This window comes from Panthera leo, chromosome F3, assembly GCF_018350215.1.
Source record: "Panthera leo isolate Ple1 chromosome F3, P.leo_Ple1_pat1.1, whole genome shotgun sequence".
NCBI lineage: Eukaryota > Metazoa > Chordata > Mammalia > Carnivora > Felidae > Panthera > Panthera leo.
In genome coordinates, this window is record NC_056696.1 from 65,694,175 (window position 1) to 65,802,008 (window position 107,834).

The following is a 107,834-nucleotide window of genomic DNA, read 5'->3' on the forward strand; positions in this document are numbered from 1 at the left end:
GCTGCCCAGTATATGCAGCTGAACCCTGTTAATGTCTCACTATAAACTCTTAAGACCCTGGCGAGTGGGTACAGGAACCTGTGGCCGCCCAAGACAAGCCCGGTATGTAAGTTCCCTTTGCTTATTATACCCGCCACCTACCGACCTGGAGTGGCCCACCTCTTTCTGGGTCTCTCCTTGTCCTCCACATATGGGGACTGGTCTCAGATTACACCTGCAGAACTCCCTGCGGTGGGGTGGGGGCTTGCAAACCAGCACAGAGATGCTGTCGACTTTATCCTGAAAAGGTACTTGTCCTCCAACACTTGGAATCTCGGAAGAGGCTGCACTGAGCGCGAAGGCCACCTGTCACCTCCCCCATCCTGGCTGGGCTGCCCCCAAAGTTTCAAACCGCGGCTGCTACTTCTGGGAATTGATCATACATAATTGCTAACCAGCCTACCACCTTGTGGCCCGAGTTGAATGTTGGGATCGAATCCAAAGTATCTCCTGGGGCTTTGCTCCCATCTCGAGTCAGTGCTGGGGGCAAAGGGGAGGGTTACTTAGAGGGGACCTCCGTGCCTCCCTGCAGTGACCCTGCATCCACATTGCGAGGGTGAGCCACGAGCCCTCCTCCTGCTTCCCACCTCATCAGTGTGCTTATTAGAGTTTACTATGTTTATTATATATAATTATATACTGAAAAACCCTCATAAGTAATTCAGCATGTAATTTGAAGGTCATTATGTTCACTGTTAATGTTGTCCCGCATTTTTTTTTAATTAAAAAATTTTTTTAATGTTTATTTATTGAGACACAGACAGAGACAGAGCGTGGGCAGGGGAGGGGCAGAGAGAGGGGGAGACTTAGAATCCGAAGCAGGCTCCAGGCTCTGAGCTGTCAGCACAGAGCCTGATGCGGGGCTTGAACTCACAAACCGTGAGATCATGACCTGAGCTGAAGTCGGACGCTCAACCGACTGAGCCACCCAGGAGCCCCCCCTCATTTTTTTTTTAATCTCAGACATCTCATCTGCATGGATTTACTGAACAATTCATTACTGACCAGTTCTTACACATGAGGCATTGATAGTTTCTGAACAAAAGAGTTTCCACTGAAGCCCTGGAGAGAGGCCTGTAAAGGTACAATAAAAAGAAGTAATAACAAAATTCATAGAATCATAGCAGATGTAGTAACTAGGCGGGGTGCCTGGGTGGCTCAGTAGATTGAGCGTCTGACTTTGACTCAGGTCATGACCGCACAGTCCATGAGTTCGAGTCCCACTTCGGGCTCTGTGCTGGCAGCTCAGAGCCTGGAGCCTGCTTCCGATTTTGTGTCTCCCTCTTTCTCTCTCTGCACCTCCCCAGCTCGTGCTTTGTCTCCCTCTGTCTCTCAAAAATAATAAACGAAAACGTTAAAAAAAAGGAAATAGAAACTATGCTTGCAAAATCAAGAAAAACTTCAAAGAGAAATCCTATTTCTTCTGAGACGTGCAGAACCTTTACTGTTTCTTTATGTTTGTTTATTTACCTTTAGATCTCCATCCACATTTAATTTAGGAAAAGTTCTTGACGCAAACCAAGGACAGACAAGGGACTGCTTTTAGGGTGTACCTTGCTCTATTTCATCCCCAATAATGGTGGCATAGAACTTTCTCTGGGAGGAATGGAAGCTGCTTTCTAGGCAGTGTCCTCTCTTATTCCAAGTAAAACCAAGAGCTGACACACCCCGAATGTATTTGGGGTAAATGTGTTTTAAACATTGGTTCCGATTGAACTTTTGACACTTAGATAAAGTTATCTTTACTTATTCATTCATTCATTCATTCATTCATTCTTTTAGAAAAAATTTATCAAGTGTCTATTGTCTTTTAAACAAGGATTGTTTCTTGCACCTCGAAGGTAGATATTTATCGCATGTCTTACCAGGGTGTTGTCCTCTTGGTGGGAACACATGGCAGTTCAAGAAATCAGAGACCGCTTCCTTTTCTTTTGGAGTCTCTGGCTATCATCACCTTTCTCTGAATGCCCCAGGTGGCTTACTCTCGCCTCCGTTCACATGACATTGGCAATGAGGAGGCTCATCTCTGGACCAGATTTTCGAAAGACCATAAAGCGGTACTAAGTTTTCTCCAAAGTCACCTCAAAAGTAGCTCTGACATTCTTTTCACTGAAATTCTTCTGAACCCTTCGACACCAACTGATCAGAGTGCCACATTATCTTTTAATTTGTTTCAGAAACGGGGAAGAGAGGCCATAATGGAAACTTTGGCATAGACATGAAAACTTCCCTTTCAGTGACCGATTTACAAACGTCCCCGTTCAAGCGGCTTATATTTGCAATTACGAACTATGCTTACGTCTTTTTGTAGAAAATCCAGTGTTACTGACATCACTTTGCTGTAGCACATGTATTTTGCATGCAGACAGCTCTCAGTGCAGGACCATTAGCATAACCTTACACATGCAGTGTGAAAGTGCAGCCTCTGGTTTGTAAACTCCTCGAGAGCAGGCATCTTGCTTCGGTCACCTCTATGTTCCCTCTGCCTGTTAGAACTCTGTGTCCATGAAAAGGCTCAATAATAGTTTGCTGAAAGTGTAAAGGTTTTTTTTTATTTCTTTAAATGTTTATTCATTTTTGAGGGGAGGGGGCAGAGAGACAGAGGGAGACACCGAATCCAAAGCAGATTCCAAGCTCTGAGCTGTCAGCACAGAGCCCGACGCGGGGCTCGAACCCATGAACTGTGAGATCGTGACCTGAGCCGGTCAGATGCTTAACCGACTGGGCCACCCAGGCATCCCTGAAAGTGTAAAGTTTTAGAAGAGAGATAGTCTATGCTTCTTGACAAATTAGACGTTATAAAAAAGTTAAGGTATAGAAAAAACTCAGACGGTTCCCACACTCTCCAGGGTATGGCAGGGGAGGGCAAGCAATGGGTGAAGGCAAGGTATGTGATATATACACATACAGCACTTTTTAAAGAATGAAATGAAGCCATGTCACAGATAGTCCACTAAAATTTCTATGACTGGCATATATTTAGATGCTAAATAGAACTTTCACTGATATCATGGGGGCTCTAGTCCGTTAAATATAAGAACTAAACTTCATGGTTTAATCAGGGCTGTGAAGGAAATAATATGTTCAGTCTTGGCACTTGGCTCCTACTTCCCTTTATTGTAATGAGAAATAATGTTTTTTAGTTGAGCTCTTCTTTGCCCCGAGTGGGGCCATGGCACTGATCCTGCTATCTTTACAAGGTTTATGAGGACTTAGGTTTATACAGTTTCCTTTAGTGCTGCTGTACTCAAAGAAAATTATTAGTGTCTGGGAACATCAACCAGTTTTATGTAAGACTTTTAAATGATGCATCGCAAATCATCCTTGAAAAGATAAGCCCTTAGCTTTATGGGGGATTATCCCACAGCCCATCCCTGCCCTTTATATTCTGATTTTCAGAATTAATGATTCAGAATAAAATGTATGACCTGTAACTAAAACATAAAGTGAGTCATATAACAACACCCTGAAATAAGTAGATTAGTCATGACTGTCCCCATTATATACTTAACAAAATTTAAGCGAATTTCCTATGCTCATCAGGTTATTAAGTGGAAGGATCAAGCTTTCAAGTTAGATGTTTCGGTTTGAGATCCAGGGGTCTTGCCATTATCCCCAAAGTTTCCTTCCTGCCTCAATCACATGGTTCATTGCAGAAAGCGCATGTCATGGGTTTTGTTTTTCCTTATTCCATGCAGGGATACCAAGTAAAACATAATAATAATAAAATACATAAGGGAGAGCGAGAGAAGACTGTAGTAGGGGGAAAAGAATTATATTTCTTTTATTGTAGGATTGCAAACTTGAATAATATATATCCCAAATAACTTTAGAGGATAGGCAGTGATAACAATTAGCGTGGGGACAGTTAACTGCAAAGAGATCATTTTATGTTTTTGAATTATACTATCTAATATTCTAACCCCTAGAAGAGACAAAAAAAAAATAAAAGTAGAGACATTTTAAAATGAGAACTAATTCTGGAGAAAAAAAAAATAATGTTTAAAAAATAAACTAATAATGACCTTTATCCCATGGAAGAAAAGATTAGTCTGACACTAAAAGTAACATAGTTTTCCTTGTTGGCAGATGAGCTGAGAAAGTGGGACTCCAGAAAATCCACAGTCAACACGATAGGGGTGTTCGTGCTGCGGCTTGGGGCTGCTTCAGACTTTGGGGTGTGGAGCACCTCTGGGAGTTCAGGGCCCAGGAAAAGATCCGATAGCCAAAAGGGGCCCCGGGGAAGCTGGGCAGGGCTGATTAACCGCCGTGTGGAGTACAGATCTGCCCAGAGCCGATACCCACGACCCAAGCAAGGGCCCTGCCAATCACCCTGCCCTTGTACCACTGAACTCGAGACTCGTCTCTGATGAAGCTGTCGGGGACGCCCTCCACCTTCGTCTGCAGCCGCTCAGCCCTCGCTCACATACAGAGCAACACGCAATTTTAAAGACAGTACACGATTCTAAACCTCCACCCTATTCGCGTTCTTTACCTGAGTGTCTGGAATCAGAGTCTGTCTACCATCAGAGCCGATGAGCATTCTTGGAAAACTATGAAAGTGGCAAGAGGGCTCAGGACTCCAAGGGTGAAGCCACCAGGATCTGAGATTTTCTTGTCATGACTCTCCATCCATCCCAAGGGCACCCAACGAGGGTGGCGCTCTGGGACAGCAGTGGCTCCGTCAACTTGGAGGGCCTGAGAAGATGGGCTGGGGAGGAACGTAGCTGGTAGCTGCCACACGGGCAGCCAGACTGCTGACAGAGAAGCTTGCACCAGGAGCCCTCCTGGCCGCCATGGTGGAAAAGTCACGCAACACTGGGTTTTGATGCATGAAACCTCTTTCCTGACTCTTGTGCGTTTGCACATCTCTACCTGCTCTCAAGGCTATTGTTCTCACCCACTTTTATTTCATTATTTCATGGTGACCAGTCGTGCTGATGGGGCCCTGTTGTTTCCTTGGTCCCAAGGTTATCACATGGTTGTCGCCGGGAAGATTCTGGAATGGGACAACCAGCAATGTTGATGGATTAAGAGGTGCTTGGCTACAACAGATGGAGGGCAGGGTGGCATAACGGTGTTCCTCATGGGGACTTGACTCTTTGTTTACATGCACCCAAACTGAAAGCCACGGGATGGGATCCCTCTCAGACACCACCTCTGTTCTCATATAAAAATGGGGATGATAATCCCTGCTTCCCAGAATCCTCTAAAGATTGGAAATCAATGTGAATTGATCATGCCAACATATAAATTATATGTACCTGAAGATAGGATAATTGATGGTGGTCCTTACATCTTAGATAAAAGTTTTTAAATGTCCTGTCCACCTCAACTCCAGTCACGGGTTCCTTGGTGCATGTGATATAACACATCCACTAAGATTTGTGTTGCTGCGTTGAGTACCCTGTTTGATTTGAATAGAATGAAACTGTATGGAAAAGTAAAGTAAGACTAGACGTTCAAGAAGAGAATTTGAAGCTCTCTCAGTTGTTTTGGGTGAAGAAGAGGGAAGAGGGAAATCAGAGGTATAGAACCTTGTTCTACCTTAATAGACTATGAACGCTTGGTTATTCAAGGTGGATCCAACCTGGAATGAAGTGTGGGTCACATACTTGGCTTGGGCAGTCCCCTGCTTTGTAGGAGGATCTGAAACCATCCCGGTATTTCTCTTTGTTTGTTTCATTTTTGTAACGTGGCCAAAAAGAACTATGCCTTTGGAGAACTGTTTCTGCTTCCTTTACACTCCATTAAAAACAATTCATAAAACACGATGACTTTTATCCCACATTTTAGAACTCTGTCCCATTCTCAGATATTTTATTTGTTTGTCAAATGAGGTATGCTCATTTTTGCTTCATGAAATACGAATAAACACACACATGTCTTCCTTCCTCCATCCCTTCCCTTTAAATGGTTAAGGGAACGGCTGAATGAGATTTTTAAAAACCCAGCCTGGAAGACCAGGAATACAATTTTCTTCCTATTTTCACAAAGGCTCTACAGCAAGAATTAGCATATCTTACTGATTTCAGGGCTGTTAAAAATCTGCTTCTGTGTTTTCATGAAGTGGTTGAGTTGTATTTCCTAGAGATGGGTTGGAACAAGAACCTATGTGTGCCTTGTAATTCTGCAGAGTCTTGTAATTCTGCAGTTCTTGTAATTCTGCAGAGTCCAGAGAGCGGATGACCCAGAATTCCTTCATGATTTGCCATTCGCAGACATAGCATCTAAGACGAGTCAAAGATGAGTCAAAGAAACAACACAGAATTATAACACGGCTTCTTTATCTTACGTCTATCTGTAATGGTTTTTGCTTTCTAATTTTTCATTTAAAGAAAAAACCCTCCTTTTATTTCCTATGAAGTCCTCCTGAGAAACTTTTAGAGCTACATACAGTCTCTGAACCGCTGAGTCACCCAGCAACTGCACAAGTTAACAGCTGCCTCTGCTGAACGTGTCTCCTGCCTTCTGAAGATAACAGAGACTCTAGCTGGCGGGAGTCTGGGCCCAGGGCTTTTCTTTTCTTTCTTTTTTTTTTCTTTTTGACTCTTCCACATGTGTACCATTTCTTTCATCTTTATGGGAGGAAGCCTAAACAATTCCGTGTGAATTCTCCCTCTCTTTCTCTCTATTCCTCCCTCTTCTGGAAACATTTTGTCTTGCCAGGTTCTTGACCTTTATGAAAAGTGAAACGCTTTCCAAAGGAAACCGTGAGTATGGAATTCTTTATGGTACAGTTTGTCATTGATATAATGAGGAAAGCAGTCTCGTTTGACCTTTCTGTACCGTCTTGGACAGAATCCGTAAGCGTTGTTTCTTGGCTTTTGAGAAGTAGAGAAGATTGATTTTGACTCTCTTCTTGTGAGTATCCCCTTTTAAACCACGACCTTAAGCTTGGGGCTTTATAGCATGAAAATCTAGCGATGACCCATTTACACGGGTCCGTATATGGAACAAGCAGAGAACTTGCAGCAAAATAGTACACAAGAAAGATCTGGGTCTGTAGACGATGAGTTGATTCTGTAGCCCAAGTAGTAAAAGCAATATACAGAGTAGCAATTATATTTCAGAGGAAGATTAAAATGCGAACTTGATAGTCAGTGTCCTGGCGGAGGTAAGCTAGGGGAAACTGTGCCCACATCCAGGTGAATGAAGGTAATCCTATGGAGATTTTTCAAGTTATTGCCCTAAACAGGTTGGTCCCACTTATGGTGTTTAACAGTATAATGTTTTATGTTGCGGAAGCCAATTACTGAGATGCTAATAAGTTGAAATGTATGATAATTGGATACAAGATGTGCTGAACTTTTTGTTTGTAGTGTTTGTAAATATAAAGCAAATAAAAAAGTAGAGAAGATTAATTTTGACTTAATTTATCTACAGAATGTATATATTACATATCTTAATTAATTTATATATATATTTGTGTTTATATGTATCTTAACTAACTTATAGAATGTAATAGATGTTGGCCCACATTTATGTGAAAAGTTGGAAGAATGTTTTGAGTGCTAAAGAATTATTAGCCAAAAGGGTAGCTAGATAAGGTTGAAATTATGTAGATACACTGGACCCCTAATAACAACAGGCTTCAAGACATCTGAATCTAAGTCCCACATGAGTAAAGGCCTTAGGACATACAAAAGGGACATCATAGAGATTTGAGCACCAGTAAGAGAAGATTTTTAACTTTCAGGCTATGGAGACTAGTGGCCCAAAGGTGCTGGAAACTGCGGAGGCGATCCAGGAGAGACGTCGGGAGGTGCTGACTCGGTACCAGAGGTTCAAGGAGCTGGTTGCGGAGAGGGGTCAGAAGCTCGAAGAGTCCTATCATTACCAGGTTTTCAGACGGGATGCAGATGACCTAGAGAAGTGGGTCTTGGAGAAACTCAAGATTGCAGATGATAAGAGCTACGAAGATCTAACTAACATACAGGTAGTCAGTCGTTTGACTTCCCCAGAGCAGACCCTGAGATCTCCAGGGAGGGTAACATTCTTGTAATGTAAGTGCCTAGTTAGTTAACTGTCAGGCGATAATGTCACAGAAAGATCAGACTACCCATTAGGGACCATAATTCTGTTTCTAAATGGCCCGTGTCTTTAACTTCTCAAGCCTCAGTGCCTTATTTACAAGGGAAACTCGCTCTATGAATGTATTCTTTTTTTTTAAGTTCGTTTATTTATTTTTGAGAGAGAGACAGAGAGAGAGAGAATGGGAGGGTCAGAGACAGAGGGAGAGAGAGAGAATCCCAAGCGGGCTCTGCCCTGTCAGCTCAGAGCCCAATGTAGGGCTCGAACTCACAAACCATGAGATCATGACCTGAGCTGAAACCAGGAGTTGGGCACTTAACTGATGAGCCACCCAGGCGCTCCTCTATGAATGTATTCTGAATCTGAAATTAAGCCATGAGCGAAACAGTGACTGAGAGTTCAAAGAATTTATGACACACTCTGTGATTTTAATATTTTGAGGTGAAGAAACGTCAGTGCCTCAGAATCAGTTGCCCTCCACCCTGCTCAGAAGGATAGGAATAAAGTGGAATTTTTCCTGGGTTTCTCCCAAGGGGCTATCCATGCCCTTCATAAGTCCACTTGACAGGTGTCAGGAGGAGAGCTTTGGTGGAAGCTCCTCTCCTCCTTGTCCTACAGCATGTGACAGAGTCACGACCAGGAGAAAAGGTAACCTGCCTAAGAAGGGTACTTGATGTTGGAGAGGAAGCACTGGGTCAAGAACAAAGTGATATGGATTAAGTGCATCCATTTATATAGGCCAATAACAGCATAATCTGAGAAACGAAAACATCTCAATCACAAAAAAGCCATTATTGTAATAATCACTTTCCTCATTGTGTTCAACTTTCCATAGCACTTACTTCCTCTTTTCTGAAGAGGAACAAATGTGGGGCATCTTCTCATTCCCACCGATGGCGATGGAGGGTATTTACTGGAAACTCCCCAAAGGCGATGGGAACAGGACAAAACATTTCTCTGTGGCCCTTGACTTTGAGCCTGGGGGGGCCAGGAGTGACCATTTCTTGTAGGATGTGACTCCTCCAGCCCTGAGCACGGGTTACCACTTAATCTAGATTGTGAAGCAAGTAGTTCCCCCCGAAAGTAAAAAAAGGAACAGAAGAACATTTTTAGGACCCAGGGATGCTAGGCTTCATTAGCCATGTCCTCTGATTTCTTTTTTTTTTTAAGTATATCCATACTTTATTTGTTTTATTTTTACTTTTAGAGTTTTAATTCACTTTTTATTTTTTACACGTTTTTATTTTATTTATTTTTTTAAATATGAAATTTACCATCCAATTGGTTTCCAGACAACACCCAGTGCTCATCCCCACAGGTGCCCTCCTCCATGCCCCTCACCCACTTTCCCCTCCCCCCACCCCCCATCAACCTCCAGTTTATTCTCAGGTTTTAAGAGTCTCTTACGGTTTGCCTCCTTCTGTGTCTGTAACTTTGTCCTCTGATTTCGAAACTTCAGGGCAAGTATCGGAAGCATGAATCCTTGGAAGCAGAAGTGCAAGCAAAGTCCAGGGTCATTCCTGAACTGGAAGAGATCAGGGAAACCCGGTTTGCCGAGGGGCATTTTGCCCATGAGGACACCAAGGTAACTATACCACCTGACTCTGGAAGAGATGAGTCCAACTTTTTATTACGTTATCAGAGTTTTCATTGATTATGCCAGGTATGCAGCTAGATGCAGCTGGCTTGGAACCGGGGTTCCTGCCTCTGATCTTCTACTGGGCTGGGGCAGGAAAAATGACAGGACGTCCTCCTGTTCCTGGGGTGGGAAAAGAGGTATGACACAAAAGTTATCCTGGGGTAGCATCACACTCCTCCTTGACCACCGCAGGATAACTTCGCTGAAGATCAAGTCCTTTTCAACCTAGTTCCACGTGTCCCAGATGAATTGGCTTTCCCAAATGTCATTTCATTTTTAAAAAAAATTTTTTTTTAATTTTTCTTTTTTTACAGAGACAGAGTGTGAGTGGGGGAGGGACAAAGGGAGAGAGAATCCCAAGCAGGCTCCATGCTCATTGTGGAGCCCGACGCGGGGCTTGATCCCATGACCCTGGGGTCATGACCTGAGCCAAAATCAAGAGTCAGACGTTCAACCAACTGAGCCACCCGGGGGCCCCTCCCAAATGTCATTTCTGATTATTTCTTCTGACCTCAGGGTCCATGTTCCTTAGACTCTTCAAACAAGGGATGCTCTGCCATTTGAATCTTCTCTGAAATACCTGTCTGTCTGTGATGCCTCCCTCTCTTCACAGCCCATATGCTGTGACTACTATCGTAGTTCTGTACATCTGCTCCCCAAATCCCGTCTTCAGAAAGTCCCCCCTGAACACTGAGGACTGAAGACCATCACCCCTTTGGAATCCATTACTAACAGATCAACTCTTTTCTGACTTCATTCACACACACTTCCAACATGCTTGTGTTGATAAAGTCACTTCAGGATCTCTTCTGCATGAGTGAAATTCTTTCTTTCTTTCTTTCTTTCTTTCTTTCTTTCTTTCTTTTTTCTTTTTTTCACTGAGTTTTTTTGTTTTGTTTTGGAAGCGTCAGCCCAGATTTACGTTACATATTTAAAAATTGGGTCTAGTCTTTCCACATTTGGCATACAAATTCTGGTCCATTTTACTGTCAACAAAATATGGTCAGAGAACACAGACTTTAACCAGAAGAGAACTTATTGGAAAGAAGAGTCTGTAACAAGAAAAATCTCAAAACGTACCTATTGGTGCACAATTGAAATCGTTTTTGTGTTATTCCCAGCTTTGTGTGCCACTGATCCCCTACATCAGTTACGATATTTGAGCCACGTTCGAAACCTTTTCACAACTATCAGACTGCACCGCTATAGGATTTGGAGAGAAGTGTGGTCTGTGTGCTACCTTATGCAGTGGACCAGTTGGAAAATATAAGATTCTTGTGGACATAACACAGACGATGCCTTCAGTTTTTCAAGTTCTGTAATACATGACTTCTAAGCTAACCTGGCGTCAAAGCCTTGACTGCATAGTCCAAAAATTCTCTTATGGTTTTGGTGCCACTAATTTCCACTACAAGTTAGCAAAACTGTAACTCTCACTCCTTCTGGCAAACAGTTCGTGCTAAGTTTCTTCTATGCCTTGGCCAGTACTTAGAACGCCCTCTGCCTATCATGGACCTTTCCAAATCCTATCTGTTCCTCAAGGTTCAGTTCACATGAGCACTCTTCCAGGAATCTCTGTGGCCTCCTGTCTTGTGGTCGGCAATCGTTTCACCCTGCACGTTTACATTTTTTTCTCTCGTGGCAGATCACATCCGGCCTGGTTTAGCAGCTACTCCCGTGCATGTCGATTTCTTCCTGTAAATGCTTGTGGAGCCGTCAATGCACGAGCGGATGACATTTTTATCCAGCCCCCCTGCCCCCCGGGGGAGTGTGCACCTGCCCCAGCTGCCCTAGGCGGGTGCGGTGTCTGAGCGGTTTCGCCTCTCTTCCCAAAGGCCCATCTGGAGCAGCTGCGCACGCTGTGGGACCTCCTTCTGGAGCTGACCCGGGAGAGGGGCGCCCTGTTGCTGCGGGCCCTGCGTCTACAGCAGTACCTGCAGGAGTGCGCCGACACCTTGGAGTGGGTCGGAGACAAGGTGGGGACCGCGCAGGACACAGAGGACTTCCCGTTCGCGTCCCAGGCACCCCGCGGCAGCTGAACGCAGGCAATTCGTAGACCAGTCTGGGTGCCTGTTCCTGGACTCTGTTCCCGGAAAGTAGGAATTTTGGCAGAGATGTGGGGGTATCCTGGAGACCACTGACATTGCAATGTGGGGGGAAAGAGCTCCCGGCCTGTCCCCGGCTACTTTCCGTGCCCCTCGGCTCCTTCTCCTGAATTTTTGCTCTGACTCTGGGTCCAGGCTGGCGGTGTTGCCTGCTCCTTCCCTAAGGGCTGCCTCTCAGTACCTGTAACTATTTTTCTAGACACTGAAAGAATGATCCCGTAGTTAGGGCTGAAGATAACAAGTAAACAAGTAAGTGCGTAGCACAGCCCTTTTGCGGATACTCAGTGTGTCGACCTGAGTAGAACCAGGATGAATTTATTTCTCATGTTCCAAAGTACAAAGGGTGCTTCCGGGAGCCTTGGCCAACCATGTCCCTGGTCTTTCTGGAAGATTACCTCAAAGAGTGCCATGCCCTGGGCCAGAGTGCTCCCTCCGGACACCCGCTCCTGCTTCTGGCTCTTTCCTCAAGGTCTCTCCCAGGCCCCACCAGCCCCTCCTTCTGAGATTTCCGGGGAGTGTGGGCAATGGTTTGGGGCATTTGAACTGCAGGAATTCTGAAGCGTTTGCCGGTGGCTCAACAGACTTTCCTGGTCCACAGGAGGCTATAGTGACGTCAGCAGAGCTGGGTGAGGACTGGGAACGCACAGAGGTCCTGCATAAGAAGTTTGAGGAGTTCCAGGCGGACCTGGAAACTCAGAAAAGAAAACTGGATGGAATGAACCAGTATGCCAACCAGTGTGCCGAGGTGAGGTGGGGAGCAGAGGGTCAATGCAGGGAAGGGCTCCCGATAGCCAAAGCCTTCCGCCATCAGCAGGTGGGACGTGAGGGACACGGGCATCGGGAGAAAACAAGGCTGCGTGTCCTTGTCGTGACAGGTCCGGGGCAACCTGCTCTCCTGTCCGGGTCCATCCCTTGCCAGTCTGTGCAAATAGAGGCATGACTGGGAGGGAGAGCGTATGTGTTCACACCTGTGGGTGTGCCTGTGCACATGCGTGGAGGAATGAGACCCACAACCGGGTGACTCCTGTGCGGAACACCAATCGGTCAACCACTCAGTTTTATGCAGCACCCTTTTCGTGAAGGAGCACCCGAATAAAGCAGCAAAGAGTGTAAAATAATGGTGGGCTATTGTAATATGGACGATGTCATTATACATGATGTTTGTGGGTGGGGGAAGGAGGAGGGAGGCAGATTTACCTTCCTTTACTTAAGAAAATGTTTAAATAAGCTTTCAATATCTGTAGCAGACAAACAATTCAGTGTGGGGCTACGTAACTGTAGGATGTGGCAAGAAAACCGGGAAGCCGGCCTGGTTTTCTTTGTATATAAAGGAAATTTTATGTGGCTATAAAGGAATTCGAAACTGCAAGCGTTGGCTATTGTGCTTTGCCATGTGGTCTCCTCCTCACTGCATCTCCAGAACGGCAACGATCTTTCTGTACTAACAGAACCGAGATCTCAGGACGAATGGGTACCTGAGGGGGGAAAGTAACTGACTCTCAGTTTTTTTCCAGGCCACGTTTCCAACAGTCTCTAAATTTTTTCTCTCCGCCAGCTGTGTCTTGTTGTGGAAGTTGTTTAGTTATTCGGTGCTATCTCACAAACCGTCACAAAACTGAAAACAACAAACGTTTTACTTCTTCCGGATTCAGTGGTTCAGCTGTTCCGCTAGACGATGCTCCTGGTCCCACCTGGGTTTCTTAAGTGGCTGCAGTTATTTGGTGGCTCAGTTGGGGCGGAGGGTCTAAAACGGCCTTGGCCCCACGTCCGCGGCCTTGGCGAGGATAATGAGGGGTTTCTCCACACGGTCTTTCACGTTTGCTTATGTGTCAGCGTTCCAAAGGTTAGAACAGAAGCTGAAAGTACAGGAGCTCGTATCATTTCTGGCACATTCTATGGTAAGCGAGCCATAGGCCAACCCAGATCCAAAGCGTGAGGAAACGGACTTCACGTCTCGAAAGGAAGGCTTCCTGGTAAAATAGGAGGGCCATTTATCTAACCTACCACGGGAAGGATCAACACAGCTTAGAGCGCGTCCTCTGCTCTTTGGGACCGGGACCCACACAGCGCCAAACAGAAAGGACCATCTATCCAGGAAGGAGAGTCTCGAAAATCCCGTCTGGAGCAGCTTCAGAATTGGGAATGGAAATGTGAAGAGACAGGGACGGGAGGAGCAGAAAGACAGACACGTGGGAACTACTCAAAAGTGCCAAGTGTCAACATAGGCTTATGCTGTTAACTTAACCTAGTATTCATTAATCTCAGTGCTTCAGATGCTTTGCAACAATCCATGAAGTTTTTCTCCAAAGTTAAATGTGGATACATGTGTGTATAATTCTGTATAATCTCTCAGTAGATTCTCGAAGGCGTCAGGACCCCAGAGGCGTTAAGAACCACAGTAGCAGAGTTTTGGAAAATAAAGTCATATTTCACAGACGGGGCTTTTTCTTCCTTGGTTTTCAGGATTTTCAGGGGATTAGCAGGCACCAACAAGGTGGAATTCTGAAAATAACACCATGGCTGAGCAATGTGTGTTAATAGGGTGCCCCAGGGCTGCGAGTGAAAGAGACCGTATCTGGGTGCTTGGCCTCTAGATTTTGGCAATGTGGATCGAGTTAAAGCTAGGGCGCAGGGCTAAGGCGAAGACTGGGATCTGGCCAAAAGGTCGTTCTCCATGCCTGGCAAAGTACAAACTAGCATGAAATGAGAAATGTCAAATGATTTTTGGAATAATCTCACCTTTGCCTCACTCCCGCACTGGTCCCCTCCCACAGGAGAAACATCCTGACCTGCCCTTGATTAAGCTAAAGCAGGATGAGGTGAACACCGCCTGGAAGCGTCTCCTCAGCCTGGCTGGGCAGCGACAGGAAACACTGGCCAATGCTGCAGACCTCCAGCGATTCAAAAGGTACGAATCTGGCCCACACGTTATGGGAAAGTCTACGACAGCGCCCCATCTGATTGTGCCAGCCTCTGTCTGCTGCTGGCAATTACTGGCCAATCCCTCAAACCAAAGGAAATCATGTGCTTGCATTTAAGGCAGCAAGGGAGAGCGTAGTTATGACAACTGTGACCCACCCCGTGGCCAAGCATGTGATGACTGGAGACTAAAGCTGTAAAAGTAGCACAGGTGAATTAGTGATAGAAAGGCTGCAGAGGCAAGGAAAGCATATTATGAACTGGATGGGAGTGGAAGGTTGAGTTGGGTAGAAGAAAGACTCATTAAGAGCTGACCCAGATATGGGACGTATATGCAGAGGCCCAATGACCAGGGAGATGCCCAGGCCCCTACATGTCAATGGAAGCCATTAAAAGCAAGAACTCTTTGCATTACTCTTCGATAGTGAGTGGGAATTCCAGGTAATTGCTAGCCGAGTGGACCAGGGCGGTCTTTGCCGTGTGTATTGTTTGCCCTGTAATTCCTGACATCTTCTTTGTTGGAGCTCATGTGGCTGTCTGGCAGGGATGTGACGGAGGCCGTCCAGTGGATCAAAGAGAAGGAGCCTCAACTCACCTCTGAGGACTACGGCAAAGATCTCATTAGCTCTGAGGCGCTGTTCCACAGTCACAAAGGTCTTGAGAGGAACCTCGCAGTCATGCAGGACAAGGTAAGCCACTGCTGGAAGAACGGCCAGCGTCCTGGGCTAGAAGAGGTATTTGCTGGCCATCTTGCCTCCAGAGGACGCAGTAAGTTCATTATTCCAATGAGGGAGAAATTCCTCGGCCCTGAATATTCTTCTTGTTCTAGTTCGTAACTTATACATGGCCATTGGATATCCTTTAGTTTTCTTTAAAGATACACAGATTTTTATATAGTCCTGTGTTTTTTTGCAATGAATTTCGTGATTTAAAAACAGAAAAAAAGCTACCTCCCAGAATGGCCTCCTAATCTCACTCTGTACCTGCAGCCAGGGAATCTTTTCTTTGGTCAAAACGCACTCGTCATTTCCAGCTCAATCTTGCTTGGTTTTTTTCCTGCACTCGGTAGATAAAGGAAGACATTTCTTTTTGCTCTTCTATAAGAAACTCAGAGACACCTAGGGCACGTTACTAGGTCCACCTTTGGGTTTTCTTCTCTTTTTTAAAAAATTTTATTTATTTAAATTTAAGTTAGTTAACATACAGTATAGTCTTGGTTTTAGGGGTAGAATCCGCTGATTCATCACTTACATAGAACACCCAGTGCTCTTCCCAACAGGTGCCTTCCTCAATGCCCATCCCCCATTTAGCCCATCCCCCCACCCACCTCCCCTCCAGCAACCCTCAGGTTGTTCTTTGTATCGAAGGGTCTCTTATGGTTTGCCTCCCTCCCTGTTTTTCTTATTTTTCCTTCTTTTCCTCCACGTTCATCTGTTTTGTTTCTTAAATTCCATATATGAGTGAAATCATATGATATTTGTCTTTCTCTGGCGGACTTGTTTTGTTTAGCATAGTATACTAGTCCCATCCACATTGCAAATGGCAAGCTTTCCTTCTTTTTGATTGCTGAGTAATACTCCATTGTTTATATATACCACATCTTCTTTATCCACTCGTCAGTCGATGTTTGGGAGCTTTCCATACTTCGGCTGTTGTCAATAGCACGGCTGTAAACCTTGGGATGCATGTACCCCTTCAAATCAGCACCCCTGTATCCTTTGGATAAGTACCTAGTAGTGCAATTGCTGGGTTGCAAGGTAGTTCTACTCTTAACTTTTTGAGGAACCTCCATACCGTTTTCCAGAGTGGCTTCACCAGGTCGCATTCTCACCAACAGTGCAAAAGTGTCCCTCTTTCTCCACATCCTCTCCAACATCTATTGTTCCCCGCATTGTTAATGTTAGTCATTCTGACAGGTGGGAGGTGGTATCTCATTGGGGTTTCGATTTGTGTCTCCCTGATGATGAGTGATGTGGAACATTTTTTCGTGTGGCGGTTGGCCATCTGGATGTCTTCTTTGGAGAAGTGTCCATTCGTGTCTTCCGCCCCTTTCTTCGCTGGATTCTTTGTTTTTTGATGAGTTCTTTATAGATTTTGGGTACTAACCCTTTACCTGAAAGCTGGAAGACACGGGTCCCTATCCCTAGAGGAGTAGACACAGGCATGACGGAACTTAGTAGAAGCCCCGACTCCAGACTGCCTTCCTTCTTTGCTTCCTCCCCCTCACAACATCACCCGTAAGTTCAACCAACTCATGGAGTATGCACAGCAGTCAGCCCACTGAAGGGCCCCGTGTGCTCTGCCCTGACCGTAGCTCTGTCCCTGGAGCAGTTTTGCATTTTGTCTTACTGTTTTCTCCGGATAACAAAACCTCAAATCCTAGACGACACCTGATGATAGTTGAATATAATGATTCCCACAACAATATTTATGGAGACAGTGTAGAGGGTGGTGAGCGACAGCCTGAGGTCTAAACCTTGCTCCTGGCACTTAGTCGCTAAATGCCCTTGCACTAATAAATACCATCCCAGCTTTCGCATAAAAGGGGAATAAGAATAGTTTCTACCTCTGAGTACTATTTTCAAAAGACTGGAAAACAAGCAAACACGTGTGAAGTGCTAAGCACCGTAAGAAACAAACACGGTCAGTAAATTATTAATGCCGAAATAGCACGTCCGCATATTAACATAAAAGCCTCAGTGTACGTGTATTAAGTTATTAGTATTCATACGGCTGCTTTCTCGGATCTCTCCCACCAAACTTTGTCAGGGAGAATCAGAGTGCTTGGAATTCCCATCGCGTTTCTTTCTCATCCCCTTTCTCTCCTTCTCTTTACCCAAAGGTAAAGGAGTTGAGTGCCAAAGCAGACAGGCTGATGCTTTCCCACCCTTCAGATGCATCTCAGATCCAGCAAATGAAGGAGGAGCTGGTCTCCAACTGGGAGCACATCCGCGCCTTGGCGGCCAGCAGATATGAGAAGCTGCAGGCTTCTTATTGGTGGGAACCCCCTCCTCCCTCTTGCTCTCTCTCTACAGGGTTCGGGTAAAATGTCAAAAGCAGAAATTAAGAGTGAAAGCGAAGACATGAGGAGGGACCCAGCCCTCCCGCCTCCTCAATGGTCGAGGCAAAAAGAAGCTTCATTTGTTAAGAGGAGCCCTCTGCAGGTTGATGTGACGGTCAGAATGGCACCTCCACTCACTGCACCCCGTCCGTCTTCTTCCACTTGCATAGTTGTAGGATGCTAGGAAGCTGTCCCGGGACCCGGAAAAGCAGCTAAAGAAACGCCAAAATCCTGGCCCCAGTTTAGGCACCGAAATAAACTTCCAGGCTGAAGGGCGTAAAAATAAATCTGGAATTATTTCCCGAATGCCATGTGGGCTGGCTTGCCAAAAAGCCGGGTACCATTTCAGTAGTTAATGTTTAGGGTTAATCGTTAAAACCCCAGAAGACAGTGTTTATCCTACTTTTACGATCCCAAAGTAACTGGTGAGCATTTAAATGTTTGACTAAGTAACCGTTTTCGTGGTTTTGTTTTTATGAATAGGGTCAAGGGTGAGCTAAGGTGCATGAGGGCTCCTAACCCCAGCTCTGGTCCCCTTTCCTACCAGCTGCTTCCTGTTATTTACGTGTCAGGGCTTATACTTTGGCCTCGTTGGCCAAAGTGCTTTACTCCAGTTCGAGTGCTTCTGGGGAAGGGGTGACCTTGTGATGTTGGAGAAGCAGGGCCCCTGCGCCTCATCACACGTTGACGCACCCGTCCGGGGAGTCTGCGGCCCGGAGTGAGGGACAGCCCGCACCATTAAAGGAACAGGCAGTGCATCAGGGCAGTGGGAGGGGGGCGGGAATAAGGGTGAGGAGCACGTTGGACATCTCAGCTCAACCCAACCCTAACTCCAGGCTCCCAAGTCCGCTCACACCTACCTGGTTTCTCCTTCCGGCCCTTTACCTTAACTTCCCTGCAGGTATCAGCGCTTCTTATCTGACTACGAGGAGCTCTCAGGGTGGATGAAAGAGAAGTCTGCTCTGATCAATGCTGATGAGCTGCCCACAGATGTGGCTGGTGGGGAGGCCCTGCTGGACAGGCATAGGCAGCACAAGGTAGAGAAGAAGAGCCTCCCCAGGAGGAGGAAGAGGGTGGCGCCAAGCCCCCCAGAAGGTTTCTCGCTGAATTTTAAGACATTCCGTCTTGTGACCCTAGCACGAGATTGACTCTTATGATGACCGATTCCAATCTGCTGAGGAGACTGGTCGGGATCTGCTGGGCGTCGGTCACGAAGCCTCTGATGAAGTTCTGGAAAAGGTAATCCAGTTTAACAGTGTGCGAAATTATGATACACATTTAGCCCCACTGAATCTCATGATAACATGATCATCTCCGAACAGGACGAGGGTAGAAGTCGTATCGACCTCTCAATATGGAGATGCTCCCTTCACATATTGCTTCAGCTGAACTGAGTCATCTGAAATTCTCAGGACGTGAGGCGTGCTTCCTCACCTCCGAGCCTTTATTTCCCGAACCCACCAAGTTTCATCGACCCGCCTTCTACCTAATTGAAAACCTCCATACCATTTGCCTTGTCATACCTGTGCTGTTTTATCGCTTTTCCATACTTGCCTTAAACTGTAAGTTCTTTGAGGACACTACCTACGCATCTTTGGATTCCCTAAGGTGCCTGGCCCACGGCTGGCTTTCTTCTCCCCTCTCGACAACCTCAAATCGCACTGATTTTTCTATACCTGTGTTTCTCAAATCTACATTAAATAACAGGAAAGCTTTACACAGTCTGAATCCCACCCGCTGAATAATCAGGTTGGCCATGATCGTCTCCTCCTGAATCGCAAGGACTCACCTCATCCCCCTGACCCCTGAGAGATTTCGCTTCAGACGCAGAGTCACCGAAACTCCTTGGGATGATAAATAAAATAAGATTTGCAGCCTCTTTGCCTTTCATCCGATTCCAATCACAGCCTCCAGTGCTGGGGGTGGGTGAGGTTGAGATGGCCATAGTTTGAATTCACCCCGAACTCTCTGGGAAAAATAAAAAATAGGGATTTTCGTTTTCTTAACAATTTTCTGCCAAAGGAAACCGAGATCCTTGCAAATGCACCTATTATCCTGGGAGCGTGAGAAATCTGTGCTGCCTTTTTGCTGGACTTAGCACGGCAGCATTGCCGATAGACTGGGATTCCTTGGGCAGACGTGTGAGCAGGAGAAAAAGGCTCATATGGGTTTGAGAATGTCACCGTTCTCTTTCCTTGGGGGTTCTTATTGGCTTTCAGAAGGGAATGCAAACTTCTCAGAACGATCATTTACGTGCTGTATAAACGTCACCTTCCTCCAGCGTCCATCTTTTTTAGACACTGCACTTTGCTCTGGGACACTTGTATTATCTAACAATCACTTGGAGTGATGATGCTGTCATGGTGTGCCCTCCTATGATCCCAGTCCCCATCCCCGTGCCCTCCTATGATCCCGGTCCCCATCCCCACCCTTTAAATCCCTGTTCGGTGCAACACCTGCCACACTCTCCTCCCCGCTTCTTTCCATCGGAATTCATCTCTTCTCCGTCATTTCTACGTATTAAGCGTATCGTTGTGCCTCTGTTGTGGCATTTACCCTCATTTCCCTGCCACGTTGTTCACCTAGACATTGACGTCTGCGGAGAAAAGCCCGCTTCTTGTTCATTTGCGTGTCCTTCCAAAGGCCTGGCATTGACTGGACGCTCACGTTGTCTCCTCCTTTCCAAAGATGACCACACTCGCCAGTGACTGGGCTGCCCTGCGAGGGCTGTGGGACCAGCGGAATCATCAGTACGAACAGTGCTTGTATTTACACCTCTTCTATCGTGACAGTGAGCAGGTGGACAGCTGGATGAGCCGACAGGAGGTAACGGGAGGGGACCCTTTACCACGGGACTGCCATCGGTACCCTCACAACTGCTGCTGAGGGCTGGGGCTTGTCCCAGGTCCTGGAGGGTGATCCGTGGGGAGAAGAAGAGAGCAGCCCTTTCCATGAGGCTCTTAGAATTCCCTCATGAACAGAAGCCTAGAAAAATACCCAAATACACAGCAGAGAGGCTTTAACCGCAAGCCAACAGGAGGCCAAATGTGTATCAAAGTGCTAAGGGATCAGGGATAGAAAGTGGTGATGAGTCAGGGTTAAGCAGAGATGTCTTGAAGGAGGTGAGGGGTCCTCTTGAGGCAGCGCTGGGGGCTCAGAACGGTGCCTGGATTGGCCGGGCGGATTCTATGTGGACAGACCCAGAGACAGAGGTGGTAAAGTGTGCGGGAGGATTGGGAAGGCATCTGAAGTTCCTGCTGTTTGAGGTTGGTCCCCACACACCACCCCGCCATGTGCTAATCCCACCTTGCTCTCCCACCACCTCCCTTCCATCCTTAGTCCCTGTGTCAGAGGTGTTCCAAAAGCAATGATTCTCACCAGTGAGGAGAACGGAGATGTGTCTCTCTGTCTCCCACAGGCCTTCCTGGAAGATGAGGACCTGGGGAACTCCCTGGGCAGCGTGGAAGCCCTTCTGCAGAAGCATGATGACTTTGAGGAGGCCTTCAATGCCCAGGAGGAGAAGATCACAGTAAGAAGCGCCCCCGGTGTGGGCGCCGCCTCCATGTTTGTTTGCGTCATGAGACAACTCCCGTCCTCAGAGAGGACCACGTGTCACTGCCAGACGTAACGTGAGGATTATTTTTAAAAGAGGAAACATCCAGAAAAGTATTCATACCCATCTTGCCGTCACATTTCTTGTTCCACAAAGCGTTATTTCGCAAGTTTTTAAAGATTTTGGCCATTCGCATTTTCCGATGAATTGCAGGACTGCCTTATTTTTTCTACAGTGTGGATGGTTGTTATTGGATCCACATCTGATAGAGAACCATTACTTAGAAGTTTGAAAGGTATTTTACTTATAACGTATTACTTATTTAGCTTTATCTTCTCCAGGAATGTCTCCATTTAGTTTTCTCTGGTATAATCTAGATGCCTAAGTAACATCTGTGCATTCCTGTATATCCTCAGCTTTGTGTCTCCCATCTAATGCAACCACGGTCTTCCTGTGAAGCCTACGTTACCATGTCCCAGAAACTGGTCAACGTATAAGCAGGGCTCAGACAAGTGCAGGAAGATTTTATTGGTCTTCTATGCCTTTGGCTGTCTCCTAGGCTGGTGCTGGCTTTTAACTCACACACGTCTGCATATAGGACCACAACCAGCAGCAACAACCCTAACAATAAAATTCTAAGCCCTGTCTGTCAATCTTCAGTCAACATGGAGATTACTATGGTCTCTTATCAGTCCATGTGATCACTCTGTCGATTGTCACGGGTGAAAGCTAAAATAATTTATTCTTTTAAAAATGATATCATTTATAAACGTTTATTGATTTATTTTTGGGTGAGAGAGAGAGAATCCCAAGCAGGCTCTGAGCTGCCAGTGCAGAGCCTGACACAGGGCTTGAACCCACACACCGTGAGATCACGATCGGAGCTGAAGTTGGACGCTTAACCGAGGGAGCCACTCAGCTGCCCCCATGCTTCATTTATTTTAAGATTACTTTCCTATTCCTGATCCCTTAACCCATTCTGAGCTCTAAAAATCTGAGGAGTTGATGAATGAATATGAGTAAACGTTTTGGATACTTGTTCCCATGCAGCTAGAGATACAGATGTATAACAGATAGGGGGAGAGAGGAGAGAGAGAGAGAGAGAGAGAAGGTGCTGGCTACTGGACATGACTATATCCACAGTGCATCCTCCTGAAAACTTCAGAATAGATCAACTATTCACCTTCAAGTGACACCAAAATTCATATACTATAAACTAGATTTTAAAAATATTATGGAATAAATGGGTAATTAATTTGTCAGGTATACATTTTTGAAACAGAAGTTGTGACAGAGGTCGGAACTAGTACCCAGATCTCCGATCCCAAAACTTGTACTCTTCTCACACTTCCAGGCTTCCTGTCTACAGTTGGCCAAATGCTGGCCACTGACTCAGGGGCCCCAGTAGAAAAACCACTCCAGTTTTTATCGTTTCTGTTTTTCAGACCTTAGACAACAATGCCACCAAGCTGATCGATAACGACCATTATGACTCCGAGAAGATCGCTGCTCTCCGGGATAGCGTACGTCCGAGGCCACAGACGCACGTCTGCCTGCTTGTGCCGAGGGGCCAGGGGAGGCGCTGGGGGCATGGGCACTGAGGTGGGCAGTGAATCTCAGGTGTCCATATTTGGCTGTGCTGACCATGAGTGTGGTCACGGCTTTTGCAGCTCTTGTCCCGGCGGGATGCCCTACGTGCCCGGGCTGCCATGCGGCGCAGACTGCTGAAGGATTCGTGGCTTCTGCAGAAACTGTATGAGGACTCAGATGACCTAAAGAACTGGGTCAACAAGAAGAAAAAGTTGGCCGATGATGAAGACTACAAGGTAAGCGGGGTTTTCAGATCCTGGGCACACTCAGCAGGACTGAGTTTCGGGGGCCGAAAGTCTTAGCGTGGAAAGGACAGTAGTGTTCAGCAGGCGAGCCTCCTTTACAGAGGAGCGTCATGAATCCCTCAAGACGCAATATCAAGCTGAAAGCCAAGAGTCTGGCTTCTGGATTTCCCGTGCCCTGCTGCCTCTCACCTCTTCCCTGGCACAACTTCTAATGTCCTGTAATGTAACGGGGAAAGGGAGGGACTGTTTTTTATTAGGCTGCTTCTTGTCCCTTGGCCCCCTCTGCTGCTCTCCTGGGCACCTGTAGAATAGGAACACTCTGTGTCCGATCCTGGTGGATGTTCACGTTTACTGAAAGCTACTAGGAACCTAAATGTAACCTCAAGGTTTGACGTAATACAGAGTTACACAGTTTCCTATCTAGAAGGGAATGGCTCCTTATTTTTACTGATGAGAAACCAATAAAATTTGAATTGGAAAGGGAATTTGGATTTGAATTGGAAAGGGAATTTGGATTTGAATTGGAAAGCGAATTGCCCAAAGTTACACAGTTATTTAAAAGGCAGTTTAACAGAAGCGTTTGAAGCATGAATTCTGGAGAAGGTGAACCTGGGCTTGAATTCTCTCCCTGTTCTGTCTCAGGTTATGCGACTTAGGCAAATTCTTGAGTTACCTCTGACCCATAGGTTTCTCTACCTTGGGGTTGTGTAACATGCGTATTTTTCACTCATTGGTGTTATGTAATATAAACTATTACATACACGTATACATACTCATAAACTTCCACATTTACAGTCAAGGCTGGAATTAGTCTCTTAATTTCTAGGCCAATATCTATTCACAATATTTACTTTTCTTGACTTCATTCGGTCTTCAGTGTATACCTTGATCCTGAGCATCTTATCTGTACCTTTCATTTTGTAAAACTCCATAACCTGTGTTTGCATTCTTCAGAGGAGCTGTGCCTCCAGGGAATGGAGGGTAAACAGATCTTCTCCAGATGGGGCAAAGGGGTGAATGGTTCAAGTATCAGGACAGGAATGAGGAAAACTTGTCACCTTTCATGACGGTTCTCTGAATGTTTATACTTGCATGGCGTGCCTTATTCAAAATTAATCTTCAGGAGTTATCTAGGCTCTGTAGAAATACGTGTAAGAATCGATTAGCCACATGTGCTGTGTGGATAGATGGAGGGGATGGCCACGTGAGTTTGCTAACCTTCTCTGGCTCAGTACTCGGACCATGACTGTTGCCTTGTTTCCTTTCCTTAATGCCGTTGTGTTTACAGGGAAAAGTGACCCCTATCCTCAAAATTCCTGCTCCCCATTCTTTAGATTAATAGTTTCCTTGTCTTCGGTCTTGTCTCAGGATACTCAGAACTTGAAGAGCCGGGTTAAAAAGCAAGAAGACTTCAAAAAGGAGTTGCAAGATAATCAACGCCTGCTCAACACGCTGGAGAAAACTGGCCAGGAAATGATTGAGGCTAATCACTACGCCTCGGACAAGGTGATGGCTCGTGTGGCTGAGGTTGTCAGTCTCTGGAAGGAGCTGCTGGCAGCCATGGAGCAGAAAGGTGAGGAGCAAAGGTTTTGGTCAAAGGCTACTTCCCAAATTCTGGAACCTACCCTTTTCACCTTTGCTACCTTGAATGACCACCGTGAGAAGGAATGCCGTTCGTCTCTTCCTGTATTGATCAAGGGGTTTTTACAATCCAACCCGAATTTATCACAGCATTAGATATGGACAGTTTTATGTTCTCTTCACGTATGTAGGTTTAAGCGAAATTACTTTTGTTTTCTTCACTTTGCTCCCACTTTTTTTTTTCTTTCTCCCGAATAAACATTCTGGAGCCACGAATCCAACATTGGCTACGCACCTAGAACTAGACTCCTTAACTCAAGTTTCACATATTTGGGTTCTATAGATGAGATATTATGACCCGGGTTATTAACTTAGACATTAAGGCTGTCAGCACCACATGTGATGCTCCTGCTAAATTTATTCTTATAAATAGGGCTTGACGACTTGCTTTTTTTGCCTCCTTGAGAGTGTTCAGGCTCTGCCATAAGCTCTTAAAAACAAATCGCTGTATGTCTACTTGAATAATCTCTAGGCACCTTTAACTTCCTTTCTCTAGAAAATCAGTTGTGAGCACTGGGTGTTGTATGGAAACCAATTTGACAATAAGCTTCATATATTGGAAAAAAAAAAAAAGAAAATCAGTTGTAGTAAATTGACACAAACAAGGAGGTTTTCCCATCAATAATCTCCTTGTTAGATGCAGACTCCATCTATAGACATGACTCTGCCCTAGTTATAGGAGAGATGTACCAGGCTCATTCTGTTGGATAGCATTCTAATTTTGGGTTTAGGGGAAAATCTAACCTGACAGTAACAGTAAGACGTCACTGCTACTCCCCCCCATCAGGGGACACATAAATTGCCTCACAGATATAATGCAAATAATTGCTGTAAGGTCAAAGAATGAAGAGTTTAGTTGAGAACAGTGTGGATAATCAAGGTATTTTCTGGAAAGGATAATCATGAGGCGTGGCTCATGATGGGGACTAAGAAGGACTGGCAATGTTCTGAGAAAGACATTTATAAAAAAGACACCTCGAAATTTCAAATGGAGCCAATCCCGATTTTATCCTCCCCTGGAGAAATGCGGTACTTGGGTTTGGATTCCTTTGAAAAGGAGGCCTCATTAGAGAGTAATAAACGTCGTAGGAAAATACCCAGGATGGTTAAAATCTAACACAGGGGGACTGTAAGTCACCAGGGAATAAACTGATTGTGTACCTTTGTTTTGAGAATGGACGCTACCCTATTTAAAAACAAATGCCATCCGAGTTCTACAAATTCAAGGTGATATATTTTTTTTTTTTTTGTATAACCACGTCCGGGATGGGTATCTATATTTTTTTCTCATCAGAACATCAACATACTGTATTCCTCCTTACGTGGATGGAAGGTGTGCCATTGTGTAACGAGAAAGCGATGGCCCCTGTCTCAATCCGAGCGCCTTCTTCCAGGGACGCAGTTGCATGACGCTAACCAGGAACTACAGTTCAAGAACAATGCGGAGGACCTAGAACACTGGCTGGACAAGGCAGAAGAGGAGGCTGCCTCCGAGGACTATGGGAAAGGCCTGGCAGACATCCAAAGCCTGCTCCGGAAACACGGCCTCCTGGAGTCCGCTGTGGCCACCCGCCAGGTGGGTCGCCAGCCCTTTGGCCGCGGTAGGCCGGGGCACCCCTACGTGCTCCGAGCACCCTCGTGATAAGTAACTCATGAAAGAAAAAGAGAGCGAGGCACCAAAGGTAAAACGGCCCGAGTTTTAGCTGGTCAGCTGCCCCTTCCTCAGATCTTCTCTAACGTGGCCATGGCGCTGGGTGCCCGTGGCCTCTGTCAGAACCCCGTGGCTCGTGGGGCTTTGTGGGCTCTCCTACCTTTGGCATCACACCCTCCCTGCCAGAAACTTGGGCTTCGTATTCCGGCTCGTCACTCACTAGTTAGGTCACCTCCGGTGTGTGTTTTCACCCGATTCTCACCTGTACGAGAAGGTTTGGACAACATTGCCTCCTCCTGTTCCGGCACCCCGGGATGCAAAGCTTGGAAATATCTCGAATCCCACTTCTTTTATGTTTTAGTTAAGAACACTGAAGCCCACAGCGGTGACGCGACTTCCACGAGGTCACAGAGAACGTTGCCAGCAGGGCGAGGACTATGATGCAGATACGTTAGGCTTTTAGTTTCGGGGTTATCCCCCTGACATCCCACCAGACTGTGACTTAAGCTCATCCACGGAGCGGTGAGAGTGTAGACACTGTGTGTGATGTTCCGGAGAGCCCGCTTCTAGCTGACTCACTTTCTCATCCCCCGGGGTCCTAGCTTGTATTTAAAAATGACTGTTGTTCCCTAGAAAGTCCTACTGATCTGTCTTATTAAAATACACTTTTATGATGTCCGCTCTTTGGGTTAACTGGGACAGACAGAGTAATCTACAGGAAAAGAAAACTTGAAACAAACCCAGACTCTTCGGTTGCCCCCAGTGGTGGCAGGTATGGGTGGGGGGGGGGGTTGATGGAGGTTGAAATGAGGTAACAAAAACAGCGACATTCCTTTTGGAAGCCTCACATTTCATCCCCTGGGCATTGTTCCTGCTACACAACCAAGTTCAGCCTGGGAAGTTCCCGTGTTAGTTACAGCTGCAGCTCAGGTTAAGGGGAGAAAAGGAGCAGAAGGGGAGCCGAGAGAGAAAGGCTCCCTCTGTTTTGCTCAGGGCCACGATTTATTAACACTCCCCGACAGTTAAGGCTCTGATTATTGTGGTTTCCCTGATTCCCTTGGCACGCTCTATACATATTCAGTCTTTCTGCAAAGTGGCTTAAGAATTACTTTCCTATAAATAGCTCTTAGGTGAAGAAGGGGTCCTCAATCTAGCAACCCCTGCCACACTGTCTCACGGATGTGATTAGAAGTCGTCACGCGGTACCAATGGGAGTTGATTCTCCCCACGACCTCCCCATGCCATCCCCCCACACCCCTTTCTACTAAATGATGGGATTTCCTGGGGCGCCTGGGTGGCTCAGTCAGTTGAGCGTCGGACTTCGGCTCAAGTCATGATCTCACAGTTCGTGGGTTCAAGCCCCGCGTCGGGCTCTGTGCTGGCAGCTCAGAGCCTGGAGCCTGCTTTGGATTCTGTTGTCTCCCTCTCTCTGCCCCTCCCCTGCTTGCGCTGTCTCTCTCTGTCTCTCAGAAATAAATAAATCTAAAACAAAAAAACATTTAAATGATGGGATTTCCTGACACCTATTCCGTCTCTCCCTCAGTATCAGGTGGACAGCCTCACAGACCTGGCAGCATATTTTGAAGGAATAGGCCATCCCAATGCTGGTGACATACAAGCAAGGCGGGAGTCCCTGGTGTCCCGGTTTGAAGCCCTGAAGGAGCCACTGGCCACCCGGAAAAAGAAGCTCATTGACTTTCTGCACCTGCTGCAGCTGTTCAGGGACACAGAGGATGAGGAAGCCTGGATAGAAGAGACAGAGCCTTCCGTGGCTTCCACCTACCTTGGTGAGTCCTTGACCATGAGTGGGCAGAGCCACGGGGGAGGTCCAGGTGTGCAGACCTTTTGAGAGAGCTGGGACGCAATGGTGGGGGTGCTTTCAGGGTTTACTCTCAGCTTTCTCCCTGCACACTCGGGAAAATATTTTCCAGTCTTCCATAGGAGGTTTTTAAAAAAAATTCATACTGAAAACTTTACCTCCTAGAATAAGTCGCAAACAGTGTCGTGAATGGAAGACCTCTGGGAAGAGCTGGAGTGCTCAGCTTTTTGCTACTTACTCTAACGTATTGCCAAGGTCATTGGCTGAGCAGCCATGGTTAGTGTTTAAGGTACCAAGTGATTTTGTCCGTAGCGTCAGTGCCTCCCTTTCGTAATGATCTGCGCTTCTGAAAGGGTAAAAGGGGGCAGAACAGCAGAGAAAGTACAGACTTCCTGTATTTAAGGAGCTGTCAGTTCATCAGTGGGAGGCCACAGGTGGAAGGAGAACTCAGTGGCCACGTCTATGAGAAGCCGATGATGACGACAGTCTGGGAAAACTTCTAGAAGAGAAAAGACCTCTTTGAAGAGTCCATGGGCACAGTTTCTGGAAAGTCATTTAGTGGGAAGTATAAGGAAGGGAATGTTGAAGGAAGAGGGAGGAACCCGTGGACAGGAGACAGGGGAGGGTAAAGTCAACACCTGGAACTCGGGAGCCAAGAAGGTGGAGGAAAATTAAGCATGCATACCACTTAGGAGGTGCTTGTGAATGTTAACAGCAAGGGAGGCATTTATATGTCATTTCTAATCTTAACAAAGAAAACTTCAAGACAGATAACACACCATTTTCTTGGTGAAACAACCTAAGTTGGAAGATTTAATAACTTTCTGACACCCGTGGGTATTAGTCAGTGCAAGAGCCTACCTTTTAGAAGGTAATCTGATGAAAGACCATTGGTTGCAAGATATTGGAAGTTTTAGCTGAGGAGTTACTCGCCTCTCTACCTATCTTCGGAAGAGAACAGTGATTTATTTATCGTCTTTTGTAAAATGAGGAATTGAACCTTCTCAGCACAAAGAGGCAAGGGGAAGAACAACGCTGAGCAAAGTTAATTCAGACAAATAATATAAATTTCGGGAAGTGCACTCAGAGATCACAACCTCAAAAGAAGAACTTGTAGGTCGAAGAGTTACAAAGAAATAGACTTAGCCTCTTCTTATTCTCTACACTAGAACCACACCAAGCCCTGAAATTATTTTTCTTTGTAGGCAAGGACCTGATTGCCTCCAAGAAACTTCTGAACAGACACCAGGTCATCCAGGATGACATCGCCAATCATGAGCCACACGTCCGAACGATAACGGAGAGGGGAAACAAAATGGTAGAGGAAGGTACGATCGGTTCTGGTTGAACTGGCCAATCATCACTATGTTAAACTTAAGGGAAGAAGTTTGTTCCGTTTTAGGGCTTCATGGGAATTGAAAGATACAAATGATCCACCTTCCCCCTCAATGCAGAAATTCCCCTTGGGCATTTCTGACAGGTGCAATGATGACACAATGTTGCTTATATATTCCAATAATAGGAACCCTCCTACCTCACAAACCAGTCATTTCTATTTTCCAATTAAGCCAATAAAGAAAAGATTTTATGCCAATAACCGATATATTCTCTAGGAGTTGCAGAATTTAGAATTGAAGTTCTAAAGCCCCATAAAACAGATCACACCCTTTCCCCACTTGGGAGCTTCCAGATCTGTGAAGACTTGCCTTAGGTTCCCAATGTCTTATAGTCTTGATGGTAAATAGCACCATTTATTTAAATCCCTTACTTTATATAGTCTTGATATGTCTCTTCCCTCCTGGCCTCCCGTCTTCAGAAACCCCTACTGCTTAAATATGATGCTCAAAACCAAGCATCAAATTCCAAGCAACAGTAGATTACGCTGGGATTGTTTCTCCCTTGATTCAAGAATAAATTGGGGCCAGAAAAAGAATAAATCGTTGCCAGCCAGGATCCAGTTATCGAAAGTATAGTTTAAAATTCACATGGCTCTGCAAAAATTCAGATCTCAACAGTGATTCATTTGTGGTTGCTATGTTATTATAGTGATTCACCTTATTTTTTTTTTTCCTTGAAATCTCCAATTGTAATTGTGGATTTTGTCTATTTCTTTCAGTTCTATCAGTTTCCGTTTCATGTATTTTGAAGCTATGTTAATTGTGTGCGGATATATTTAGGCTTGTTGTGCCTTCTGGATGAATTTAAATCCTTAACATTATGGTATAGCTCTCCGTATCCCTGGTCATACCCTGAAGCCTACTTAGCACGACTCTAATACAGTCACACCAGCTGTCTTTGATTCATCTTTGCACAATATATATTTCTCTATCTCTGCTCGTACTCTGTTTCTTTACATTTAAAGCAGATTTCTTATAGACAGCATGCAGTTAAGCTTTGAATTTATGTTACACAATCTGATAATCTCTCCCTTTTATTGGGATTGTTTAGACCATTTGCAGTTAATGCAATTATCAATATGGTTACAATTAAATCTAGCATCTTGTTATTTACTTCTCCTTACCAGTTTCCACAGTCTTTGGGTTATCATGTATTTTTTTGTGATTCCATTTTTCTCTCCATATGTGTTTAGTAGCGATAGTTCTGTGGGGTATGTGTCTAGGGGAGTTGTGTGTATGTGTGTTTAGTTTAGAGTAGTGATTCTCCACTTGTGGTTTTGTGGGTTTCATAATAATGCTAACACATTACTTGCCTTTTTCATAGGCTTTCTTTCATAAATGCACAGTGAGGTTCCCTGCATGATGTGTGATAATGCCCTTTTGTTCTAACGGTGAATAGAATATACACTTGTCTATTCTTTTGTTTTAAAATTTTCCGTTTCAGTATCTGAAAGGGTGACCGTTAAATAATGTTTTAAGTTTATTTATTTATTTTGAGACAGAGAGAGAGAGAGAGCAGGAGAGGGGCAGAGAGAGAGAGAATCCCATGCAGGCTCTGCACGTTCAGAGCAAAGCCCACGTGGGGCTCAAACTCATGAAACTTGAGATCGTGACCTGAGCCAAAACCAAGAGTCAGACGCTTAACCAGACTGAGCCGCCCAGGCGCCCCTTGCCTTCTTTTTGAAACCCATTTTCAGGAGACATAAAATTCTTGAGAGACAGCCTCTGTCTTTCCGTACGTTAAAGACACTGCTGAATTGTCTTCTGACTTTGCGGGGTTTCTGATGTAAAGTCCGCTCTCGCCACAATCTCTGCTCCCCCGTGTGGAATGTGTCTCTTTTCTCTCTTACCCTTTTATGCTTTTCATCGCTGGTTTTCAGAAACTTGATTACAGTATAACCTGGTGTGCTGTTCTTCGTTTGTTGGGTATGGCAATCGCTGAGCCTCTCGGAACCCCCAAGGAAGACTGCATCCTGGAGCTGGTTTAGAGACGGGGCCACTACTGGGGTGCAATTCTGCCAGAACTCAGCTCATGTGTTGTAATCCCAGTGCACTTTGCTGGGCGCTGGCTTTATCTGCAGCCCTGTGTGGGCCCCAGGGAAGTGGGGCCTCCTGCTTTGCAGCCACCTTGTCCTCACCTGGAAGTGTCTTCTTACACACGTGCGCAAGGGGGCACCAGTCTCACCTGCGAGGGGACCTCGGCACACACCTCCGAAGCCCCATCTCTGTGCGGCACCCTTCTTCGGCCCTCTGCTCCGTGGGCTCCGGCTGTCCCACCTGCCCCAGCTCTGGTCCGCCTGCCGAGCTCAGTGTGATAGCCGGCTTCACCCTCCGGCACAGCCTAGAGACTGCCCCGTGCATGGGGGGCACATGTCATTTCTGCCCCTTCTCTCATGAGTCACGATCCTCTGCCTGTTGCCTGAACATCATCGGATCTTGCGATCTGCCCAGTTTTCTAGTTGTTCCTATGTACTAAGCACCTTCCGGGCAGCAGCAACGATCGGTTGGATTTTCTGTTTACTCTAGACGGTATATGTTTTTGGAACTCTGAGCAGGACCCACACCTGGGTATTCTGTTTCAGGTCCGCGTGTTACAGACCACACCACCCCACTCACCGCCACGCACATCTACCCATCCTCTATCATCACCACACGGACTGCCCACGGTAGCGTCCTCCTACCTCCCTCTCTGTCTCTCCCAGGTCACCAAAAGGAGTGAGGTATGGTGATGTTAAGGAAGGGAGTACTCACCCTTCTTTTAACTAACTACTCCACAGGGCACTTTGCTGCAGAAGATGTGGCCTCCAAGGTCAAGGCTTTGAATGACAACATGGAGTCTCTCCAGGCTCGAGCAGCTAGACGGCAGAACGATCTTGAGGCCAATGTCCAGTTCCAGCAGTACCTGGCTGACCTGCATGAAGCCGAAGCGTGGATCCAAGAGAAGGCGCCTATTGTAGACAACACTAACTATGGGGCCGATGAAGAAGCAGCTGGGGTAAGGGGGGCATGGGGGTGGACATCGTCTAGTACGTACCAAATGGCACGAGACTGCGGGACAGCCGCACGCTCTGTTAGATTCTTTGGGGCTTCCAGAGTAAACACATTTGGCCTTCACCAGCAGGGATAACCTTGCAGTGGACACAGGTCCTAAGAGGTACACTACATTTTCCCGATCCCACAGAGATCTGTAGATTCCTTAAAGATTATCTAAACCCGCAAAGGCATGACCAGAGAGCCATCCCTGTCTTGGTCCCATCCTAACCTTCTAAGGCTAGCCTTGGAATTTCGCAAACCAACCATGGTTCTAACATATATGCGCTGTAATTACTTTATTGAAATAAAACCGGGCAGACATGTACCCTAAGGGTCATAATTATCTTCTAGGTCTTGCTCATTGCCTTATGGTAAGCCAGTATCGTATTTAGCAAACCTTCAGCGCTGGGGATAATTGCAGTGGGCATATAAAGAATGCTAATGTCGAATCCTACACAGTAACGTCACTAGCTGTGATGTGTGTTGATAAAACACTCGTGCTATTTTGAGTTCGTTTTGATTAAGCAAATATATCGAAATTGTTGACCTTCGAACTCCTGTTTTCCTACTCCTTGTCAATTTAGAGTTAACAAAAGACCTCTTTATTATAGATGGAAAGTGTCTCTTACCGAGAATGAGGACAACTGATATAACCCGAGACTATAGCCCCACCACCCCCAGGAATGCATAGCGTTCTTCCTGTATTCGATTCTAACGATCCCTCCTCAACAAATCCAGGCTCTTCTAAAGAAGCACGAGGCCTTCCTGTTGGACCTAAGTGCCTTTGGGAACAGTATGCAAGCCCTGAGGGACCAGGCAGAGGCCTGCCAGGTGAGAATTCTGGCTTTGAGATGCCAGAAGCCACAATCCCCACCAGAGGACACAGGACTCTCTTTATGACTGGCTTTTACTTCCAATAACTCGGAAACAATTGCAAAGAAAATGCTAAATTATAGGGTCCTTATCAGCAGAAATTGTAGCCTCTTCATAGCGTTTGCAGAGATTTAATCCGGAAGGGGTTCTCCTCGTAAGAGCGATCATGTTCTCATTGATGTACTCTTGTTTTCTGTTTTCCTTCCTTTTATATTCCCACTCCTATCCTTTATTTATATCTCATTCTTACAGTCCTTTCTGATTCCTTGTCTTCTTTCTTAGTTGTGTTTTGTACATTTATTAGATGTCTACCCGATGTGAGCCGGAATAAAAAATAATCCCTACAGCAGGACAGTTCCAGTCTATTAGGAGATCAGAGATTTCAGCAAATAAGTGCATATGATAGATACATGAACAAGAGAAAGGGTCTCAAAGAAAAGAGTGTTCCCCTCTCCTGAAATAAGAGTGTTGGAGGCTAGGAAAATCCTCACAGCTGAGGCAAACCGCTTTATCTGAGTTATTTTTTTTTTTTAATTTTTTTTCAACGTTTTTTATTTATTTTTGGGACAGAGAGAGACAGAGCATGAACGGGGGAGGGGCAGAGAGAGAGGGAGACACAGAATCGGAAACAGGCTCCAGGCTCCGAGCCATCAGCCCAGAGCCTGACGCGGGGCTCGAACTCACGGACCGCGAGATCGTGACCCGGCTGAAGTCGGACGCTCAACCGACTGCGCCACCCAGGCGCCCCCTGAGTTATTTTTTTAAGGTGGTTCACTGTGCAGACGAGGACAGGAAGGGCTTCTCTAGGCAAGAAGCACCAGGGCACAGAATGGCCAGGTACACTTGGGATATGGCGCATGTGAATGGTGGAGAATGTGAGGCTGGCCCGGAGCCAGAGCCAGCAGTGGAGGCTTCTTCCGAAGAGGATGGGGGCGCCTCTTTGGGGTAGTGGGAGGAACAACAGAAACACCAGGAACAGCCTTTCTAAGGAGAGGCTGTGGACTCACATGCCAGGAGTAGACAACAGACAGGCGGTGTATGCCCAGTAACCATGTGTGCACAGAGCCTGCGTGCCCGCCGTCCTCGGCTGGCGCGGTGGAGCCTAAACGAGCAGACGGGTGTGCGTCTGTGTGTGTGGAGGACACGCGGTACTCGAGGGATAGAAAACCAGAGGGGCCTGTGAGGGGAGGTGTACACCCTCCGCTCTGATCTGAAGAAGGGGTGAGCCATTGCTTACAAAGGGGGGATCGTAATTTGTTCCTTCTCTCAGAGATGTGATATTGGCAGAAAGTATATCGGTAGGAAATCAAATACCTTGGAGAGCAGGTTGCTTGCTAAAGAGAGATACAAGGTCTTTGATCTCAGTTTATGGTCTCAATTTATGAAATTTTGTGGCCTTTCCTGTGCTGTAGGTCACCCATCTCTAAAAGCAAAGGCCAGGGGACATCTGGGTGGCTCAGTCGGTTGAGTGTCCGACTTCGGCTCAGGTCATGATCTTGCGGTCCGTGGGTTCGAGCCCCGCGTCGGGCTCTGTGCTGACAGCTCGGAGCCTGGAGCCTATTTTGGATTCTGTGTCTCCCTCTCTCTCTTTGCCCCTCCCCTGCTCATGCTCTGTCTCTCTTGCTCTCAAAAATAAATAAAACATAAAAACAAAGGCCCACATTTTCTTGACATGATAATTTAAGGGTTAAGAGGTTGGAAGGATTGGGGCACCTGGATGGCTCAGTCGGTTAAGCATCCAACTTTGGCTCAGGTCATGATCTCACGGTCCGTGAGTTTGAGCCCCACATCAGGCTCTGTGCTGACAGCTCGGAGCCTGCAACCTGCTTCGGATTCTGTGTCTCCCTCTCTCTCTGCCACTCCCCACTCATGCTCTGTCTCTCTCTCTCTCGCTCTCAAAAATAAATAAATGTTAAAAAAAATTTTTTTTTAAAGAGGTTGGAAGGATTGTCAGTGGAGGCCCAGGAAATGGAGAAGGTGATGAGAGATAGTGGGTCTTTCATTTTCTCAAACAATCTTCTGAAATGTTGGTGCATTTAATCCCTTATTACCTGCTTTACGAACTGGTGGCTTAGAACATTTGCCATGTTTCTGACAAACTACAAACTCACTTGCTCACTCTGTGTTCATATTCCCCAGCCGGCCTGTCCCCTCTTGTATCAGGGTGGAGAATATCCCTGGGAGCGACATGTTGCAATCTGTCTCTTATGGCAGCCGTGTGGGAGGTTCCAGCCCGAGGCTCTCCCTTCCGTCCAGCCCAGGGCAACCCACCACCCTTGGGTCCAACAGGTGCCTGACATGATCTGCTTCCTGCTTTTGTCCAGCAACAACAGGCTGCACCAGTGGAGGGAGCTGCCCGAGAACAGAGGGTGGTGGCTTTGTATGACTTCGAGGCCCGTAGCAATCGAGAAGTCACCATGAAGAAAGATGACGTCTTAACTCTGCTCAGTTCCATCAACAAGGTGAGTCTCACTTCGGACCTTCTTCCTGTCAGCAAGACGGCCCTTCCACGGTCAACTTGCCCAACCTTGCCAGATACCCATGTTTTGGCCTCCAACACCTTTTTACTGCGGTCTCTCTTAAATCGCCATATTCTATTAAGTCGTAACTTTCTTCCAGATATCTTGTAAGATCCTGTAGTTATATTTTGGGGTTACAACACCAATTACAGTGAACCAAATGAAGACCCAAAAAGCTTCAGTAATTAGCCCAAAGACATATAAGCTATGAATGGCAGGTCTGCGATACTAAACTGTCCCTTTCTTCTCGTCTCCTTGCTTGTCTCCCTTCTGTGCCAATGGCCCTAGTGATGGGACGCCAATGGTCGGGGCTAGGGGGACCCTGAAAAAAGAGAAGTCTTTTGTCCACTCGGTTTTCTTCAATGTGGCAGAGACGGATCTGTGAGAAAAGTAACCAAATATTGGCTCTTTTCAAAAGAGCTCAAACAACTTTTTTGAAAAAGGAGGTTTTTGAAAACCCCCACCGTAGTTAAAGGTCTAATGTCACACGTCAAGATCCTTGATTTCAGAGGCTGACTTGTACAATCCCTGCAAGTCCTTATTTACCTCCTCCAACATCTGTGAAAATCACACGCCAGTCGTAAGCAGTGGTTTGCTTCTCTTGCCCTCAGCCTGTGCCTGTGCCTACAGGCTTCGTTATGAGAGTTGAAGCCTCTCCTACCTGTGTTTTTCCGAGACCTAAGGAAGGAGTGGGGATCTCTCTCTCCTCAGGACTGGTGGAAGGTGGAAGCTGGTGACCACCAAGGCTTTGTGCCCGCTGTCTACGTCAGGAAACTGGCTCACGATGAGTTTCCCACGCTCCCGCAGCGGCGACGAGAAGAACCAGGCAGCATCACTGAGCGCCAGGAACAGATTGAGAAGCAGTAAGTTCTGGAGGCTGCCAACCCAGACAGTACTTGGCTAATCATTTCTTATTGGCAAAGACGCGTCTCATGTTTCGTGTTTCACGACGCCTTCCCCTTCTCCCTGGTTCCGCGCAGGTACCGCTCCCTCCTCGATAGGGCCGAGGAACGCAGATGTCGCCTGCTGCAACGCTACAACGAGTTCTTGCTGGCCTATGAGGCAGGCGACATGCTGGAGTGGATCCAAGAGAAAAAGGCAGAGAACACCGGGGTGGAACTGGATGATGTCTGGGAGCTGCAGAAGAAGTTTGACGAGTTCCAAACGGTGAGAACGAGCGACTTTCTCCTCTAGACGGCTTTCTGGAAGTGACTACTGTTTCCATTTATTCCACGCCTGCCCCTAAGCGGTTGTTCAACTTCACATTTGCTAAATATCCGTCCCAGAGCTGCTGAGGGTCCCACATTTCAAATCCCTGCCTGGGTATTGGAGCTAGAAGGAAAACACAGAGGAGACTAGTCCCTGACTCAGCAGCCTGTGGTCCTTGCTGCTCCTAGACCCTTCTGGGACTGCTGGTCTCCCTGAGTTCTTCAGCACTTGCCCCACACTGCGCTGTGTTCTGGGAGCTCAGGTTGAGGGGGGAAGCTGGGGTGGGAAGGTGGGAAAACAACCTGACTTTACACTTAAGCAGTTTCTTTTTTTTTTTTTTAAGTTTTTATTTATTTATTTTGAGAGAGAGAGAGAGAGATGGAGAGACAATCCCAAACAGTCTCCAGAGCTCTCATCCCAGAGCCTGACATGGGGCTCAATCCCACAAACCATGAGATCATGACCTGAGCCAAAATCAAGAGTTGGACATTTAACTGACTGAGCCACCCAGGTGCCCCTACAGCTAGACAGTTTCTAAGTTTCTGCCTGCCTAAAACCCTCTGTCCTCTGTTCTCACAGATTTATTCCATACATTATCTAGTGGCAAATATAAACCTCTCCTTTCCTTTCTTTTTCTTATGATGCCTTCTACATAGAATTCAAGGTGACATATAGATAGATGATAGATAGATAGAGGACAGATAGATGACAGATAGGTAGAAATCTGGGTAGATAGATGGATAGATACACAGGCATATGGATGGATAGATAGATAGATGATAGATATAGATATCGATAGATAGATAGATAGATAGATAGATGATAGATAGGTAGACATGGGTAGATAGATGATAGATAAATAGAGAGATGATGGATGGATAGATAGATAGATAATAAGGATTATATGGATTATATATACACATACATGGAATACATAAGGAAAGAGAAAAGAGGATAGTGAAAGGAAGGGAGGCAAGGACAAAATTATAAAAGAACACCAAAAATGACACTCCCACGAGGAAGCTCATGGCCTCCCACGAGGAGGCCTTTGTACAATGTAATGGACAATATCGTCCCCATAGGTGTGGTGCTGAGCTCCTCAGAGAAGTTTCTTACAACATGACCTAAAGCAAGCAGGTCGCAGCTTAGTCTGTGAAATTCTATAGAAGGCAAAGGAATTTGTATTGGTTGGAAGCCACAGTATGCGGCTCAGGGAGAGACTCCTTTGATGGCGTCACTTAATCCAGGAGAGAATTTTAAGGAATCTAGGAAACTGGATGTGCTCCACACTCCAGAAAAATAGAAGCTCTCTTGCCAAGTTCTTGATAGCCACAGAGGGTCAGGGAGTTTAAAGGTAACTCTTCTTAGCAGCAGATAGGAGGGCATCTTCTTGTGCTTCGCAGGCGAGGTTAGCAGTATATTTAATATCTAGTCAAGTTGGGGCAGAGGTGAGCCGGAAGGTATGAAGATTCCTGAGAAGGGGATTTATACCGCTTTGGACAAATGTTCCCACCCAGGATCTGAAGGCCAATGAGCCTCGGCTGAGGGATATCAACCAGGTGGCAGATGATCTTTTTTTTGAAGAGCTTCTAACGCCAGAAGGAGCTCAGCTACGTCAGGTAAGTGAAGCTTCTTCCATTTCTCCTCACCGCCAGGCTGAGGTCTGGGGGTCTACGTCTCACTTAAATACATTCAGCGTCATATTCCACAGATCAGCTAGAACGGGCAGAAGGTCTAAAGCTGGCTTCAGATAAGGTCAAAGACAATAGTTCAAACGGTCTAACCATGTATATATTTAAACTGATCTGAAATCTATAGATCGCAGCACATACCTCCATCTTTTCTTACAAACACGGAAAATTCATGCCCAAACCCATGAATACAAAGAAAATGCAGTTAAGAAGCTCTGACAGTGGAAAAGGGTTAGTCAGGAAAGCTTAGTGGAAGGGACAAGCGCTGATGAGATCGGATGAAGGAAGGAGAAAACTATAGGTCAGTAGAGATGGGAGGTGGGGGCATTCTAGACCTGATTTAGATCGGGACCTAAAATCATAAAGATTTTATAAAAGATCTGATGAACGTGAGTGGGAGGTCCGCTCCAGCTCTCTGGGTTGTCATAAACCAGGGAAGATGTGTCCTCTGTCTCTTTTATGGCGGTCGACATGGGGTGAGAGGGAGAAGGCGTGTGCATAGGAATAACTTGTTTCCTCTTTATAAAGAAGTACAGCTCTAAGTGGTTGTTTAGCTTGGTCAATCTAGGATGCAGAAATATGGTAAAAACTTCTAACTACCAAGGCAACGTATTCCATTCACCTTTTGGAGACTGTAATTAGTCTCTGCAGCAGCAAACATCGGTTGCTGATCTAAGGTTGATGGTTCCACCCTGGAACGTCATTTGGGGAAGGAAAATCATCCCTTGCTTAACAGCATGAATGAGGGCCAAGCTCAAACTATCCAGGAAAGAAAGAAACCTGTGCAGTTTCGGAAGAGATCGCGTGGAAACAGCCATGATGCAAGCCTCGTCTGGTCTTTGGACAGCGCTGAGCGACCTGCGTTAGCTTTCCAGCGGACTCCTGTGTGTCTGCTTCTTTCAGGAGTTGAATAATCGCTGGGACTCCTTGCAGAGGCTTGCAGAAGAGCAGCGACAGCTGCTGGGCAGCGCCCATGCCGTCCAGATGTTTCACAGGTGAGGAGGTACCCCAGAAAGGCCCCCAAGGCTGACGACTGCAGGGGATGCACAGCGGTCAGCACAGGACCCCTGAGACAGAGATAAGAGGGGGTTGGGCGTCTCAGTAGTGGATTCCTTTCTTGGCACGCGGGGTCCTCCCAGACAAGGAACTCTAATTTTCTAGTTCATGGATCCTGGTGCATAATTCGCAGGTTGCATGATAGTTAATGCAACGGGGAGTAGACACAAGAGGTTTAAGTCATTATATTTCTGAACTAGCCGTAGGCAACAGGTTATCACATTGGCTCTGACTATCGATTTGACCATTTTTTACATCTGATTCCAAATCTTTGTCCACACATCCATAGACGAGTAAGCAAACAAACAAACAAAAAAATGGTGACCGAATGCCTTGACCGTGTATACGTGTATTTTTGAGCATGCAGAGGAGAGAAAGGAAAATGCAGACGGGTCTGGCTGCTTAGAAGGACTGAAGGTGGAAAGCCAGGAAGCAGTCAAGGGTGCACTCTGCAGCCAGGCCAGCTGGTGCAGACAGGCTCCACCAGGTGGCGGTGGAATAACCTTGAGAAAATGGCCCCCGTGGGGTTCAGTTTTGCCTATAGAGAATGGGAATGGTAATTGTACCTATGCCTCAGGTATTGGTGGGACAATTCAATGAGCCTACATTCTAGCACATCGGAAAGGGTGACGGGGATGATGGTAGAAATGACTTCCATGGAGCCAGCTGGTCTGCCTGTGGAATCCACTGTCACTCTAGTCTTTTCCTCTCGTGAACCAGAGAAGCAGATGACACGAAGGAGCAGATTGAGAAGAAGCTCCAGGCCCTCAGGGCTGCTGATCCCGGCTCAGACCTGTTCAGCGTTCAGGCCCTTCAGCGGCAGCATGAGGTCTTTGAGAGAGACCTTATGCCTCTGGAAGAGAAGGTGAGGTGTGCGCTCCCAAGGTGTCCCAACGTCCCCCCCTCTCATTTACACCTGTCCGTGCCCTCGTTATTGCTTTCATTCCCCAGTCCCACACTCTTATACTTCTCCTTATCTTACTCCATACTTGCTTTTAGATCTGTCCCTACAGCAGGTGCACCAAAAGGACATGCCCAGGACCATGAACACAGAGGGAAAAGCATATTGCAATGACCTGTACTGTCCAAGTACCTCTGTAGTGGGTTCCAGGTGCCTAGACCATACAGAAGGCCCACAGCCTCAGACAGAGGGGGAACTGGCCACACCCAGGATAGCCTGGGCCAATCATATTCCCGTTCCCTTTGTGAGGAACTGACAGCACGTAATCTCCCTCCACTATAAAAAAAGCCCTGAAACTTGCCAGATGCGCACTGGAATAACACAGGGCATCAATGTGGCTTGGTACTATCGTGCAGAACAAAAAGAGCACAGAAAATGTCCATGTTAAAAAGACCTTCACATTAAAAGTCAGGACCCTTGGGGGCTCCTAACTGATGTTGCCACTGACCAGCAGAGTCACTTAACTGACACCTTCTTATCTTAAAAAGAAGGGTGATAATGTCGAGTTTGACTGCTTCTGGGAGTTATTGTGTGTGCCCAAAGGGTTGGCGTTATTTTATGAAGTAGTAAGATGTTCTTGTACCTCACTGACGTCTATTTGAGGAGTGGACATGGCCAGGGCTCAGAAGTGTTATTTTGCTGAGATTCAGTCCTTGCACCTCCTCAGGTGACCATGTTGAGGGAGACGGCAGAGCGGCTCAGTGAGTCCCACCCAGATGCCGCTGGTGATCTGCAGAACCAGGGAATGGAGCTGAAGGAGACGTGGGATGACCTTCTAGGGTGCACGGAGGACCGTAAGCATGACTTAAATGAGGCCCGGCAATTCTACACATTCCTCAACAAAGCCAGGTAAAGCTCCGGAGGCAGACTATGCCAAGTGGGGTGGGCGGTTTCCATGTTTGGTCTCTACATAGACCTTCTAGGAGCAGTCTGAGTATAGGTGTTCTTCACGGCTGGTTTGGAGGGTATGTCCACATTCAGATCACACCTCTGGCAAGACAAAAAGCTCCAGCTTGGTAGTTCAAGCCATAGGATACCAAAGTTGGAAGGAATGTGACACCATCTAGGTAAATCAAGTAAGCCTAGAGCATGGACGGTATACAGGGAGCTATGTCAGCAGCTGTAGAATATGGATGTTTTATTTCTACTAGAAAGGACAGAGGAGCACAGATAACCATGGTAGAACACAACACAGCCCAAACACGCATCCTAACAAATGCGTGGAACTAGCAAACAAAGGCACGAGGATAGGAAAGGTGTACCATGTTCATGAAGCGGGGGCAGCTGGTGCAGCGGTTCGCATGTCAGAGGGGTCAAGACAAGTATCAAGACATAAGCTTAGACATGTTGAGATAGAATCTTAGAGAATTTCCATCGCCTTGCTAGAGAGTCTAGACGTTATCATAATTGAGCAAATATACACTCTATCTGTGAAACAGTTTCCACATTCTGCCCCATCTCATCAGTCTCCTGGGAGGAGTGTTGGGAATTGAGGATCCAGAAAGTCGTAGACACAATGTAATACTTTTGAAAAAAAAAAAAAGGAGGCAAGTTTTGGTAAATAGTTGCAGTTGCACTTGGCAATCCCCTCTCCAATTCAGGTTCTCTGGAAAGCTGTCATTTTTCATACAATATAAATAAATAGCATCCATAGATGCCCCCCACAATCACATATGTACTCATAGCTCTGTGTATATACAGATTCTGCTCTGACTTCAGATTCCAAGTCAAATGCTGCCTCCTTCTCTTTACGAAATCTTACTCTTCAATATGCAGAAATAATATCCCCCCGTCCAAACAACTCTGACCTGATTCTACTTCTTTATGACCCTTTTGCTTTTCAGGCTGTTTTTGAAAAAATAGGTATTAGCCTCTGTGGTTTGTTTGTTTGTTTGTTTGTTTGTTTTCTTTCAGTCTACAGTGTGAGCTCCTTGGAGACACAAATATGTCTCTTCTGCAATGTTTGGTACTTAATGAGCACCCAGTGAACCCTAGTTGTTTGACTAAGTGAATACATGAGTTTACAAGAGAAAAGACCCTTCTGCCTCAGAGTGGATGTTTGCTGTTTCTCCCACAAGAGGAAGGATGCCCTCTATGTGAAGCTTAATTTGGGCATCACGCAGTGTTGCTAGTCAGGACGTTATTACTTGACATTACTCTCTGGGGTGATGGACTTTAGCTCTCCTTGTGATACCTCTTGACTGCTAGTGGAGTAAGAAATGGGCCCTGGTCTCATCGACAGCATGGAGTGTGTGTGTGTGTGTGTGTGTTTGTGTGTGTGTGTGTGTCTGTGTGCATGCTGGCAGAGCACGTACTAGATCCTTTTAGGAATAAAGTAAAAGCGAAGACATGCCTTCCTTGAGATTCCATAAAAGATTGATCTTTAAACTGAAGAATCCACTTTTTAGGGACAAGAATCATTACGGGTAATGGAATATGTGTCGGTCCAGGGTTCGAGTGTCTGGGTTCCAGTCCAGATGTCTGTTTCGCTCATACTGCATAAGAACATCACTTACATTCTCTAGGCTGGCCTCCTCATCTCCAAACTGACAACAAAACAGTTCCCGGAATCCTGTACAGGATTATTGCAAGACCTGAAAGAGATAATACATGCAAAGACGTTTTCAAACATGGGGGATTGCCATTATTAAGTCAAACAGTGAAAGGGCTGTTTGCAGAGGGCCTACAAAGCAGAGAAAGACAGATGGAAAGTGTTCCTCTAGAAATGTTTTCTAGAGAGGAAAAACCCAAGGACAGGTAGCCCTGTAACAAGCTGCGGGGTCGTCCTATCAATCCCAATATGTCTGTTTCTCTAGGGACCTAGAGAACTGGATGAGTGGCATTGGTGGCATGGTATCATCAGAGGAGCTGGCTGAGGATTTAACTGGCACAGAGATCCTGCTGGAGCGACACTCGGTAGGGGCTACAAAAGCCATAGCCGCCGACCACGTGACCTCCCGACCTTCCCTCATCTTACGACTCTGATGAGATGTCACTGGCGTCACCAGTCTCTTCCGTTTTCCAACACAGGGGCATTATGCTGACATGGAGGCCGAGGCTCCCACCTTCCAGGCCTTAGAGGAATTCGGCGGAGAACTTGTAAGAAGTGGGCACCATGACAGCCCTGAAATTCAAGAAAAGCTTGAAGCGGTCAGGCAAGAGAAAGGTGACTTGGAGAAAGCTTGGGATCGACGCAAGAAGATGCTGCATCAATGTCTGGAGTTGCAGGTAAAGCAAACTTCACACCGTTTAGCAGGAGAGCCTCAGACCATTCCTTCTATGCTAGTGTGCATGGTTACTCCACATGCTCATTTCACCGGACTTACCATCCCATAAGCACAAGGACGTTCCTTGACTATCTGCCCCTGTATTCTCATCATTGTGGTGTTCTCTGCTCTGATCCCTGTTAGAAGAGCCAAACAAAATGGGGGTCAGCTCTTGGCATGGGATGGGGTGATTATTATTATAATGTATTCATTGATTGAGAGTTTGGTTGATGATTCTTATTCTTACGCTACTGTGTGCGAAACCCTGGAAACAGAAAGATTAGTAAGATAACGTCCCTTTTCTTAAACAGTGAAATTAGACATGTAGACAGCCGATTCTAGCACAGTAAGATGATTCTTAATAAAACAAAATGTATGAATATTTTGAGGCTGAAGAAGAGGGAGTGATTATAGCCAGTGAGGGAATGTACGAGAGGGTCATTGACGACCGTGAGGGTAGTGTTTATGACAGTCTGAAAGAAATAACCAGCCAGCATCCACCAGACACACCATATGGGAAACCTCACCCTGAGAATGGAGCCTATATAAATATACACTATAGCTTATTTGAAAACATAAGATGTGGTTTCAGGGAAGAGTGAAATGTCCAGTATAGGTAAGATTCATGGTATGAATGTTTCTTGGGAGACTATAAGCACCCCTTACGGCATCTCTTATATCAGTGTCGTAGGAGAGGGATAGATTCTGTCCTTGGCGCCCTGAATTAAATATAACCTCTACTTTAATTCCCCGTAGTTGTTCCATGGGAGCTGTGATCAGGCCGAGAGCTGGATGATGGCACGAGAGAATTTCCTGAGGTCAGAGGGAGCGGGCCCCTTAGACAGTCTGGAGGCCTTGATGAAGAAACGGGATGATTTGGAGAAAGCAATCAATGCCCAGGTAATAACAACCAATCTAAGAGTTCCAATAATAAATGTTAGTAATAATATCAGAAATACCAATACATACATGTCGTTTCATGCTTTGGAAATATTTTTTTATGAAATTTATTGTCCAATTGGTTTCCATACAACAGCCAGTGCTCATCCCAGCAGATGCCTTCCTCAATGCCCATCCCCCACCCTCCCCTCCCTCCCACCCTTCCCCCATCAACCCTCAGTTTATTCAGTTTTTAAGAGTCTCTTATGATTTGACTCCCTCCCTCTCTAACTTTTTTTTTTCCTTCCCCTCCCTCATGGTCTTCTGTTAAGTTTCTCGGGATCCACATAAGAGTGAAACGTATCATGTCTGTCTTTCTCTGTATGACTTATTTCTTTAGAAATATTTTAATTCCCGTTTGCTTCTTACAGAAACCTATGAGGTAGATAGGGCAACTTGATACCGTGGCTTAGTCTTACCCAGGTCACACACGACATCGGAACGTCTTACTGCCAGCCCGGCCTTTTAAAACCTAACTTTTAGCATTGGAAGTGACTTTAAGTACTGTTTACCCCAACATCTCAGCCAATGCAGGACTCACTTTCTACGATGGCCATGGGAGGAGTCTGTTCTTTAAGGGAGCTCAGTACTAAAGAGCCCATCTTAGTGTCATTCGTAATGTTTGTCTTCCTGTTGAGTTTAAATCCACCTTCGTGGCAGTCATGTACCCTCTGGCTCTGGTTCCCCCCCACCGTGTGAAGCCACAGAGGGTGTCTCTGTTCTTTTCTAGGAAGGAGTCTGTGATTGCCCCGGAGGTCTAATCTCTAGGCATCTGGGCTTTTTTCTTCTCCTCTGTCCAGGACAAGAAGACCACGGAGCTAGGTAATGTTGCGGAGCGGCTCATTGCTGATGACCACTATGCCAAGGAAGAGATTGCTGCTCGGTTACAACGGGTGCTGGACAGGTCAGGCCTGAGCAAGTGTTTTGTGAGCTAAGGAAAATGGAACGAAGGGACCTCTTGGCTAGCATGGAGGATGGGGGTCACACTCTGAGTCCTTCTCATTTCTAAATGCCTGAAACTGTCTTGACACTTGGAAGCCTTTCTGATCGAGAGTCACAGAATTAAAGTCATGGAAGGTAACTTAAAACAAAAAAAATTACCTGATTTAACCACTGTATCTCATATTTGAAAATAATGAGATTCTGTGACAACTAAGCCTATCAATATAATAAAACGGGTAATATATAATAATATATGACCTTTGAAAATGAGGTCAATGGCCGAGCTGAGCAGGTGGAGGGAGTCCTCAACTTGGGGAACTCTTCTGATGGAGTGGCAGGCATGTGATGGCAGTGAAGAAAGCATGAAGGTAAGGGTTCTGCTCAGGATGGTGGGGGCCAAAAGGCACCTGAGGAGAAGTCTCTTCCTCCTTCAGTCTATAAATAATGAAAGGAGAAGGCACAGTTTGGCAAATGGCAAGATCAGTGGGTATGGCATCAAAGCTTGATATCACTTGGGCATTTGCCCTCGAGGGTCGAGGGCAGAGAGCGACCTAGCCTCCTCCTCCAGATGGAAGGCTCTCAAAGAACTACTGGTTGCTGAGCAGACAAAACTTGGTGACTATGCTGACCTCAAACAATTCTACCGCGACCTCGAGGATCTGGAGGAATGGATCGGCGAGATGCTGCCCACGGCCTGTGATGAATCCTACAAAGATCCCACCAACATTCAGGCAAGTTCGAAATGGGAATCTTGGAAAACTCTGGCATCCCCAGATTTCTGGATGCAGGGTATCTCCCTAACACTCAACTCTTCCTAATGGTTGAGATCCCTGCCCTGCCCTCAGGGGCATCTGAGTCTAACGTGAAGGGGTGAGTCCTTCAGAAGTCACCACCTTAGTTATGACGGCGCATTCACTCTTTTCTTTTACCCAGAATGTATCTATCTCACTCCCCTAGATTCCAGGGTGATTTAGTTTCTGATTTCCTTTCAGAGGAAATACCTGAAGCACAAGGCCTTTGAAAATGAGGTCAACGGCCGAACTGAGCAGGTGAAGGGAGTCCTCACCTTGGGGAACTCTCTGATTGAGCGGCAGGCATGTGATGGCAATGAAGAAACCGTGAGGGTAAGGGTTCTGCTCAGGATGGTTTGGGCTAAAAGGCACATGAGGAGAAGCCTCTTCCCGCTTCAGAGTTTCTGTGGGTAGGAATGTGGAGCGTGTTCTGTGGTTACCGGTCTTCCCTCCGCTGCCACACAAAAGAAGTGAGAAAACCGTGAGGCTCAGACCTTACCACTTTCATCAAAGCCAGGACCTAGGGCTCCGAGAAAGCCTCAGACTTAATGCCCAAGTGATATCGTGCTGGCTTAGCGTCTTCTATCCTTCCTGCCGAGGGTTTTGCCACTTAGGCATCAGTCTGTGGGAGCAACCCAGGGCCCTTTCTTCAGACTTCCTCCCAGCACCTGCTGTTCTTTACCCAGATTGAGCACGACTGGCTTAAAATGGCCCTCCAGTGCCGGCCGACTTTGGCTAAGCCCTAACTCCTAGCCCCCTACCGAAGCCTTCCACATTGTCACAGGACTCAGGATCCTAAAGACCATAGTAACCCCCAGATTTCTTTGGGTCAGAAACAACTTCAGGAAATGCAGAGACAGTGGGACTACCTGCTTGAGAAAACAGCTGACAAAGGACAGAAGCTCGATGAGGCGAGTCGCCAACAGAGGTTCAACACAAGCATCCAGGACTTTAAGTTCTGGCTCTCAGAGGTAATTGCACCTGGAAGGGCGGGGGCACGGGAGCTTAGTAAATGTTGCCAGTTAAATGGATTTAACTTGACTCTCTTGGGGAAAGTTGGGGGACATGGTTGCTAATGTTGTTCTCCCTAAGGACAGGCTTCATCTGGAAGCTTCGCTGCATATCCCTTTATTTCCAGGCAGAGACACTGCTGGCCATGAAAGATCAGGCCAGGGATTTGGCTTCAGCCGGAAACTTGCTCAAGAAACATCAGCTGTTGGAAACGGAGATGTCGGCCCGAGAGGTAGGTGGTGTTGGAATCTCAGTCCTGTTGGCTGAATGCAAATGCTTCTGGCTTTCTTCCCTCATCTCAGGAGGCCGTTGGGGAACGCTTTCTTGGCAAACCTGACCAAAACTGACTAGTGTCCTCAGCCAGCAGTCGTTACCGTCAGGTCAAATTCATGAGCTGCAGAGCTGTGGCAATGATCACTGCTAACCAATTATCATGAAACTGTAGATTCTAAGGCTCCAGAAAGAGGGGCCTAAAGTTATCGTGTCTACCTTTGAACGATGCACGCATATAAACTCACTATCTTCCAAAGCTCATATTCGATCTGTCTTGGAAAGAAACTGCAAGTTTATTTTACATAATTACAGAGGGCAAAAAGATGAGAAGGGGACATCAGGTGCAATGAAGTTGAATTAAATATGCACTCTGGAATTTCCATGGAGAATTCCAGTGCATTCCAGTATCAAGCAGATATGTGTCTTGGGAGCAACGATCAACAGGTTGGCAGGTATTAATTTCATACTGAAGAATTTAAAAAAATTTTGTTAATGTTTATTTATTTTTGAAGGAGAGAGAGACAGGGCGTGGAGGGGGAGGGGCAGAGAGAGAGAGAGAGAGAGAGAGAGATTGAATCCAAAAGGGGCTTCAGGCTCTGAGTTGTCAGCACAGACCCCAACGTGGGGCTCAAACCCACGGACTGTGAGATCAGGACCTGAGCCGATGTCGGAAGCTTGGCCGACTGAGCCACCAGGACACTGCTCATACTGAAGAATTTTATATTATCGATTTTATTTCGCGGCAGAGATATGCACAGGAAGGGCAAGAAGTCAAATGCTTTCTAAGTTCAGATCTTTAGGACTCGATGATATTCCCCCACGACATCGACATCGCTAGAAGGGCAGAAAAACAGGCAGAACAGGCTGGGTGTGTTCCCAATGTGGCCAGCCTAGGGACTTTATGGTCGCGTAGCTGTTCTTGAATACTCCTATGGATCCATCTGCCAAATCCAGGACTACCGTGAAGAGGACAGTCCTCTTTGGAGACACACTTACTCACACTCATTTGCCAGTTGGGGAGAGGAGGAAAATGCAAAGCAGAACACCAGCAGGCAAAACGTACGGTTTAAGGAATATAGTCTTGTTACTGTCTTTACCCTTATTCCATCTGAGTTAAAAGGGCGTATCATCAAATTATCTTCGAAAGCAATCTGTTCCACCCAGTCCTCGAACACGAACCAGTGGTAGTTGAAATCCAGAATGTACTCAAAGCCTGTGGGGTTCCGTTCACTGAGCACCCCTGCACTTTCTAGGATGCTCTCAAGGACCTGAATGAATCAGCAACTCGTCTGCTCTCCAGTGGGACTTTCAATGTTGACCAGATTGTGGAGCAAAGGGATAATGTCAATGAACGCTTCCTGAATGTCCGGAACTTAGCGGCTGCACACCACGAGACGCTGAAAGAGGCCTATGCCTTGTTCCAGTTCTTCCAGGATCTAGACGATGAGGAATCGTGGATAGAGTATGTACTACCAACTCACACTGTGTGAATGATCCAGGAGAATAGATGATCTGTTAAACAGGTTCCCATTTGCTGCTGAAATGAAACGCGTCATTGTTTCTCAAAGTTGATAGCACTTCTTAATCATGTCTGCCTTAGCCTAAATTTAACACTGGTTTTCTTTTTCTCAAATTCCCTCACTGGATGCAGGCAGAAGGAGGCAGGCTTGGAGAAGTAGGGAGCAATTCACGTACACTCTGGGAACAAAATTAAGAAACCTTGTGTGTTTGTTCTAGAGGGTTCACAGTGTGTGCGATGTCAGAATGAGACAGCTGGGCCTTTACAGCTTACTCAGCTGGCGACATCCTTGTCCTTATTCCCCGTTTATCCTGTGACTCGAAGGTGCCACTGAACTGGACACAGGACCTGCCATGGGTTCGTTACTAATTCTGCTTTCGTTGTAAAAAGTACACTTGGGGAAATCTTAGTAAATCAAATTATTTTCCCAACTTCCCATTTAACCTGCCTCCTCGTGCTCCTCTCGTACAAACCTGTTGATTCTCACTAGTAATCAATGACTTAGAGGGAAGTGTTGTATATAGGGCAGCATGGAGGACATCTTAGAAAGCTTTAGAAGCAATGAGATAATATGATCTTGTCTACGTAGCCCTGTCTTGTGCTTTGTGGCGATGTTCAAACATTGTTCACTTGGAAGCAACCCAACTGCCATGACTCCTATGGTATCAACTTTTTACACCCATTCTACCTAAGTTCACTATTGATATTAGTAGACAAAAATAATAAAGCCATGAAAGTCATGTATGTGCATGGCTTCATTGATATGTGTGTATTAATGTTTTTGAAAACCAATCATTAGCGTATGTTCTTGAGCAAAGAAGAAAAGGTGTGCCAGTAGGCAGGCAAGGGAATGAAAGGGAAGGCTCTTACAGCTGTGGGTACAGTGGGGATCAGTATGTTATTTTTTTAATGTTTATTTACTTGTTTTGAGAGACAGCACACAAGCGGGGAGAGGGGAGAGAGAGAGAGAGAGAGAGAGAGAGAGAGAGAGAGAGAGAGGATCCCAAGCAGACTCTGCCCTGTCAGCACAGAGTCAGATGCTTGATCTCACGAACCATGAGATCATGACCTGAGCCGAAATCAAGAGAGTCAGACACTTAACCAACCGAGCCCCCCAGGTGCCCCCAGTATGTTACTTTCCTTGGTGTTTGGATTAAGTCGGGAGCTTGGCAGAAAGCCTCCGGCACCAAATACCTTTGTGGCTACCGGAATTTACCACCTCCTCACCCCCCAGCCACACACCCACTCTTAGAAAACCCTCGCTCTCGGATGGCCTCACACGTCTAAACTGCATTTGGGGTTTCCTTCCTTGGTCCCAGGGAGAAGTTGTTACAAGTGAGCTCCCAGGACTACGGCAGGGACCTGCAGGGCGTTCAGAACCTGCTGAGGAAGCACAAGCGCCTGGCAGGGGAGCTGCAGGCACACGAACCCACCATCCAGGTAGGAAGAGTGGAGGCGATCTCAAGCCCTCCCTCGTGCCGCAGACAAGCGGGGTGAGGCTGCCTCACGCGGAGGTGGCCTGCGGGCACACAGAGAGCTGGGCATGGAGTTCACAGGTGTTCTTCCCTCCTCTGCCTGTTGCCCCCTAGGGACAGAAGGGGTCTGTGCGGAGACCCATGTTTTCCCCTGGAAGGGGCACTTTCAACACCCCAGGCACTGTTGCTGGCGTTAGGATGCAGGCTGGGACCTCTGGGAAAACTGTACTTGAGCCGAGCCATAAGGGAAGGAGACAAGTCTGGGTCTGGCTCGGCAGCAGGGTCACCCTGCGACCGTGAATAATCCAGAAAGCGGGTCATGGAGTGTAGCCTGGTGCGAGCACTGGAGATTGTAAATGATGTGGAGGGTCGGAAGGGCTGGGTACCTTGTTGGGGGGAATGATGACTAAATGGAGACAGAGGGAGAGAGAGACCGTGGAGTAGTGTGACATGGGGGTATGCCCTTCAGAATATTCTGGATGCGGCAGAGAGGCTGGGAGACAAGGCTGCTGTGGGGCGAGAGGAGATCCAGGAGCGCCTGACTCATCTTTTTCAACAATGGGAGAAGCTCAAAGAGTTGGCCAGCACGCGGTGAGTTGGGGATCGGACAGAGGCCGTTGTCTTCCTGGATTGTTGGTATTGGGCTTAGCATTGGCTGCTCTCCCCAGCCCCCCGTCTCTATTGATCTTCAAAGTCCCTGTCCAGATGTCAGTGTTCCACTCAGCTTGCCCCCTTTTGCCCCCGGGGAAGAGGCCAGGCGGCTGCCACCGCCACGGCCTCGCCACCCGCCGGCTCCTGCGCTCACGGCTATCGTGGTTGTCCCCACATGCCAGCCATCCTTCTCACCGGGCCGTGGCCCCCGGGTCTGTTTTACTTTGTATGACCCACCCCGCTCCCAGGCTTGGCGCTTTGTGCAGCCCCTAGGAAGCAAAGAACGAGGGGTAGATTTCCTCCCTTGTAGCCAGATGGCCAAAGCAAATAATTTCTGCCTATAATTCCATACCTGTTGGCGGTAAGAAGATGTGTCTTGCTGGGGAGTAGAAGGAAACATCTAGCTTTTTGAGGTGTCTTCACTATATAAGAGGCAGCACACAGAATAGAAAGAGACCTTAGCTCACTGGCGCTGTTCTCCAGCTGGGCACTCGTGTTTGGACGAGGCTCCCTCCCAGCAGCAAAGACTCCCAGGGAGCAGGAGATGCCACAGAACAGGACCTCTGGGGTCAGGGCCTCCCCCTGTTCACAGGAGCTCAGATCAGATTGTCCTGTGCGTCTGCCTCGTGCGGCTGTGCTGCTCAGTATAGTCCCCCGCGTGCTGACTTCTCCCCATCCTCACTGGGGTTCACTGCCCTGTTGCAGAGGGCTCCGACTGGAAGAATCCCTAGAATACCTGAAGTTCATGGAGAATGCTGAGGAGGAAGAAGCTTGGATCAGTGAAAAGGAAGCTATGGTTGCCCGAGGGGGTTCTGGGGACACACTGGCCACTACTCAGGTGAGTAGTGGAAACATTCTCATGCCTGGCCACTGGTTGCAATTTCCAGAAAATCAAATTTTAGAAGGGCGACCTGGCAGGTAGACTAGTTCTATAATTTAGAGACACCCTTGTGAATACAGTATTGAGTTTTCCAATCAAGAAATGACCAAGTGGTCCATGTGATCTTGAGTTAAGATGGAGTTTTAGAGCTTTTGAGAAGGTGATCATAAGATAATGATATTCTTGGGACCTTGAGGTCTCCGCCTAGTAGCCTTAAAACTTAGGGATTTACCGAGAAGTCTCTGTGGAGATTCATTCACTCTTACGTGATGACATAAGGGAAGGCTCACACTGGCGATGGAAAACTTAAAACCTGCATGTGGCATGAAATCCCCACCACTAACTCCTCTCGTTTGAAACGTCTTCTGGGACATGTGCACACACTGCACATGTATGAGTGGTTTAAGCTTTCGTATCAAACATTCCCAAGGCTTTGCTTTTTAAAATCAAACCTTACGTTTGGGGAACTGTAGGTACCCGTGCAGTTGTAAGAAGTAATACAGAGAGGTCCTATGGGCACTTTACTCAGTTTCCTCCCGTGGTAACACCTGCCGGCACTTCGACACTGACAGAGTCAAGAGGCAGCACGTCACCGTCACCATCTTGCAGAACACCCTCCTCCCTCTGCCCCCCTTAACCCCAGGCAACCCCTAATCTACTCTACGCCTCTGTAATTTTGGACGTATGAAGAATGTTGCATAGATGAACTCATACAGTCCGTAACTTTGGGCAGTTGGCCTCTCGCACAGCGTCGTTCCCTGGTGACTCGCTCAGCTTGTGTGTGACAACAGTTCATTCAGTGCTATTGCCGGGTGGCATGTCATGGCGTGGATGTCACCTGTTGAAGGGTGTCTGGGTCGTTTCCACTTTGGAGCTGTTACGAGTAAAGCTGCTATCGATATCCATGCAGAGGCTTCCATGTAAACGTGAGTCTTCCTTCCTTGGGCATAAATGTCCAGGAATCGAATTGCTGTAGGATCACTGCATATTTGGTTCTGTAAAAAAAAGTATATATGCATAAAACTATAAAAGTGTTCAACTGTTTCCAGAGCGGCCGTACCTTCTTACCCACTCGCTGGCAGCGTGTGAGTGATGGTGCCTTCCAGCACATTCTTGCCAAGATTTGGTACCGTCACCATTTTTATTTTACACAATCTGATAGGAGTGTGGTGTATCTCCTTGTGGTTTCAATATTCATTTCCCTGATGGCTAGTTTTTTGTGTGCTTATTTGCTGCCTTATTTTCTTCAGCGTAATGTTTGTTTGCTTTAACTGTTGACCTTCTGTGCTTCTGTGTCAAAAATACAAATGTTTGGCCTCGCCCAAGATCATGAAAAGCCGCTATGTCTTTTTCTAGAACTTTAGAGATTTACGTGTTCATTTTAGGTCCATTAGCTGTTTTGAGTTCACTGTCGTCTGAGATGAGGCATCGGGCGCGGTTCATCTTTGTGCCTGTGACTGTCCAGTGGCTCTTTGTTCCGCAGGTGTCCCTCCCGGCCAGCCTGTCACTTTCACGCCCACTCATGCTGTTCTATTTGAAGTGCGGCTTTTGTAGACCACATATAGCTGGGTCACATTTTTAAAGCCATTCAGCCAATCTTGATCTTTCGATAGGTACACTTAGACCATCACATTCAAAGACTCGTTTTAATGAAAAGTCTTTGCAGTAACATACAAATTCCAGGAATAGATTTTTATGCGGATTTATTGCTAATAATCTTCACCATTACCTTAAGATGCCTATCCACCTAGCCTTTCTGTGTCATCTTTTATCAAGAGAACAATTGGTCCTCTGAGTTTGGGGGTTCTTGGACCCGCATAGATTGGCAAATATAAGAAAAGAGAGTTGCCTACCTGTCGTTGGATTTAGATTTCCTGCCCCCAATCTCATATTCTCTCTTTGTTTAACATGTGAGGAGAAGAGAAGATATTTCTGATCAACTTCTTACAACTACAAGAACCATAAAAGATATATTTAAAGTTAGGTTTTAAGCTTTGGCCTTATCAACTTTTAACACAACATTGAGGAGGCTACTTAGGACTTAGGAATGTATTTGAAGGAGGGACACCTAGACTTTATTTAAAGGAAGCATGAATTAGATGTGAGGCACCTGAGCTGTCCAGAGGGTCCAAGGGGAAACACAGAAAAGAGATTGGAAACAGAAGGAGATGGGGTTAAAGAGACTTTATTTCATATATTGTGTGTACATAAAACACGGCTAAATCAGTCTATCTTATATTATGGATCCGTATCCAATCTCCATGTACAGTTTCTGCATAAAGATGAAATATACAGTCATCCAATATCATGCAGTGCATCTTGTATTTAAAGAAATAACCGTGCCTAAGAACACCTTATATCCTGAAATTCTTTTGTTTGCAAAATGTGGCAGTTAAAAAGCGTGTTAGTCACACAAAATCCATTTCTTCCTGTTGGCCCAGCCTAGTATGTGGTATAGAAGGAAAAGTGGGCAGGTGCTTTGGGGACAGGACCAGGAGGAGGCAGCCGAGCCAGCCCAGGCCCTCGTGGATGGAGGGTGGTGGTGGGCAGGGCTGCCTTGTCTGGAAAACACTCGGGAGAATACAAAGAAGGAGGAGACTCACTGCTTCTGGGCTTTGTCCACACTCCTTTCCCCATCCTACCAGCAGCAGTTAGACCCAGAGAAGTTCAAGACTGAGATTCAAAACAGCTCAGGGCCTTCTTTACCTGCCTTTATGTCCACTCTTAGTATAGGATGACACTTATTCTTTTTCTGTGAGATACAACATTTCATGGAATTATGTACATTTCAAAATGGAGGAATCCGCGTGTATTACCTTGACCAACACTCTCATTCCAAAGTCCAGAAAAACCTACGTTCACCCTAGTAAGTTAGAAACAGTGTCACTGTCTTCTTTTACTTCTTTCTTTTCTGGTAGGATTGCCCTTTTTGGCAAGTGGAGAGCTTTAGGGGAGGCATTTAGTGGCACTGTGTAGGAAAAAGTGGACGCCCCCCCTAGCGTAGCCAAATCGTTCCTGTGAGTTGCATCAACGGGAGTCAGAATATGGGTGGGTTAGACTGTCCAGGCTTGGATTTGTCGATTCTCACGGACTCATTTCCACAGAGCTTGCTAAAGAAGCACGAAGCATTGGAAAATGACTTTGCTGTCCATGAGACCCGACTGCAAGATGTGTGTGCTCAAGGAGAAGATATTTTAAATAAGGTGAGTACTTCAGGGATTCCAGGCCAAGATCCTTTTCCAAAAGGGATTGGTCCAAATACAGAATCACGAGCAGTGCTAAAACCATACACTGAATTTTATTTTATTTTATTTTTTTAATATTTTTACGTTTATTTATTTTTGATAGAGAGAGACAGAGCACAAGTCGGGGAGGGACAGAGAGAGAGGGAGACACAGAATCCAAAGCAGGCTCCAGGCTCCGAGCTGTCAGCACAGAGCCCGATGTGGGGCTCAAACTCCCAAACGATGAGATCATGACATGAGCCCAAGTCGGACGCCCAACCGACTGAGCCACCCAGGCACCCCCACACATTGAATTTTAATAATCTCTTCGTAGCTATCTTATTTTTGTTCTGAGCACATAATTATCTGTTCAGTCACTGTTTTTTGGAAATTCTTTTTTTCTAGTTCTTACAGGCATATCTCTCAGATTTCCTTAAATCCTCTGTTGACCCTCTTACTCACTGTAAGACATTTATAAACATCTTATCGCGTGCTTTGGTTATAGAGTATTGTAAAAACATAAAGAAGTTCTTTGTGCGCCTTTAGGGAAGAGGACCACACTGAAAGCCCTTTGTAATTTGAGAATCATTCTTTGGTACAAATGCTTGTTTTTATAAACTCTCACTGATCTAAGTACTATACAAAGATCCTTAAACAGAGGGGACTCCGGCTAAGAAAGTCACACTCATGTGGCCCCACACGAGAAGATCTCCTAAATGCTAGAGTGGAAGTAACCATCCCGGCACGGATGAAAAATACAATAACACGATAACTGCAGTCGACCCAGAGGAGAATAGTTACGTATTTGTAATGAGAGAGATGCCACCTTTTTATCAGACTGAAGAATTCAACTTCTAGCCATGGACACCCACCAATGTGTATCTGTTCCTTCTCTTCTCCATCTTGGTGTCTCAGGAGAAAAGTCAGCGCACGGAGAAGGTAGCCACCAAGATACAGACTCTGACCGAAAAGATCCCTTCTCTGGCTAAGGCGATGGCTGCTTGGAAGTTGCAATTGGAAGATGATTATGACTTTCAGCAGTTCAGCTGGAAGGCTGATGTGGTGGAGGCCTGGATAGGTATGGCATGTGAAGGCCAAGGTCCTTGGGTGTGAGAAATGCTGGTAAATTCCATCGGTAGAAAGATTCTGCGGTTTTCTCGCTTCTGGTGAGAAAAGAGATGCTCCCTCATCACTCACTCCTACCCTTTCTGGACATAGTTACACTCACATGTGCATACACACACACACACACACACACACACACACACACACACACATTCATCCCCCCCCCCCCCCACACACACACACACAAACATGCTGAGGGGTGACTGAGGACCAGAATTCCATAAAACACATTTTTGGGGAATTGGTGATTTCGCATGTGCTATTCAGAAGGGCAGAGCTATAGCAGAACATTCTAAAAAAAAATAGCGTGTTTGATTGTTTTTAACTCATGCCTGATCTGCAATTTTCCTTTGTTTTCCAAACCACCCAGAAGTGTTGGTCCCAGCTCAGCTTCAGTCAGGGCTGCACTGCGTAAGTCCAGAGAGACCACCCATCAGCCCCCCACTGCTCCCATATTCCAATAAATGACTCACTCCGGGAGTCAGGAGGTTGTCTAATGGCTTGTAGGGAATATTCCTTTTCTCCTTACCAAAGCTGATTCAGGAGCAACCGTGTTTCCCCTCTAATTAATCGTCTTTGCTCTCTAGCTGACAAGGAAGCAAGTCTGAAGACCAATGGCAATGATACAGACCTCGCTGCATCACTTGCTCTCCTGGCAAAGCAGGTAAGGACAGGGCTGCTCGTGGACAGGTGCCCATGGTGACCACAGCCCACGTGCACGGAAGCTGAACACTAGGATTATTCCATTCCCAAATTCTGTGGTTTTACTGTCTGTAGGACCTGCAATATTGTTCCTCTTTTTCTTCCCCATATGCATAACTTGCTAGTTTTTTTTCTCTCTCTCCCTCGCCTCAGTCTTGCTGCTGCTGGGTGTGCATCATTTTTATCAGAAAACCAACTTTAGGGTTTTTTTTTTTATTGTTCTCTGTTATATCTTTGGATATTATCCCACTCATACCTTTTTATATTTTTCTCATTTTCTTTTTCTTTCCTTGGGATTAACTTCTTTCTTAAAAAATTCTCAAGGTGGATATTTATTTAGATTATCAAATATTTAGCCACTCCTTTTCTAATATTTTGATATAAGGATATGAATTTCCCTGTAAGTAAAGTTTTAGCAGCACCTCACAATTTCATATGTTACTTTTGTTATTTTCACTCAGTTAAAATGCTTCTGTCATTTCTAATTTCTTATTTGACCCATTGGTTATCCCCTATTGTATTTAGCTGAATTTCCCAACACTTGGAAATGTTCTTACTATCTTTTTTGACATTTATATCTTGTCTAATTCCACTTTGTTTTAAAAACACACCCTCTATTATTTTAGAAGCTTCGTTTACATCCGGAAAATAGTCTGTTTTGGTGAATAGTCTATGTCCAGTTGAAAAGCATGTGTACTTTCCAGTGTTTTTTGTTACCTGTCAGGTTTTGGTTGTTAATCATGTTGCTTAAATGCTCCATTATTTCTATACATTCTGAAGCTAAGTTAAAGGTTGTGTTGACATTTAGAATTATGAGTCATCTTGATGAACTGAATCCTTTTTATTATGAAATGTTCTTTCTAATAACATTTCTTGCTTTAAAGTCTACTTTTTCACAATCTAGAGTACCAGTGTTTTTTTTGTTTGTTTGTTTGTTTGTTTGTTTAGTGTTTGCCGTCCATATTTCTATCCTTTGGTTGTTTTCTTTTTTACATTTATGTCTTTATATTTATAATTTTTGTTGTTTATTTGATACATGTATAGAATGCAAAATGATTACCCTTGTAGCTGACACCTGCCTCCCATCACATAATTGCCTCTTCTGAGAACATTTCAGATCTACTCTCTTAACAAGTTTTAGGTGTATAACACAGTATTAGCTGTAATCATCGTGTTCTACGTGAGATGCCCAGAACTAGTCAATCATTTAGTTGGAAGTTTGTATCCTATGACCAGTATCTCCCATCTTCCCCACCCTCCAGCCCATGGCAACTACCAGTCTGCTCTGTTTCTCTAAGTGCAGCTCTTCTGTATCCCACTTGTGAGTGATATCAAGTGGCGTTTGTCTTTCTCTGTCTAGCTTATTTCCCTTAACGTACGCTCTCAAGTTTCATCCAAATTGTCACAAGTGGCGGGATTCCCTTCCATCTGGCGGCTGAATAATATTCCATTGTATACACACATCACATCACATCACATCTTCTTTGTCTGTTTATTTGTTGATGGACATTCAGGTTGTTTCTGTATCTTGGCGAATGCAAACAATTTTGCAATAAACATGGAAGTGCAGAGTATCTTTGTATTTTAGATGTGTCTGCTATAAATTTCACAGTGAGGATTGCTTTATTTATCTAATTTGATCATTATATTGGAAGGGGTGAGTCTATTTACACTTGAAATTTTTGTCATGTTTATTTATTTTTGAGAAAGAGACAGAGACCAAGCGTGAGCGAGGGAGGGGAAGAGAGAGAGGGAGACACAGGATCCGAAGCAGGCTCCGGGCGCCGAGCTGTCAGCACAGGGCCTGATGCGGGGCTCGAGTCCACGAGCCATGAGATCATGACCTGAGCCGAAATCAGACGCCCAACTGACTGAGCCACCCAGGCACCCCGAGTCTATATACATTTAAAGTAATGTAACTGATGAATATTTACTTATGTTTATGATTTAACACTTCCATCCCCCATCCAACCCCTACTTTTTGGTCAGGGACTGAAATGATATGAGACATAATTTCATTTTTTGGGGTGGGGACTTGCCTTTTTTTCATTGGCTCTTACTCAGGCCTTTCAAGGGTTTAAGTAAACGCCTTTCAGGGGGGCTTCCCCTCTTTGTGTTTTCAACTCAGCGCTGTGAGATTAGCAAGGAGCCTACTTAGCATCTTTGACTTTTTGCTACTGTTTCTGCTGGGCTTCTAGGACTCCTGGCCTGTGCAGTTTAGGAATCTGTAGACGCCTGGAGGAGAAAACAGACAGAATATCGAACCTATTTTTCTGCAGTTCGTTTTCCACCCTGGCTGCCCAATTCCCCAGAAACTGTCTCTTTAGCCTCCTGAGATTATCAAGAGCTCGGAACAGCTGCGTTGCCCTCAACCTCTTGGCCTGTGCAGCCTGCACGTCATAGGGAAAGGTGACAGAGAATATTACTCTGACCTTAATACTGTTTCCTCGTCTCTAGAATTTTGATCCTTTGAGGTGTCGTTACCTGAGTTGCATTCTGCTCTCTTTCAAACAGCTGATGCTTTGTGCTTTTATCCAGCAGTTATAGTTATTCTCAAAGGGAGAATTAATCATATGCAAGCCACCCTATTAAATCTGGAAGTTCAGTATCCAGAACTTTGTGATGTTGATTTCAACACCGCACGCACACACACACACACCATGAATCGTGATCTAACTGAGCCCCGCAAGAGGTCTGTTGTCGGTGTGTATACCTCCAAGATCTCTGATAGTGAGCTGTCTGCTACCAATCAGAGCACAAAACCTAACAGAGGATGCAAAAGAGTCTTAGAAAGGATGCGAGCTGGAGGAAGCATTTAGTTTTGACTCAAAAAATGCGGAAGATCGTCCCATGCTCCCGTATTCCCTTAATATTAATATTACACCTACCCTAAGGTCTGGTTATAAAACACACATCCACTCAAACTCAGCCATACTTCCAACCACAGACATTCACTTAAGTCTCGAAGTTACGTCTCCTTCTGCTTGGTCATCACTCTAATCCTTTCCTAGACCTTGTCTTGTCCATGATAAAAGATCTGGTAGAACCCAGGTGTGACTGGCCCCGGGAATCTGGGTTGTATCTCCGCTCACAGCTCCTGTCTGGGTCTTTCCCAGGACACGCTGGACGCCAGCCTACAGAGCTTCCAGCAAGACAGGCTGTCGGAGATAACTGACCTGAAGGACCAGCTGGTGGCCGCTCAGCACAGCCAGACCAAAGCCATTGAGGAGCGCCATGCTGCCCTGCTGAGGCGCTGGGGGGAGCTGCTGGAAGCCTCTGCAGCCCACAGACAGAACTTGCTGGAAAAGCAGCTTCCCCTAAAGAAGGTAAAAAAAAAAGAGAGAGAGAGAGAGAGAGAGAGAGAGAGAGAGATGAGCCATAATCAGTCGTCCACTATCTGTATATTCTATTAGCCATGGAATCCAGAAATAGATACTGGAAACCCTGTTTGGGTAATCTAGAGACATTGGAGTGAGTGCGTGGAAAGTATCAGGAAGGCATTCTTATTTTTTTAATTTTTTGTTAGTTTTTTTAATGTTTATTTAAGAGACGGAGAGACAGAGTATGAGCAGGGAAGGGACAGAGAGAGAGAGAGAGAGAGAGAGGGAGATACAGAATCCAAAGCAGGCTCCAGGCTCCGAGCCATCAGCACAGAGCCCGATGCAGGGCTCGAACCCACCAGCCATGAGATCATGACCTGAGCTGAAGTCGGACACTTAACTGACTGAGCCACCTGGGCGCCCTGGCATTCTTACTGAATAAGAAGTTACTGGGTTTTTTTTTAGATTGATAGGTTGTGTTTTTTGTTTGTTTGTTTCTTTTAAGACTGACTTGTCAGTTGTCCAGCTGACTTGAGAGAGAAGCCAGGCACATGTAGTAGAAGAAGTAGGTGGGTCAAAGGGTGAAAGGTCCTAGTGTTTGAAAGAACTAAACTGACAGGCGGGAGGTAAGGCTGTCCTTGGGCTTTTCTCTAGCCCAGACACAAGGAGCACTCAACCAGTAAAACCTGAGTTCCCACCTTGTGTTGATCTTTCTTGGCTGGGAGACCTTGTATATGTCCCTTAACATCTCTGAGCCTTGATTCCGCCATCTATGAAATTGGATCATATTACGACTGTTTCCTGCTGGTCTGTTATGACTATTAAGAGATAATGGATCTGAAAATGCAGCGCAAACCACTAAGTTCTATGTAGGTATAAGTGATGAAAATGTTCTTTCTAGTGGTGGCCGCTAGGGTATTGGATGTTGATCATAAAAAATACCAATAATAAAAGGAAGTCAGGATGGTCAGTGACATTACTGAGCACTCCTAGGCCATAAGTATTATACCGGGCAGCAAGTTAAGACAGGCAGGGGAATTAGGAAACAGACGCACGGACAAAAATCAGTCAGTCTGGATGCTTAGCTAACTACTCTGTTGGTATGGAACCTACAGAAATAAATCTTAAGTGAAAAATTAAATCAATTTGGGGGCAACTTTACACACATATATGCATTCTAGATAGAAAGATGCTTTACCTTCTGATTCTATTTAGCTTAATTTTTGAACTGCAAAGAGATTTGCTATTTTATTTTCTGATTTTAAAATCTTTGTAAAATACTCAGGTGATCCAGAATATTACCAAAATAATACGAAATACTTTATAGGTTTTTTTTTTTTATTTCCTGTATAGGAGCCAAGTCAATTTCTCTGTACTGGTCTATTTTTAGCATATACATTGCCCAAATGAGTATAGGGTAAGATGTAATGGTGTAATGGTTCGTAATCTCCCTTCCATTTAGGCCAATGTTTTCCTCTTTAACCTCCATATTTGGGGATGAAAACTCATTTTCATATTTGCTTAAAATAAATCTCTTGGGAAGTATAAACTTCTGAGTACGTATGTATGTATGTGGGTATTTTAGAGGGAAGGAGAGAGAGAGAGAGCATGCGGGAGGGGCAGAGGGAGTGAGAGAAAATCCCAAGCAGGCTCCACTCTGTCAGCACAGAGCTGGACATGGGGCTTGATCCCATAATGCGAGATCATGATCTGAGCCGAAATCAAGGGTCGGATGGCCAACTGAATGAGCCACCCAGGTGCCCCAAATCTGTGATACATTTTAAATCCAAAACTAGTTTTGATCACCAGTGTTTGGAACAATCCATGCTATTTCTGTTGTTCAGAAATTCAGAGAATTCAGTCATTGAGAGCATATGGAGAACGCCAGACAGTAACGTAGGAGTAAGGGTACAGACCAGAGGGTGGGAGCTGGGTTTAAGCAGGGGCTTCAAGCACGAGCTGAGCCCTGAACAAGTTCTAGAAGGAAGGCAGGAAAAGAACTCAGTACAGACAAAGAGACATCAGAGAGAGGTGGATAGACTGGCCTAGCCCATAAATGATTTGCTTATTCAAACGTTCATCCATGCATTCATGTAACACTGATGTTTGCACGTTCCCTGTGTGACAGGTAGAACGGGAGCACAGACTTCAGAATAACAAATTGTGAAATCGTATGGCTGAAAATGGCCCTCGCTTCTTTTGGACTCTCGGAGTTAAAACAATGCTAAGAGTCCTTCCGCCTCCTTACGTGCAGATGGTGGAGGCCTCGGCTACTCTCAACCAGGGCGCCAGGCCTCGAACTCGCCTGCCCGCCTGCTGAGCACATGGTGCTCGGTGGTTTCCGTTCTGCCCTCCCACAGTTGCTGACCCGCCTAATATTTGAAGATGGGCATTCTTCTTTTTTACATCCTCAGTCTTCTCTTTTGCTGAGGGGTTTTATCGGGCAAGATGGAGGTGACTTTTTCTTCTGCAGGCTGAGGAGCTGTTCATGGAATTTGCACACAAGGCTTCCGCTTTCAACCACTGGTGTGAGAACGCCAAGGAGGACCTGTCAGAGCCTGTGCACTGCGTTTCCCTGAACGAGATACGGAAACTGCAGAAGGACCAGGAGGCCTTCCTGGCCTCCTTGGTGGGGGCCCAGTCGGACTTCAACTATTTGCTGGAGCTGGACCAGCAGATTAAGGCCTTAGACGTGCCTTCCAGCCCTTACACCTGGTTGACGATGGAGGTGCTGGAGAAGGTCTGGAAGCACCTACATGACATCACCAAGGTAACGGCACACGGCAGAGACATTCTTTCGCTGTGGCGAGCGTGACCACCTAATTTAGTATACAAGTTGGGGGGCCTTTTGAGAAGGAAAGGACGCTATTAATAACCACGTTGGGACAGCAACGGAATCTATCTAAGAAAATGTTGGAAATATGTCCACAGTAAAGTATAGCCCTATGCCCCAGAGCTCAGACACTCTCATGCCTCCGGGTGGTGAGCAGTGATTCAGGGAGGCGAACACAAGTTCCAGGAGGTGGCTGTAAAAATGGGCCATGGAGGGGCGCCTGGGTGACTCTGTCGGTTAAGCATCTGACTTCAGCTCAGGGCTCACAGTCCGTGAGTTCGAGCCCCGCATCGGGCTCTGTGCAGACAACTCAGAGCCTGGAGCCTGCTTCAGATTCTGTGTCTCCCTCTCTCTCTGCCCCTCCCCTGCTCATGTTCTGTCTCTCTCTGTCTCAAAAATAAATAAAAACGTTTAAAAAAAATGGGCTATGGAAAGTTCACGAGGTTTGTATATATGTCCACAGTCTCTAGAATTCCCCCATCCAAGGCATGCATTTTATACATACCTCCAAAGTGCCTTTTTTTTATGTGTTTGTGTTTGTCGATAATGACATTTATCATAGAAACTGGAGAAAATATTAAAAAGCTTAGCAGAAAAATTTCATGAAAATATCACCAATTTTAGATGGCAACTCTCATTACTACCTTTCCCTAAAGGAAGGCTGCTTTCCCTTAAAAGGCTCCTTTTATGTTCATTTAAATGAAATTTCACCCAGAAAAAAAATGAGAAGAAAGATGATTTGCCTTTATTACTAGCTTATTTGTCACTGGGATTGGTCTTACAGATGCGTGATGGGAGCTTCCTTCTCCTTCGGGGGCGAGGAGAGGGCGGGATGACATAGGATCATGTACTACATGCTTCCGGAAGACAGGTTAGATCAGGGGAAGATGTGCAGCTGAGAATAGCTACAAAGCAGCTATTTTACTACAAAGAAAGGTCTTCAGCGTTCACTCTTCTCTCTGTGATTCGGGGTTTAGGAACGGGAGCAGGAGCTACAAAATGAGGAGGAGAGGCAAGTCAAGAACTTTGAGATGTGCCAGGAGTTTGAGCAGAACGCCAGTGCCTTCCTTCAGTGGATCTTGGAGACCAGGTGCGTGGTGCTGTCCCCAAACCCATGATCCCTGTGTCACCACGGGGGTGAAATGCGTGTCTGAGGAGAGTGGGGGGGGGGGTCCTACAGGATTTATGGTGTTCTAAAATCACCAGATCCTGTCTGTGTTTTTCATCTGGAATTGATGGTTTTCTAAGTCAGTCCGTGCAAAAGCAAGAAACGAGAATTTCGTGCCACTGCCCGTCGTGTTGCCTTCCATATTCTCTCCTTGAGGCTCTCATTTTCCCCCGTTGCCTGTGATTAAAGTCTAAAAACCATAGCAGTCCCTTATGTTGGCACTTTAGAAAGTGCTTCTATACCCGTCACCTCCCTTCACTCTCAGAGAGACCTTGAAATGTGCACAGAGCCGATTCGATTACCTCTGTCCCCAAGTGTGGGAAGAAGATCAGTAGACGAGTTGACTTGCTCCAGTTCATGTGTGTATTTATGGGCACGACCAAAGGCGGAGCCTACTGTGAACACCTGCTATGAAGCTCTCAGGCTGCCCCATCGTTAAAAAGAAGCTGTGGTGAAAATCAGTGAGATAATAGGTGCGGGCTGCTTTTATTAAATGCAGAATGTCCTATACCTGACGATAACATTTGTCACATCTTCCGGGGCAAATGATCTGGAAAAGAAGAGACTTGGAAGGTGTAATACATTAGCATAAATGTCAAGGTTTGTAGGCCGTCTCCAGCAGGTGGGTCAGAAATGTGGTCAGAGTGGTGGTTTTGACAGTCCGTGATATATACCGACTGCTCCCACAAACCCAGCAAGGAAAAACCAGACAATGAGCAGAAAGCAATCCTGTGTCATGGCCGAAACTCATGTGACAGAGGGCAGAGAAAGCAAAGTGCATCATCCTCTGCCTCTGGTGTGGTCCCTCCCACCCACCCCCACCCCCACCCCCAGCAGTGTGTGCCCGACACCTCACATGGTCACCTGACACCTGAACTCTTCTCCATCCCAGGACAGGAGGAGCCCCACAGAGGCTCCTCTGAGGGGGCGAGACTCTGGGGACAGTGCAAAACAGGTTCCTCTTCTCTGGTTTCAGAAGATTTAGAATATTTCTTAGATCTGAGGAAAGAAGATCATTGAAGTCATCCATGTTAACACGTGGTTTCTCTTTTCTCTCTTCTGATCGCTGCTCCCGACCTCCACGCCCAGGGCTTATTTTCTGGATGGGTCAGTAATTTGTGTTACCGTGTTTGTTTTGTCACAAATGTGTCTGTTATATTCTGGAACCAAACGGAGGACTCAGCATGGGGCATCTTTGTCATTGTCACCATCAGATTGAGATGGCACCTAAGTGGAAGCATGGGGTGGAAAGAGAAGTACAGGGTATATCATCCTGCCCTGTACCCCCCGAGGGGGAGACTTGCCCTTGTTAGGTTAAGGGTATGTCCCAGAGTAAGAATCAGGGGGACTATGGCAGCCTTCTCACAGGCACAGAAGAATGAGGACAGACCTTCCTTCCCTTCTCATCTGCCCAGCAACTTGCTAGCTGACAGAAGGGTTTGGTTTCATGGAAATCTGGTGTGAAAATTCATTCTGAAGAGGCCATTATAATAAGATACAGAGGTGGAGAAACGTAGGCTGTCAGAATCAGTCCGTCTGGGTGAAATCTTGACCTCTGATTTTGAGTAACATTTTCGTCTGCTTCTTAACTAGGTCTTTGCTCAAAGAGACGGGAACCCTGGAATCCCAGTTGGAAGCAAATAAAGTAAGTAATGCTTGAGCATCAGCTGAGGATGTTGCCACAATTACAAGGAGTGCCAGGAAAACCGGGAGAGCTTTTACGTGAACCCAAAGGCAACCCTAGTAGTACTTTTAGGTAAATTTCCGGGCCTGAAGGTCAAGAGCTTAAGGTTCTAGTCCCAACCCTGCCCGCCATTTGCATTCTAACCATTGACTGACACTTCACGGACAAGGACATCGGTTCACTTCAATGTCTGAACCTGAGTTTTTGTATCTGTACAATGGAGCTCATAATGCCTACATCATTATGATTAAGATGATGATTAAGAATGAGAGCCGGGGTGCCCGGATGGCTCAGTCAGTTAAGCGTGTGACTTCAGCTCAGGTCATGATCTCAAGGTTCAGGGTTCGTGGGTCTGAGCCCTGTGTGGGGCTGTCTGCTCTCGGCATGGAGCCCGTCTCGGATCCTCTGTCCCCATCAGATCTTTCAGATCCTCTCTGCTCCTCCCCGGTGCCTGTGCACATGCATGTTCTTTGTCTTTCTTTTTCCTCTCTCTCTCTTTATTTTTGAGAGAGATATAAACTTAAAATAAACTTAAAAAAAAAATGAGAACAAATACAGAAGCTCCGGGCCTACAATCTGGAGCATTCCCCAATTTCTGTTGTCATTTGACGTGGGAAAATAATACGATTGAATGTAGAGGATCTCTCGAGGCATCCTGGAGGTGCTACTCCTCTCTCCTGCAGCACGTAACTGCTAACTCTTAGACTTCTATATGGCAGATGTCCAGAATGACAGACGTCCCATCACTTAACCTTCCCACCATCGCATAAATGAGGAATACAGAAGTGGACCTCTTGAGCAGTTCATTTTTCACAGAGGACAGGAAGATGCCTGAAAATAATTCAGGAGCAGGCAGGGGAAACCCAAACCCATCAGCTTCTTAATCTTTTCCACCATCGCCTGGTTCGGAGCTACCCTGTGTGACCGCTCTTTCCTTTTGTCGGTCTTCTCTAGCGGAAACAGAAGGAGATTCAGGCCATGAAGCGCCAGCTGACCAAGACTGAGGATCTGGGAGACAACTTAGAAGAGGCTCTGGTCCTGGACATCAAGTACAGCACCATCGGGCTGGCCCAGCAGTGGGACCAGCTCCACCAGCTGGGAACGCGGATGCAGCACAACCTGGAACAACAGATCCAAGCCAAGTACTGCGGACCCGTGACCAGGGCTGGGCAGGGCGTGGGCGGTACTGGGTGTCAGGAACTTAGTGAGCCCCAAGGGCTAGAGTTTGGGGTACTGTTTATAAAAGAGCTGCTTCGGAGGTAGTACGCACACCATCTCCAGACTAATCAATATTCTCTTTCTCTCCCTCTCTCTGCGCTGCCCCACAGAATGACGATTTCTTTTTATATGGGAATCTATTTTGAGACAGGAGACAGCGCCCCATCCCCCTGAAGCTATTCGTCATTCAGTTCTCAGAGTCCCTTGATCTTATGCGATCTCTTCAGGAAGCAGTCCCTTTTGTAAAAGCCTGTCTCAGATGTCTAGAATGCAAGAAATAGTCAAGGTGGAGAGCCAGAAGAGCAAAATTCGCTTGTTTTTCCAAATAAATTAATTACGTCAAAGCAGCTTTAGGTGTCGATAACAATGACAGCATTATTATCTAGACAAGGGATTGGCAAACTTTCCCTGTAAACAGACCAGTCGTAAATGCGTCAGCCTTCGAGAGCCATGTCGTTTCTGTTTGCAACTACTCACTCTGCTGTTGTAGAGACAAAGGGCTATAAATAACCCACAAATTCATGAGCATGTACGTGTTTCAATAAGATTCTATTTATGGACACTGAAACTTGAATTTCGTGCAACTTTAATGTTGAATGAAACACTTCTTCTTTTAATTATTTCCAACCACATAAAGAGGTAAAAACCCTCCATAGCCCATTAAACTGTGCAAAAGCAAGTGGCAGGCTAGATTTGGCCCACGGGTCATAGTTTGCCAAGCCCTGAACTAGATGATCTGAACAGCATATTATCCACCGACATCCCTCTCTCTCCCACATGGCAAGTCTTCTGATGTTTTTCTGTTTCATTTCATGGGCCAATTCATGCTTTTCCTTTCAGAGACACCATAGGTGTGAGTGAGGAGACATTGAAGGAGTTCAGCACAACCTATAAGTGAGTAGATCTTCATAGTTGACCCGTTCTTTGCTTTCCAACACATTCAGAATGAATCTCCAAATAACTAAATTTGTCCCCTCAGTGTGGCTTGGTAAGATCTTAAATGAAGATCTAGACGTGTTAATGAGCCTCAAGTCACGGCTTTGAATGTGTCTATGAGAATTCCTGGACTTGAGAAAATGCATTTCTCTCATGCTCCCCATTTGACTGTCTTTACTCCATCCACCGGGTTAAAAATAGTGCAGAAACACAGGCAAGCTCTCTACTCAGCCCTCTGACGACCTGTGGCATGTTAAAGCCTCAGCCAGTCCCACAAGAACTGTTCATTTCTGTTCTTATCTGGTTCTCCATGGAACTTGATAAAATGGTTTTGTTCTTCAGACATTTTGATGAGAATCTGACGGGGCGCTTGAGTCACAAAGATTTCCGGTCCTGCCTCAGAGGACTCAACTACTACCTGCCCATGGTGGAGGACGATGAACCTGAGCCCAAGTTTGAGAAGTTCCTGGATGTCGTCGATCCAGGGAGGTAGGAAGGAGACTGAGGGAATGGGGCTTGGAGACCAGCGCAGAGAGTGAAATGATCCATAAAACATGACTCTGTTAACTCATCTCGGGAATAGGAAGACACAGACTGTATAGACATGAGTCGGGCAGCCTTTTCTGCCTCGGTAGGATCGGCTCCGAAGTGCATGGCACTGATTCTAGCTCAGGCACAGCCCCTGCAATTTGCTCGATTCCTGCTTCTCACTTTTGATCTATGAATTTCAACTGGTTCTTGAGAGAAGCATCTTTCCCTGTAAGGTCCTAAGATACCCAACTGGCGGGGGTGGGGTTGTGTGCATGGGGGGTGGGGGTGGGGTGGAGACAGTCATGAAGGTGCTAGCTCTTTCCAATGCCAAGGATGCCACAAGACCAAAAATTGAGGCCTTCGATTCAATTTGTAAAGCTTGAAGTGCCTGGGGACTGGGGCTGGTGGAGACTTGCAGACTGTGAGGGGCATCCGGCCAGAGGGCTCCCCCGGGAGCAGAGGCTGGGGCCGCGGAAGCTGCATTGGCTTAGCTGCAAGGGTGTGGGAAGCAGGGCCAAAACAGAGATCGCAGCCCATGTTCTCAGAGAGCTGAGCCCATTTATCCCCCAGGAAGGGCTACATCACTCTGGAGGACTACACCTCATTCCTGATCGACAAGGAGTCAGAGAACATCAAGTCCAGCGATGAAATAGAGAATGGCTTCCAGGCCCTGGCAGAGGGCAAGGCCTATATTACCAAAGACGACATGAAGCAGGTCAGATTCCAGTTGCGTCCATGGTCGCCGTGCTCCCATCGTATTCCAGAGCTTGCTTACTTGGGGCCGGGGCAGCCTCCCATTCGCAGCTACCCTCCTCCCCCACCCACCTTTTGTCCTCTTGGCTCAGACACTCTACTGCACAACTTGTCATTTGCTTTACTCACCTTTCATTTTGTCCTGTCCCGGCCTAAAAATGTAGAGTCATCCTCTAATGACTGTAGCAGTCCATTCCAAACCTGAAACTCAATTTGGAAAACTGTTTCCTATCCCAAAGTTTATGGAATGGGGTAAAGTGTGTGTGGTCAAAGTGAGAGGGGAGCCTCTGGGTCGGGGCTGGTTGAAAAGATGGGCTGGTCTTACTCCTGGGACATTACAGATTTCGGAGAAGGTGTGCGGTGGGAACAGGGCCGGCTGCTGCTTCTAAGTCTCTGCGGTCCCTAAGGTCCAAGGCCTATCGCCAGCCCCAAGGAGTCAGCTGTTTTTCATCCCTGGGACTGTATCTCTGTTTTGTTTCAGGCCCTAACCCCAGAACAAGTGCAGTTCTGTGCATCGCATATGCAAGAATACATCGACCCGCGAGGCCAAAGACACCTTGCTGGTTATGACTACGTGGGCTTCACCAGTTCCTACTTTGGCAACTGATAAACAGCTTTCCCGGGGTCGTAGAAAATCTTGGTGTGGTGGGAAGTACTGGGTGGGGGGGGAAGGAGACAGGCAAGTATGGGGGGAGGGAGATAGTCGTGTGTGTGTGTGTGTGTGTGTTACACTTATTAGAGGACCTGGAAAAATCTCAAGCTGGAGGATATAAGGCATTAACAGAGTTGGAGGAGAGGAAGCATCACGGGCTTATTTCTTATGCAACCGGTGACTACTCAGGGGTCAAGTTCTTTATTTTTTCTTGTTGGAGTCTACACATTCTTTGTTACTTTGTTTTGTTCTGATTACGGAATAAAATATTTCCTTTTGTAAAAAAAAAAAACCCTCATATTTAAGTATTTCTTTTTAATAGGGCAATATGAAGTAACGTGTTACACACGTGAGCTTCTGTATTTCTGAGAATCACACAGCCATCTAAACATGGGCAGGTAATTACACTGCGAACAAGGGCCAGGGTGGAACGGATAAAGTCCAAGACGAGTTACAAAGAGCTTCTCTTGAGTTTTGGAACATGTCTAAATTCTTACCTTTGAGGGGTGCCCGGGTGGCTCCGTCCGTTAAGCGTCCGACTCTTGGTTTCGGCTCAGGTCACGATCTCGCGGTTTCGTGAGTTCGAGCCTGGAGTCGGGCTGTGCAGTGACAGCACGGAGCCTGCTTGGGATTCTCTCTGCCCCTCCCCCGCTCACTCTGTCTCTGTCTTTCTCAAAATAAATAAATAAATAAAACTCCTACATTTGGAAATGAAGATATTTGACATCCTGGAGAACCCCAATACTTGTGTCTATAGAAGAAGAAAAATACCAGCACCTGTTTTCCTCTTGATCTGTCCCTTTTCCATACTTCTCCATGAGAGAGGATGTCATTAGTCTCAGAATGGTGAGATTCTGGCCAAACAGGGCTTCCTTTTGTACTCTGTTTGCCCTTACATTTTAATGCGATGACGAGATTATTGGTTTTGATTTCCTTCTGCCTCCCATTAGAGAATTCTAATTCTCTAAGAAGAGAATTAGTAAGAAGTAGTAGAACTGTTTCCAAAATGAAGAATTAAGGAAGAAAAACAAGAAGAGGGGGGTACTGTCTCCAAAAGGTGTTCGGGCCAAAGCTGACGTTCTGTCCACACTTGTAAAAGCCGACGGTGTCATTCGCTGGAGAGAATTCTTAAGTCAGTCGGCCTTGTACCTTGTGCTAGCATCCTGCACGGTGTCCGCGGCCAGCCCCCGGATATTGCTACCTGATTATCGCCTTGTCCCAACTCATCCTTCACACAAAAGTCAGTCCTTCCTCAGCCAGGGACAAATTCTGTCCCTGGAGACACTTAAGCGAATCTTTGGTTAAGACCAAAAAGCTATCTTTGCTGCTAATAATGTATAAAGCTTTTTACTAAGTTTTGCTTAAACATTTGGAGACTACTGAACATGAAAATCAAAAAGGATTTGAAGAGAAAAACCACTTGATTATGAGTTACCAAGAATGGTTGCCGTTGACAAGAAGCTAGCCCAATGGACCATCACAAATAGTATCATTAATATCACACTTACCAAGAAGTAGGGAGACTCTAACAAACACGTGCTTGTAACGAACAAAGACAAAGGTAAGTATGGCTCCATTCTCGGCCCAAGCCTCCCCCTCCCCCAAGTATCTGCAAGGCCGAAATCAGATTATTAGGCACGATGGGTCAAGAAATGCTCTTTAAGGCAAAGGACTATTAGCATTTCATGAAAGATATTGGGTCATAGTGAGGCCAGAGGAGATAATATTATCTGATGAATCAACAAAAGACCACAAGAAGATGATGTCAGAGTCACGTACAGCTCCCTCTGAAGTCAGATTCTGACCACCTAGGCACACAAGTAAAAATGGAAACGCAGGGAGCAGCATACATAATTTTGTTGGGTCTGTAAGTATTCAACTTTTAACAATTAGAACTCACATCAAATGTCCCTCGTGATTTGGGTTTAAGTTTCACCTAACTGATACTCTACTTTTTTTTTCAATTTTTTTAACATTTTATTTATTTTGGGGAGGGAGAGAGAGAGACAGAGCTGTCAGCACAGAGCCTGATGCGGGCCTCGACCTCACAAACTGCAAGATCATGACCTGAGCCGAAGTCGGATGCTTAACCAACCGAGCCACCCAGGCGCCCCAATAGTCATCTTTTCTTAGCTTTCTGTTCACTTACTTTAAACTGGAGCCCTTGACTTAGTCCTATTAATTCTTTTCTTTACAACATATAGAATGAAGCCTGTTTCCGAGCCCCAGCCTTACAGCTACATCCGTGGGTGTTTTCGTGATCCCTACTGCTCAGTTGTGTCTCTATAACTCTTCCACTCCTAAAAGAATGCTCCCCTTTACTTTTAATGCACCTCTCTGACACCAGGCATTTACCTGGAAGCTGTCAGATTTCTGTTTCCTGTATCCAGGCCGGTTTCCCAATCTGCAATCCTCTCAAGGCCCAGGGTCCGGATTCCTGCTTTCTCCAGTCAGATGCTGTGCCAGGCAACAGCCCTGTACTCCTGCTTGTCCAGTTAAATCATGGAATGCAAGATGCAGGGCACTGCTGGTCCCAGCTTCCACCAACATGAACAGGCAGCCTCAAGTGATGCTGTCTGGAAGCTCCAAACAATAACAGATGGCTGTAAGGAGTGCTCTGTGCGTGGCAGGCTCTGTTCTAAAAACTTTATAACAATCTTCTCCAAAAGAGCCCTAGAAATCAGATGCCACTAGGGGTGCTGGGTGGCTCCATGGGTGAAGCAGTCGATTTCGGTCCATGTCATGGTCTCATGGTTTGTGAGTTTGAGCCCCGTGTCGGGCTCTGTGCTGACAGCTCGGAGCCTGGAGCCTGTTTCAGATTCTGTGTCTCCTTCTCTCTCTGCCCCTCCCCTGCGCTCTCTCTCTCTCTCTCTCTGTCAAAAATAAATAAACATTTAAGAAAAAGAAAGCAGATCCTACTATCATCCCATTCTATGGCTGGGAAACAGAGACACAGAAAGGCGAAGAAGCTGGCCCGAGGTCACGTGTGCAAAATGTGGCAGATCAGGGCTTTAACCTCAGGAAGTCAGATTCCAGACCCTCGTGGCTTAATGGGCTCCTTAAGGACCATGAGTTGGGCACATGTGGTCGTGTTCACATCGGAGGGGCCTCTGTTTTGCTGTGTGTGTGTGTGTGTGTGTGTGTGTGTGTGGGCGTGGATGTGCCTGGAAGGATGATTTATTCTTTGTAAGAAGAACATGGTCACTTATTTAACCAAAGGAGGGAATTTGAATCACCTAGAGTGATTTCATAAACTCTTTCTGGCTGGCCCCACCCCAGGTCAGTTGTAGGCTCTGTCTGTAGGGATGGCTCCCAGGAACACCTATTCTGAACAATCGTTCCACCCCCATGTGATTTTTACGTCCTTCCAAACTTAAGACTACTACATTTGGAAGTCAGTAGGACCTTTGAGTATTACTTACTAATTCTTGGAACATCTTTACCCACCACTGCTTGGTGTGCATTTAGGGAATGCTGTGCTAGATGGACTGAATCGATTTGGGAAATGAATTTGCTCAGGCAGCCTCAGTGCAATGGGGAGATTACTCCCAGCCCGGAGTGAAAAGGATGCGAGAGTACCCAACTTCTCTCCAATGACCCAGGCCCTTTCTGCCATCTGACTAACTCTCCTACCTCTCCCCAACCTGTTCTCTTCTCTGGGATCTGGCTCCCTTCTTCCCAAATTTAATTTCCACAAAGTTCTAACTGGCGTCTGTGTTTCTTCCCTGAGAACATAGACAAGTATGAATTCTCATTTGAAAAAAAATCCCCCCAATATGAGTTTCTCTCAACTCTTGCCCCCCACTGCTCATTCATTGCTGAATTATGTGAATTCGGCATTTTCAAAACCTCTTATGTTTCATAATTTTCTTCAGCTTCCAGCCCCACTATCCATGTTCTGGTCTCCATGCCTTTCTTTATGATGATAATGATGGATTTCTTACTGATCTCTTTGCCTCTTTTTTCTCTCTGCTGAGATCTGTCAGCCTCTCTGCTGCTGGATTAATCTTCCTGAATCGGTTTCCAGACGCCACTCAGCTCTCTGCTCAGAGGTTTTACGGTGTCCTCTCTCCCACTGCCGAAGGCATCAAGCCTGAAGCAAGGTATTGAAGCTGCTCTCCGCGAAAAAATGCCTTCACCCAAACCAACTTCTCAGCCCCACTGGTGACGCAATTTCAGCGTCTCGGGACAATTCGCCAAACTCTGACACAGGCCTAGATTGCCTTGCCATTGAGACTTTAGTTACCCTATTTTCCCTTTTAACAGATTCTTCCTTCCCACTGACTGCATTAAAACTTACCTACCTGTGAAGAACAAGTTCAAGTATCACCTTAGACACAAAACCTCTGAAATCCACTGATGTTAACCTTGAAGTCTCTGATTCTCCACAGAAATTAACCTCTCCCCAAACTAAAAGCTGATATTACTTTGTTTAGTTCGTTATCAATAATAGCAACTGACATTTATGGGAAGATGACTATGATCCAAGTACTGTGCTAAATTCTTTACATGCATGGTTCCGTTTAGTAAGCCATGCAAAACCACCAAGTTACAACCATTTTACAGATGAGGACGTTGAGGCTGAGAAAGGTAATGTAACTTACCCAGCATCACACAGTTAGTTACAGGGCCTGCATTCAAACTCCTACCTGACAACCGTGTGAATTCATGATACCTTTACTTACCCCTAAGAATGTCTGTGCACGAGATATTACAGGTGGAAAGTGTAATACACAGGACAGTGTATCCTCCACAGTTTCTACAGGACAGTGTCCGTGCCAGGGAGTGAGCCAAGCAAGGAGGTCCTTAACACCAGAGATCATGAGGCCAACACAGGGCACAAAGAAACAATGAGCCAGAGATAGATGGGACAATAATATAAAAAAAGATGAAAGGCACCCTCTGGGGGAGAGAAAAAAAAACCCTACTTTTTCATTTAACAGAGCATTCAAACGAATCTGTCAAATAGATTCTCAATGAATTTCGATCTTGGAAGAGCATTATAGGTAGGATAGTCTAATTATGCAGTGATTTTACGAATATCTACTGTATCCCTGATAGGGCCCCAGCCAGCCCTGCTTTGAACTTGAAGTGCCAAGCTGCTCTCTGTTCAGCCGAGCTGGAAAATTCTTAACGAATGGGGTTTCCGTGGTGGCGTCTCTTAGGCCGAAAGTGGAAATTCAGATTCTGAGCTCAGTGGGAGTTAAGCACCATGGACAGAGCAGGAAGCCCTGCTCCGCTCCCCCAGCAGCCCTCCCCGCCCCCCGCCCCCCCACCCCGGGACTGTAGGCTGCAGGATTGGGCTCTCCCAGAGGGTTGGGGATGGGACAGCTTTGACCTGAGACGCAGAGTATGTGGCCGGTCGGCCTGGGTTCCTGTTCTCAGTCCAGCCTACGCAAAGGAGGCTGAGCCACGGGAGAGCCTTCATCCTGCGCCCAACAACCTCCCTCGGAAGGCACTTCTCAGGGCTGTTTGCACAGCCCGATTCCTCAAACTATAAACAATAGGGTTGAGGAGAGGGGTCACCACAGTATAGGTGACCGCAATCAGCTGATCCCGCTCAAGAGAGTAACTGGCTTTGGGCCTCAAGTACATGAAGGAGGCACAGCCATAGTGGATGGTGACCACTGTGAGATGTGAGGCACAGGTGGAGAAGGCCTTCTTCCGCCCCTCAGTGGAGGGGATCCTCAGGATAGCTGCCAGAATGTAGGCGTAGGAGATGGTGATGAAGGAGAAAGAGACCAGGAGGACCAGCAGGCTAAGGATGAGGATGCCCAGCTCACTCGGGCCTGTGTCCCCACAGGCCAGGCTCAGCACTGGCGGCGTGTCACAGAAAAAGTGCTGGATCTCGTGGGAGCCGCAGAATGGGAGGTGGAAAATGACCAGTGTCATTCCCAGCCCAAAGAGGTACCCACTCAGGAAGGAGGTGCCAACCAGCCGGGCGCAGAAAGGAGGATCCATGCGGCTGGCATAGTGCAATGGGGCACAGATGGCCACATACCTGTCAAAGCCCATGGCGGCCAGGAGGAAGCAGTTGGTACAGGCCCACGAGGCAGAGAAGAACATCTGGGCAGCACAGCCCTCATAGGAGATGGCCTGGCGCCCCATGACCAGGCTGGAGAGCATCTTAGGGATGATGCCCAAGGAGTAGCAGGTCTCAGAGAAAGACAGGAAGGAAAGGAGGAGGTACATGGGGGTGTGCAGATGGCTGTCCAGCCTGATGACCACAATAATGAAGACATTGCTGGTCAGGGTGACCAGATACAGAGAGAAGAAGAGTCCAAAGAGCAGGAGCTGAAGCTCCCCGAAGCCGGAGAAGCCCAGGAAGACAAAGCCCCTCCAGGTGGTTGCATTGGTCTGCCCCATCCTCGGTGGTACCCTCATAGATGTGTGGATCCCTTCCTCCTTGTCTGTAGATGCCCCGCTTCTTTACAAGGCAGGATGAGGTGGGTTCTCATTCCTTTGTGTCTGTTGGAACTCAAAAAGATGGCCGTAATTGAGACAGCCATCAAACCTCAGAAACGTATTTATCCCATTAGAGGCACAGATATGTGGATCCATTTCACATGCATGTATATACATGCACAGGCATGCACAAAGGCACACAGTGTGCACACATGTGCACACACAAAGACACACACGTGTACATGCACACCAGGTGCAAAGCCCTCACACATAATCATGCATATCTCCTCAGTACAGCGCACGTTCGCCATTAATGACCATATCCACAAATCACAAATACATCAGGCATGCTATAAATGCACATCTATTGAGATAGCACATAAATAAGCAGATGTGTGCACCACACATATATTCATACCGACATCATATATACACCCGCATAAGAATATTCACGTGGACACATACGCGTCGCCTGTTAGAACGCGATGGAGGGTGGCTTAATGGACATTGTTTTATGAGTCAGGCAGCAGAACCGAGACTCGAGGAGAAGTGCGTCCTAATCTAACATTCCTTCCCCTAGTGACGACTCTTCTCAGACACCGTGGGACATGCACTCCCATGAACACGGAGCTCAGCAAGAATCCCTTGTCTGTGTCGCTCTCCCAAAGTCTTTTCCATATGAGTCCACGCCTAGCACTGGAGGAAGCATCAGAACTCAGGGAAGGGGCGGGTCCCCAGCACACCGATCAGCTGCCAGGGGCTGCCGCTGGGAGACTGGGCAGGGGGGGCTCTCTACTCACCCTCACCCGAAGAGGCTCATGGGGAGGCAAGCCCTCCTTCTCAGCGACCGTGCTCTACGCGCCACCCCGCCACCCTGCCTGCAGGAGAAGAGACCTGAGATCCATCTCAGAAACTCCTGCTGTGGGCAAAAGGCGATGTTCCCAGGTTATACCAGGACAGCTTCCACACCTGTGGACCCAGGAGGTGAGTCATCTCCGCTTCCACGGAAACAGCTTCTCTCTCTGAGGGTCCCCTGTCCCCATGGGTGTAGTGTCAGGAAGCACCTCTAATGGCGTTTGCCATTAGCTGTGAGTATTCTTTTGGGGAAACCATAAGAGGAACCGTGAACAAACAGATGCTAGCATCATTATTCAAACAACAACTCGATATGTGCTAAATATTATATTTATTATTTTCACCTGTCAAATCTCTTTTAAAGCTTCAAATGCCCTGGTGAAAGACAGTTGACAGTCGCATTTCATGGAAGAGGAAACCAAGCCCAATAGAGTCTAAGTGACCCATCCAAGATCGCAGAACTCAGATTCAACCTCTTAGAGTCTCCCTGTAAGATGTATACTAAGAACACAGGAATTCACCTTCCCCTGCTGTGGTCTCACGAGCTGGAGATGACTGTTTCTCACCTGTGTCCAGTTTCACGGGTGCACACACACTGATGCTCACATGCTGAGAGCACCGTCATTTCCCAGGTTTACCCCCTTCACCTACCCTCATCTGTCCACTCCACTTTTTCACACGCATCTTTTTAAAGCTTATCTATTTTTTGAGAGAGAGACAGAGAGCAGAGGATGGGCAAAGAGAGAGGATCCCAGGTGGGCTCCACACTCTGAGTGCAGAGCCCGACGCGGGGCTCCATCCCACGAAACGTGAGATCACGACCTAGGCAGAAATCGAGAGTCAGGTGCTTAACCAACTGAGCCACCCAGGTGCCACCAGACACATTTTTCAAAAGGAGCCTTACTTTATTTCCATCTTTCTGCAATACTGCAATAACTGTACCCAGATTTTTAATCCATCCGTCAGACCATCCTGAAACCTGAAAATATCCAGAAATTCCAGGCTTCGTCATCTTATCTAACTCTTCGCTCAATGCGCGTTGTTCTCGAGTACACCAGCAGTGTGAATCCACCCTTCCAATACACATTTTTGCCCATTCGCTGGCTCAGGAGAAATGGTAACGATGATTGTTAAAATGCATTCAGTGCCAGACGTTTTGCTGACTTCATTAGATGAACTGAACACTCAAAATATTTAAAGATTATTCTGATTACCCTCCCTTTTTGGATAAGAAGACTGAAGCATAGAGAACGTAAATAACTTACTGAAGAGAAGGTGACAAGGGCCAACACGACAACAAGTGGCCTCAGGAACGCTTCTCTTCACTACCGTGTCATTTATGGTAACCTGCATCAGTCAGAAGGGTCCAAGGGGCACCTGAGTGGATCAGTCGGTTAAGCATCCAACTCTTGATCTCAGGTCCTGATTTCAGGGTTCTGAAGTTCAAGCCCCGCATGGGGCTCCTCACTGGCAGCACGGAACCTGCTTGGGATTCTCTCTCTCCCTCTCTCTCTCTGCCTCTCCCTGCTCTCTCTCAAAATAAATAAACTTAAAAACAGGAGTTAAGGGTCCAAAAGATGAGCAAGACATGGACATTAGTATAAGAGTACAACTATTGGCTTTCTAGCAATTTCCCTAGCACTTGCTACTGTTTCATCTGTCGACCTAGAGACTGTAGCATGCATTTTTAATTTAACACATTCTACGTAAACTTAATATTGGATGATTTCTAGCAAAATATGGAAAACTTGCAATGACATGACTCCATTTACTTAAATCCACCAACACATTCCTATAATTTTTAAACAGCCATATGCCTTTTTAAAGAAACTAAGATAGTACTTAACACGTGCGTATATAAACTTTTATATTTAACCTCACATTCAATTTCAGGGTTCTTCGTTCTCCCCTTTGTATCCAGGTTACCGTGGGCTTCATTTTCCTTCAGCCTTCTCTTAGTATATCTTACACTGCATGCTGGCTAGCAACTCTCCTCATTTTTGTTTATCTGAGGATTTTTTTCATTTTGCCTTCATTTGTGAAATATAGTTTTGCTGGATAAAAAATTCCTAGTCCATGGAGTACCTTTCTTCGTCTTCCCCTATATCATTTTCAGTGTCTCTGTCCTCCCTAATTTCTAATGCACACACTGCCCTTAATGACATTGTCATTTTATTCTATGCAAATTCTCCTGTTGTTTCAACATTTTCTCTTTAACTTTGGCTTTCATCTATTTGTGTATGGTGTGTTTACATATGCTTTTGTGTTTTTCTTACTTGTGATTTATTGAACATCATGACTTTCTACCTCATTGTGTTCTACCAAATTTGGGCAGTTTTCAGCTATTATTTCTTGAAATATTCTCATCCCCTGTATCTTTTCATTTCCTTCTGATCTTCCCATTACACAAATGTTGGACTACTCGATATCGTCTCAAAAAATCTGACAGAATGGATTCATTTTAACCCTTTTTTTCCTTCTTCAGATCAACTTATTTGTATTGTTTTATTTTTCAGTTCATCAGTCCTTTCTTCTCTCATCTCCAAAATTGAGCCTATTTAATGAAAAATAATGTATTCCATCAGTATGTAAAAAGAATAACGTTTCATGACAAAAGGGGATTTATTCCAAGGATGCAGGACCGATTTACTATTTGAAAATATGTTGAAACCATTCACTAAATTAGTCAAATTAACGGAAAGAAGATAAGCTACTCATCTCAATATTTGTACAAAGATTATTTGGAAAAATAAATATCTATTATTATATGTAAAAAAAACAACAACTCTGTTCCTACTCCTTCCACAGTGTAAAATATTGAATTCTTTTCCCTTGGATAAGCAATCTGACCACTCTACACAACATCATGCCGGAAGACCAGACCAGTGTAATAATATCAGTAAAAGATAGAAAAGATGTAATAATTTCAAAGGGATGATAAAACCCTTCATTTGCAGATAACGTGACTGAGTACTTAAAAAATCTTATTAAATCCATAGAAGGACTACAAATACAATAAGTACACTTAGAAAGTTCTCAAATCAATTGCTTTTCTTCATATTAGTCACCAAAAATAAGAAATTCCCTTTTTTATTAAAGAGAGAGTGTGTGCAAGGAGGAGAGAGGGGCAAAGAAAGAGATAGGCAATCTTAAGCAAGCTCCAAGCTCACTGCGGACCCACAGCTAATATTATCCTCAACTAGACTGGGATGTCCATTCTCACCATGACTATTTAACATAGTACTGGAAACCTCAGCAATCAGACGACAAAAAGAAAGGGCATGCATATAAATCAGCGAGGAAGATGTCAAATTTTCACTATTTGCCGATTACATAACACTCCTTGTGGAAAACCTGCAAGACTCCACCAAATAATTGCTAGAACTGATACATAAATTGAGCAAAGTCACAGGATATAAAATTAACATACAGAACTCTTTGCCTTTCTGTACACCAATAATGAAGCAACAGAAAGAGAATTCAAGAAATCTAGCCCATTTATGATTAATCAAAAACCATAAGATACCTAGGAATAAACCTAACCAAAGAGATAAAAAGATCTATATGCTGAAAACTAAAAAAAGCTTATGAAAGAAATTGAAGAAGACACCAAGAGATGGAAAAACATCGATGCTCATGGATTAGAAGAACAAACATTGTGGAAATGTCCATACTACCCAAAGAAATCTAAACATTCAATAAAATCCCCATCGCAATAATACCAGCATTCTTCACCAAGCTAAAACAAACAAGTCTAACATTTGTATGGAACCAGAAAAGATCCCAAGCAGCCAAAGCAAACTTGAAAAAGAAAATCAAAGCTCAATTCATCACAATATGGACTTCAAGCTATATTATGAAGCTGTCGTCATCAAGACAGAATGGTACTGGCACAAAAACAGACACATAGATCAATGGAACAGAAGAGAAAACCCAGTGATTGACGCACAAATGTATGGCCAACTAATCTTTAACAAAACAAGAAATGCCAATTTCTACAAAGCTATAGTCAGAGCGAGTAAGCATATTGTCACACAGAGACTTGTATAATTATGTTTTAGCTGCTTAATTCATACTTATTGAAAACGTAAAGCAGTGCAAATGACCATGAGCGTGTGAATGCCTAAACAAGTTCTAGAATATTCCTGCAATGAAATAATACCTGGAAATGAAAAATAAAGAAATGTGAAACAACATGGAAAAATCTCAGAAGCATTAGGTTGAGTAAAAAAAATCCACAAGCAACACCATTCACACCCTCTGTGTCCGTTTCTGAATCCAAAGAACAAGAAAGTTTTATAACGGTTGTTGACATCACCTCCCTGATGGTCCCTGTGGCTATGATTGGAAAACAGCATTAAGGAACTTGCTGAAATGATAGAAAAGTCCCAGGTCTTGAACTCAGGTTTGATTAGTTATGAAAATGCAAATTAAACAACACACTTCTGAATAACCAGTGGGTCAGAGGACAACTCAAAAGAGAAACACAAAAATATATATCTTGCCACAGACGACAATCCCAAACTTACAAGATGCATCAAAAGCATCTGTTACAGGAAAATTTGTATTGATAAATAACCCTCATTGAGAAGAAAGAAAGATCCCGAATACAGAGCCTATCTTGACACCTGACAGAACTAGAAAAAGAATGCACTAAACCCAAAGACAGCAGAAGGAAGGAAATAACAAAGATGGGCACGGAAATAAATAAAGACTAGAAAGACAGTAGAGAAGATGGATGGAATTAGCAGCAGGGGTGTTTATTTGTTGGTTGGTGAGTCTTGGAGGGGGTCTGATTACTGTCTCCAGGTTGTGGACTCCAGCAGCTCTAAGACTGAGGGACTTAGGCAACAAGACCCAGGGAACTTGTCACTATGTTGTGCTTTGGGCCCCAAAGCCCCGAGCTGCTCTTACCCTTTCCAGCATTCAGGTGTGTCTTCTTCAGTAATGGCCAGAGTTTTCAATTGTACTAAGTTGGAAGAACGGGGAAGGTCCTTCTACTCTGGGGTCTGACAACTATTGTTCTCAGCTCTGTGTTATCAGAACGTTTCCTAAATCTACCGAGTGAAACCTGTATCTCGGACCTTTACAGCGAGGCAAATAGAGGGATAAGGAGATAGACAGCTACAGCGTGCTGCAGGCTCAGAGGCTTTCAGTAAAAATCTACTGGCCAAGGTGATTGAAATCAACAGTGGTTTTATTTTCCCCGAACTTCTGAATACATCAAGTTAGGCAACGTGTTTGCAATTAATAGATAAGCAATCATAACTGACAATCATTTTGTAACAACTGGAAAACCCAATTATGATAAACTTTTCAGAAACTGAAAAAAATGAATGTTAATGATCAACAGTGAATATGTTTTCAAGTCAAATAGAATCCATATCATTGTTTTGGAGAAAGTAGAAAAAGGAACTGACAAAATTATACTCCAATAAATTATTTAAAATAACTTTTGATGATAGACCATTTGGGTATTAATGAAATATAACTTAGAAGGAATTCAAACAATTGAGTAGCACTGCTTTTCTAGAAAAAAAAATTTTTTTTAGAATAAAATTGATCCTGAACTGTCTCATGTATGCAAAAAAAAATGTTACTCATTGATATATAAGGTAATTTTTAAAGCACCACTTCCATTCAGGGATAATTTTACATTGAAAAAATTATTTTTTTAGTGTTTTATTTATTTTTGAGAGAGACAGAAACAGAGTGTGAGTTGAGTAGGGGCAGAGAGAGAGGGAGACACAGAATCTGAAGCAGGCTCCAGGCTCTGAGCTGTCAGCATAGAGCCCGATGTGGGGCTTGAATGCACAAACTGTGAATTCATGACCTGAGCCGAAGTCCAATGCTTGACCCACTGAGCCACCCAGGAACCCCTGAATATTTCTTTTTTAAATGAGTTATAAAGAATGGAGTGAACATATCAATATATGCTATATGGAACTTGATATATGCGGTGACTTTAATTTTAATGAAGAAAAAAAATATATATATATATACACATATATTTACCTACTCACACAAAGGAATATAGGGACAGCTCTCAATGTAAAGGGCATTGCCCAGGCCGACTGCAGTGACCATGGACAGAGGAAGGAGACGGGCTGGTCATGTCTGTGATGGCTCGGGAGTGAATGCAGGGCGAGCTTCCCCACGCAGAACTGTGTGGTTTCAACCCCTGCAGGCACCCTAGGGCAGAGCCCCTGGTTTCTTATCAGCTTGCCCAGCTGTGTGGCAGAAGGGAAGGGGTTGGGGGGTAAAGAATAAAAGCTTTCAGAAAACCACAAAGTGGAGTCAGACTGGAATGCATTCTGCCAATATCTCGCGATCTTGATGAATGTAGGCATGAGGTAGGTTTTAATATTGGACGCAATGATTTCCATTTGATTCTTCTTTAAGATTGTTATATATCTTCAAGAACTTGTTAGTTTCATGTAAATTAGAATATGTTTGTTGTTCTCTATAAAAAAAAATTGGGAGGGGGTTTTAAAAGGATTGCAATGAGCCCATACATCAAATTGGGGATCAATTTTGTTATTTTTTTCTAGTTTCTTGAGATAGGAATTTAAGTCATTTCATAGAGACCTCTCTTCTCCTCTAATGTGCTATAAATACCCTTTCAGGATGCTCTAGCTGCAACCCACACATTTGGATATGTTGTCATTTCATTTTGCATCAGTTTATTAATTATTTCATTTCTATTGAGATCTCCCTTACAACCATGGATAGCTTCATATCGTTTAATCTCCATGTGTTTAAGATTTTCCTACCGTCTTTCTGTTCTTGATTTCCAATTTGAATCCAACATGGTTAGAGAACCAGATGTCCTCTCTATAATTTCCCTTTATATTTCTGGCAAATAGATAGATTAAGAAGTGCACCTGTTGTGATGAGCACGTGGTGATGTGTGGATATGTTGAATCCTATATTGTACACCTCAAACTAACACGACACTATATGTTAACGAACTAGAATTAAAAAAAACTTAAAAATGTTCATTTGTGTAGAGGCCCAGGGTATGATTTTTCTTGTGTGATTTTTAGGATAGGTTACCTATGCCCCTAGGCCCAGCTGGTGATGCTGTTGTGGGCGGATGAGGCCTGACTGCCTGGGGTGAGGTGGGGGCTGATGCGGCAGGTACAGCCCATAGGGTCCCCGCTGCCTTCGGCTGTGGGTCTCCCCTACTAAGTCCCTGCTGCACTTCCCCTTTCTTGGTCCCTTGCCAGAAAGAACATCTGTGCTTTTATTTATTTGTTTTTTCCTTTGCCTTTGCCTGTGAACATTTTCCGATTGCAGGGTGCAGAGCTCTCCACACCCCAGCTGGACTACCTGAGGGACAAAAAGAAATCCTTGGAAACCCTCTGTGGTGGTGATCTTCAAGCACGGAGAACCCTGGCCAATCCATCTTCCGTGATGCCTCTTCCAGAGTCACATGAGGACTGTTGGATTATTTCCATTTTTTCTAGTTGTATTTAGAGGGCACTGCAGAGAAATGTGAATATAGACCACTTTCATTGAACTTGAATGGACTGAAGATGCTAAGAAATTGACAAAATACTTGACTAACTTTTAAAGCATTTTATAATTTTTACATTCCCAACAATGGTCTATGAGTTCCCCTACTTCCAATCCTAACCAACGCTAAGATGGCGAGGTTTTTTTTTTAACACATTTTAAAAGTCATGTAGTGGAATCAAATTGGTTTCATTTTCTTTCATCCACCAAGGTACAATTTCCCTGTAAGAAGACGCCATTATAATTCTCTGAGTTCCTTCAGAGTACGGTCTTCCAACATTGTAGGCCCTAAATACCCAGGGGTGGAACTGGTGATGAGAGGGCCAGACTGTGAGGGAGGGGGAGAGCATTAGGGATGCAGTTCACTCCCCTCCCTGCCAAACAAAACTGAGGAATTAGCATGGACTAGATAGGACTCTGCAAGCTTTAAATCCCCAGAGATTCCAGGCAGAGTTTTCCTGGTCACATGTTACAAAACAGCCCTGGAACTAATGAGAGAAAATTACAAAGTTGAGTCAGAAAGTTCTCCTGCTCCCTCTGATGCAAGAAGAGAGGAATCCCTTTGGGTCTCCTAACCAGAGCCAAACCTCTAGAGCTGAGGACCCACAAGTGCTAATCATAATCAGACAATATCTCCAAACCGGTGGAAGAAAAGATTCTTAACCACTGTGATGAGTGAGTGGTAGAGACACACGGTGGCACGTGTGGCCCAGCCTCACAGCTCATGTGGAAAACTCTAGGGCCACAGAAAGCTAAGGCTGGCACCAAATCACTTCCCAGCTGGGGAAACTTAGATCCAGAAGGCACAAGGACTTTGCTAAGGTCACTCAACTAGCAGTGACAAAGTTAAAACCACAGGCTCTTAGACAATGGCTTTTATACTAAGTGGATCTCTGTGTCTTCTGAGCGAAGAGCAAAGCAGGCTTCCCACAATGTGAAGACCATCGTGGAAAATAGAACACTAACATGAATTGGCTTTGGTGCGCTGATAACATACACAAGGTAGGAAACTCTTGTAGTGAATGGACTCTGCACTTTCTCCAAAGTACCATTTCTCTGGGACTCTGGAAAGGGTGTGTATTTCTTTTGTCAGTGGATCCAGGTTGCAAATTAAATTTGATACAACTTGATTTGGGGACAACTTCTGACATCGTTGAGCATAGTGTGGGGTATAATACTCACACACATTCAGAATATGCCAGAACTACGGGAAGATTCTGAAATTCACACTCTTCTAGTGATGATTCACCAAGTAGGCATTTAACTCACAAGTAAAGTAAGATTAAGTAAGGAAGGCTGTGTTGGAATATGTATTACTGATTCTTTGCATTTTCAAAATGTTTCTGAATGAAATGATGGATTGGAACACAACCCCCCTGGCTGTTTAGGAGGGGATATGGCGTATGGTGTGGAATCAGACCGTCCCGCAATTCGTATGTGTCAAAGAGCTTCAATTTTACCCCATGGGTCCCAGGTACTAAAAACAATCACTTTGCCAATATTCTCTCCTCTCACCCACTTTGGGGTACTTAGGCAATCTTTTGGTTCCACTGTCCGTCTAATTGCTCTACTGACAGGGTTCCCGTGGAGAGTCTAGAGAATTTGGAAACGTGAGTGTGTACAGTGTTCTAGTGAGGCAGGAAATCTTCACAATCGCTCATGATAACGGAAGGGCGTATGGCACCTAGCATTTCTGAGAGGGGAGACGGTCTTCTGAGATAATCTAGAGTTTTCACAAGGCTCTTTCAGGGCAAAGTGGAACAACAATCTGCAAGAGTGGGTGGGGATCCCAAGGAGTTTCATGCTCCATTTGGATGCTGAGGACCTTTGCCTTAACGGCCTCAGAAGGAAACCCAAGGATCATTTAGACACAGCCCCTCAGAATACAGCCTTAGGCAGGAAGGCAAAATAATGCTCTCATCTTCTTTGGGGAATATAATTACTCACTTATGGAAGGTGGGGTGTGGACACAGGGAGGGAAAGCATGCAAAAGGAAAGGAGAAAGGATGGAGGGAAGGATTAGTCACATGTCAGGGGGGCCTGAGGAAAAAGGAAGTCATGTCAGGTCAAAGAGGACTAAAGAATCAAGAGATCCCAAAGCAAGAGTCCACATGGCTGCATATTTCATTGTGAAATGTTATAATTTTACCATTATGTTTATTTTTATATTTATGCATATTGATTTATATGTTAAAACTATTGACTTATAGTTCAGAACTTCTTCAAAAATAATAATAAAGATTCAGCCCATTTTCCCACTGCTTCTTCTGTCTGTTGGTGACCAGCTTGACTCTGCTGACGGAATGCTTAATCTTAGCCTCCACCATATCTACTTAAGACTGGAAAGACTTGTTATCTCCAGGCTCAACATTCTGCCGGATGCCGAATAACAAGGTAAAACAGAAACTGTTTTAGATTCAGCCTCTTTGCGATCACTAACCTATCCGTGTACGTGTATTGGGAATCATTACCTTCTTCAAATGCTCCATATTAGCGCTCGGAGACACACAGAGATGTGTGACCGTAGACTCCTTATGGGAGGAGAAAAAAAGATAAATTGTAAGAATGCACAATTCAGTCAAAACACTGGCTTCTCGCTACAAATATGTCCCTTCATAGACACAGCTCTCTTATTGTTAAAAAGAGGGAAATAATCTCAGCTGCCATACACATTGCACAGCTGTCCTACACACTTCTCATCCACGTTGTCATGCATAAAACCAAACAACATTAGAAGGAAACTAGCAAAACGTAGAGCCTATCAATGCTAGTTATTAAATATATTGACATGTGGCAGAGGAAACACGATGGATCAACATAATACAAGGCTGAGGGAATGTGTCAAATGCAAGGAAAAACAACATATTGTAGATTTCAGAGGAGGATGAGATTAAAAGAGATGCAGAATATCAAAGAATTTGCAGAATTCTAGGGTTGACCTTTTTGGGAATCTGAGTATGGCACTGAAGGAATGGGAAAATCTCAGCTGCACCTGAACCGAATTTGGATAAAAAGTCTGTTTATCGGTACCATCCACATACTCTAATGAATTGCTATTAATCCGGAGGGTCCTGGAGTATCCGATCTTCCCTCTCCTCAGAGTACAGGGAAGGGAGCATGTTTTTATTTCTTTCATATATGGGACCTAAATATCTCCTCCAAGAAGAGCTCATGACTTTGGGCATCCTTACGATTATAAGCCATTGTCTACATTTGGTCCCAAAATTACTAACAAACCCACTATGAATCTTTACCCATTGGATATTTACAGACAATATTCTGTGTGCAAGTTGCTTTGTCAGACCCTGACTCTGTCTATTAGCTACTTGGTAATGGTTTTATATTCAGAGTCTGATCCATATCTGGCCGACCTCAGACACCTGAATTTCCTTTATCTAGTCATTAATTACAGGATTTTTCCTCTTATGATATTACCAGCCAATAAAGTCTGCTAAAACAATAAGCCACGAAGAGTCTTCTGTCACCCACCAAGCGATCAGTAATTGCACCCCTAATAAAGGTATAAGAAATGAACTAAAAATTAAGAAAACCCGTGACCTACATACACATGGTGTTTTGCCACACAAATTGAAGAATCAATTTGTCATCGTAACTCCCTGATCATCTGTCTTATTCACACCACAACCTTCAAAGAATAACGGAGAGTTGAATATTTACTTGTTGTTTCTTTCACATTTCAGACATGCCACAATGAAGGCCAACCAGACAGTCCTGAAAGAATTCGTTCTTGTGGGCTTCTCCTCGTACCCACACGTGCGGCCATTCCTCTTCGTGCTCTTTTTTGGCCTCTACCTTCTCACCCTCACAGGTAACCTGGCCATCCTGGGTCTAACTTGGGCGGACAGATCTCTCCGCACCCCTATGTACCTCTTCCTCCGTGCCCTCTCTTTCTCCGAGACCTGCTACACGCTGACCATCATCCCCAAGATGCTGGCAGACCTGCTCACTGAGAAGAGAAGCATTTCAGTCCCGGGGTGTGGCTTGCAGATGTGTTTCTTCCTGGGACTTGGTGGCACTCACTGCATCATCCTCACGCTGATGGGATACGATCGCTTTCTGGCCATCTGCCACCCTCTCCGATACCCACTGCTGATGACCAATGTGGTGTGTGGGCACCTGGTGGTCTCTGCTTGGGCCGGAGGCTTCCTTATCTCTGTGACAGAGACTGCACTGATATTCAGGGGCTCGTTCTGCACCCCCAACCTCATCCACCATTTCTTCTGCCACATGCGGGCCGTGGTGAGGCTGTCCTGTCTAGACAGCGACCTCACCGAACTCGTTGTAACAATGGTCTCGGTGTCAGCCTTGACGGGCACCTTTCTGCTCATTATCATCACTTACGTTTTCATTCTGTCCACTGTCTTCAGGATCCCTTCAGCCGAGGGCAAGCAGAAGGCCTTTTCTACCTGCGCCTCTCATCTCACTGTGGTCATCGTCCACTTTGGCTTCGCGGCTATTGTCTATCTGAAGCCTGAAGGCTCGGGAGGAGATGACACACTCATCGCTGTCCCTTACACCGTCATCACCCCTTTCCTCAGCCCCCTCATTTTCAGCCTCAGGAATAGAGACATGAAGAATGCGTTCAGAAAGCTGCTGGCAAAGAGGAGTTTCTGAATACATAATCCTGGCTTGTAGGTGCATGATTGTGTGTTCCCTAATGTCAGTAGGCATTTACCATGCGATGTCAGGAGAAGGCTTGCCATTGGCCTTTTACCAGAGGTTGGCATGTAGGAAACCAGAGACTGGGAGCTAAACAATCACAAACATTACTTAGTTTTAAAAAAGTTGTTCAGGGGCGCCTGGGTGGCTCAGTCGGTTAAGCGGCGGACTTCGGCTGAGGTCATGATCTCACGGTCCGTGAGTTCGAGCCTCGCGTCGGGCTCTGTGCTGACAGCTCAGAGCCTGGAGCCCGTTTCAGATTCTGTGTCTCCCTCTCTCTCTGACCCTCCCCTGCTCATGCTCTGTCTCTCTCTGTCTCAAAAATAAATAAACGTTAAAAAAATAAAAAAAAAAAGTTGTTCAATTAGTTCTATTTCTACTGGCTGTTCCTCAAGATAGTACACTTCTGTCAGTCACCCTCCGGGCATCCTGCACCATGGATGGCTTTGGAAGAGCAAGATTGTGGAAAGGAAAAACAACCCCTGTGACCACAACACTAAGAGGTGCTTTAAAATATCTAAAGATTCAATGGTGGAAGAATTTTTCTAAGCAACATTGTCAGGCATTGTGCTGTGCCTCCCAGGAGAAAAACATTTCTCATAAGTGATATACTATGTAGAAATCATCAACAGTCTATTGTGCATGTCTGGATTGATGTGTATATTTGGTCAGTTCTATGCCATAATGATTACAGAAGTTTCTTTTAAACACTGTTCATGACTGTGTTCTTCACATGACTGTCAGAGGCTCCCTCTGAATATACAGGATATCTTGAAACATTGATCCAACAGGCAAACAAGGCAGTGGAGTCTCTCTGAAAGTCAGGGTCCCTGGACGAGGCCTGGAAATAACACCCACGGTCTTTAAAAGGGAGACATTCAGAGCAAATGTGTAAAAAAAAGCACATGTTATGATATTGAAGGGTTTGACAATGAAAGGTATTTTGGAACAATTTTGGCAGACATATGATGTGCAGTGAAGGAAACCAGATGAACATCGCGTCAAATCCTGGGGATTTTCTGACTTCTTTCCTCAGTTCTATTGTTAACCCAATTCGTGCTCTCTCCTGTTGGATGTAACCTTTGTGTTGGGATTTTGTGTGCATCCGGTATTTGACAAATGTGGGGACAATGTCTGTTCCCCATCATTTACGGGGAAGTTATTAAGCTAACTGAGATAATGAACAAAAAATATTATGAACACACTCTGATTATGATTACCTCTTGCCATGACTCTATGTTCTTCTCTGGGACCATCTTGTGCCTCACATACAGGCAGAATATGTCCCCTCTTCAATCTGTGCTCACTGCCTCCATGACAATGTTTCTTCGACTTTGGTTCCACCCTGAGAACTGACTATCCAATCTAGGGAAGTCATAAAGTCTTGTAAACAGTTGCCAACAATTTACCCTGTTATGGTGGGCATAGAGAATATGATGAAGTGTAGACTCAAGTTCCTAAACTTGAGTTTGGACCCATTAACTTGCATCTACCCGATATGGTGACTGTGGAGGCATTGCTAGTTGCCTACTTAATATTCATTGCTGAGATAGAAATAAGTACTTGCAGGGGAGCTGGAAAATACCTACAGGTGTAAAAGTCAAGAAACACACTTGTAAATAAATCATGAATCAAATGAAAATCTTGGGAATCCTGGAAAAATGGTTTGAATTGGAGAAAATGAAAACACTACAAGTCAAAGCTGGTGGGACATAGCTTTTCAGTGTTTACATGGAAATCCACGGCCTCCAAAATGCGTATTAGATAAGTTCACAGGCTGAAAATTAATAACCTAAGCTTTCCTGTCAAGAATTCAAAACAGGAATAATAAACGAGCACAAAAAGATCGTAAAGAATAAAATGAATAGATAAGCGCAGAATTAATTAAATAGTAGTTTTCAGTACAGTGGCTCAAAAAGTCAAAAAGTGGAATGTTGAAAATAATCCTAAATCGTCTTGTTCCCTGGTGAGACTGATGAAGAAATTAAGACAGGAAATAAAACTAAACAATGATGGGAATGAAAATTGGGGCACTTCTCAGTTCACACCCACACCTAAAAGATGAGACAATCCTGTGAGTGATTCCATGATCATGGATTTGAGAACTTACACAAAGTTGGAAAGTTCCTAGAGAACACATATTAAAGTTGACCTGAGGAAACCAGCCGTTTCATTTTCAAGAAATAGAATTTTAGTTAATATATTCTACATCAACAAGAGGCAAACAAACCTCCGAATCCTTTAAGCTTCACTAGGAGATTTTGGCAATTTTCTAAAGTGGATGTTATGCCAAAAGTGCCCAAAACCTTGCCTGGAATAGAAAAGAGTAAAGACTCCTCAACTCAGTTTTGGGACCAGTACCATTTAGAAACGGGATTTTGACCTCTCGCTCAGGAGCATAGACGCAGAACTCGGAGGGAAAACTCAAGTTGGATTTAGTTCAGAGATTCAAGGTTGACACATTTGAAATAGATCAGTAGAATTTATCACATTATCAAAATAAGGGATATTAATCAAGTAATTATTTTATTGATGAAGAAGAACTTTTGGATAAAGTTGAATATCCACTCGGGGATGAATAAAACCTATTAGCATGATAGGAATCAAAAGAATCTTCCTGGGACGCCTGGGTGGCTGGTTAGTTAAGCGTCTAACTCTTGATTTTGGCTCATGATCTCATGATGTCATGATCTCACAGTTCGTGGGGTCTAGCTCCGCATCTGGCTCTGCACTCACGGTGGGGTGCCTGCATGGGATTCTCTCTCTGCCCTTCCTGTTCTCTCTCTCTCTCTCTCAAAATAAATAAATAGACGTTACAAATATATTTACTTAAACTCATCAGGCGATCAAACTTCCTTTTGTATCTGAGTGCAGTTGACACACTATGTTATGTTGGTTTCGGGAGTACAGCCTTGGGATTCGAAAATCCAACTTCTCACTTCGTTGTGAAACATTTAAACGCATCCCCGCTCACTCAGGAACAAGACAAGAATGGCTTCTCCCATCGTGCCCTTGCTGTCTTATTCCAGACAATCAGTTCAGTAAAATGGAGCAAAAGACAGAAGGAGTATACAGGAAGAAACACAGTCATTTCTCATGAATTATAAAGTTTTTTATTTAGAAAACCCAAAACTAATCAGCAGACAAATCATTAGAATTAGCCTTCATTTTAAGGCTAAGGACTTGGTACATGAGCAAATAACCCGCATCCCCATAAATTCACAACAATTGGAATCTGGTTTTCAGAAACCATATCACATTTTGAAGTGCCGAAATATCAAAGTCCTAGAAAAAGTTTGCCAAAAGTCATGCAAGAGGTCTCCATGGAAAACTGCAAAGCATTATTAAAATAACCCTAAAAGACCTATGCAAATGATGAGGTGCTCTTTGTCACGGATTAGAAGACCCCGTGCGGTGCAGATGCCCATTCTCCCCATGCTAACTTAGGTTTCAAAGAAATCCCAGGGACAATCCCAACAGTGTCCTTTCTTGCGTGTGAAAACTATAAGGGGATTTAAAATTAATATGGATTTACAAATAGCCACGACTCTCTTGAAGAATACCGTGACATGATTTGTTTTACCGGATATCAAGTCTCATCATGCAGCCACAGTGTGAAAGTGGTCCACGTTTCAAAGACACCAACATGGAGAAGAGAGCCCCAAAGACCCATGCACACGTGGGCACTGGGGCATATTTATGATAAATCTGGCTTTGCAGAGCGGTTGGAAAACAATAGACTTTTCAAAAACTCACGCTTGCAAAGTTGCATATCTGTAGAGGCAAAAGGAAACCTGTCTCCCGAAACAACAACAGCGGCAAAATCAGTTTCTGGGTATCAAAACCTGACTGTGAAAGGCAGACGATAAACCTTCTAAATGTTGCTATGAAAAAAATTGTCTTCACAACATCCTTGGGACATGAGAGATTGTTTAAACTGGACGTTAAAATCTTAACTAAAAATGAGAAGATCGAGTGAATTAAAATCGAGAAATTGTGTTCATTAAAGAAGAATTGGCCAGCAAATGGACAGACAAGTCACATAAAACTGAAAAGAAATCGAAGGAGAAGATTAATGTGCAATTTAAGATAGTGATTACTTTTGGAGGGAGGAGGCTGGGATAGGGAGGGACACACAGAAGGACTAGTCGCTGGCAAACTCTAGTTTGATCTCTTCCTTCATCTGGGTAGGGATTACAAAAGTCTTTGCTTGCAAAAATGTTCACTGAGCTCTATATTTGTTTGGATGACTTTCTGAATCTGTGTTTTCTTTTAAAAACATGCAGACTGAACAAGGAGCTCCATTGATTGAGAGTAAATACCCCCAACACATACAATTGGCAAAAGGCTCATACACAGTGTGTGTAAAAACCATCCCAAAACCAAACAAGATAGTACAATCCAATCAAAATGGTAACCAGGGGCCTCAGGAACCCTTCTCGTAACCACCCTGTCATTCACGGTAACCTGCAGCAGTTAGGAAGGTCCAAAAGATGAGCGAGATGTGGATATTAGTGTAGCATTAGTACAACTCTTTGCTTTCGAGCAATTTTCCTCAAGCTATTGTTTTATACATCGAGCTAGAGATTGTAGCATGCATTTTTAATTTCATACATCCTATGTAAAGTTAATATTGAATGATTTCCAGTAAAATATAGAAAAGTTGCAATGACATAGCTCCATTTACTTAAATCTACCAACACATTGCTAGAATTTTTAGACGGGCATATGCCTTTTTAAAGAAATTAAGAGAATACTGATACATGCGTAGGTGATCGTTTCGATTTAACCTCACACTCAGTTTCAGGTTTCTTCATCGTCCCCTGTGCATCCAAGTTACCATGGGTTTCATTTGTCTTCAGCCTTCCCTTAGTATTTACTACACCACATGCTGGCTAGCAACTCTCTTCATTTTTTTGTCTGAGGATTTCTTCATTTTGCCTTCATTTGTGAAACACAGTTTTGCCGGATAAAAACTTCCTCGTCCACGGGGTACCTTTCTTCATCTTCCCCTGTGTCATTTTCAGTGTCTCTGTCCTCCCCAGTTTCTGAGGCACACACTGCCCTTAATGACATCGCCTTTTTACTCTATGTAATGTGTCACATTTCCCTCGTCGTTTCAGTATTTTCTCGTTGCCTTGGCTTTCATCAGTGTGATCATGAGGTGTCTAGATGTGCTTTTGTGTTTTTCTTACTTGTGATTTGTTGAACATCTTGACTTGGTTGTGGTGTTCCACCAAACCCGGGCAGTTTTCAGCGGTTATCTCTTCAAATATTTTCTTCCTCTGTATCTTTTGGTTTCGTCCCGATATTCCAATTATGCAAATGTTGGGTTACTTGATATTGTCTCGAAAATCTCACAGAATTGATTCACTTCTAAATTTCATTTATTTAAGTTCAAGTTAGTGAACATACAGTGTACCAATGTTTTCAGGAGTAGAACCCACCGATTCCTCACTTACATATAACACCTAGTGCTCATCCCAACAAGTGCCCTCCTTAATGCCCCTCCCCCGTTTGGTCCATCCCCCACCCACCTCCCCTCCAGCAACCCTCAGTTTGTTCTCCGTATTAAAGAGTCTCTTATAGTTTACCTCCCTCTCTGTTTTTCTCTTATTTTTCCTTTCTTTCCCCTATGCTCATCTATTTTGTTTCTGAAATGTCATATATGAGTGAAAACATAGGATATGTGTCTTTCTCTGACTGACTTATTTCACTAGGATGAAATTGATTAATTTTAAGTCTAGTTGTTTCTTCTTGAGATTGACTGATTTCTACTGATTTATTTTCCAATTCATTGGTCCTTTCTTCTAATATCTCCAAAATGCTGCTGAGCCTTTTTCACATATATATGCCAGTAATACATAAAATAAATAATATTTCAATGCAAAGGCGATTTATTCCAAGAATGCAGGACTGATTTAGTATTTGAAAGTATGTTGACTGCATTCACTAAACTAATCAAATAAATGGAAAAAATTAATATACTCATCTCAATATTTGTAAAAATGTACTTGTAAAAATCGATATCCATTGCTGATTTTTAAAAAACTCTGTTTCTATTTAAACCACCCTCCTGCCTCATTGTGAAATATTGAATTCTTTTCTCTAGAATGAGCAATTTGACCACTCTATACATCATCGTACCAGAGATGCAAACCAGCGTGGTAATGGAAGCAAAGGATACAAAAGATGAAATGATTTGAAAGGAATGGTGAAACCCTTCATTTGCAGATAACATGACTGAATATCTAAAAAGTCTTACTAAATCTACAGAAGGACTACAAACCTAAGAAGCACATTTAGCAAGTTCTCAGGTCAATTGTTTTTCCTTATATTAGATACCAAAAATAAAAAATTACTTTTTTATAAATAGAGAGAGAGAGGGGGCAGAGGAAGGGGACAGAGAAAGAGAGAGAGAGAGAATCATAAGCCGGCTCCAAATTCATTGTGGATCCTGACATGGGGCTTGAGCCCACACCCCTGAGATCGTGATGTGAGCTGAAATCAAGTGTCAGACACTCAACTAACCGAACCAACTAGGTGCCCCAGGAATTACATTTTTAGATGTTAATTTCAATAGCCTCAAAACACAGTTAGGATAAACACTTAGAATTCAATTGAGGACAAGATGAGGAAGTATTCTGTACTGAAATGATAAACAGTAATGCAACAGATTAAATAGATTAAATAAATGGACACAATCAATTTTATGGATAAAAATACTCAATATTGTAAAAATTCATCTGTTGGTTCAATGCAACTCAATGAAAAATTGAAACAGGATTTAGAGCACCCGAGTGGCTCAGTCAGTTAAGCGTCCAACTCTGGCTTAGGTCATGATCTCACGGTTCGTGAGTTCGAGCCCCGCGTCGGGCTCTCTGCTGACAGCTCGGAGCCTGGAGCCTGCTTCGGATTCTGTGTCTCCCTCTCTCTCTGCCTCTCCCCTGCTTGTGCTCTGTGTCCCTCTGTTTCTCTCTGTTTCTCTCTCTCTCAAAAATAAATAAACATTAAAAAATTGTTTTAGTTCAAACAGGATTTGTGTAGAAATTGGCAAGCGAATTCTAAAGATTTATCTGGCAATGTAAAGATCTATAAACAATCATGAGAGACTGGGATGAATTAAACACCTGATCTCAAAATCACTATAAAGTAAACAACAATGAAAACTCTGTGCTGCTAGCAAAAAGGTAGATATAGAGATCAATGAGAAATATAGAGTCCAGAAATAGTCACATCTGTGTATAGGTCCATCGGTTTCCATAAAGTTCCTTGTGCAAATTAATGAGGAAAGGAAAGTTTTTCCAACCGATGGTACTGAAACCACTACATTTCAGTATAAAAAAACTAAACTAAACTAAGCTAAAACCTTAATCCTGACTTCATTCCATAGACACAAATTATCCCAGATGAGGCTGAGATCTAAATGCCTGAAAGTACAGAGCAACTAAGAGAATACACAGGACAATATCCTCATGACCTTGAGAGAGGCAAAGAAACTTTATAGGCAGCAGACAAAAAGGAACAGACATAAAAAGTTGATCAATCAAACCACAAAAATGAAACTTCTACAACACAAAGAGCAGATGCAGAGCAAAATGGTAGGACAACTTCATAAGAAATGCCAGTCTTTTGAAATGTTTACATTTTTTTTCCTTTTTTATATTTTGTAATTGTTAAAACTTCTAAACTTTTTTAAATTTAAAATTTAGTTAACATACAATGCAGTGTCGCCTTCAGGAGTCGAATTCAGTGATGCATCACTTACATACAACAACACTTGGTGCTCATCACAACAAGCGCCCTCCTTAATACTCATCACCCATCCAGCCCTTCTCCCACCCCCTGCCTCCATCATCCTTCAGTTTGTCCTGTATCATTAAGAGTCTCTTTCGGTTTGTTTCCCTCTCTTCTCTTTTCCCCCCATTCCCATAGGTTTATCTGTTTTTTTCTTAAATTCCACATATGAGTGAAATCAGATGGTATTTGTCTTTCTCTGCTTGACGTGTTTCACTTAGCACAACATTTTCTTTTTTTTTTTTTTAACGTTTATTTATTTTTGAGACAGAGAGAGACAGAGCATGAACGGGGGAGGGGCAGAGAGAGAGGGAGACACAGAATCGGAAGCAGGCTCCAGGCTCTGAGCTGTCAGCCCAGAGCCCGACGCGGGGCTCGAACTCGCGGACCGCGAGATCGTGACCTGAGCTGAAGTCGGACGCTTAACCGACTGAGCCACCCAGGCGCCCCAGCACAACATTTTCTAGTTCCATCCACGTTGTTGCACATGGCAAGATTCCATTCTTTTCTGATGGCTGAGAAAGATTTTATTGTGTATGTATACATCTTCTTTATCCATTCATCAGTCGTTGGAGATATGGACTCTCTCCATAGTTAGCCTATTTTTGATTATGCTGCTATACACATTGGGATGCATGTTCCCTTTCAAACCCATATTTTTCTATCCTATCAGTGAATACCCAATAGTGCAATTGTGAAATTGTAAGGTAGTTCCATTTTTAGTTTCTTGAGGAACCTCCATAGTGTCCTCCAGAGTGGCTGTACCAATTTGCATCCCCACCAAGAGTACAAGAGGATTCTGTTTTCTTCACATCCTTGCCAACACCTATTGCTTCGTGCATTATTGACTTTAGCCACTCTGACAGGGGTGAGGTGGTATCTCATCGTGGTTTTGATTTCTACTCTCCTGATGACGAGTGATGTCGAGCACTTTTCATGTGTATGTTCGTCATCTAGACTGCATCTTTGGAAAGGTGTCTATTCATGACTTCTGTCCATTTCTTCACTGGATTACTTACAGTTTTGGTATTGATAAGTTCTTAATAGATTTTGGGTGCGAATCCTTTGTCACATATGTAATTTTCTAATATCTTCTCTCATTCCGTAGGCTGCCTCTTAGTTTTGTTGATTGTATCCTTTGCTGTGCAGAAGCTTTATCTTGAGGAAGTCTTTATACTTTGTGTTTCCTTTTGTTTCCCTTTCCTTTGGCCACGTGTCTAGTAGGAAGTTGCTCTGGCCAAGGTCAAGGAGGACCTGTGTTCTCCTCTAGGATTTGGATGGTTTCCTGTCTCACATTTAATTCGTTCATCCATTTTGAATTTAGTTTTCTGTATGGGGTAAGAAAGTGGTCCAGTTTCATTCTTCTGCATGTTGCTGTCTAGTTTCCCCAAACCCTCAACAAAGTCGGGAGAGATGGAACCTAACTCAACATCATAAAGGCCATATATGAAAGACTCATGCTAATATGATCCTCAATTGAGGGCGAAATTGAAAGCCTTTCCCCTAGCGTCAGGAAGAAGACCGCGTTGTTCATTCTCACCATTACTATTTAACACAGTACTGGACGTCTTAATGTCAGCAGTCATACAAAAAAAGGAAAAAAAAAAGGGTATACAAATTGGCAAGGAAGAAGTGAAACTTTCACCGTTTGCAACAGATGGTACTCTGCATGAAAAACCCAAAAAAGACTCCAAACAATTGCTAGAACTGATACATAAATTCAGCAGTGTCACAGCATGTAAAATGAACGTATAGAAATCTTTGCATTTCTACCCACCAATAATGAAGCAACGGAAAGAGAAATCAAGAAAGCTATCCCACGTACGATTGCATCAAAAACCGTGAGACACTTAGGAATGAGCCTAACCAAAAAGATAAAAGATGAGGATGCTGAGAACTATAGAAATCTTATGAAAGAATTGAAGAAGACACCAAGAAATGGGAGAACATCGATGCTCACAGATTGGAAGAACAAACAATGTGAAATACTACACAAAGCAGTCTACACATTCACTGCAACCCCTATCAAAATAACGCCAGCATTTTTCACAGAGCTAGAGCAAATAATTCTAAACTGTGTAGAGAACCAGAAAAGACCCCGAATGGTCAATGTAACCTTGAAAGAAGAAAACCAAAGCTGGAGGCATACAATTCCGGACTTCAAGCTGTATTACAAAGCTGTGATCCACACGACACTATGGTACTGGCACAAAAACAGACACACAGGACAATGGAACAGAGTAGAGAACCCAAGATGGACTCACAACGAGATGGTCAACGAATCCTCGACAAAGCAAGAAATGCCAATTTCTACAAGGCTGAACAGAGACCTAGTGAGCGTATTGCCACACAAAGACTTGTATGAATACGTTGAGCTGCTTAATTCGTACTGAGGCGCGGAGTTCTTTCCAGAGAATGTTTCGTAAGCCCTGGGAAAGCGATTGGGGTAACTGCTGAAACGTCGGCGATGTTCTGCTCTCAAGGCCGTGGAACACAATAGCACTGTGAGATCCAGAGTCCCCTGATCTCCCAGGAGCCAGTTAGGGAAGAGGCACACTGTGATTACTTAGCAGTCCTTGAAACTGCACCTCTTCCCTGCACGCTTTCACACAAACACCAGATGTGTGTTTGGTCTATGTCTGCAGGCTCCTTGTGGTTTCTTCCCATGCTTTGACATCCTTTGGTGTTTATCCCTGGTGAACATGAAAGAGACACCATGTGCAGTTGGCTGTTATTTGTGTTTCACTGGCAGAGGCAGCCCTGCACATCCACTCAGTCTAAGCGTCTGGGAACTTTTTCTTCAGTGCGCGGCTACACTTTGAAAAACGAGACGCAGCCCAAATGACCGTGAGCATGTGAAAACATACACAAGTTGTGGAATGTGCACGCCAAGAACTAAAACTCGGGAGTGAAAGGGAATAAAGGGGAAACAACATGGAAAATCTCAGAGCATTAGGCGAGTGAAAGCAGCCATAAGCAACACCATTCGCACACCATGTCTCCGTTTCTGAATTCAGAGAACAAGAAAGTGTTGTCGAAATCACCCCCCTGATGGCCCTTGCGGCTCTGGTTGGACAAGGGCACCAAGGAACTTCCTGAAAGGATGGAAAAGTCCCAGGTCTTGAGCTCAGTTTGATTAGTTATGAAAATGCAAATTAAACAACACACTTCTGAATAACCAGTGGGTCAGAGGACAACTCAAAAGAGAAACACAAATATATATATATCTTGCCACAGACAATCACAAACTTACAAGATGCATCAAAAGCATCTGCTACAGGAAAATTTGTATCGATAAATAACCCTCATTGAGAAGAAAGATCCCAAATACATAGCCTATCTTGACACCTGACAGAACTAGAAAAAGAATGCACTAAACCCAAAGACAGCAGAAGGAAGGAAATAACAAAGATGGGCACGGAAATAAATAAAGACTAGAAAGACAGTAGAGAAGATGGATGGAATTAGCAGCAGGGGTGTTTATTTGTTGGTTGGTGAGTCTTGGAGGGGGTCTGATTACTGTCTCCAGGTTGTGGACTCCAGCAGCTCTAAGACTGGGGGACTTAGGCAACAAGACCCAGGGAACTTGTCACTATGTTGTGCTTTGGGCCCCAAAACCCTGAGCTGCTCTTGCCTTTTCCAGCATTCAGGTGTGTCTTCTTCGGTAATGCCCAGAGTTTTCAACTGTACTAAGTTGGAAGAACGGGGAAGGTCCTTCTACCCTGGGGTCTGACAACTATTGTTCTCAGCTCTGTGTTATCAGAACGTTTCCTAAATCTACCGAGTGAAACCTGTATCTCGGACCTTTACAGCGAGGCAAATAGAGGGATAAGCAGATAGACAGCTACAGCGTGCTGCAGGCTCAGAGGCTTTCAGTAAAAATCTACTGGCCAATGTGATTGAAATCAACAGTGTTTTTATTTTCCCCAGACTTCCGAATACATAAATTTAGGCAACATGTTTTTAAGTAATAGAAAAATAATCATAATTGATGATAATTTTATAATAACTGGAAAACCCAATTATGGTAAACTTTTCAGAAGCTGAAAAAAATGAATGTTGATGATTGACAATGAATATTTTATCAAGTCAAACAGCATCCATATCATGTTTTGGAGAAAGTAGAAAAAGGAACTGATAAAATTATACTCCAATGAATTATTACAAATAAGTTTTGATGATAGGCTATTAATGAAATATAACTTAGAAGGAATTCAGAGAATTTAGCTGCACTGCTTTTTAAAATAATTTTTAGGGGGAATAAAATTGATTCTGAGCTGTCTCGTTTTTGCAAAATAATGTTATTCCTTGGTATATGACATAATTTGTAAAGCACCACTTTCATTCAGGGATAATTTTACATTGAAAAATATCACATTTAATCAGAATTCCTCTTAGACACAAAATAGGATTTAAAAAATCAACCCAAACACATTTTTGTTGCAGAGAAGTATGCTAAGGACATCAAATAAAAACCGTATTAATAAACAAACAAACAAACAAACAAACAATTTTTGTGCCCATATATCAGAGAAGTACATAGAGAAAAATAAGAATATATTTTAAAATGGAATATGTAAGATAGCAAAACACTATTGCATTTAAATAACATCAAATACTTTTTTTAAAAGTGCTACCAGGAACGCAGTGAAAACATCAATATATGCAATATGGAATGTGATATATGAGGTGATTTTAATTTAACAAAGAATATACATAAAGAAATGTAGGGACAGCTCTCAATGTAAAGGGCATTGCCCAGGCCGACTGCAGCGACCGTGGACAGAGGAAGGAGACGGGCTGGTCATGTCTGTGATGGCTCGGGAGTGAATGCAGGGCGAGCTTCCCCACGCAGAACTGTGTGGTTTCAACCCCTGCAGGCACCCGAGGGCAGAGCCCCTGGTTTCTTATCAGCTTGCCCAGCTGTGTGGCAGAAGGGAAGGGGGCTGGGGGGTAAAGAATAAAAGCTTTCAGAAAACCACAAAGTGGAGTCAGACTGGAATACATTCTGCCAATATCTCGCGATCTTGATGAGTGTAGGCATGAGGTAGGTTTTAATATTGGATGCAATGATTTCCATTTGATTCTTCTTTAAGATTGTTACATATCTTCAAGAACTTGTTAGTTTACATGTAAATTAGAATATGTTTGTTGTTCTCTATAAAAAAAATTGGGAGGAGGTTTTAAAAGGATTGCAGTGAGCCCATATATCAAATTGGGGATCAATTTTGTTATTTTTTTCTAGTTTCTTGAGATAGGAATTTAAGTCATTTCATAGAGACCTCTCTTCTCCTCTAATGTGCTATAAATACCCTTTCAGGATGCTCTAGCTGCAACCCACACATTTGGATATGTTGTCATTTCATTTTGCATCAGTTTACGAACGATTTTCATTTCTACTGACCTCTTCTTTATGAGCATGGACAGCTTCATATTGTTTAACCTCCTTGTGTTTACAGATTTTCCTACCGTCTTTCTGTTCTTGATTTCCAGGTTGAAACTAACATGGTTAGAGAACCAGAATGTCCTCTGCGTAATTTCCCTCCCTTTACATTTCTTGCGGTTGAATAGCTTAAGGAGTGCACCTGCTGTGATGAGCAGCCGGTGATGGATGGGTGTGTTTGATCACTGTATTGTACACCTGAATAAGATAACACTGTATGTTAATGAACTGGAATTAAAATAAAAACTTAAAAACATTCTTGTGGTTTGTCTTGTGGCCCAGGACATGATTGTGTGTGTGTGTGTGTGTGTGTGTGTGTGCGTGTGCGTGATGGAGGACAGGTTACCTACGCCACTGGGCAATGCTGCTGTGGGCAGATGAGGCCTGGCTCCCTGATGTCAGGTGGGCCCTCACACTGCAGGTAGAGCCAGTAGGGTTCCCGCTGCCATTGGCTGTGGGTCTCCCTAAAATGGCCCTGCGTGGCCTCCCCTTTCTTGGTCCCTTGCCAGAGAGAACATCTGTGCTTTTATTTTTTTCGTTTGCCTTTGCCTTTGCCTGTGGACATTTGCTGATTGCAGGTTGCAGAGCTCTCCACACCCCAGCTGGACTTCATGGTGTTTGATAAAAAAGAGATCCTTGGAAACCCTCTGAGGTGGTGTTCTTCAAGCGCTGAGACCCCTGGCCAATCCATTCGCCATGATTCCTCTTCCAGAACCCTTTTCTGAGTGTTGAGATGTTTCCACGCTTTTTAGTTGTATTTAGAGGGTGGTGCAGAGAAATGTGAAAGTCCACTTTCCCTGAACGTGAATGCATTCAAGATGCTAAGAAATTAATAAAACGCTTGACTAAATTTTAAAACATTTTATAATTTTTAATTTCCCAACAATAGTCTATGAGTTACAATACTTCCAATCCTTTCCAACACTAGGATAGCCAATCTTTTTTTTAAAACACGTTCTAATAGTTGGGTAGTTGAATCAAATTGCCTCCATCATCTTTTCTCCACCAAGGTAAAAATTCTTTTTTAAGCACATCACATTCGTTATAGTTTTCTGAGTTCCCTCAGAGTACAGTTCTCAAACCTTGAGCCCTTCCTAATTACCAAGGCGGGGTGGGGGCAGGGAGGGAGCTGGTGACGAAAGGCCCAGAATGTGGGGGAGGAGAAAGCATGAGGGATGCAACTAACTCTCTTCCTGCCAAACAAACTGAGGAATTAGCATGGACTAGCTAGGACTCTGCAAGCTTTAAATCCCCAGAGATTCCAGGCAGAGTTTTCCTGGTCACATGTTACAAAACAGCCCTGGAACTAATGAGAGAAAATTACAAAGTTGAGTCAGAAAGTTCTCCTGCTCCCTCTGATGCAAGAAGAGAGGAATCCCTTTGGGTCTCCTAACCAGAGCCAAACCTCTAGAGCTGAGGACCCACAAGTGCTAATCATAATCAGACAATATCTCAAAACCGGTGGAAGAAAAGGTTCTCAACCGCTGTGATTCAAGGAGTGGTAGAATCAGATCATGGCATGTGTGGAAAACTCTAGGGCCACAGAAAGCTAAAGCTGGCACCAAATCACTTCCCAGCTGGGGAAACTTAGATCCAGAAGCCACAAGGACTTTGCTAAGGTCACTCAACTAGCAGTGACAAAGTTAAAACCACAGGCTCTTAGACAATGGCTTTTATACTAAGTGGATCTCTGTGTCTTCTGAGCGAAGAGCAAAGCAGGCTTCCCACTGTGTGAAGACCATCATGGAAGAATAGAACCCTAACACTGAATCGGCTTTGGGGCGCTGATAACAGACACAAGGTAGGAAACCCTTGTAGTGATTGGAGGCTGTTTTCCTCATGATTAATTGTCCCTGCACTTTCTCCAAAGTACCATTTCTCTGCGACTCTGGAAAGGGTGTGTATTTCATTCTTCAGTGGATCCATATTGCAAATTACATTTGATACAACTTGATTTGGGGACAACTTCAGACATAGTCAGGGTAGAGTGGGGTATAATATTCTCACGCCCCTAAACACATATACACACATTCAAATATGCCAGGAGTAGAGGGAGATTCTGAAATTCACACTCTACTACTGCTGATTCACCAAGTAGGCGTTTAACTCACAAGTCAGGTAAGATTAAGTAAGGAAGGCTGTCTTGGAATACGTATTACTGATTCCTTGCATTTTCAAAATGTTTCTGAATGAAATGATGGATTGGAACACAACCCCCCTGGCTGTTTAGGAGGGGATATGGCGTATGGTGTGGAATCAGACCGTCCTGCAATTCGTACGTGTCAAAGAGCTTCAATTTTGCCCCATGGGTCCCAGGTACTAAAAACAATCACTTTGCCAATATTCTCTCCTCTCACCCACTTTGGGGTACTTAGGCAATCTTTTGGTTCCACTATCTGTCTAATTGGTCTACTGACAGGGTTCCCGTGGAGAGTCTAGAGAATTTGGAAACGTGAGTGTGTACAGTGTTCTACTGAGGCAGGAAATCTTCACAATGGCTCAGTGATAACGGAAGGGCGTATGGCACCTAGCATTTCTGAGAGGGGAGACGGTCTTCTGAGACAATCCAGAGTTTTCTCAAGGCTCTTTCAGGGCAAAGTGGAACAACAATCTGCAAGTGTGGGTGGGGATCCCAAGGAGTTTCATGCTCAATTTGGATGCTGAGGAGGTTTGCCTAAAAGGCCTCAGAAGGAAGTCCGAGGGTGAATCAGAATACAGCCTTAGGCAGGAAGGCAAAATAATGCTCTAGACTTCTTTTTTGGAGATAATTACTCAATTATGGAAGGTGAGGTGTGGACACAGGGGGGGAAAACATGCAACAGGAAAGGAGAAAGGGTGGAGGGAAAGATGAGTCACATGTCAGGGGAGGTTGAGGAAGAAGGAAGTCATGTCAGGTCAAAGAGGACTAAAGAATCAAGAGATCCCTAAGATAGAGTCCACACTGCTGCACCTTTCATCATAAAAGGTTATAATTATATCATATTTATTTTATTTATATTTCTTTATATGTAAAAATTGTCTAATTATAATTCAGAACATTTTCAAAATAATAGTGATTCAGACCCTTTCCCGACTGCTTCTTCTAACTGTCAGTGACCAGCTGGATTCTGCTGACGGAATGCTTACACTTAGCCTCAACCAAATCTACTTAAGGCTGGAAACACTCGTTGTCTCTAGGCTCAACATTCCGCCCAGTGCTGAATAACAAGGTAAAACAGAAACCGTTTTCGATTCAGCCTCTTTGCGATCACTAACCTATCTGTGCACATGTTGGGAATCATTACCTTCTTCAAATGCTCCATATTAGCGATCGGAGACATACAGCGATCTATGACCATCGACTCTCTACGGAAGGAGAAAACAAAGACAAATGCAACGAATGTACAATTAAATCCAAACAGTTGGCATCTAGCTACAAATATGCCACATTATAGACACAACTCTCTTATTTTTAAAAAGAGGGAAATAATCTCAGCTGCCATACAAATTCCTCAGCTTCTCATCTACGTAGTCAAGAATCGAGCCAATAAACATTAGAATTAATTTGACAAATGGAGAGCTTTCAATGCTAGTTCTTAAATATATTAACATGTGGGTGAGGAAACACAATATAATCCAAAGCTGAGGGAATGTGTCCTATATATGTCAGAGGGGTATGGGATTACATCAAATGCAGAATATCAAAGAAGTTGTAGAATCTCTAGCATTTATGTTTTGAGATACTGGTCTTGGCATCAAAGGAATGGGCAAAATCTCACCTCCACCCGCACCGAGCCTGCATGAAGACTGTTTGTCCGTACGATCCACATACTGTAATGAATCAATATTAATCCAGAGGGTCCTAGAGTATCCGATCTTCCTTCTCCTCAGAGCACAGGGAAGGGAGCATGTTCTTTATTTCTTTTCATATACGGGACCTAAATGTCTCCTCCAAGAAGAGTTCATGACTTTGGGCTTCCTTATGATTATAAGCCATTGTCTACATTTGGTCCCCAATTACTAACAAACCCACTATGAATCTTTACCCATTGGATATTTACAGACAATATTTGTGTGGAAGCTGCTTTGTCAGACCCTGACTCTCTCTGTCTATTAGCTACTTGGTAATGGTTTTATATTCAGAGTCTGATCCAAATCTGGCCGACCTCAGACACCTGAATTTCCTTTATCTAGACATTAATTACAGTATTTTTCCTCTTATGATATTA

The 107,834-nt window shown here is 44.8% G+C and overlaps 3 protein-coding genes across 8 annotated transcripts; 2 read left to right on the forward strand and 1 right to left on the reverse strand.

Moving 5' to 3' along the window:
- The first annotated feature begins 6,575 nt into the window (after nucleotides 1-6,575).
- SPTA1 (spectrin alpha, erythrocytic 1) lies at nucleotides 6,576-70,932 on the forward strand. 6 transcript variants are annotated; one of them, XM_042925514.1, is made up of 53 exons: nucleotides 6,576-6,752; nucleotides 6,841-6,903; nucleotides 7,739-7,978; nucleotides 9,533-9,658; nucleotides 11,548-11,688; nucleotides 12,416-12,562; nucleotides 14,592-14,725; nucleotides 15,281-15,425; nucleotides 17,579-17,733; nucleotides 18,699-18,834; nucleotides 18,935-19,036; nucleotides 20,486-20,623; nucleotides 21,216-21,326; nucleotides 22,796-22,873; nucleotides 23,021-23,176; nucleotides 24,554-24,758; nucleotides 26,221-26,402; nucleotides 28,021-28,264; nucleotides 29,502-29,624; nucleotides 32,471-32,688; nucleotides 33,465-33,557; nucleotides 35,924-36,061; nucleotides 36,830-36,981; nucleotides 37,099-37,285; nucleotides 38,845-38,946; nucleotides 39,922-40,013; nucleotides 40,795-40,939; nucleotides 41,703-41,884; nucleotides 43,852-43,951; nucleotides 44,066-44,263; nucleotides 45,058-45,201; nucleotides 46,041-46,144; nucleotides 46,751-46,913; nucleotides 47,175-47,306; nucleotides 47,807-47,944; nucleotides 48,112-48,216; nucleotides 49,511-49,719; nucleotides 51,096-51,216; nucleotides 51,721-51,842; nucleotides 52,608-52,740; nucleotides 55,887-55,985; nucleotides 56,922-57,084; nucleotides 57,719-57,795; nucleotides 60,950-61,159; nucleotides 63,627-63,923; nucleotides 64,964-65,076; nucleotides 66,244-66,261; nucleotides 66,748-66,799; nucleotides 67,793-67,980; nucleotides 68,897-68,950; nucleotides 69,335-69,481; nucleotides 70,094-70,238; nucleotides 70,758-70,932. In XM_042925514.1, exons 3-53 carry the CDS (start codon nucleotides 7,742-7,744, stop codon nucleotides 70,881-70,883), a joined length of 7,227 nt encoding a protein of 2,408 aa, XP_042781448.1. In that variant the 5' UTR covers nucleotides 6,576-6,752; nucleotides 6,841-6,903; nucleotides 7,739-7,741; the 3' UTR covers nucleotides 70,884-70,932. The 6 variants fall into 6 exon arrangements, with proteins under 6 accessions (XP_042781448.1, XP_042781449.1, XP_042781447.1 ...); XM_042925515.1 differs by lacking the exon at nucleotides 6,841-6,903 and having other exon boundaries at nucleotides 6,576-6,756; XM_042925513.1 differs by lacking the exon at nucleotides 6,841-6,903.
- A 5,420-nt stretch (nucleotides 70,933-76,352) lies between these two features.
- LOC122211402 (olfactory receptor 10Z1) lies at nucleotides 76,353-77,294 on the reverse strand. Its single transcript, XM_042924494.1, has one exon. The coding sequence runs from the start codon at nucleotides 77,292-77,294 to the stop codon at nucleotides 76,353-76,355; it is 942 nt and encodes a 313-aa protein (XP_042780428.1).
- Nucleotides 77,295-89,417: 12,123 nt separating this feature from the next.
- LOC122212422 (olfactory receptor 10X1-like) lies at nucleotides 89,418-90,341 on the forward strand. The gene has a single exon (XM_042926315.1). The coding sequence runs from the start codon at nucleotides 89,418-89,420 to the stop codon at nucleotides 90,339-90,341; it is 924 nt and encodes a 307-aa protein (XP_042782249.1).
- The last annotated feature ends 17,493 nt before the right edge of the window (nucleotides 90,342-107,834 follow it).

What these genes read in the sequence shown, in the direction of transcription:
- LOC122211402 (XM_042924494.1), bottom strand. Translation starts at nt 77,294, where the DNA reads ATGGGGCAGACCAATGCAACCACCTGGAGGGGCTTTGTCTTCCTGGGC.
- SPTA1 (XM_042925515.1), top strand. Translation starts at nt 7,742, where the DNA reads ATGGAGACTAGTGGCCCAAAGGTGCTGGAAACTGCGGAGGCGATCCAG. An exon ending in TCGCAGTCATGCAGGACAAG is followed by an intron (nt 15,426 to 17,578) that starts GTAAGCCACTGC and finishes CTTTACCCAAAG; the next exon opens with GTAAAGGAGTTGAGTGCCAA. An exon ending in TGTGGTGGAGGCCTGGATAG is followed by an intron (nt 57,085 to 57,718) that starts GTATGGCATGTG and finishes TTTGCTCTCTAG; the next exon opens with CTGACAAGGAAGCAAGTCTG.
- LOC122212422 (XM_042926315.1), top strand. Translation starts at nt 89,418, where the DNA reads ATGAAGGCCAACCAGACAGTCCTGAAAGAATTCGTTCTTGTGGGCTTC.